The sequence below is a fragment of the Paramisgurnus dabryanus genome, chromosome 6 (genome assembly GCF_030506205.2).
Source record: "Paramisgurnus dabryanus chromosome 6, PD_genome_1.1, whole genome shotgun sequence".
Classification (NCBI taxonomy): Eukaryota; Metazoa; Chordata; class Actinopteri; order Cypriniformes; family Cobitidae; genus Paramisgurnus; species Paramisgurnus dabryanus.
In genome coordinates, this window is record NC_133342.1 from 26,760,853 (window position 1) to 26,905,031 (window position 144,179).

At 38.9% G+C, this 144,179-nt stretch overlaps 7 protein-coding genes and 1 long non-coding RNA gene across 12 annotated transcripts in view; 4 read left to right on the forward strand and 4 right to left on the reverse strand.

Annotated features, from left to right (window-relative positions):
• Positions 1 to 2,868, reverse strand: part of xkr4 (XK related 4) — a 50,468-nt gene extending 47,600 nt beyond the window's left edge. The window contains exon 1 of the mRNA XM_065276400.2: positions 1,326 to 2,868. Coding sequence (XP_065132472.1) covers positions 1,326 to 2,014 — 689 coding nt within the window. The 5' untranslated portion in view covers positions 2,015 to 2,868. The remainder of the gene's footprint in view (positions 1 to 1,325) is intronic.
• An 11,851-nt stretch (positions 2,869 to 14,719) lies between these two features.
• On the reverse strand, positions 14,720 to 35,887 carry rnf31 (ring finger protein 31). Of its 3 annotated transcripts, none has more exons than XM_065276399.1 (23): positions 35,771 to 35,887; positions 34,883 to 35,082; positions 32,426 to 32,572; positions 32,191 to 32,346; positions 32,055 to 32,111; positions 31,456 to 31,612; positions 30,907 to 30,994; positions 30,672 to 30,817; positions 29,543 to 29,685; positions 28,457 to 28,708; positions 28,056 to 28,370; positions 26,936 to 27,121; positions 24,216 to 24,422; positions 23,664 to 23,837; positions 23,396 to 23,494; positions 20,029 to 20,118; positions 19,677 to 19,791; positions 18,885 to 18,997; positions 18,583 to 18,693; positions 18,180 to 18,228; positions 17,635 to 17,731; positions 15,398 to 15,563; positions 14,720 to 15,318 (listed from the first exon to the last, which is right to left on the reverse strand). In XM_065276399.1, exons 2-23 carry the CDS (start codon positions 35,078 to 35,080, stop codon positions 15,268 to 15,270), a joined length of 3,117 nt encoding a protein of 1,038 aa, XP_065132471.1. In that variant the 5' UTR covers positions 35,081 to 35,082; positions 35,771 to 35,887; the 3' UTR covers positions 14,720 to 15,267. The 3 variants fall into 3 exon arrangements, with proteins under 3 accessions (XP_065132471.1, XP_065132470.1, XP_065132469.1); XM_065276398.1 differs by having other exon boundaries at positions 30,907 to 31,066; XM_065276397.1 differs by having other exon boundaries at positions 30,907 to 31,081.
• A 469-nt stretch (positions 35,888 to 36,356) lies between these two features.
• Positions 36,357 to 39,537, forward strand: buc (bucky ball). The gene is made up of 7 exons (XM_065276401.1): positions 36,357 to 36,451; positions 36,575 to 36,626; positions 36,706 to 36,861; positions 36,936 to 38,474; positions 38,552 to 38,653; positions 38,769 to 38,876; positions 38,945 to 39,537. The coding sequence occupies exons 2-7, from the start codon at positions 36,620 to 36,622 to the stop codon at positions 38,974 to 38,976; spliced, it is 1,944 nt and encodes a 647-aa protein (XP_065132473.1). The 5' UTR covers positions 36,357 to 36,451; positions 36,575 to 36,619; the 3' UTR covers positions 38,977 to 39,537.
• Positions 39,538 to 40,801: 1,264 nt separating this feature from the next.
• rnf152 (ring finger protein 152) lies at positions 40,802 to 48,027 on the forward strand. Of its 2 annotated transcripts, XM_065276403.1 has the most exons (3): positions 40,804 to 40,939; positions 44,457 to 44,551; positions 46,353 to 48,027. In XM_065276403.1, exon 3 carries the CDS (start codon positions 46,517 to 46,519, stop codon positions 47,102 to 47,104), a length of 588 nt encoding a protein of 195 aa, XP_065132475.1. In that variant the 5' UTR covers positions 40,804 to 40,939; positions 44,457 to 44,551; positions 46,353 to 46,516; the 3' UTR covers positions 47,105 to 48,027. The 2 variants fall into 2 exon arrangements, with proteins under 2 accessions (XP_065132474.1, XP_065132475.1); XM_065276402.1 differs by lacking the exon at positions 44,457 to 44,551 and having other exon boundaries at positions 40,802 to 40,939.
• A 6,577-nt stretch (positions 48,028 to 54,604) lies between these two features.
• LOC135766900 (uncharacterized) lies at positions 54,605 to 56,088 on the forward strand. Its single transcript, XR_010541837.1, has 2 exons — positions 54,605 to 54,878; positions 55,344 to 56,088. It is a non-coding gene; the product is annotated as an uncharacterized lncRNA (long non-coding RNA).
• Positions 56,089 to 59,685: 3,597 nt separating this feature from the next.
• Positions 59,686 to 92,396, reverse strand: gad3 (glutamate decarboxylase 3). 2 transcript variants are annotated; one of them, XM_065276404.1, is made up of 16 exons: positions 92,278 to 92,396; positions 87,696 to 87,777; positions 72,092 to 72,222; positions 71,156 to 71,398; positions 67,822 to 67,912; positions 67,588 to 67,700; positions 67,401 to 67,516; positions 67,074 to 67,153; positions 66,947 to 67,001; positions 64,556 to 64,672; positions 64,411 to 64,475; positions 63,556 to 63,634; positions 63,315 to 63,464; positions 61,343 to 61,450; positions 61,122 to 61,211; positions 59,686 to 61,000 (listed from the first exon to the last, which is right to left on the reverse strand). In XM_065276404.1, exons 2-16 carry the CDS (start codon positions 87,734 to 87,736, stop codon positions 60,827 to 60,829), a joined length of 1,653 nt encoding a protein of 550 aa, XP_065132476.1. In that variant the 5' UTR covers positions 87,737 to 87,777; positions 92,278 to 92,396; the 3' UTR covers positions 59,686 to 60,826. The 2 variants fall into 2 exon arrangements, with proteins under 2 accessions (XP_065132476.1, XP_065132477.1); XM_065276405.1 differs by lacking the exons at positions 87,696 to 87,777; positions 92,278 to 92,396 and adding an exon at positions 74,150 to 74,290 and having other exon boundaries at positions 59,806 to 61,000.
• A 4,370-nt stretch (positions 92,397 to 96,766) lies between these two features.
• Positions 96,767 to 100,221, forward strand: mc4r (melanocortin 4 receptor). The gene has a single exon (XM_065276406.1). It carries the CDS (start codon positions 97,062 to 97,064, stop codon positions 98,040 to 98,042), a length of 981 nt encoding a protein of 326 aa, XP_065132478.1. The 5' UTR covers positions 96,767 to 97,061; the 3' UTR covers positions 98,043 to 100,221.
• Positions 100,222 to 136,443: 36,222 nt separating this feature from the next.
• Positions 136,444 to 144,179, reverse strand: part of c6h5orf22 (chromosome 6 C5orf22 homolog) — a 14,246-nt gene continuing 6,510 nt past the window's right edge. The window contains exons 6-9 of the mRNA XM_065276407.1: positions 139,922 to 140,043; positions 139,710 to 139,776; positions 139,235 to 139,374; positions 136,444 to 138,699 (exon numbers count right to left, since the gene is read on the reverse strand). Of these exons, the coding sequence (XP_065132479.1) occupies positions 138,552 to 138,699; positions 139,235 to 139,374; positions 139,710 to 139,776; positions 139,922 to 140,043 (477 nt within the window). The 3' untranslated portion in view covers positions 136,444 to 138,551. The remainder of the gene's footprint in view (positions 138,700 to 139,234; positions 139,375 to 139,709; positions 139,777 to 139,921; positions 140,044 to 144,179) is intronic.

Consider the following 144,179-nt stretch of genomic DNA (forward strand, 5'->3'; position numbering starts at 1 on the left):
GATTTTATATAAAACAGCCAAGTGAATGGTGAAGAACACTCACAGTGTTTAAATCTCTGCATAGTAGTGAGGGAAATTTGGGCTAGATAGGTGTGGTTGTGGCCTAGTTTTGTAAAGTGGACGCGCTTATGTCATTTCATTCAGCTTCCTGAATGCTGGCTGTTACTCGATTAGCAATTCCTTTGCTGCACAACATCCTTCAAATGAAATGACTCAATATAGATATGGGAATTGAAATCAAAACGGCTGTACACCATCAGGACCCTACGGTAAGTGCAGTTCTAGTCGGATATTACCACAACATCAGTACACACAGATTTTATAATAGGGTCTTTACAGTGTACCTTAATCACAGTTTGAACTATTACATTAGACTATAGTTTTAATGGCCAGCTTCCAATGTAGCAATTCAGCATCCTTTACTGTTTGGACCGCATCCAAACGAAATCTTCAGGGTCAAAGACGCAGAGTAAATGGAATACCACTCTACAAAACATGCTGATCTGAACCCATTCAGGCTTCTGAAGACACTGATTGGCTGATGCTGTGAAATTGAATAGGTTTCAGTGATCCTGTTCATTACCTCCGTCACCAGTGTACGTGTTCAGTATAACTGTGTGCAAATGAATCTATTGACCAACAAACAAAATACATCTTCATGGATGAGCCATTAACCTCATGCACCATAAGATGCCACCAGGGAAATATTTGCAACCACGTTTTATAAAAAGTGATCAATCATTGATGACAGAATTTAGTTTTCTATAAAGTTCATTCTCAATTACATTAATAATGGATTGAAATGGAAAAAGCCAATGAATCGTCTAATATAGTCATAACTTATGTTGTCATTCAAACATGACTTCATTGAGGACTGGAATAGTGCAAAATCTTTTCATTTCGGTGCCAACTCATTGAAAATAAAGCAATTCGGCATGTCATTGGGTTTAAATGAACCTATGCTGAATTGGGTCCATTATTTGCTAAAATAGGGACATTTTCTACATTAATTTAAACCAGCAGTGGGATATGTCGATATTTTACCCAACCATGAGTTGAAACAACCCCACTTTTTAATTCCATTCATCTGCATCTACTCATTTTGTGTCTTAGTTATCTTAGAATATGTCAGCCTTTCAACTCACACAATGTCTAGGCCCTAACTAGTGCAAACTCAAGAACACGCTTTCCATATCATCACCATATCACGCTACACTAAACGTCCTGCAAAATCAATACTATCTTAAAGACGACAATCAATAAATACGTGACCAATTCCCTTCGATCACACATGTACAGTCAGTAGGTTACAGTACGCGTCTTACCTCCAGATCTGTCCGAGTTGTAAGATGTGAATGACGGACTGCAACAGCCAGATACACAGGGAACAGGACGCCGAGCGTGTCTTACTATTCCGGGCTGCAGTAGCGCTGTTGGTGCTGTTGGTCGTGGTGTTGCTCTTGCTGGCTGTGGATGCCTGCCTTTGAGGTGTAGACGGGTGGGCTCCCACGTCTCCATGTGAAGCCGAGCCGCTGAGCAGCTTCCCGTCCATGTGCGAGCAGCCCGGAGCGCCCCCAGCACCACCACCGCCGCTCTCCTCGGTGCTGAAATCGTTAACGAACCATCTGAAGCTGAAGACCTGCACGGAGAACGAGCCGAGCACCACAAAGAACAACGTTAGCCCGAACCACCAGTAGTCGCTGCGGAGGTAATAGTCGACGGAAAGCCAAATGTCCGTGCCCACATCGGCGAGATACACCGCCACTGCGGCGAGGATCCACAGACAGTCCCACACCGTATATTTCAGCTGCTCCCTGTCGAGGCGCAGACACGTCGAATTGGAGCCACAGCAGCGCGACTCCCCGTTGACGAAGTCCGGCTCTCCGGTTGCCGAATCCGGCTGCGATCCCGGAGCGAGCCCTTGAACCGAACCCGAGTGATCGGAATTCTGCAAAGGCGTGAATGCTACGTCGCTCTTCTTCATCTTTAGCACCCCGTCAGATTTAGCGGCCATTATAGCAGCTCTCGTTTTCCCGTTTTCCGCGCGTCTTCTCCTCGGCTTCTCTATTCCAGGCGAAGAGACACTGGGCTGGGCGACCTCCTCTTCCGCCAGCTACAGCGCCGCCTGCTCATAACAAAGCAACACTTCCTTTCGGCGGCGGGTACGAACCATATGCTCTCCCGTGGCTCCTACTTAAAACTATGACATCATTGCTTTGCAACTCTTCTTCGGTCGCACATCATGGTGTTCAATATCCAGCTATTGCAGCACAGCCATTCGTGGACGGCGAACAGGCGGCATGACAATATTACTGAAGCTGTGACCGATCGATTTCTATAGCGTTCATAAACGTGCAGTTTAGGGTTTCATCAGTGTAAAATTTTAATAATTTATAAACAAAAATGCATTATCAAATGTAGCCGCTTATACTGTTTAAATATCTGCAATGTTTAACACGTACAAAAAAAAAAAAACCTACACGAGTCTAAATAAACAATGGCTATAATAGCAAATATTCAGCACCATGGACAGCTCACGCATTAATACGGCCCGTGCGCTATGCAGAAGGTCCGCCATAAACAACGCGTCGCGTCGGAGGTCCATACATCACTAAGGACGCCTCAGTGCCATCCGACGTATTGTGCTGGGTGGGCTAACTTGCGTCATTATTGAATTTATTGGCACCCTTGAGTACGGCGCTGTATTGCCGACACGCCCTCTGTTCCCCGGCTACACATAAACCAAGCGTCTGCTTTAAAGAACAGACACACGAGGCACACGCACACACTGAATGGTGTTTGTATTGATTCAGGTTGGTCTAACGCGGGCTAAATTAGCATATTACACCAAAAGACTCTGCCAGGTAAGGCTCGCGTGCCAATCGCCCACAAAAACACGTCGAAAAAGAGTCTCTGACGTAGGAAGTCTTAACACTTTAAGAGGTTTGATCTTAATACGCGTCAGATGATAAACTTCACATATTCACGGAATGTCTGGGATTGGCTATTGAAACAGATGGCGTCAAAGCGTCAACATAAGGACTGTCGTCAATTGACTTCAATAATAGACTGGCAGGAAGAATACAACAGAGATGAAATCTCACAAATTAATTAAAGAGCAAAATAGTCGCCTTGGACAATTGTCCCGCTGTGCTTATGTTTTTGTTAAAAAGCACAGGAAAGGAAAAAATACTGGGCTGTTTCAACCCACAGGTTGGTAAAATATTGACAAGCAAAGCGTTTGTTTAAATCCAGTTTGGTTATGGATGTTTCCCAGGTTTATTTAACATAACAGTTGAGTTTGTCCATATTTTTACCAACCGTGGTTTGTAAAACAAAAGGAGAATGTGTAAAATAGACATTTATAGATAAAGGTGCAATATTACAGTATATCCAGCTCAAGGTACAGAATAAATAAAGCCATCATGGCCTCTCACCTTGAGCTCTGCCTGTATATGCCACCTTCAGAGCTTTAGAAATGCTACCATCTGTCATCATCAGACATAGCAGGGGTTAGCGGCCTGTGGTGCTTTAGCAAGTCCATTTTAGTTCAAACTGACGAACAGACAGATATCACCTAAAAATCCGATGTGGTTACGGTTTGCAAAAATTTAATCTTAAATTTAAATTTAGTCATACTGAACCATCATTTCACATGTAGTGGTTTAAAAAAAAAATCAGCAAGCAGGTTTAATAAAACAGTACAGGTGCAACAGTGTGTCTGTCCTAGTTCATATGTATTTGTTTTCACTAATTATTGGCTGCAGCTTTCTACATATAATTCGATAAATAATCACTTATTATTTAAAGTGTTCTTCAGGATACTATCAGGATAAGCCCTGTGCATTTATAGGCCAATTGCAGATAATTACAGACACTTGGAGAGCTCTCTTTATTTCCCAGTTAAACATATTATTAGTTTAATTCACTTCCCCCTCAAACCTTATTTCTTCTGCCATGCTATGGTCATGAACTAGATAGTGTGCTTAAATCATTTTGAAATTATCATTTTTTTGGCCATGTCAAGCAGATCATCTTAGGCTGGCTTAAGAAGCGTGTCATATATTTTTTAATAATTTAAAAATACTTTTGACATTCTAAAATACTTTTTAAACACATTCTCGCTTGCTCTTTCTTTTTTGGAGTGAATGCATGAATGACAGAATGAATAAAAATCAGAGCCTGTCTGTGTTTGTTATAAGGAAACGTCTGCTGTTCGGTGGAGACTGGACTCTATGTGCTACTGCAATATAATTACAGCTGTCTTCTCTTATTGATTTGTGCAGGCTGCTTGTCAGAAGAGAGCTGTACCCAGCTTTTCAGCTGTTAATACATTCACATTAGCCATTCAAAGATTATATCTTAATGACATCAGTCAAACTATCATGCAGTTTTCGTTGCAGCCTATTGTTTCATGAATTAAATGAGTCAGCTTAAACTGTAAAGAATGGTTGGGAGAAGAGAGACTGTTTTATTAATGATGTTTGTCTGCAAAGCTTTCATTCCTCTTTGCAAGTTAGCAGCAGGACAGTTTTTTTAATCCGCATCAAACATTAAACAGCACCTGACTATCGTGTCATGGGCTGTCATTTTACAGCACTAAACGATCATGCCACAGCCTCCTGAATATAAAGTGCAACTTCTCAACTACATCAGCATTTAAAGAAAGATTTCAACTATCCACATGAACATTATGCCATGTATTACAACTAAAGTATTAAATATTTTCAGGCAAAAAAGAAGCTGTAGGCTTGTATGGAATACAAAAAGAAAATCAATCCATACTTTAGACTCAACGGGCATGCAATTCTCTATTGTAACATTAATATAATCTTACTGTAATTCACAATCTAACACAATTTTAATGTAAAGAGAAAGTTTGGTTAAAAATTGCTTAATAATTTCTGAGACTTTCAGTTTGTGTGTTTACCCTTCTTTGAGATTTGTTATGCAGCATGCTAACATGAATGTAGCAGCTAATAGATTCAGACCAATTTAATTCTGCAGTGATATTTCAGACAGATCTGCAAATATTGCACAAAGCTTTATGCATTTCTATCAAATATGGCAGCATTTTGTAAATGCCTAAACTGTGATATGAATGACAGTCTGTAGTTGCTCAGCAACCATCATTTCTGAGGTTTTGTGCACAAGCTTCTAGTGAGACAGCAAAGCATTGTGACAGACCCTGGAAGTGATTCTTATACAGCAAGTTGTCAAGCAGAAACTGGGCCAGTGGCCTTTGCATGCTTCATAGACAAGCACGTTAGAATACCCCCAGTCACTGTAAAGCACAGGATGACACATCAGCGCTTGTTCAGCCCTCTAAATACAGTGGTGTTAAAAATAAATATAGATACAAAAATAAAATAGCAGTGACAAACCACACATTAGTAGCAGTATTATTTCTGCATTGGAAAGGATTTATACTTACAGCTGCAGTAGTGTAATAGAAAAACAATAGAGCCATTAGTAATAAAATATACACACTACTTGTTCTCAGTTATTGACTCATTTATTGAAAGTGGCATGATTAAAATAATAGCAGTGTGAAGTTTAATTAGAAAATGAGTTCATTCTGTTAAAAAACCTTCCCAGTCTCATGTAGATGCGTATAAATAACACAAAAATCGTGCAATACATACGCCAGTCCTCCCCATTCACTTAAACAGCGCATCTTTTTTGTCTATTTTTTTATTGGTTTATAATTTTTTTAAACCATTTTCACTTGGGTTTAGGGTTAGAGTTCAGATTTGCTTAAGAAGGTTATTTAATATACTATACTAATATATATTTCTCCATGTTTTAGAATTGGGGTTTGGGTTAGGATGTCATTTTCATGTAACAAAAAGTTGTTCTAACCCTAAACCCAAGCGACAATGGTAAAAAAAAAATCAAAAAAATTGATAACCCAAATAATAAAATGACAAAAAAGATGCGCCGTTTAAGTGAATGGGAGGACTGGCGTTTTATATGCATGCCAAATTGGAATTTGGCGTATGTATTGCACGATTTTTTCCTCTTTTTTGTAAGTAAAACGGCCTATTTCAAACATTGCTCAAAGGAACAACATAATTTGATTCAAAAGTTGATTTTTAAAGGGGAAACGTATAAAAAAAAATGCAGCAAAGATTAGGATGCTCAGCTAAAATGATCTCAAATGCTTAAAAATGGCAAAAAAAAAAAAAAAAAATAGTACACAGAATACAAGCAAATACACTTTACTGTTAAAACAGATGGAAGAATAGTCAGGATGGCAAAGATTCATTCAAAGATTATTTCATCACCTCTAGAAAGATCAAAGTGATCTGTAAATGATCTAAAACAGTGTCTCAAGGACCCCCTTCCAGAATGTTTTAGACGTCTCCAAATTAAAAACACCTGAACTAACTCATCAGCCTCCTTCAAGAATGTCTCCCTAACAAGCTAATAATTTAAATCAGGTGTGTTAATTAAGGAGACATCTAAAACATTCTGGAAGGGGGTCCTTGAGGACCAGGGTTGAGAAACAATGATCTAAAATGATCTGTAAGTACTGAATCTCATGTACTGATGTTTTTTATACTACCACGTTGGACCGATTTTTCGTATTCAAGAAACATGGATCAGGTTGAATACATCAGAATACTTGAAGAGATTATGTTGCCCTTTGCAGAAGAGGAAATGCCCCTAAAATGGGTGTTTTAACAAGACAGCAACCCCAAACACACAAGCAGAGGGCAAAATCTTGGTTCCAGACAAAAATGAGATTATGGAGTGGCAGGCTCAATCCCCTGATCTCTACCCCATTGAAGTTTCTGAAACAAACCCTAAAAATTGACAGGAACTGTGGATGCTGGGCTGAAATACTTGTTTCCAGGTTTCAGATGTGCAGCAGTTATCAACTACACAGGTTATGCAACTAAATATAAGTAATTCAATTAAAATATCTTCAGTTTTAAGTGTCTACAGAGACAAAAATGTTGACGCTGCTATTTCTTTGAACAGCTTAATATTCATTTTCTTTGCTTTCCTTTAAAAGAACAAGGGAGACTTGATACTTTTTGTTATTGCTTTGATTTGAAATAAGGAAATAAACTATATAACATTTTTGCACGTTATTCACTTTTATTTGTACACTCACTGCTAATTTTTTGATGTGCAACAGTAAGAAGTGACTTTACAGAACTGAATAAAATAGCCGCACAAGGGTGTAGATAAAGCAGCACGTTTAAATACATATCAAATGCTCTAACATGCAGTGTAAAAAAATTCCGTAGAAATTGCAGCTGGGTTGACGGTAATTTACTGTATATTTACATTTATGTTATTTACTGGCAAGAGTTTGTTCAAAGTTAAATGAACACTAAACATTTACAAGTCTTTGTCTTTACAGAGTAAAACTAAGAAAAACAGTATCAAGCAAAACATTCTGGAAAACAAATCTGAAGCAAAAACAGAAAAAGGTTGATGATGATTTCTGGTTCCCAGAATGCTTTGCATGAGGCTGTTATTGTTTTATTCTGTAAAGATAAAGACTTGTTAATATTTAAAATTTATTTTACTTTGAACAAACTCTTGCTAGTAAATAACATAAACGTAAATCTACGGTACATTTCCGGCAACCCAGCTGCAATAACATTGTAATTTCTACAGATTTTTTTACAGTGTGTCCACAATAAGTCATATACTAACATACAGTAGGTGTTATCATGGAGTTAAGGAACCACATCCACCATTATAATGAAAATTCTGATGTTTGCTCACCTTAGCTGTTACTCTCTGCTATAACTTTTACATGTTGATGTTAATGTGGATATTTATTATCATGGCCTTGGTGTAGTCTTCACACAAAACCATATGACACTTCAAACTTCTTGCAATATAACACAAATATAAAAAGTAGTTGTATAGTGTCACATTATAGTGCTTATACTATACCAGCTGTAGTCACCATAAACTGACGTTATATGGCAAGGACGAGAGAACAATTATTTAAATTAGCTAAAACACGAAGTCATGAAAAAAATGACAGATAATAAACGTATACAATTTAAAACTTTGCTAAATGTAGCATAATCCAACATCATTAGACATGATATCTAATTTAAATTAGACGCTTGTAATACAATACTGTTTACAAGTTATTATCAAACCCTATAATACATAAAGGTACTTTTAAAGCAGTTACTTTAAAAGGGAACTGCACCACTGATAGCTAATTTCTTTGACCATTTTGTGTCAGTGTCACTAATGGGATTTGTTTGCAATTGTACTGCAAACAAATGCTTTGCTTTGTTCTTAATGGCACAAGATTAGTTTTGTTTGTGTCCTCAGCTTAAGTAGTTGCCAGGAATATAAATGTATGTGCAGGTACACGTACGTATACACACTGATACATAAAAGGCTTTGGATAGAAGGCATTTGCCAATAGCATACGTAAACAAATATATAATCACACATTCACTTACATGTCTTTAAATAATCACGCTATATTCCAACAAGTACTGTAATACCAACATATGGCACATCCATATGACAACAATGTATGGGAGTGAGAGAAAATGTGACTATTATTTCTCTGCGTGTCAATCTGTCATAGTTTATGTTTGATATGTTGCAAAAAAAAAAAAAAAACCCTTTACTGGTTGTTGGACCCTATGGATGTGCATTTGCATACACGTCTAGATTCCCACATACAAACATCTGTTGCTGCTAAATGCTTCTAGTTTTTAATTAATACAAATTTTGTCATTAAAGAAGTGATTGGCTTTTGTAATACTGTAATATAATAATAATAAAAAAGACTCTTTCACTTCTTTTAGTTCTCATTTAAATCCCCCATTTTCAATATTGGACAATATTGTATACTGGCATGTGCATGTAGAGACCCTGCATTTACTCCCAGCAATGTGGATGAAGGCATTGTGACCCACAGTCCATGCACCAGGGGAAATATGTCAAGCCACAACTGGGCACAGGGGACTGCACAATTCATTAACTCACCCTTAATTGCCATGGCATTTCAAAATGAAACATCGTCATAGGCAGCTAAATACAGCGAGCGAGCGAACAGCAGGCACATGATTGAAACTGAATTTTGTTGTACAGCATGTCTGCAAATGACATTTGTTAGAGAGCTATTTAAGACACTATATTTAAACCTTGTCATGGGTGAACGGCCACTGTAATGGGAATGATAATTTGACTCAAACTCAGTGGCTTAATTTACTGGAAAACAATTTGTCATTGTGCCGCGTAACATCAGGCGCCTGCGATAATCACAGAACTTCTCATAATCATGTTTAAAATCCATATTGCACACGTCTGTGCTTTTAAGGCCCAACAGTAGAATCAGTACCAGATCGGCTCTGACTTCACAAACAATGGGTTGCGTGGTCCTAGTGCCTGATAACTTACATATAAAAACCAGGCAGATAAAAAATTTGGATATCCAGTTGTGAAAATGGGAACCCACTGTTCTGGTTATTAACCGAGTGGTTTTAATACATGCATATCTGGAGAAATGGCATCTCATGCCAAGCTCCCCGCAGCGACAGTTAGAGAGATTGAGGAAAAAGGACAGACATGGCTGGATGATCATACCTCCAGGGAGCCTGCGCTGGAGTTCATGTGGGCCAACAGGAGGAGGCAGCCAAGCCTTAATGCAGTTCCTGTAGCTCCTGATTACTGGAGAAAATTATGCATCAGTTCAAAAAAAATAATCAATGCATGTGCATTGCATTCATTAAAGATTTTATTTTAAAAAAATACTGTACTATAGGATTTCATAATAATGATAAAAGATATTTATAAAACAATTTCCCAGAATTTGTTGTTTTGGAGCATGACATCCTCAGTCCATATATTAACAATATTAACATTAACAAGAAATATTAACAATGAAATATAAAACTTGGCCCCTTCCTAATTTTTCATGGTTTTGCATGTTTGTCACAGTTTAATGTTTCAGATAATAAAACAAATGTAAATATTAATTAAACACAACATGCAGTTTATAAATGTAGGTTTTTATTATGAAGGGAAAACGAAATCCAAACACACATATGGCCCGGTGTGAAAATTGCTTGCCCTCTAAACCTCATAACTGGTTGGGCCACTCTTAGCAGCAACAACTGCAATCAAGTGTTTGCGATAACTTACAATGAGTCTGTTACAGCGCTGTGGAGGAATTTTGTTCCACTCATCTTTGCAGAATTGTTTTAATTCAGCCACATCATCATCATGTCACAACATCTTAATAGGATTGAGGTCAGGACTTTGACTTGGCCACTCCAAAGTCTTCATTTTGTTTTTCTTCAGCCATTCAGAGGTGGACTTGCTGGTGTGTTTTCGATCATTGTCCTGCTGCAGATCCCATGTTCGCTTCAGCTTGAGGTCACACACTTTTTTCGTAGACATCAGAATTCATGGTTCCATTTATCACAGCAAGTCTTCCAGGTCCTGAAGCAGCTACTGTAAACAGCTCCAGACCATCACACTACCACTACCACCATATTTTAGTGTTGGTATGATGTTCTTTTTCTGAAATGCTGTGTTACTTTTACACCACATGTAATGGGACACACACCATCCAAAAAGTTAAACTTCAGTCCACAGAGTATTTTCCCAAAAGTCTTGGGGATCATCAAGATGTTTTCTGGCAAAACTGAGATGAGCCTTTATGTTCTTTTTTTTCTTATGGTGGAGTCATGAACACTGACCTTAACTGAGGCATGTGAGGCCTGCAGTTTTTTGGATGTTGTTGTGGGGTCTTCTGTAACCTCTTGGATGAGTCGTCGCTGTGCTCTTGGGGTAACTTTGGTCATTCGGCCACTCCTGGGAAGGTTCACAACTGTTCTGTATTTGCGCCATTTGTGGGTAATGGCTCTTATTGTGGTTCGCTGAAGTCCCAAAGCTTTAGAAATGACCTTATAGCCTTTTCCAGACAGATAGATCTTAGGCCTGGGTGTGGCTAGAGAAACTTAACTCAGGTGTGATAAACCACAGTTAAAAACGGCATGTTGTGTTTACTTGCGTTATCTTTGGTTAATATTTGCATGTTTTACATTGTTTGATGATCTGAAATATTAGGTGTGACAAACATGCAAAAAAAAAATCAGGAAGGGGGCCTAGACTTTTTCACATCACTGTATGTGGGAGAACACTGGTCTTGTTGTACAGGTCAATGTTAAATTGCTGAAATACCAAATGAAGCAACTGAAAACTGTGATTCTGTTTCACATCACAACCAAGTGAGCTTATATCATGTGCTGCTTTTATTTCTTTAAAGCAATGAATGTTCTCATTTTAATTTGACTGCTGCCAATTTCTTTTGATACAGTTGGTTGATCTGCATTCCACCACTACATTTGCTTTGCACTGCTATCTGGTTACACATGATAATGAAGGTCAAAGAAAAGGTGTGGTGCATGTTAAAACTCTCTCCTGCTCCATTTACAAGGTTCTGACACCACTCATACACTCTTCAAAATAAAGATGCTACAAGGTTCTTTACAGTGATGCCATATAAGAACCATTTTTGGTCCCCCAAAGAACCAAAAACCTTTCTGCTTATAGTGGAAAAATGTTCTTTAGATTATGAAAAGGTATGAAAGACATGCTTCTTTAAGAACCTTTAACTGAATGATTCTCTGAGGAACATGATGCTTCTTCTGTGGCAGTGCTTCTCAACACCAACACATCGGGCCCCACTCTCCCAGAACATTTTAGATGTCTCCATATAGAAAATATATGAATTCAGTTCTTCAGTTTGTTAATTAAGGAAAGGTTTTAAACATTCTGAGAGGGGAGGCCCGAGGACTGGAGTTGAGAACCACTGTTCTATGGCATCGCTGTGAAGAACGTTTCAAGCATCTTTATTGAATAGAGGAAACACAAGACAAACACCTTATTTGGCGTAGATTTAAAAGTGCTGTAATTGTTTTGACAGATTTCAACAAAATAGATGTCTTTAGAGAAATCACACTTGTCTCTTTTATTAGATTTTACACAAGTAGTTAGAAAGAAAGTGAAGAGAGCAGCCACATTAGCTTAGAGCTGGGGGAAAAATTGCCTGCGATTCTCCGATTCTCATGCGTGTAAGTCGGTTCGGTGATTAGTAGTAAATCGCCATCACCGGCTGCTTTCAGATGGAGCGACATTTACTACACGGAGCCGTATTTTGCAGAGAAGCTAGCAAAATCGTGTTCATAATCGTGGAAATCGGTTACAATAATGTATGCAATTTTGCCAAGCTTCTCGGTGAAATACAGCTTTGTGTAGTAAATGCTAGTGATGTAGTACTCGAATCCGATTTCTGCTTTCTCGGACTCGTCTCGGACTTGTTCCTTCAAAGACTCGGTCTTGACTCGGTCTCGGATCACAGTGGGAGGAAAAGGACTCATAATTTGAAGGACTCGAATCCTCGAGATCAACAATTTTTTTATGTTCATATAAAACCACACAACACATAACAACAATAATAATAAAATGCAATGTTGACGGGCATTATTTGAAAATGTAGCTTAGTCTGTAGGCCTAACTGATGATTATTAACTGGGGTGATATGAATATGAAAACTCACATGTTTTTATGGACTCGGTCTCGACTCAGACTTGCTTCCTAAAAGACTCGGACTCGACTGTATTTGAAAACTCACTGACTCGGTCTCGACCGTTCAAAGACTCTGTGTTGACTTGGACCCGGCCTAGGCGTTCTCGTCCCCATCACTAGTAAATGCCGCTCCATCTGAAAGCAGGTTTTCATTAGTAGCATGGCGATTTACTACTAATCACCGAACCGGCTTTACTGATGAGATACGCAAGAGAATCGCAGGTGATTTTTTGCCCAGCTCAACATTGGCTCTGTTTATTTTAATAGCAGCCAATAAGAAATGCTTTCTGCCCATGCTATCTCACATGTTGTGCTTGAGTCTAAAGTCACAAGTGATATATTGTCACCAATATGAGACAGACCACAGAAAATCTTTCTGAAACAATTAAAGACTGCAGTGGTTTAACACAATTTGATACATGTTTAACAAAGACGGCCTTAATTTGTGTTATGCTCCATACTAAATTGACATTAGGGTCTATGATCTCTCAGGGCTTATTTGTGGATCATTACAGATTTGAAATAAAGAAACATATCAGAATGATCCCAAGCATGTATAACCTATTTCCTAGGGCCTATTTCTGCATCATATCTGTATACTAACAAACTATAAGAAATGTAAAACACTTAGAAACAGATCCAGCTGGGCTTGGGTGGATTTCTAGATCATTCTCTTTTCACCTTACTCTACTACAAAACAAAACCTCATCTATCCCAAATACCCGAGACACAGGTCTTTGCACCAGAGAGGCCATCTGTCAAAACAATTTAGACGTCACATCACAGCTTGCCACAACTGAATAAGCACTGCAATTGTGCTTATTCAGGCTTAATCTCTATATTCTCAGACAATTACATCAGTATTATTTAAAAACATGATCAAATGATTAAAGTATTTGATTATGTCAGTGTTTTATTCACAGCCTTATATTTGATTCGGCCATGACTCCATTATATAACAACGAAGGATTAAATGGTATCTGTGTTACCTAATTTGCGGCGGTCTCATTCAAATAATTACCTGAAGAACATGACAAATGTCAGTCTGTCCTCTGCTCCTTGTTGGGTTTCATCGGTCACGTCCCAGCAGCATGCACCTTCTGTAATGGGCCAATAAATATGCTTAAAATCAGTACAGAACAACTTAACAACTGATTAGGATTTGTTGGTTTTGGTTGTACAATAGTTAAGGCAGAACAAGATGGTCCTTAGCTGTCACCGGGGCACTAAAGAGGTCATATAAGTACCTCAAAGCTACAAATTGGTACCAAATGTGTATACATATGTGTACCTAAATGGTACATGTTTATGGCCTTTTTAAAAGGTACAGTGCTGCCCCATTGACAGCTTGGGACCATTTTTCAAAGTGTGCACAAAAAAAAAAATGCATTTCACTAAGACAGACAGCTGGTATATTTCCATTATGTTTATCTTACCTTGTCATGCAGTAAACTGTACGTTTGTGTTTTACTCTCATTAGAGTGAGATAAGATGATATTGTATTTCCTGCTAGGAAACACGATATGTCACAGCTGACCACTAAGTGTGCTTCTGTAAAACACCACATCTGTTAACCTCAGCAAAATAATATAGTATAGTACTACACTGTAGTATTTCTAAAGGCAAGGCAACATAATCAAAATAAGTTTTAAGGCAACACACAAACTCTTTTTACGTTAACAAACTAAATTCTAACGAGTTGCACCAATCAGCATAATTATATGTAATTTCCATGACCCAGACTAATGGCTTGCTAAAAATATCATTACCTTTTTCATTACATGCGCATTTATAATCTTAAATAAGGTGTCTGCTCAAAAATGAAATTCATACATTCAGGAATATCTGGCTGCACAAATGTCCTCAGACCAAAAATAGCAGCTGATCAGTGGTTTCCCTGACTACAGCCCCACTGCAAATGGCTTTAAGACATAGAGACAAGCAAAATTGTTTTGTAATGGCTTTGATCTTACAGATAACCTTGACAAAATTAGATGGAGTAGTAATAAAGAGTCTTTCTGATTGTTAGTAAAGTTGATAGAGGATGATCATTTTCTTGCATTGTCTTTCTAATGATACTTGACCTTTTATCCTGTTTACAATGACTTCATAAGGCAGAAGCAACTTAACTTTATAAATTATCTTTAATAATCCCATATATATGTACATATACACCAACATTCAAAAGAACATGCCGTTACATTTTGATTGTACCTTTAATTTGAAACTAAACTCAATGGATCTTCAGATGTCAAGTTTTAAGTTTAATTTAATGAGAACTACTGTCTGACGCAAACCTCATTTCAAATGTTCACTCTTAAAACACATTTTAAAATAGTGCTGTTCAATGATTCTTTTGTCTCCTTAAAAATGTATATAACTTGTATATATGCATTTAGAGATACTGTAAGTGGATCCGCTGTAGCTCTGTCAAAGACTTAACTCTTTGTTTTTGTTTATCAAATATTACAACTAAAATATTTTTTTTTGATTAAACAGACTATCAATCAATCAAGTTTTGATTACAAATAAATGTATGATTAAACGATACGACTGTGTGCAAATATGTGAAACTCCATCACATTTAGAAGAGGGAAGCACTGTGTTCAACATCCTCTCAGCCTTTAAGCTCAAAATAGTCAGCACAGGTTAAATGAGGAAGAAAGGTTGTCTTCACTTCTTGCGAGGGACCTTGTCTCCCAGAGGCACATCATCCATTAGTTTCTGTAGATGTGATGTGTAAAGAATAAGTTAGTAGTTATACAAATATAAGGGGGTTTACAAAAAATCTGAATTTGCCCACCTTTAGCAGTCTTGCAAAGTATGTTCTATCATCTTCTCCTTCCCCACGTGTGATGTCCACATGGTATCTCCTGCAGGCCACATTTAGCTCTTCATGACTGAAGAGGGGGGCGGGGTCAAGAGAATGCCCATTAATGAGGCTAACCAGGTACTCTCGATAATGCTTCCTAAAACACAAAAAGGAAAAATCTTAACTTTGAAAAGTATCTCTTATAATCATTGTTGGGTGTAACTAGATACTAAGTAATTAGTTACTGTAATTTAACTACTTTTTCCTTAAAGTAATGTAAGGGATTACTCTTGTTTTTCCAGTAGTTTAATTACAGTTACTTCTGATGTTATTGATCTAAATACTGGGTATGGACTAGGCTTGCTGTGATAGTCGGTGAAACGGTGATTACCGGTGCTTCAGCCTCTCACCGGTTAGTTCACTTGCCCACCGCGACACCTTCTTTCATCGTCGTTTTGATATTTTCGTGTTATTAAATAATTTAGTTTCGTTAGAGAGAGCAAACACACTAACAACTGAATGTGTCTGCTGCCTGAATTCAGCGGAGCTGAACACGCGTCACATCACAGAGCAGCAGGTGTCAGATTTCATTTATTCCTGTCAGAGTGTGCGAGACGAGCTGACTGACCAGATGATGGCAGAAGCCGCGTGCTTACTCGTTTTTGTTATAATATACATACATGATGTTTAATATAAGCGAAATCGTTTTGTTGTTGTATTTTTCATCAAGAAAAATAATAAACCCATCATTCAAGCAGCGCTTTATGGAGAAGTAGCTGGTTGCTCTGCTTGGGACTGGCGGGTTCTGTGAGAATTACCTGCGCACATTGACTCGAGCACTTAAAGGAATAGTCCATTTTCTTAAAAGAAAAATCCAGATAATTTACTCACCACCCTGTCATCCAAAATGTTGTCTGTCTTTGTTCAGTCGAGAAGAAATTATGTTTTTTGAGGAAAACATTGCAGGATTTTTCTCATTTTAATGGACTTTAATGGACACCAACACTTAACACTTAACTCAACACGTAACAGTTTTTTTCAACGGAGTTTCAAAGGACTATAAACAATCCAAAACGAGGCATAAGGGTATTATTTAGGGAAACGATTTTCATTTTTGACAAGAAAAATAACAAATATACACTTTTAAACCACAATGTCTCCTGACCCCGCCCCCTTGTCGCCTTGTTAATTATCCTATTATTGTTTCATTCATGTCACCTGCACCCTCATCATTTACTCTCCTATTTACTGTCCTTGTGTTTGCTGTCCTGTGCTGGTTAGTTATGTCCCATGTTATGCCATGTTTTCTTTCATATCATGTCAGTTCTTTTGCCCCCTTGCGGGCCTTTTTGTTAAAGTTAATAAAGTTTTGTGTTAAAACTTCTGCATCTAGGTTCTCCGCCTTGTAAATCTTGACACACATATTAATGCCTGATTCTGCAAAACCTTATTCAACTCCCTTAATCCTACCCAATTCCTACAAATAGTTAAACTTAACAACTACTTTACTCAGTATTAATAAGCAGTAATTAGGAGTATAGTGAGGCAAAAGTAGATAATAGTTAGTTAATAGTGAGAATTGGAACTTACAAAGCGTGATTAGAATAACTTATGTACTTTTATATGATTTATTAGAACCGTTTCAAGCCTATCTTTGTATTTTTTACCAAACAGTATTTAGAAATAAGTGCCTCCTTGTCATTTCTGGCTTATAACAAAAAACAGAATAATGCCTTAAAGCTGCTGTGTGACAAAGTGTACAACTAACAAGCCAAAAAACAAAAAAATATGTTATTATAAGCTGTCGACCCCAAAAAACGAGCATTTAAAGACACAAAAATGGATCGCCAATTATGTTTCCCTCCAGTGGGCGTAGTTCTAATAATAGTAGTACTATGAAAAGTTGCCTGTATCCACTTTTGTGTCTTTATACGCTTGTTTTTGGGGTCGACAGCTTAAAAAAAACTGTATTTCTGTTTTTTTTTTGCTTTTTAGCTGTACATCCTGTCACACAGCAGCTTTTGGGCATTATTCTGTTTTTTGTCAAAAATGACAACGAGGCAGCCTCTCGCAATACAAAGTCAATGGAGACCAATGGACTGTTTTGGACTGTTTACAATAAATGTAATTATTGTTGTCTTGATCAATCTCTTCAAAGTGACACAAAAACTGATAACACCAAGTTGACAATCTTATGAGTACAGGAACCATTCAACATATTAACTCACTCGCAGAGGCCAGCCTGTCCTGGCTGAGTCTGAGCTCCACACGCCGAGTCGGTCGGCTGCGGCCCTTCATCCTTCTGTTCGATAACTCCACACACACCTGCGAAAACATTACAATGTTGTGTTCGGGGGAAAGTTGAGTTTTCAAGAAAGATATTTTCAGACAGAAGTGGAACACGGTGTGAAATAAAGCTGTAAGGAGTGGGTGTATGCGTGTGTTTGAGAGCGATTTCACGGTACAAATATAGCCGCAGTCTGAGCGCCAGTAATTGGATGGCAGTTTTAGTGGGAAAACAGTGCTTTGCTTTATGATGTCCGGCTTTTAGACTTTCAAAATGGTAAAAGCAATTTTGTTCCACTGGGCAGTTGAGATAAAGAGTGAAATTGGAAGTAAACTAGACTTTAAGACAGAGGCAGACAAATTCGATTAAGAGACAGACAAAATACAGACAAACAGATTACAAAAGCACTCGGGTAGATAAGATGGACTGAAACAGTCAGAATCTACTAAACAAATAATGCTTTAATGCTCTGAAATAAAGGCATACCAGTCTGTGCTCCAGGAGCAGTGTCAGTGTTGTAGTTCACTCCCTTATTCTACAAGAAAACAACAAGACAATGTGGCGTTCAAACAAGTATCAAAAATAAATCACTTGAGATAAGAAGAGATGTTTCACAAACCAACCCTTGTGTTTTGTGTGTGAATGTGTGGGAGGAAATTTGTGTGTCTGTGTTAAAGCGTCACATCATGTTTGAGCGAGACTTTGTGTGCATGTTGTATTTTCGGCTACAAAATGGGCAAAAAATGTCAGGACCTTTTCATTACATGTTTTTCAATTCCTGCTATTCAAATGGATTCAGAGGTATTGGATGAATTAGGGAATATTATCATTAGTACTAGTCTATGGAAAGGATTCATAAAGATAGGAATACCAAGGTGTCTGTGTGTACCTGCAGTAAGGCCTGAAGCCTGGCAGGCTCCCAGTCTCGGAGGTAGAAGAGGCAGTCTCTGGGGTGATGGGCATGCAGACCTGTCACAGTACACTGGTTCACTGCACACGTCTGCCAGAAAAGGAGGAAGAGAATGAGAAGAAAAGGGATGAACAGGAACAATTGTTTTTACATTCAGCCTAAATGTATCTACTTCTTACTAAATATTACAATCAGTTTAACTCCATATAACATGCACTTAGACCTACAAACGAATGCAAACTATCCTAAAACAAAAAAGAATTGACGTGAGGGGTACTTACAGTGTGAAATGGGTTGTTACACCCACTGCAGAACTGATACCTGCACTGGGAACAGCTGAAGTGCATACAGCCGCCCCTGGCCAGAGCGTACTGGAACCTACAGTTGGGACAAGCTGAAACATAAAAAGACAAAAAAAAAAAACATTAGCTCACATATCAAAACAGACAAAACCAATGAAAGTAGAAAAAACAGAACATTTACAGTAGACAAACTTTAGAGAAACAGAAAGTTTTAATAAAAGTTTATTTGTTAAAAGCCAGCTGCTTCCCCTTACATTCACGTTGTTTGCACTAAAAGTCTTCTTACAAAAAACATGCACAGCGTGCTGATGCAAGTGCTACAGATAAAATGACTGACAGACAAAAATATTGACAAAGACGAAGATGAAATGGCAGACAGAAAACAGAAAAACTGAATCCAGCCGTACGAGACTTGCACCACTATAAACTTGTAAAAACAGTAACTCAGCTCATTCTCATGAGATGTAAATAAATCAGAATAAAAAAGTCTGCAAGTGCAAAACGCTCAACATTATTATTTAATTTTGTTTTCCTGCACCATCGGACCAAACCCAAACAAAACAGACCAAACAAACATGCTGTAAAAGCAAGAAATGTTTACAAAAATGAATTCAGCTCGTGTCCATTTTGGTAGTGAAAGTGGTGGAAGGGTTATTTGATATTTAGTTTCTCTGAGGTGATAGTAGAGCTGTTAGCTATCTGCAGATTTGGATTAGTAGAGCATTAACACGGGTCCGAGAGGCTTCAGTAGCAGATCAAAAAGGAACTCACTGATCCCATTGTCACGCAGGTATCCAGCCAAACCCTGCTTCTGGTACTCGGGGTCGTTCTCTCGCTTCCACAGCTGGAACTGCTCACACGAAAGACCCTTGTGCTGGTCCTCCCACTGCAGACAGACACACGTATTCATACGTATATCTCAATTCTATTTATTTCATTCAATAACAACATTTTAAAAAGTATAGCGTGCATTTTATGCATGAACTAAACACAAAGTATTTTGTAATAAAATTAATACATATTTGAAAGTTTCCATTCATATTATTGATTTTTTCACTTGTCAGCTCCTATCATTTGACCTCTAGGCAATGATGAAATCATAGATCATTTTCTACATGGTTACCGGTTTTTTGCATTGAGCACAGAAGCTTTTCCTGCACTGCAGACAGGTGACCTTGAGTTGATCGCCATCATAGATGAAGCCGTACGAGCACTGTGACAAGATGAGAGAGAGAGAGGCAAACATAAATGTCCCTCAATTGTTGGCGTCATGTAGGAGTAGAGTGGGGTAATGTAAACTGTATCGCCTTTATTTAACAAACTGTGCACAATTTTTTATAAATGTCATCATATATTTAGAAAGGTCCCATCATGTACAGCTGTCTGTGACTGAAAGATGCATATGCATTTTTCTTAAAGGAATACTCAATTTTCTTAAAACAAATCTTGAAAATTTACTCACCCCCATGTCATCCAAAATGTTGATGTCTTTCTTTGTTCAGTCGAGAAGTAAAACATTCCAGGATTTTTCTCAATTTAATAGACATTATTGGACATCATCAGTTTCGGCCTTTCGACGTGCTTATGCATTACGTAAGGTCGCGCTTACGCCTCACATGGTTGGTGCAAGATGAAAATTTGTGGTTTAAAAGTGCATATTTTTTATCATTTGCCGAAAATGACAATGGTTTTGCCAGATAAGACCCTTATGCCTCGGTCGTGATCATTTAGAGCCCTTTGAAGCTGCATTAAAACTGCAATTGTAATCTGCATTTAAACTGTAAAGGGGTGGTTTCCATGACAGACATGGTTTAGATTAATCCAGGACTAGGCCCTAGTTATATTAGGACATTAAAGTATTTTTTTTTTTACAAACAAACCTTACAAAAACAATACTGGTCTGCATCTTGAGACAAAACAATGGCACTGATACATGTTAAGATGTGTCAGTGCAAGTTGTTTTTAAATTAAAGGTATAGCGGAAGATTTTACTGAATTATTTAAAAGAACCGCCCCTTGATATTTTTTTTAAAAATGCACATGCAACACTCTCCCTCCTCCCAAGAGGGAACGCCTGTTAAACGCGTGCACGAGACAGAGAGAGAGAGAGAGCATGCAGGAGCTCAGTTCTTCTCTTCGCTCTGTTTACAAGTTGCTGTCGACATATGTTTACCGTGTCTGTGCGGTTCGTGACTTGTGCCAGGGCTAGCATCGCTAATCATAGCTTACATCAACTTTTACTAGCAGTGATTTTAAATGGATTTCTCCAAATAGCATGACAAAATGTACCTTTCCAGTAGAAACTTCGAGTGGGAAGCCCAACCTGTCCTTTTAGCTCACGCCAGCGTGTGAAATAGTCTCCCATAAACACTCTGGTCTTGATTCTTTATTTATAGTCCTTTCTCTTCTTGTCATACAATTCGTAGACACTTTTTTGTCTTGCGACCCTCAGACATTTTGAAAAAAACACAGTGAGAACGCGACCTTCAATGAATGGTTGAAACCGTAGCACAACACACATACACGTGAAAGTGCGCATGTGCAGAAAGCGAACCTAGAGGCGAGCACATACGACGGTTATACGTCAACATATAATCAGAATGATTGACATCTGGGATGACCAATAACAGTGGTGATCCACCCGGAAAACGAAAATCTTCCGCTATACCTTTAAGGCAGCTCAAACAGGATAAAGCTATGTTTATACTCGCGCTTTGGTCCGTAACGCTAGCCTCCACTGATTGTTGTTGTACTATTTTTTTAACTGTAAGGGGGCGAAGCGAGCAATCAAGTCAAAAACAAACACAAAGAAGAGGATAGAAGAAGTTGTCCGCTGGAACAACCTTGGTGCTTCTAACATCAGAACTTGATATATAAATATGAATATTTTAAAAGAATAAATAGTATATGGATGAATCGCCACGAGTTCAGTCATTTTGGATGTGGAGCCACGCACGCGGTTTACAAAAATTGCCACGCACACCTCCGCATGAAATGGGGTCTCGCACACCCAACGCGCATGACCGCCCACTCCGCATTGACGTCATTTTTGCGGCATGCACCAACGCGCCCGTGCGGACGCGTCAAGTACATAGACTGTAAAAAAAGATGGACGACACGACGTTGCCTCCCTCCATTGTAATGAACTGAAGCCAAAAATGTCCGAACATGGTCGCCGCCATGTTACGTAAAAATGTCAGTTTGGAGCCAAGGCATGCGCAGAAGTAATCGTCCATGGAGCCAGAGGCGGAGCCGCGGTATCAAACTTCCGCCCAAACGCTTGCACGACCAATTCAACCACGCCCCATTTTATAGCATCAAATTACTAGCTAAAATTAAACTTAATCACAAAAATGAACAATTGAACATATATCAGCGTGATAACAACTACTTGAAAGTACAAAAACAATCTTTCGGAAACTTTTATTGGAACTTGGAAGTGTAAATAACTTTTTTATTTAGAGAAGAGTCCTGTTCGTTTGAAGGGAGAGGGCGGGGTTTATGACTTGTACTGCAGCCAGCCACCAGGGGGGGCAATCAAAGAGCAAGCGGCTTCACTTTTCAAGACTTATGAGGCACACCCGGTCGAGTATAAACATAGCTTAAGCCCTGTCTGGGAAACCGATCCAAACTGTTGAGGTCCAATAAAGTCTATTAAATTAAGAAAACTCCTGAAATGTTTTCTTCAAAAAACTTAATTTCTTCTCGACTGAACAAAGACACACATCAACATTTTGAAAGACATAGGGGTGAGTAAATTATCTGGATTTTTTGTATTCTTTTAAGCAAAAAATGTTTTGTATGCAGTGTAGTAGGTACATTTATGTGACCCTGAACCACAAGTCATAAGTAGAATGGATATATTTGTAGCAATAACCAACAATATGGGTCAAAATTATTTCTTTTATACCAAAAATCATTAGGATATTAAGTAAAGATCATGTTCCATGAAGATATTTTGTAAATTTCCTACCATAAATGTCAAAAGTATATTTATCATTAGCAATATGTGTTGCTAAGGAATTAATTTAGACTATTTTAAAGGCGATATCCTTAATATTAAAAATTTTACAGCCTCAGATTCGGCCATATATTGTCCCATATCAGACCATACATCAACGGAGAGCTTATTTATCCAGCTTTCAGACAACATATAAATCTCAATTTCCAAAAATGGACTCTTATGACTGGTTTCACATTTTGTTCATATTGGTGAATAGCCTCCGTGAAGACCATGTAATATTTTTCTCAAAATTACTCATAAATCACTAACTGACAAATCCTGAAAAAATGTGGCATATTTGTTTCCTTCCATTTCTCTATTCCTAAAGAACAACTTTGATAAAAGTGTCACTGCTTATCCCACTCTCCTAATTCCTGCAGCTCCTCACTGTAAGCTGCTTTTAAAATGACACTACAGCTGTGGAGTATGAGAGCAGAAGAAACAGTGAGGAGGTGCAGTGAAATCTAGTGAAGGAGGCGTCACTCACATGGCTGCACCACAAGAACTTTGGGTCCTTGATGAGAGCCTGCTCAGTCAGTTTCTTGTGGAAGAGCTCATACACGTCCTGTTCAAGGCAATCCCTAAGCTGTGCAGTCCAACACAAACACACAAGGAGATAATTTAAGATATCACAGACAGAAGTCTGAAGCACATCTATATGACGCTGTACATCTATATACCAATAGTGCACTGTCCATCTCTTCAATGTCTTGGAGTATTTATTGTACTGTTTATTTTATCGTTTTTTTCAGTACCTGTATGTCCAGAGTAGAGAAGTAGCTGTTAAGGTGCTCAGGGTCATTAATGTCCGGCTCAGTACAGACAGGACAAACCATGTCTCTGATGTGTTTGTCCCTCACTGCTATAGTGAAATGCTGCTTGAAACATCCACAGCACACTGAGCACTGGCAGGATGTCAGAGACTGCATCTGAGATGCAAAACAATGAATTCAGAATCATCTTTTTTGCCAAGTACTGCAGATTTGCATGTACAATGAATTTGCCTTGGTGTGCTGGTGCATGACAATGAGAGTAACAAGTACAATACAATAAAATAAGGACATTTTAGAATAAATATTATAGTATTAAAAAGAGAAAGGGACTTTACTGCAAATTAGTGCAGGATGTATAAAAAGGGCAAAAGCACACAGTGAGGTAGTAGGGTGCATTAAAAAAAAAATAGAAATGTCTAGGGATGCACTGAAATTTCAGGTCACAGAAAATAAAAAGTAGACTTTTAGTTTCAAAGCATCCCTCATTCTTTCTCCCAAAAAAGACAATGTAAAAAATGTTGTGGGGTTCTGTACCTTGCTATGAGGAAAAATAGACAGGCAGATAGGGCATTCTTTGTTAAGCACACGCCGTATGAAATCTCGATCAGGTGACTCGCGAACGGCCTGAACCACATCCTCCAGTGTGTATGAGGCTGCAGGGTCTCGTAGTAAAGACAGAGCCAGCTCACAGCGCCCCCAACTGGGAAGGTCATACACTGCCAGCAACCTACGGCAAACATGCTAAACACAGGCAGACAAAACTTAGGACTTAAGTTAACACAAAGATAATTCATTTGTGAAATGGGGAAAACACATTCTTTCATAAATAACAACTTTGACAGGACATAACTCAAATTTGTGTTTCATGAATAAACGTGTTAGGAAAAAGAAAAATCTATATATAAGACTGACCCTGTTTACACCTGATAAAAGTGAAACGCTTGTTAAGCATACTCAAAATGTGACCTCTGCATTTAACCCATCCTAGTGAGTAGTGAACACACGCAATGCAAGTCGTGAACACACACGCAACCCGAGCAGTGGGCAGCTATCCAAGCGCCGGGGGAGCAATTAGGGTAAGGTGCCTTCCTCAAGGGCACCACAGTGGTAACCGGCCAGCCGTGAGACTCGAACCGGAAACTCTCGAGTTACAAGCATGATTTTCTAACCACTAGGCTACAACTGCCATGGTCGAAGGTTTGACTACCAGATTAGTCAGCCGAAAATACCAAAAACTTATTTTCTGTGTTTCAAAGTGAGAGGTGTGCATGCTTCCTAAATGCAGCAGCATTACAAGTTTCATTTATCATTTAAAATCAAGACATCCTGAACACAATGCAGCATATAAGAAAGACATGGTGGCAAATATGATCCTGGGTACTATGCTAAATGCACAAGCAGGGAGAGCGAGAGACTCCTTATAGATGAGAAGAGGAACGACGAAAAGCGTCAGCAGAATGTAATAAAAACTTCCTAGAACCAGTAAAGTCCTACAATGATAAATGCTTATATTATATGAGAAATACATTTTTTATGAACAAAAACATTTTGTTAAGATAGAAGTGCTTTGTTGAGCGCTTTTCCTCTGTCATCCTCCTGTCAATATCTCTGCATCTCTCTCTCTCCCTCTTGACCCTGACTGACCAAGCACAGGCATTTCCACTGCTGAACATAAGTGAATCTAGAAGTAAAAGCTGTGCATTTGTCTGTGCGCATACATTCACGTAAACTTAAAAATTAGACTATACTGTGGGTTTCAGCATCGTTGCAAGTTTCTTAAGTTGGACTAATGAATATGTAATGCATTTTGTGCAGGAAAATAGATAATCAAATTAATATCCATTTAGCCAGGACTAATTTATGTGGTCGAGTGTAAATGGAACAGTTTAAACAAATCAGCTTTCCGATCAGGGAAGTAACTTGGGGTAAAAAGGCCCTATAATGTCTGCTGGAATGTTAAAACAAATTTTCATTGTTAAATAATACAAAATAAATATAGCAAAAAGAAAATTCTGAAAATGTAACTTATCTAACGGTAAGAAAAATGCCAAAATAGTTAGGAATAAAACATGTTCGGTATTTGGCAGTCAGAACGAATTTGACCGGATTGCTTTGGTGAGATGTATAATTTTATATATATATATATATATATATATATATATACCCATAAAAACCTTTGTGTAGCATATTTACTAACAACCAAAGCAGCTGTATTCTTATATAATATTAGTGCACGTCAATAAATACCCTTAAAGGTGGGGTGCATGATCTCTGAAAGCCCTTCTTTTGATAGACCCGCCCCACACACAGTGTTTCCCATACATTGATTTATTTGTGGTGGCTCACCACAGAATCAGCACTGGCCCCCACAAATAGAATTGTCATGATTCCCATTTACATTTTTATTTCACTATTTAAAACAGCTTAATTCGGCTTAAAATATAATTTGATATATAATACAGATCAAAAACAGATACAGATCAAAGAGTAGAAGTGAAACATATTTCAGGTGCCAACACGAGATCAAATGAAACACGACATGATGACGTCACATATATGCTAATTAGTGGGTGGCGTCATCACCACCACAATCTCTCAAAATCCTGTGGGAAACACTGCACACATATACGCAATCCAGGCAATAATGTTGGTTAGTAGAAACGCCCTTTACCTCTGATTGGCTACAAGTGTGTTTTGGTACTCGACCCGATTCCCTTTTCCAAAGTGTTTTTCAAAAATCATGCACCCCACCTTTAATCTCTCCCACATGCGAACGGACAAGTGTGTCTCTCATCCACTTGTGATCCAATCGTCCAAAACGCATCTTAACTCTTTCCCCGCCATTGACAAGATATCTCGTCAATCTGCAATACCGCTATTATCCACTCATCTCTATCAAAAGTCCGTCACAAAAATGGAATTATCTCAGCTTTTTGCTCAAAATTTGTTTTTTTGATGAAACCTACACATATTTGAGAGGTGATAAAAACAGAACACATGAAGGTAGGATGAAACAGATTTTTTTGTTTGAAAGCAGAGGGTCTGTGCTTTTATTTCATATATTGTATGTTTATATATTTAAAAAGGAGCATTTTCTGGAAGGCATTAAACTTTTGTGAAAATCATGAAAAATGCTGGCGGTGAAAGAGTTAATACCAGGTATAAACAGGGCCTGAGTTGCTTAAACTATGGTTTGCAACTGGTAAGAATGTAGTTTTCTCAGTGCAGAAACATTAAAGTAAAAGGGCAGGCACCTGTTTATCAGGATGGTTGATGTCGATTGCAGGCTCCGGCTCATCGCTCCATATGCGCTGATGAAAGGCCTCCAGTAAAGAGCGCTGCAGCAAGACGAGAGCCCCCCTTACCTCTCCTCCACTTTGCCGCAAAGCTTCTTCACAGCGGGCCACATCATTAAAGCCCAGAAAGCCAAGCTCTTTTACCTAACAAACACGTACACAAACAGACAGTGTTAAATCAAACTATACAAAAGCGTTATCTAGAAATAAAACGCAAAATTTAAACTTTACTTTTGTTAATACTACCAAGCATTATATATAATGCTTAACAGATTCATGTACAATGAAATATAAAGAATTCAAAGCTAAATTTACTTGACAATATTAATTCAACTTTAACACAAACTGTGACATGAAAAAGCTGCATGCATGTGAAATGATCCAGGTTTAATTGAATCTAATGTAAATAGATAACGGGTCATATATTGACAGGATAAAAATTACATTTACAGTTAATGTGCGTGTGTGGCGAGACACAAGAGAAAAAAAACTCACTGAAGATTATTCAACCAATATTGCAGCAAGAAAAATCAGATTTTTATCTTATTAAGTGTTTCCATTTCCTAGTCCCCCTCCCTAGAAACCATCACAGTCTGGGTTATTACAGTATTTTCATATGCCTACACAGACTGTCTTGCACTGTCTTTTCGACTGTCACTTTTTGTACATGGTTGAACACATGCACTTTATTTGTCTAGGAGGTTTACAAAATTTATTTTTTTAGTCCTTGGCTGTGTGCTGATTTATATAGTTCAGTGTCTGTATGTTGTGCACTGCTATGCAGTATATGGTTTTAATGACAATAATACTCCTTGACTTGACCGGCTTTTTAACCCAATACTGTATCCCCTGTACTACAAGCATGTAGCATATTAGTTTTTTGGCCCATAGTGTTTCAGAGATGTTTTTTTAGTATTAGGAATTCACAAATAAATAACAACGAAATTAATATCGTTTTTATAAGCTCTTTGCTTCATTCAACCAATGGATCATTTCATATTGCAATTTAAAAAATGAAAGCACTAATGATAAATATCAAAATTAAGATTTGGCACTCAAATTTCTATCATAAACTTACTTTAGCTCTACGGTTCCTGAGAGCTAATTTTACAGCCTTTTCATTGTCGCCCTCTGCTGCCAGCCAGGCCCGTTTAGCTTCTGCTCTAGACAGAGGCACATCATTGCTCTTTTGTCCATCCTGGCCCTCATTCTCTCCCGAACCGTTTGATACTGCATTGGGATCTTGGTGGCAGGACGCAGCCAATACACAGATCTCATCGAGCACATGAGGCAATTCTGCCTTCAGCCAGTCATACGGTGTTACATTACTGTTCCCTGACACACACATGCTTGTGTAAACCTCCTCTGGGCTGACCCCTTTCTTTTCTCCCTCCTGAGAATAACAAAGACAATGAAGATGTTAGTAAGCTTTTAAGAATGTTTCCAGGCTACAGAAACTGTAAAAGATATTCAACTTACACGAATCAGCTGAATGAGTTTAATCCCTTCCTCCCTCATTAATCTTTGTCTTTTCAAATCAGGGTCCTCGGTGGGCGTCGCTTTGGGTGTGGCTAATACTGGTGTGACGTTCTCCGCAGGTTGAAGTGGGAGAGGTTGAGGAAGTGGGAGGGGTTTAGTAGGTGATGGGGCAGCATCTGATTTTGAAAGATAACACATTTCGCAGCTGGGTGATGGCATATGGTTGACGTACGTACAGAACTGGCAAACCCACTGAAAGAGATAACGAAAAACAATAACAAATTCAATAAAATGGTGTACATCACAAACCATTTCATTTCTTCAATAGTGACAGTTCAGTTTAGTTGGCAGCAAGACTGGGCAAAATCAGACATTGTTTTTGTAATGCTGTTTGCAGCCAGTGGACATTATGCAAACATTACGCACATCAACTCAGCAGTAACAATAGTCCACATAATTCACAGGAGTAACAATAGAGGCCTTTTGCGGATATCTTTTTATAGTACCTAAAACAATTTGTGGGACTACTCGCTTTGGCGTGTTCACACCACAGGAACTGGGGATGATTTTACTTCTGAGTAGTGTTGTACTGGTGTACAACACAAACTTTTCGTGATTAAAGTGTAGGTTTATTGGCCAAACTATACCAACAAAGCAACCAGTTTATACTTACTCTACAAACATGTTAGAAGACATAAAGTTTAACACACCCCCAAACATATTCTTCTCTCATCTTTGATTATAAATAACACTGCAAGTTGTTGTAGATTTAATCTCTTAGGCCTCCTTTTTGCTATTCAAAACCTCCTTGCGTCATTTCAGTCACTAATCTAGTACTACATATATTATCTTTTTGCCGTGAACATTTACATGAAGATGTGGTGACAGTATGCAAGTATTTGCAAATTTGTAAAAAAAAAATGGTAAAATGGTACTGGGGAATATTAACTTTTCGGGTAACACTGCAGTGGCTAATGCTGAATGGTAAAAATGAAACAATACTAATGTTTATAATAATATTACCTCTAAATAAGTCCAAATTTTTAGTTTAAGGTAGTAGTAGATATGAAACATGGAAAGTGGTACCTGGCTGTCCGATAGTCCAGTAGCAGAGGGGGTCGGCCGGGAGGGTGCGACAGGTGGCCGGGTGGCCAGACGAGGACGCTCACACACCTCACACAGTATGCTGCTGCCTGCGTTCACTACTGTGCAGCTTTTACATTGCCATTCTAATTGAAAATTTACAAAACATTAGATATTGACTACAACAATTAATGCACTGATATTCTAATTTATGTCAAGTTTGTAACAGAAATGAGCTAAGACACTAATAAACATTTTAAAGCAATAGTTCACACCAAAAGGAAAATTAGCCTCATCAGTATCAGGGCTATTCCCTGTCTCCTGGACTAGTTGGGAGAGTTGTCTAAATTTTTACATGCCCTGCCAGAATTTTCATAGGCCCCATCACAAAAACGCACAAAAAAAATAGGCCTGATTAATGTAACCTTAAAAAAATTATGACACCAAAAACTACTAGCCTATCTCACATAAATTTCAAATCTTGTTAAAATAAACAGTCAGTAATAATGCATTAAAACAACCATACATTGAAATAAACAGTGGTTCAGGGTTTTCAGGTCAGTTAAACAAGAGCTACTGTACTTTTCAGGTACAGAAGTTGAAAAAAATAATCAAATGTGAAATAATACTGCATAGAATAATCTTTTTAATAATTTTAAAAAGTTAATCAGTCAAGAATAGTGAGTGTTTATTTAATGAATATGCTTTAGCAATGTAAAGATCTTTTTTACCATGCCAATAAAGTCATTTTGAATCTTGAATCTTTTTTTGTCCACACACATAAAACTTTTTAAACAGCGGGTGATTAGCACATTGTAATCTCTTGCGTCTTTTTTGCTGAAATATTTTAAGAGGTAAGGCCTGTTACATGCACATGATAAACTTTGTGACGATGCAGCACTGGCCTGATTGGGTAAGTGAAATTTCTCTCAAATAGACCAAGCATCCTTCATGCTTGCCCAGCATATCCTTATTGTTGAGTATACACCTAGGATGGCTTGAGGGCAAGCAAAATATGGGCTAATTTTCATATTATGGTGAACTATTCCTTTAAAAACATATGTCTTTAAAACAGAAACAAATGCAAAACTCTTTAAAAACCAATGTGAATAGCTGTAATTTTCAGACTGACCAGATATTGTAGAAGGCTGTGATGGTTCCTCTTGCACAGAGGGGGCAGCAGAAGACAGGCGTGGTCGCTCACAGGTCTCACACAAAACATGCTGCATTGTATTAACTGTAGTGCAGTATGAACACTGCCATGTAGACAATGATGAGCTAAAACACAAAAGGCATCTCTTATACATACTGTAGGATACACAATAAATTTAACAGTAGAACATTTTTGTTTAAGCTTTGAGGCTAACCTAAGCCTTTTTGTGGCTTTAGAGGAAGTCACAGGAATTCTGACGTGTGTAGATCGTCCTGAATGGGAATGATACAGCTTGTCACAGTCTGTGCACAGCCGTTGAGTACAGGTTGGACAATGAGCAGAGATCGGAAATAAGCCACATATGCTGCAATTGTCTGTAGAGAAATTACCTGTTAATCAAATGAAATACACACAGACAATAATACAAATTAAATAAAGGATGGTTCACAAAAATCTAAAAATTCACTATTATCGGGAGACCATTTACTTACCTTCAAGTCATTTTACTTCTTGCATAAGAAACAAAAGGAGAAAACTTCTATATATCCTGATATATCTTTCTTTAGACATTTAATATAAGTGAATAATGACTGAGGATGTTTTGCCTCATCTCTTCGTGTTCCACAGAAATGTAATCATACAAAATAAGAGCTAAGCAAATCAAGACAGGCATTTTCATTTTTGGGTGGACTATCTCTACGTCTAAGGAAAACGCTGCGTTATTTGAAATACAGTGGTGGGTGGGTGAATGAGATGTCCTCACCTGTCTGTTTGGAGGGCACTAAAGATGAGAGAGGAAGGGCTGGACTAAATGGAGATTTGGACTGAGAAGGCGTAGACGCAGGCGAGGGACTTTGCTTCTCCCATGGTTTCTCACTAGGAGAGAAGGCAATTGCATCTGTGCTGATTCCATCTTCATCCTGTGCACATATTATATGACAATAAGCAGTTTACATGCCATTTAATTTAAATGCTACCTGGAATATCTGTACTTTATTTAAAAACAAAATGCATTTAAGCCTGTACTAAAAAGTGAACACCACATTTCAAATAACCCCAAATAATAATTGTGCTTGACTACATGGGGTGCTGTACAGAACGATCGGTTTATGACTAGTTTAAATAACTGCAAGAAAGATTTAAAAGCAGCATATTACAGAGCAGTCTGCCTGGAATTGCTCTCTTGTTACTTGAATGCAATATGCCAATTAGTCTGCGAATAAAGTCAAATGCTTCTAATAAAACCACAAACTCATAATTACTCTATCACTGTAACCGGCTGTCATAGCTTCACAGGGCTTACTGCTTTAATATAGACAGGTGTTACTCTCAAAATCTCAATAACAGAAAAAACAACAGTACCTGCACAGTGAGAGAAGGAATAAGCCTTTCGAAGAACTCTGGATGACCGTGGGCACCCTGGAGGAAATAAACAGACTCTCTATGAGCGGCCAGCTGATATGTAATAAACCATGGCTTATGCTTTACAGCCTCAAACCTTAATTAGCATGTCCAGCTCCATTCGGAGGCACATGACCTCAAGAGTCACTGATGCCACCTTCTCAACGTCTGGCTCGTGAACATCATCGGAAAAGCTCAAACCGTCATGCTGCTGATTTGTGTATCCATATAGGTTAAGTACTGCCCTGCCACCCTTAAAAATTATACCAGAATTAATAAAGTTTCAGATGTATGTTTTGTGTGGTTCGATGCAGCTGACTCTCTTAACACACCTGAATCGAATCTACTGTTGTCCTGAAGACAGGGTTGTTGTACTTCACCGTGCGCCAGTACTTTGGCCTGTTGGAGTTGGTAAGATTGGAGCCATACTTCTCCAATATGTTCAGAGCTGTGGAAAGTTTCTGCAGGGATGCGATGGTCTGAAAAGGTTAAGATATTAATGTATGACACAACAGCCTTAACAAGCACAAATTGATTTCACCATCCAAACCCAAAAACAACACGGTGGGTAAAAATGAACTAGGATGGAATTTTATATGCATGCTTATTAGCAGAAATAGATGATAAACTTAAAGGTATTGCGGAGGATTTTCTTTTTCCGGGGTGTATCATAAAGACTATTGGTCCTCATAATTGTCAATTTAGGAGTGTTGCGCATTTGCATTTTTTTTAAAGTGGAGAAGGGGGTTCTTTTCTAAAATTCGAGAAAATCCTCCGCTACACCTTTAAGGTATGCAAATCTGAACCCTGCTGAAAGGGTAAATTCTTGTGAAACATGGCAATTACGCAAGAATGTGCATTTTTATGAGCTTTATGTTGGTCATTGACATGACCAGTAAGACCCTGTACATTTCCTCTATATGTGCAAATGACTTCAACATTGCCCCATTTCCAAGCATGATGAGAAACGCGACATGAACCATGAGTCACACATTTGCAACCATTGTTTCCTGTAATGTTATCATAAACCCTGTGGATTACTTAAGAAAATTTCTCATTAAAAACACAGTTTACAAAAAATTTCCTATAATATACTCACACTCATGCCTTCCCAGATGTGTCCGACTTCCTTTCTTCAGTTAAAAAGTTTTTATTTATATTTGACACTTCACATAACTATGGGAATTATGTTGTAACTAAACAGACTCAAAGAAGTCACAATTTGTCTAGATACTGCAAAATCATACTTTTGTCATTAGGGGTGTAACAGTACACAAAATTCCAGATTCTGCACATATTCAAGGTTTTTTCACAGTTTGGTTCGCTTTTGATACAGTTAGAGAGAAGAAATGCAAATCATAAATTCGTTGCCATTTCTTATTAACACTTGTGAACATCTACAGTTTACGTATATTAAAAACATGGTTACATATTTTAAACGTAATTATGAATAAAATACCTGCTTTGTTTAAAAAAGAAACATAATAAGAGAATGGAAATTACAGAAATTGTAAGCATTTGTGACTACAAAATTCATTTTACAAATTTAAACATGAACCTACAGATTAAAAGCTCTTTAAAAAAATGAGATACATTTCAGCCAATATCCATTTTTGTATTATTATTTTTTATTTATAAAAGCATTTATGTAAATGTCATTGGCAGGAAAGCATTTTCTCTTAATTGACGAGTTAACTCGTCAGTGCAGGGAAAGGGTTAACAGATGTATTGTTATGTCAGTGCTGATGAATATGACAATTATTTTGGACTAAACAAGAATTCAATAAACTGTAGGTAATGCATTTTAATAAAATACTATTTTGCAACCAGCAATGACCCAGTCAACTGTGAGTTTTGAATTACATCGCGCAAGATGGAAGCAGGAGATCTGATATTACTTTATAGATGGTTTTAGCGGCAACAACATAAACAAACAACTTTTGTGGCCCAAATTTAACTCCCACAAATAATAAAGTAGATATTCCGATAACAACAAGCAAAATATAAAAGTAAATTATCATAGCTAAAGCATATCAACTATAAAACTGAACTAATGTTACTGTGTAAAATGAATGTATACAATCTTAGCTACAAATTCTTGAATTCTTGCCTGCCTGACAAAACTCTTCATACAGTGATCCAAGCTCGCTGTCTCCCCCTCGTCTTCAGGAAACAGAATATTTTTATTTTTGATTGAAGATATTTGTTTGAGATGTTTGTTTAGCCAGACCAATAAACAAACAGAGACCAGAAGTTAACTTAGGGCCAGGTGTGTAACTTTGATATTGTGTGTCCTTCAGATGAAACGTCTCTATGCACAAGCATGTGGTATTGCACTGATAATCTGTGCTTATAGTTAGTGTCAATAAGGGTACGATTCTATGTTTAAAGGAGTAAAAAAGTTGCAGTCTTCAATTATGAAAACTTTTATCACTGTGCTTGTGAGACTTATTAATTTTGAGAAACTGTATCTGTAAACTGCGTAGTAGCCGCAGTATGTAGGCTGTCAATCATTGAAGTGGGTGGGACACAGTGCAAGGCTGAACGCTCTTAAAAGGGGAAACACACAAATCAAAACAGAGTGGAAAATGGTCATAAATTACTTAAATTTGTATGTTTTAGGGCTAAACCTTAGTAAGATTATAAGTACACCTAAAAATATTTAAAAGACACATATCATGACCCCTTAGTTTTGTGATTGGTGTCCATTATGTTCGACTGAAGATAGGAAGTCACATACATCTGGGATGACAAAATTACGTTTTCGTGTGGATTAATCCTTTACTCACTTCTTTACGGTTGTTTCCACTACAGTTTTCTGTCAGCATGCTTTCAGCGGCTATGTAGCGATATTTGCTGGAGGGAGGGAAGGGGATGTTGGCCATAGCAACTACCCCTGCCCTGATCTCCTGAGCAGAGCCTGGAGAACACAAACTGCGTTCAGCATTAATCCTCACTTCCTCCAGCTGATCACTTATAGAAGCCATAGCTGAAAGTGAAAGTGATATGAGACAGGTAAAGATCAAAAACACAGGGCCTGGTTTATCCAGTTCAGTGCTTTTCATACTGTAGTAAACAAACTTTGACCCTGTAACTTCAGTCTAGAGTAAAATTTTAGTGGTATCACACAAAGCTGTTTACTGATTTACGCATGTTTGAAGCATACATAGAAACACACGTTGTACGGTTGGTTCACCCACACACACTGCCAACCATACATTTATCATTTTTGTGCTTGAGTATAAAAAAACGATATCTGATGAACATAAAGAGCTGCCACATGATTTAAATGATTTCACACGAGCTAAAGTGCTAGCCTTCCGAGGTGAAAAGTGAAACAATAACAACTCACACCAAGGCAAAACGAAACATTAAAATAAAGGGGCATATTACTAAATAAACGGATGTTTTACATTCATCGTCATTTTGTGTAACCGGCACAGGTTGATAGACGTTTAGGTTACACAAAAATATAACCATTATTTCTTGTTTAACACGTCTAATATTGATTAGTAGTAAGCTAACAAGCTAATGCTGAGGAAATATGGACGAAATATCGCCAAAACTCGTTAGTGTTGGTATAGAGAAACGCCAAAACATTCATATATTAATAGAGTTCAGTAAACTTAATAGTTTGGAGCATTGCAGCAGCTGTCGATTAATATTTTGCTACGTACCGCGTATCAGAGAAGCCCAGTTCCCATTCGTTCACAGGCAAAACCAAAACTGAAACACATGACATCAACGCATAGAGGCGCTGTGAGAACTTACACACAACTTGAATATCACCCAAACAAATGTTTTGAACAAAAAAAAAAGAAGGAGTAGATAAATGTAAGATAAATTAATAAATAAATGACAGGAGGAATTAAAGAAATGTATTCAGCTAGCCATGAGCAGGAAAAATATCTTGATAGAGAGGTCGAGTGTAATGCCAAACAAAGAGCAATATGTAGAATCTAAAGTGTTTATATAAACAGATAAAATGTAAGGTATTAAAAAAACCGACAAAACAAAAATCTAAATTCAGGTCGCATGCTCTTGACTTCATGCGGCACTGCGCAGACAGACACCACAGGTCGGCGTATGACATCACACTACCGCGAGAGCGATTCGAAAGCACAGTTCTGAATCCCTCTCTTCGCATTATTTTGATGTCGTACACCAATTGGTCTGCGTAATCCCGCAGTTAAATTGTTTCGATTGGACACACCTGTTTGCATCCATTAATTACATTAATGTGGCGCTTAGGAAACGCGTTCGAAATTTATAAATCTAAAGTGCAAAGTTTAAACTGCAGAGTTTGTTGCTCTCGCTCTATGCACAATTAAGTCCACTTTGTCACTATCACATCTAAGGTTTGTAAATTCTTATTTTTATGTGACCCTAAAAAAAAACACACTGCCATGTGTTTTTAATTGTCTTGACTTTGATATTGTGTACCTGATTAAATCTATCGTAGTCTCTTACTTCTTTTATAGTATTGCGGTGTTTTGTATCCTGTGCTGACTTCATCCTCACAAGAAATGGAAGGTAAGCCATTTTTATATTCAATCATTTACCTGTTGTTTAATAATCTGTGTAAAATAATCAAGCTCCTCTTGTGTTTTAGGAATAAATAACACGTCACAATCAATGGGAGTTGGGCAACCTCACCATCCAGTAAACCACACCAGACCATTTTTCTATGTTCAGCCACCATCTCAGCCTTATTACATGTATCAATGGCCCATGAATCCATATGGACACTATGGTTATCCAGGGCCTGGTAAGTTTAATGTTTGAGGCATTGCTTATGTTGTGGTTTCCAACCATTTCAATAACCTTTTTTCTTTCTTCCAGCTGCTTTGCACTTTAGCCGTCCTTACATGGCCCCTTATCAGTTTATGCAGTACCCAGGGTATGTGGTTCCACATGCACCAGTGCAGCCAGTTGATTACAGAAGACTCAACCCCCACTTCCCCTCAGTTGCGTCCTATGACTTGCGAGTGCGTCACCACTTTCAGCAACCGAGTATGCAGCGGGAGACTGCCTGTACTGAGGTTCAAACAGATCCTAGTGATTCAGTCAACAAACTGATGGACAAAATTGAGGGTCTTCGGGTCTGTGAACAAAAAGCAGGTGACAAGGGGGTTAACGCAGTGGTTTCCTCTACACCTGATGTGATTCAGGGAGAGAAATTGACATCTTTAAATGAAGAGTCCAAATTGGAACTTGCATCTCAGGAAGGCAAGGAAGATCAGGGGAATCAAGTCAGGCCCACAACCTACAGTGACTCTGCGTATGATGCAGAGTCTAGCCAGGGTAGACTGGATGAATGCGTGTTATCCGATGTGCTGCCTCTTGACAGTTCCTCTGTCCATGAGGAAGAGGATCTTGAGGATGATGACCACCCACAGTGTGTTTCTGATGAAATGCCCTGCCAAAATGAAAAGTCTGCAACCAGTGCCACTGGCAACGTGTTTGGTAGCGGTATGATAAGCACTGCAGGTCCAACAGAGCTCTGTGATTTGGAGATGCTTGACTTGCATGGTGACTTGGCCTCTGATTTTGAGCAGGTACAGAATATTTCTGATGTTGCGGCAGCTGCAGAACCTCTGATAAAGCTGTCTGAGGATTTTGACCTGCCATATCAAATTCTTCGCCTGCCCTGCAACAAAGCAACGACTGGCCTCAGTCTCGAACGAGAGATTGACCCACTTGTGTACTTTGATTCTCCTACTCTACTGCCTCAACAAAATTACTTGTCCTCCATTGGTGGTGCATATTCCTATAGCTACTACCCTCAGGTGGCCCAAGAGCGCCAGAGCGTTCTGAGTCCATCCATAGATGAGCTATCCTCCAGAGATGAAATGTTTTCCACTGATGTCGAAGATCTTGATCTCATTCCCGGACATGTTTACGTGGGTGGTGGCAGACTGGCTGAAACCAGCGACGTACCCGTTCGCTCTCGAAAAGAGCTCCCGAGTGCTGAAAAATCTTGCTTTGTCTGCCAGAAAATGTGTGCTTGCTGTGGCTCAAGCCTGCAGGATGAGGGAGGGATGTACAAAATGGCTGAACTCTGCAGCCATCCTGAGCGGGACCTTTCTAATGAGGTGTCTGATCAAGATTGCGACTATGACATTGAAGGAGAGGTTCGGAGTAACTGCGAGTCTCCGAGGATGTCCAAAAGGAAGTGCTGCAGCAGGCACACACTGCCCTCGTGTGGACATCACTGCATCAAGCACAGGCACAGAAAGCTGCTATGTGAGGGCCAGGAGAGCTTTGAGCTACGTGAGCAAGCTCGGGTGCATCCTAAAGGGGAGTGCTGTGAGGAGTATGGTGCTCTGACTAAAGCAGATAAGAGAACTCAAAAGGGTTCCTTTTGCAGGCCTTGTATTGGTGAGTGTTTATATTTTTGTATTATTTCTCTGAAGTTTTAATGCCATAAGTTGCTCAGGTTGGGCTTTTCTTTAAAGAACGACTATGGCGAGAGGGAGTTGTGTCTGACCAAGAGAACTGGGGAAGCTGTGGTGCCAAGCCAAGGTCCTGGAGGCAAGTTAGTGGCCCTCAAGATCAAGGTAGGATATGTACTGTTGTCTTTTATATCTAGCTGAATTGTTTTTGTTATTCTGTATCAGATATTATATCAAGTATATTTAATCTACTTATTTTTGGCCTTTACAACGTTTGAAGGGAGAACACCACTGAGAAAGCCACCTTGTAAAACTCATCTCCAGCAGAGACCTAGAAGCGAATATGATGACTGTGAGACGGACTTTACCTACTGCCAGAGGGGCAGAGGTAAGTTGTGTTTTTCCCGTTTTGACTTAAATTTTTATTCGTCTGTGTAATCTGTAATGTCCCACCAGGTGCTATGAAGAAAAGAGGCACAAGATACTGAACCATTATGCACTGCTGTAATGCTTAAATGTATTACCTAATACTTTTGTATGCACTTCACTATGAAATGTACACATGGACACTGTTCTTTACTGTATGTAACTAAAAACATGTGACTTTGATCGAACTTGCTGCATTTCCAGTGTGCATGTTAATTTTCTCTTTTGATTGCTATGCATTCATCTTAATCTATATGAGCTGCTCTCATTGGACCATGCTTTAACCAATGGTCACTTGGCGTCTTTCTAATGTGGTTTTGATCTAGGAGGTCTAGATGTTGCATGACATTGCAGGAGGAGCACTGAATGTTGACATGGTCATGGATTGGTCCACTGAGACCAGCTTAAAAATTGGGCACTGGAGATGCAGCTGGTTGGGGGGTGATGCAATTAAAAAAAAATAAGGGGGAGGCTAAAAAAAATAAAGTGGACAATTTGGCCACTCTTAGTCCAGATGTGTCTTGTTTTTATTACCATGCTATTTTTAAACATTTCTAGTGTAATGTTGCTACATGTATATGTACAGTGTTATTGTGTCATTAAAGTATCTGCATTGCACTTGATCCATGTCTAAGGGTCTTCTTAATTGTTTTTCTTCTCTTCTCTACATGGTGCATTGTTTGGCACCATCATCCACGTGTTTTTAATTTAAGAGGGATGATTAGTGAGGAACTTGTCATGATTCCAGTTTCTCAGTTGGTGGTGAACCTAAAATAGATTAGTCCTCACTGTGTGTTCCTACATGCAAATACAGTACACAAAGCTGGGCTTTTAAACAAATGTGCTCTGTATAATGTTTTTGCCTTATGCATCTTTTTAATTTGTTTTAAAGCAGTGTTTCCAACCCTGGTCCTTGAGGACCCCCTCCCAGAATGTTTTAGATGTCTCCTTATTTAACACACCTGATTTAACTCATCAGCTTGTTAGGGGAAACATGTTTACTATTTTAGAATAAGGCTGGTAAGTTGAATCGGGTGTTAAGGAGACATCTAAAACTTTCTGGAAGGGGGTCCTGAAGGACCAGGATTGGGAAGCACTGTTTTAAAGAATGCAAGAATATGAGTGGGAGTGGGGTGGATTACGCATCCAGATCTTGCAAGATCAAAAAAAAGTATAAAGTCTTTAGTTTAGAGGAAATTGCCAACCGTTTATATTTGCAGAATCTCTTCACTTAACCTACAGTTAGTACTTTAGTGGAAGTTTTGGCTTTACATACACTTTACAAAGGCCTATTTTCTTATCAAAAACATTCACATTTGCAGTCATTGTCATGCATTTTTGGAAGCCAAAAGTGTCAAATTGTCCAAATGTTACAGACCTCAGAAATTTTTCATCTGATTTGGTTTCTAGCATCATTGTATCCTGTCACATTGAATGACAGCTTTGACATTAAAAAGTCTATTTGATGGATCTCTCTAAATTTACCACTATCCTTGCTCATAGGAATAGGATCAGCAACGTGCCATGGCATACAAAGAAACATTTTAAGTGTACTTAACAGAGACAACTGTCCAGTATATGCTCACTGGTAACCAGTAATCAAAATGCTGGAAAATAAAACAAAATTGTATTTTCTGGGGTTAATGTTTCTCTTGCTCCCCTGTGTTTACTGTAGTTATAAATGTAAATATAAAACGTTGACACATTCTTTCTTACCTATGGTGCAGGAAAAATAAGTTCTCATTTTACGGCAAAATACAAACAGTCTGTCATGCTAACAACGTGCAGACCTGTTTATACTTGCTCCTAAGTAGGGCGTGGCTATTAGGTCTGCCGGCTTTCTATTGGCCGTCTCTTTCGCAGCGGTCGTTGGCTATTGGCTGCGCGGTGGGAGTTGCAGCCGAGGTTTACAGTACAGCCTTTGAAGCAAGCAAGGAGAAAGAAAGGCATGAGGTGAGACTGCTTTACACGCAATATACCACTGCCTTCGCATAGATGAAAGTAAAGCAGTTGATCTGCAACAAGGTGAGTTGTCTGTCTGTCTGTTTGTTTGTTTGTTTTCTTCCTGCTGAGCTTCGGAAGCTCATTGACTTCTTTGTGCTTTGTATTCGCACAAAATGTATGCCGATAAAAAGGATAAGATTTCGATAAGCAAATAAACGTTTGTGCTTATTTTATTTGTGCATGTTTACATTTTTAGTAACTCAACAATAATGATTAGAAAACGCCACGTTCAGTCTCTTAACTCGTTAGTTTGGGTAAGAAAGGAGGTAATTGTATAAGTTACCTGTTTTGTTATCTAATAAGTCATTATGCAATATATGACAATATACAGCGACAACGTCTGACGTATGTGCACAAGGAACAAAACGCGCCAGGCTTATTTTATTATTTTATTGCAGTGTAGTACGGTAGGGACGTGCACTCAAAGGGTTGTCTTGAGCAGCTATCTGTTCCGGATGTTTTGAAGTTTTGTTTTGATTGTGCTAGACCACAGTGTCCGTGTTTCAGAACCGCGTGCTGCCAACTAGACATGCTTTTTGTGTATCACGGGGCTTTCCAAGTCGTCTGGGTGCCTATGCCTTAATAATGTCTAGTAGTAAAGAGGACACTATATGGCTTAAAGCACAACTACTGTAGTAGTCTAAACATGTTTGTCTTTAATAACAGCCTTGCCCTGATAATGCCTGTGCATGCCAAAATATTTGGGTTATCCTTTGAAAAAAACAACAACCTTTGTCTCTTACATAAATAGTTTGTATCATCGTTCATTTCAACACAAATGTTCATATCCTAGGCTGTTTTCAAATCTCTGACTTTACTGTGTCCTTGGGTCTTGATTAGTAAATTTCCTTGATATTATCTTGAATTATCTTGTCTCTGTGCTTTGCTATCAGATGCTTGTTGATCTACTCAGCATTCAGTGCCATAAGTTTGGTTTCTTATTAACACGCGTATGTGATGATATTCAGGACAGATGTTTAAGCTGAAGTCATTGCACTTTAATCAGTAGTATAAGGGTTGTGTTCATTTAACACCGGTTTTGACCGTGTTTCAGTACAAAGTTAAATGCTTATCTGATTCCTGTCAGACTGAGTAAGGCGTGTTTGCTTTGTTTGTTTCAAAAGATAACCACTAATGAAGATCTGCCTGGCTTTAGTTCTCAGTTTGTGAATCATCGCTTTGGGATTTCCGCATTGTTTACACAGGTTAATGTTGGAGGTGCACAGGCGAAATACAAACATCCCACAGGCATCCGATGTTGCATTAAAAAAGGTATCAAAAGTAAAGGCCAAGGGCATGCGTGAAAAACTCCTAGAGCTACACCCTCCCCACCAGCTCAAGTAAACGCATTGCCCTTGATAATGGCACACAGTTTTAAATGACATTTTTCATTTTCCCCCTTTTCTTTACCCGCATTTTGACGAATCCCCTGATTCAGCTGCATCCATCAGATTGATAGTCCATCAAAATGTGTAGCTGACAGTTTGTTACAGCACCTGCACGTTTTATTGTCTCTGTTCTCCAGACATCGGACTGAATAGTGACCCTGTGTTGTGTACGTTTCTTTGAAGCTGAGATTGAAAAGACTAGTTTCACATTTAATAATGTGTTATATTTTTATAGCGCCTTTCAAGAACCCAAGGAGTACCAGTCCCATTATAATTGTGTGGCCTTGTTTAAAAAAGAAAATATATTCTAAGTTCAGTTAAGGAGAAAGACTGCAGGTAAAAGCTAGCTTGCTCAGCAGAAAACGAGAGATTGATGTACATAGAAAAGTGAGATGTCCAAGGACACATTGTCAAGGTTACACCTGCACAAAGATTTCATGTGATTTAGTAAATTTGCCCACAGGACCTTTAATAGATTGGCACATTTTCTCCCCTGTGTGCTGTACCAGAATTGTTGAAGGAAATTATACAATGTGAAATTGAGTTGAAGTAGAGAGAGTGCATTACATGACAGCACAATTACATAAAGCACTTGAATCGTTTCGACTGACCTTTAATAATACGGAGAAAAGAGAAATTCCAGATTTATTTCTTTCTTTATGCACTATTCCAGATTTGTAATTTTACTAGTTGATAATCATTAAATAATTGTAAGTATTGTAATCACGCTTTGATTTATTAATATGTTTAATGTATTAATATCCCTAATGTCCCTTTATGGGATTGTTGTAATATGTTTTTTTGATAGGGGGAAAAAATCTTTCTGCTTCTCCTTCACAAGATAATGTGCACATAATAATGAACAAACCCTCGGGGGTATCCGTCCATTCATGTCACAATAGCAGGCTTAATTGCATTATTAATTACTTTTCCTCTCAGGGGATGAAAGACCAATTACTCACATGATATAACCAACAAACTTGAAAGAGAAGAGAGCAATACAATATAGCTCATCCAATAATGAAAAATCTGTCAGTATTACTCAGCCTCATGTCATTTTGAACCTGTGTGATTTTCTTTCTTCCACGAAACACCAGAGAAGTTCAGCATATTGTTTGAGCGCTCTCTTTCATACAGTGAAAGTGGATGGGGACCAAGGGCTGTCAAGCATCAAAAAGCACTAATAAAACTTAATAGTATTTTTATGTAGCTTGTCTACCATTTTATATAACTGTGAAATATGAAAGTCTTAAGCTTTGATGATTGGAAATGATGACGGTACAACAACCGTTTTGTATTTCATGCTTACATGAGAAACTTGTTTTGAGTGTCTGTTTATGATTAGAAGTTAGACACATGCCATTTCAACTTGTGAAATAGTCACTTGACAACTGTTAAATATTTGCTTGAGGTGATTGACATTTGCGGCACCGCCACACTTTTGCTTTGAATGTTGCTCCCTTTGTGCCAAGCACTAAACCAACCAATTAAAATGCAGATTAGCTGTACAGTACCTGAAGGAAAACATTACCCCCATTTTTTTTCTTAATTTTTTAAGCTCTGAATTTGTTAAAGGAAATTTACGACCACCATTTACTGGTCAGCTTCATGCATGATAATAGTCATGTGTCATGACGGTTTCTGAGATTTGCCTTCGGGCTCAGCTAAACTAGGTCACATTTTGCTGTTGCTTGTAAGGGGAATCTGTTCAACCAATGAAAAATTTGCACCCACCTTGTGTGTGTACATAAATAACCACTGAAAGTGAATTATGCTTCTTCCTATTGAGAAGAACAACATTTTATTGCCATGAAACAAAACTTTTAGGGTGAACCAGAACAGTGTTGTATCGAATACTACATTTTAATTACATTGCACATTTCCAAAGTAAAAAAAGCTTTCTATTCCAAGACAGTTTAATAAAAAACACATAAGCAAATGAAAGCGATACGTAAGTGAAAGATCAATGTCAAAACAGAGAAAGCAGCAAAACAAAAGCACACAAAAGGCAAAGCTCAGCAGTCAGGGGAGGAGATGTATTGCGGGAGATGGGTTTTAAGATGAAGTTTTAAGGCAGAAATGACAGTTTCAGGACACTAACTAAATGGCTCTTCCTTTGTTGTACATTTATGCAATTTCCTTTTTCACAGACTGATTTCATCATTAAATGAGACAGGATTGCTTTATGTCCAAGTGTACTCATCACATGACCTGAAAATCTGCCTAGATCCGTGTTTAACACATGGTAAGAATCACTTAAATGTCCAGAGAATAAATCATAGTTGGGCTGTCACGATTGTGAAGTGGCTGATGGTTAATTGTCTAATAAATTGGGATGATTATGACGATTTATTGCCTGTTGGGCTTTGACGATTAAAACCTGTCAGTTTTATTGCTTTTACATTTAATTCTTTTTTTTCATGAAATAATTTTCACACATTGTTTTGATTATTTAGATTAAATATTTTGCAATGTTTACCTGGCAGTAAATATGTAAGGAATAATTGACGACGGCCATTGAATTATAAGAAAATAATGCACACCCAAAGTCTATCGCGGAGTGCCGTTTAAAGAGTCAATTATTCCTCTTATACCACGGTTACCACAAACATTGCTCTGGTGCCTATTTTTAAGACATTTGACAAGTTAGGTGTGCGGTTATCAGAAATGAATGCATACCCACAGAACATTTCTCAGCCATTCAGAATACAACATTCAACAGGCCCATAGTATAACAATACAAAACACGTTTAAAAGTAATTATTAAATGAATACATATTTCAAAAACTGACTATACCAGAACAGACCTTAAATAGTAGCCAATCCTACTAATGTCATATTAGTACTGGACCACATGTCTGTAGTGGCTGCAAAAAAATCTATTCCTTACAGATCCTTAAGAATAGCATCCTTCTTTTTCCTAAATTTGGAATTGCTGGCAGTTTCCAAAAAGATTTACAGCATTCGCTTTACAATTTATCACTTTACACTGTCAGTTAAGGAGCGCCATCTGATACTATCTCATTTATACAGGCGCTGCAGCTCCGCCTTGTGTTTTTAGAGAGATGTGCAATCATTGAGGTGATCTGAAATGGCGATTTTTTTTTTTTTTTTTTTTTTAATCATTGTGACAGTCCTAAATCATAGATAATTTACCAATACAGTAAAATATACATTTAGATTTATTTATGTAGCAGAGGCTTTTATCCGATGTGACTTACAAATAAGAAAGCATTTCTTATCATTGTGTCTATGGAATATTAAATATATGAGACCCAGACCAGTCTGTGAAAACCCAGCATAAGCCATTTTGTGAATTTTTTTTTTTTTTTACATAACCTCATCCTTCATAATGTAAATACAATTCTGTAAAAATATTTTACACTTTAATATTGATTGGGTACGGTCATGTCAAAGATTGAAATTAATGTTAATTAAACTACAAACATAGTTAGATTATTAGACTTTAGTCTGGATTTCACAGACAGGGTCACAATGCAGAGAATAAATCAAAGACTAACCAATACTCACAAGATTGCTGCTTGAGTGTCCTGTTCATTGTTTAGTTAGCTACCCTCAGCATTTTCCAAGTCTGTGGCCGGTTGCAAAAACCTAAGAATAGTCTTAAAAGTTAGTCATGATTTTTTTTTTTCAAGACTGATCATAACTGTTTTAAGCATGTTACATAGAAAAATAGATTGGTCTAATTTAAATCCAAATAATAAGACTGATTAGCCCTAACTAATTGCTAGTTAGTCAGAATCATTCTTAAGACCCAGTCTTAACGTCACGGCTATGTTTATGCAACCGGCCACTGGTCTCAGGGTGACTGTGGAAAGTCTAAGGCAAATCCCTGCAGATTTGTTTACCTTTCCCAAATGCTTGCATTGACTGAACCCTGACAACAGTTTAGATGCAGCACACAGCTACAGTATCGCATAATAAATGAACCCCATCTGCCTGCTTGTGTATGTGCCAGATGTTTTACTCTGGAATAAATGCTTGAAAGACTGTTTTGATGAGCCATCCTTGTCTTGTTTCCACAGGCAAAGCCAGACGTGGATTAAAGCCCTGACAGCTGATCAAGGTCCAGTGGTCAAAGAAAAGTGGCAGAACAGATTTACAAGAATATTCCCATTAAATCAAGGTGTCTGTGTGAGTGCAGTGCGATAACTACGATTTCATATGTAACAGCCACATTTTGAGGACGATGGAGACCCTGTCACAGAGCTCCAAGCTGGAGTGCCAAATCTGTTTTAACTACTTTAGCCAGCGGCACCGTCCTAAACTATTGCACTGCCAGCATACATGCTGCTCCGTGTGTTTGAGCCAAATGAGACTTAGTCAGAAAGAGATCCGCTGCCCGTGGTGCCGGTGTGTGACGCAGCTCCCCAGGGGCCTGTCTGTTTCCTATCTTCCCGACGACCCGGAAGTGCTTTCCATCATCAGTCTGTCACACTCCTCTGAGCACACTCCCATCTTCATACAGCTTCCGAACAACAATTGCTACCTGGTGCCAATTCCTCTGGATTCCGATGGAGAGTTGATCCCTGGAGAGCAGGTGTGCCGCTTCGGCCCTAAAAGTGCTGTGTTAAATGTCTCTGATGGGCGGAGCCTGGTATTGGGGGAGGACCTGGAAGAGGAGGTGATTGGGGAGGAAGCTGCGTTTAAGACAACGGCATGGACAGGAGTTTGCACTGTGCTACTTGTAGCATTCATTTTAATTTTTCTGCTGGGTATTGTGTTGCACAACATGTCATGTGTCTCCAAACGGTTCACCATTATTTCCTGCGGATGAGACCGAATGGACCAGTGTTGCCCTTATGTGGCTTGAGATATCTTGCTTGAGTACAGTAGTGATTATGGAGATCATAGCCTCTGTTATAGGATATGATGATAACTGTAGACATGGGAGAGTAAGGGAATGAAATAAAACATTACAAACTGTCAAGGGAACAGTCTATGCAGATTTAATGTCATTGAAAGCTTAAATTTTTTTCTTAAAGGGGTAGTTCACCCAAAAATGAAAATTCTGTCATCATTTACTCACTCTTGTGTTGTTACAAACATGTATAAATGTCTTTGTTCTGATAAAAATGAAGGAAGATATTTAGAGGAATGTTTGTAGCCAAACCGTTCATAAGCCCCATTCACTTGCATCGTTTTTTTCCTATGCTATGTATACTATGAAAGTAAATGGGGCTTATGAACGGTTTGGTTACAAATATCTTCCTTCATGTTCATCAGAACAAAGAAATTTATACAGGTTTGTAACAACATGAGAGTGAGTAAACAATTACAGATTTTTTATGTTTGTGGGTACTATCCCTTTAAGGTTTAACTGGGGGAATTTGTTCAAATAATGTGCAGAAATGTCATTAATGAATCTAGCAGTGTTGACTAAATGTTTTTGCATGTCTTTTTAGATATCAGAAAGAGAAATCTGAGAGAAATCCTGTCTCTAAACCGTACTAAATCATGTATTATTGGATAGTATACAGTTGGGTTGTCTGGTTTGTGACTAAACAGTAAAATCCAGATATGTTGGTGTGTAGATTCACTGCCTTGAATAATGCTATTTTCTGTGTGTATCTAAATGGGTCTGTTGTTTAAAGAATTGTAATGTACAGTAAGTTTTATCTCAGCAGTGTCTTTCTGTAGCAACCTTGGGTTTTTTTACTTGTGGATTTTGCCTTTGATTAAACAAATCTTGTTTCCTTTTGTCAATTTTAATGTACTTAATTCTTACATATTAGCCTATTCTGTTGTTTTTAAAAGCACACAAATATCAAAAAGTGTTAGTTGTTTCTCCCACCCAAGTGTGTAGTGGGTCTCTTAACCTTGGTGCTCTGACCACAAGCTGGTGGGTTAAAGGTGCATTGTGTAACTTTTTGTAGGATCTCTTGACAAAAATGCAATATAATATACATAACTATATTATCAGTGGTGTAGAGTTCTCAACGGGCCTGAAAATTACAACCCGACCCGGCCCGTGGCTTTTAAAGCCCGGACCCCATGTAACCCGACACATCAACGTGAATTATCTGTCCGAACCCGACCCCCCCTGCCTTTTTTTTTCTTATACACGTAGGCTATTATCATGACCAGCAGATGGGAATTCAAATCAAGCTTTAATGTTCACGCCTTTTAACAATACAAACAACTGAAACAATAAACTTTAAATATAGGCTATATAAATATGCCTTAAATAAAAATGACACAATAATAAATAAAAAGAACTCAAACATGTACCCAGCCAGCGGCTTTTCCTCCTGTAGTAGCAACGGTGAATTCACCTGCGGCAAGTTTACTTTTCTCCATCTCTTCTTCTCCAGACAACAGGCGTGCACGCAGTGATAGCAATAAGCAGGGGCGCCGCTAGCAATTTTGGGCCCTATGAAAAAATAGGGGGTCGGGCCCACACCATACCCATTTCGCACCAAACATACAATCCAACCTACTGTAGCTATTCAAAATCTTTGTCTGTAATTTAATAATACAGAACTATTTATTTTGCTATTGTTTTGACCACAGTTATCAGTATTTATAGATACCTAAAATGTCTGCAGCTAAGATAATTTATAGTGCAATGTAAATTTAATTGAAAAATACAGTACATTAAATCAAATATTCAGAGAAAATGCAACATTCTTAAAGATTAAAGATAAATGTGACCATGCCTCTGAAAACCCAGCTGAAGTATTTCTTTGTAATTTACTGTAAAAGAACATTTTGTGAAAATATAAACTTGATATCTTCAATATTGACTGAGTAATGTCATGTCACCGATTGAAATCATAGTGAAATTAATGCTTGAAATTAAACTGTGATGCTTTTTATCTCACAATAAGATTTGAGACTTTTCTGATTTTCACAGGCAGTCTCAGTGACATACTGTACCCTTGAGCTGTTACACACACGACATTGAGGGGACGAACTAAGTGTGTAATGAGATCGTAACAAGGTGTGGTGAGCTTGAACCTGCTTACATCACGAGGCATTTTTTGGACCCAACATCCAATACAAAAATTCAACTGCAGTAGCCACCGTTTAACCTGAAGAGGGCAGCACTCAGACGTTTTTACACCAGTATTGAAACACTTTATATCCAAATGTCAAAAAACTTAATAAAATAAATGAACAGCACTAATAAAACCCCATTCTTACAGATCATTAACTAAAAAAAGTTGGTTTAGGGTTTAGTTACTCTTTAAGAAAACAGCTATACTGTTATTAAATTATTCTTCAGACTGTTTTTTAATCAACGGGGCTCTAAAATGAAATGAATGACAACTAGCAGATTACGACATAGATTTCCATTAATTTCTTAAACCTGTTGCAAGTTGAGAAGCTTTAATATACATAACTGGACTAGTTTAGCCTTTTTTTGCATTTCAGTTTTATCACAACCAACTCGATTCACGACTGCATAAAAATACTTCCTTGGCATATTGCGTTACAAAACTAGTTTGTAACTGATCGCATTTCTAGTTTATGTTAATTAGCTTATACGGGCTACGTTAATTTAAACAGCTTATAAGGGCTGACTTTGCGTTAGAATCATAACATAAAACAGGGAACGTAAATCCCCTTGTGTTTTTTTAAACTGAGGTGAACAGAGCGAAGACTTATTACAGTGGAAAGAAAACTGCATTGTATTGCTCCAGCGTCACATTGTGTAAACTGCATTTATAGGAAGGAAGTGCACATACGCAGATATCATAGCAAATAGCAGTAAATACACACACCTTGCTCTCTTGTGAAGTTCACTCCGCACTGTGAGACCGTGGATTGAAGACGGCGCTAAAACGCAGGGTAAAGACGGGGCGGAGCTAAGAGGGCTCAGCTTAATAAGGGGGTTGCGTGTGCGGCACAGTCCCTGGGGCCCTCAAAAGTTCATGGGCCCTTAGAATCGTCCTAACTTTCCCCCCCCTTACGGCGCCCCTGGCAATAAGCTCCGGGGCGGAGCCGCAACGGATCCGCTCTGAAGCCGGCAGCTCCGGTCTGGATCCGTTGCTGATTCGCGCTGGAGCTTATTGCTATCCCCCGCCCCTCTCTGTGATGCACGCAGCAGCCAGACCAGACTTTCTTTACGGTGAACAGCAGTGATGATTAATAATTTTTTTCACGAAGCGTAAAAGATTAAAGCCGCCTTTCCACTGCACACGACATACGGAAACGACAGTCGGAGTTCTCCCCCTAGTGGCAGTCGTAATGAAGTTTCAGTTTAATCGTATATGGGAGGGAAGCTCATTCCAGCGCAAGAGGCTTCATTCTAATATTTTTACCATGGTGGAATAAATAAATGAATGCAAATGAATGAAACAATAAACAGCTATGCATATATGACAAAGATTGCCAATATTTTTTTGAGAGAACATATAAAGATAAGATTTAAATAATTACATGCACAAATTAAATTAATAATGTATTTATTATCAGTAATCAATAGTGTTTTTTAAGAATTCAAGTGTTACTAATAAAGTTAAACCAAAAGGATTAATCATTTTCACCTCACTGCCCCTAAAAAATCCTGTGCACGTCCCTGTCACACACAGTTTGTGATTGGAATATAATGAAAAACATAACTTCCGGTCGGCATATTGCATGCGGTTCAGTCGCACGAGTTCAAATTTTTTAACGCATCCAACCGTCAAAACGGAATCGATATTTACGCATCCGCAGATGGTCGGCACCTCACGCATCCGCTTTGCGACTCTCCATAGGAAATGAATGACTTCCGGCTTATCGGCCGTCATTTGTCGTGTGCAGTGGAAAGGTGGCTTAAGCCCGAGGTCCGACCCGACTCATTTGCTTATATTTTTGACCCGAATCCGCGGGTCCCGTCGGGTTTGTCGGGCCGGCCCGACCCGTTGAGAACTCTACAGTGGTGTATAGACGGTTTCAGCAGTGACAAACACGCTAGGGCTGTGTTGAAAAAATCGATTCACCGATTCTGAATCGATTCTCATGTTTATTTTTAAAGATTGATCCGTAACTCAGAGGATCGATTTAATAATTATTTAATAACTTAATGGACGCGCCATTGAATTCAAGCATGCCCGCGAGGTGGAAGGACATTAAAATAACGAACATGGCGGTCAGTAACGTTAAGCAAGCGGTTGTTTTGAAAACTCCAGAAACGCTCAAAGCTGCGATCTACATGTAAAATAATCCACTCAACAAATGAACGAGTTATTTGTGTAATTTTTATAATAAGTGCCAGTAAATGCAACACATCCTCATCCCATTGCGTCAATATTTGACGCCACTTGACCATGCGTCAATATGTTACGCAGAGGGTATACCCTTCGTGTCATTTTTTGACGAACTGGGGACTTCAATACTATTAGGTACGCGAAATTAAACAGTTGTCGCCTGACATTGGGGTTAGGGATAGGTTTGGGTAGGGATGTCATTATGTAAATCTAACCCTAAACCGACGCGAAAATGGTAAGAAAATGGTACGAAAATAGGAAAGAGAATGCAACGGACTCAATAGTATTGAAGTCCCCAGTTCGTCAAAAAATGACGCGAAGGGTATACCCTCCGCGTAACATATTGACGCATGGTCAAGTGGCGTCAGGTTTCTTGAGGCGCGGGCAACGGGTCGCCAAATAAAGAGTTCTTCTCGCACATAAAGCTAATAGTTGTAGAGTTTTCTGAAATTTAAGCAAGCTAAGACAAAACTCTCGTTTATATCAGTTACACTTGCGCTGCTGGAGCGATGTAGTTTGATGCCTAATTCGCTTATAGTACAAACATCTTTGATCTGAAAGACGAGTGAGAGACGCAAATGTTAATGTCTAATAGAAAGTAGAGATAATATCTATATCTAGAGATCCGTCTCTTACATACAGGTATTTATCCTGTCTGTAGGTTTGTGCATATATTTATACCTGTTCATTTTACATATTGCCTATTTTTAATGTAATGTATGCATAAATACAAAATACAATGCATACTATAGCTTCAATAGTCTATAAAATTAATAACTCAAGATTCGCTCTATCAAGACTTAATCTGTTGTTATTCTCTGGGCATTTTCACTTTAACATTATTAACTTTAAATTGTCCATATTTTAAAACTGTGGTGAGGAGTTAAAAGCTATAGTGAGTGACAAATAACTGCACATTTTTATAATCCAAAAACAATATAAACTGAAAAACATGTATACCATGAAATATACTGTTACCGTGAAATAAAATGACTCATTCCGCGGAATAGATTTTTGGTCATTCCGCGCACCCCTATCTGGCACCATTTCGGGCTTTTTTCAAAAACACTTATCTAAATCTCGAAGATCGGATCGAATCGAACAATGATAATCGATTCAAGATCTTGAGAATCGGAATCGAATCGATTCTTGAAATTTGAATCGAAATCCAGCCCTAAAACACGCGGCTTTTGTGGTCATCACGTAACTTCCGGTAAACTTTGCGAAGAATAAATAACAACAAAGTCCTTTTAAAGTAGTTCATTTATATAACAAGCAAAATAAACAACATGTAGATTACATAGGAGCCCAAAACATTTGTATTTGTTTAAATTCCAGGGTACCGTTGGGAGGGACCCTACATTATTTGACAGAAAACTTCATCAAATACAACAATTAAAAAACAAAAAGCTAAACATTTCACATATCTTTGGAAAGCTGGAATTCTTGTGATTCAAATAATGTAAACCATTGTAAGATACAATTAACACAGCAGCAGTGTTGGGCAAGTTACTTCCAAAGTGTAATACATTATATATTACAAATTACTGTCATTTAATAGTAATTAGTTACATTACAATATTACTGACTCTGAACTGTAATGAGTTACACTACTTTTGCGTTACTTTTGAGTTACTTTCATCAAAATAACAGAAGTATGACTAGGCATTATAAAATGTAGTTTATTGATGCTTATAAATCTAGAAGTTATGTGTTGGCCCTCGAGCAATGACTGTCAGAGTTATAAACATGAAATGATCTGGTAAAAGTCTGGTAAATGATGGTACACATACCAAACACAATAAAGCTAGAGCCCACTATAACGCAACCTATAGACTAATAACATGGCAAGACACGCAACCTCTTTTCATTTCTATTCTTTAATTCACTTTTCATTCAGATTCACAGCCCAAACCTGGCATGCACAGGATTGACCCAACATATCAAAAAGTGCTATTGGAGGATCAGGCCTCAAGGAATACAGCTCATTTCAGTATAAGGATTACATGTAGGCTAACATATCATTGCTTAATAAAACACAGACAAACAGAGGAACACTGCTTTTTGCCAAACAATGAAATAAGCTCCCATACAAAGGCTGGTAAAAACTTTAAACAGTGATGTTTAAATGTACTATTTAAATAACCATGTTTAAGTCTACATTAATGTTATGTTGTAGTTTAGGTTGCTGTTTGTAATAAAACTGTAGATAGCCTAGGAATAGCCTAGCAATCTATTATGTATATGGACTGTAACCATAGCAACGTTAGCTTACCTTGTCATTGGTGAAATGGATTTAACTGGCAAGATTTCTAAAAGTCTCTTTACTTCTGAGGTTCAAGCAGCACAGGAGACCGATAGAAACTTTCTGTTGCTTTTACTTAGTGCTCTCATTCGCAGAATTTTGAGTGTGAGGCGCTACCGGACCTGATTGCGACCACTTTAGTCAATGCTTATACAGCCGCGGACTTCCCAGATTCGGCTCTTTAAGAAACGCGTCAAATACAAAATTAAAGTAAAAATGAACATGCTGCCTACAGCACCTGGAAACAGACATACGCTGCGTCCCAAACCGCCTACTTCCATACTATATAGTAGGCAAAGAGTACGAGAAGTAGTGCTTTTCGCCTACTATGGAAGTATGCTGTTTGGGACGCAGCCATTTCTATTTTACCAGCAGATTTTTCCTGTGTGGATGCTGGTCACGCGCATTGGTCAAAAATAAAAAATTAAAATAACACGTCTATTTTTGAAATGCATTGTTGTAACGCGCTCGTTACTAAGACTGTAACGAGTAAAATATTACCAAAATTTTATTAGTAATGCGTTATATTACTGCGTTACAGCAAAAACTAATATATTACTGTAATATATTATATTTTGTAATGCGTTACTCCCAACACTGCACAGCAGGTACAATTTGTGTCCTTTTTAGGCATTTTTTTTAGCCTTTTTCAGGAATTTTAAGGGGTTAAGAGTTCAGTTTCAGCAACTAGTCAGACCATTAAACAAACAGAAACCAGAAGTAAAGTTCGGACCAGATGCTTATCGCGTCACCACACGTGTGCCCGATGAAACGGTCTATTCACCTTATTTTCCACGACAACAAGGGCGGCGCCATTGCGCTCATTTTGTCAACGTACTTCCGGGTGCATATGATGAGCAGCTGAGGCAGTGGCTGAAGGCGACGCGTTAAACTTAAAAAGCTCACTCAAGCGCCTTTATGTTTGTTTCTTACCAATTTTAATGGACGGGGAGCCGACTGAGGAACACCCTAATCCCAAGTAATGGTTCGACTACGATGTTCCGGTAACTTTAAACCACGCCGGGTGTTGAAAAGGTGGTCAGTTTCAGGTAAGCTATCTTAGCTTAATGTGCTCTTTCGCCTAACGTTAGATTTGTGATGTCCGTTCTACGAATAAACTTAAGATCAGTAACGTTAGTTTATAAAATGCAATTATTTTGAATGATTTTCATTGCCCACCTGTATTTTTATATTTAAGATAAGACAGCAATATATTATAGTACATTACATTCTTACAGTAGCTCACGTGATTCATACAAGTTACAGAGATTTCAGATGCTAGGAGGTCAGTTAATTTCTCATTCAGATATTGATGATAATGACCTATTAAACGACATATTATTTAACACTGAAGTTAGAGGTTGTGTGTATAATATTACTGTCTCTTTTTAATGCATCTCTCTCTCACACACTGTTCTGTTTAAGTATGGGTGTCATTTATATATTAATTCTCATGATGCAAGTTTCTTTTAAATACTAACATAAAAATGTTTATGGTTATATTATTTTCACAGATGCATTGATGTTTAGTGATGCAGTGGACAACTGTGAGGATGATATACAATCAACACGTTCCTGAACATTGATGCAGAAACACAATGGGAGGATCAATCCGTCTCTGAACACAACTACACTTTAAAATCACAACTCAACCTGAAGCAACCTACATCTGATATGGAAAAACAACCTTGCAGTTTCCCAGACAGGGCTTATGCTGGTCCCAGGCTAAAATGCTTATTTGAGCTACAATAATTTAAAAACACCTTGTACTGACATACCTCAACATATATGAGTGCCATTGTTTTGTCACAAGATGTGGTTTGTTTGTAAAAACTAAAATGTCCTAATATAATTAATGCCTAGTCCTGTAAACCCTGTCTGAGAAACTGCTTCAATGCTTCTGCTTCATGTGTTGAGCTGGCACAAATGTACATATCTCTGCTGAGAAACAACCATCTTTGTCAGCTTTACACAGGGTTGATATTGCATGCATTACATTCAGTCGCTAAGCACGTCACCAGTACATACACCAACAGCTTCCAGATAAACACTTGGGATCAGCTCCTGATGACTCTGATAAAGCTGCGTCTTAATTTATTGCAGGGTGGTCTTGCTGAAAAGTTAGTTGTTTCTTAGTCCATAGTTATTTTTATAAACCTTTACAATTTGACCTGATTTTACCTGTTGTAAAGTTACATTAAACCTTCATACAGTTTGTTATCAGATGTCATGCAGTGATATTAAACATTTACAATGTGATCTGTTGTGCATTTATATTAAACCTTTATAATGTGATCAGATGTTGTGCATTTATATTAAACCTTTACAATGTGATCAGATGTTACCAGTCATGCATTTATATAAAACCTTTACAATGTGATCAGATATTGTGCAGTTATATTAAATCTTTACAATGTGATCAGATATTATCTGTAAGGAATTTCTTAAACCATATGTGAGCTTTGTAGATTCCACTTAAAAGGATTTAAGTCTCCTGATTTGAAGGAATAAGTTTTGGCAAGTTTGCAAATGAATTCTATCATGGTACATTACCACATAAAAACGAAATAGATATTGGACTGGCTAAGTTGCACATTTGCTTTAAAAAAGACGAAATCACTGTGTAAATATTGGTAAGCATAATTACTTTAATAATGTTGCTCCATCAACTCCTTCTGACACGACGAGGTAATAAAATATGTCCCATAGGTTACTTGCCGCGGCTGCTTCATATCTTCTAACCACGAGACGATTGATGGGACATTATAAGACTATCCGAGCGTCGTATCAAGTTTTCTCCGTGCTCCTAATTCAAAACATTTACAGCAGTTGCGATATTTGTCATTTAGCTAAAGTTATAGTGAACTACAAACAATCTTTTAACCACCAAACTAGCTCCCGAATGCACTGTGCCATATTAGCAGCGGAAGTCGGTTGACAAAATGCGGAAGAGCGAAGAATTGAAAAGGGGCGTGGCGGAATAAGGTGAATAAAGACCTTACATATTTAACTGTTTTTATCATCTTAGAATGAGCTTATTTATCTACAAACACCGTGGGTCCCCTTACATGAAAGTTGCCATCATGTTTCTACAGTAGCCCTGAATGGACAAAGCGCATTTTTCCCTACGCTGTCTCAGACGACGACATATTTGTCCTGTGGCGCTACCGTTTGCGTTTTGAAATTGAGGGGGTGAGTTGTTGGTTGCAATTCGCAATCTCACCACTAGATGCTGTGAAAATTTACACACACCACCTTTTAATATTCAAAACCATGATCTTGCTAAAAAAATACTCAGCTCAGTTTAATTATTCTTTTCAAGGTTTTCTTTCAAGGTCTCTTTTTAATAGGAGTGTATAGAGAAAAAGCAGTGAGCATTAAAAATACGATCGATTATAAGACATAGTTAGCAAATTATTTGGCTGGCCTGTGCCTTAAAGCACCTGATTTGAACCCCTGTCTTAAACTTTACTTTCTTTAGACAATATTGAAGAAGTTATACAGCCAAGACATGTCATTAGCAAACCCTTAATGAAATGTTATCACATCTTTGTGCCTCAAACTTTATTAACGATGTAATCAGCAGTGATTTTAATCAAAACAGTTTGTGTCCTGAGGACCTGTATTTTAAAAATGTAATGATGGCCCTATCAAGTTTTTAAAATAATTAGTTCGTTTTCTTCATATAACAATCTTCATGTAAAAATCATATCTGCATTGATGTTCATGTTTGTGAATGTGTTTTACCCCACTGTTTTGGTAGCATTTAGCTTTACAAGATGCATTTAAAAGAAGACACTGTCAGTGTTATTAAGACTTATTACACGGCTCTCTGGAATGCTTGATTCTGATTGGTCAGTTGAGACATTTGCAGGTTCGTTCTTTTCAAATAATAACCGCTCCAAAGTAATAACGCATAGCCGGTACTACTTGTACGAGTAAAATCGCTCCGCGCCAATAAAGATCAATAAAGATTACTGTTTGGCGCCATCTTGTGACAAACACTGGACAACCACGACAAGACACAGAGAGCTTACTGAGACTGAACTTGACAAAATAGAGCATGACAGCTACGAAGCCAACACACAAAAAAATACAGAATGGGCATTAAAACTTCTCAAAGACTGGCTAAAAGAGAAAAAATGGAGACAGACAAGTATGAAGCAGAGGATCTTAATAAGGTATTACGATCATTTTATGCATCTGTGCAAAGTTTCGCAGAAGGATAAAAATGTTAATTTAAAACAAATATGCCAATAAAATGTTTCAAATTCATATTCATGTCCGTTTTTTTTCTTATGTGACAAGTAGCCGTGTAATAAGCGGGATCGCGTCGCGTCGGGTCCTGATCACACTGTCGGGGCTTATTTCCCGATAACTACCGGCTGCCTCTACATTGTCCCTTACATATCCCATCTTTCTCATTAATTGAGGTCACCAGCTGTATTTTTTAGAGAATGCTGTAAAAAGCAACCCATAAAACTCACACATAGTACTCATATTTAGAGCTCTGTCCATGACCAGAAAAATGCCAGAGGAGCACACCCCATTTACCTCGGCCCAGATCTGTCTACATGCAACACAGAACTGCAGACATTTGCTGAAATTACGCAGAATTGCCACACCGTACATGATCAATGGTGTTGTCCGAATAACACGTGTTGTTTTCTCTAACTTTAGTAAATCACCTGTCCAACAGAAGCGTTAACAGGCCAGTAACACAATCCATCTTCACAGTCATACTCACAAAGTCACAAATCTTGTCACGCTCTGCACTAAGATATTTCTGTCTGCTTTTGAAATATAAACAAAACAGGATAAAAATAAGTGCCAAAAAATAACATGGGATGAAAATGGTGGCATGTATCTTCAGCCCAGGATTTTTTTCTTATAAGCTTCCAAAATGCAAATTAATTACAGATTCTGTAGTTAGTTTTAAAGGACCTTTTTACACTCTTAAAAATAAAGGTGCTGCTTTAAAAGTTCTTTAAAGGAATGTCATAGAAGAACCATTTTGGAACTGTTTAGTCAAAAGTTTTTTCCATTTCTTATTTTTATAAGATGAAGAATCTTTTTTTTTGTTTGTTTGTTTACTATAAAGATCCTTTTGTGAAACCGAAAGGTTTTTCAGATGTTAATGTTTCTTTATGGAACCGTTCAGCCAAAAGTGATTCTTCTATGGCCTTATGAAGCACTTTTATTAAGAGTGTTCATGCTATATAATTTTATGTCTAAAGTACACTGTGCACTTAAAATATAGCATAAGATGTTTAAAAGGTTCTTCATGGCAGTGCAATAAAAATTAATTGTGGTTTCTCAAAGAACCATTTCTTTCTTACATTTTTATAATCTGTAAAACCGTTTTAAAACAAAGAAACATTTGTGAAACAAAAAAGTTATTTGGAAGTTATTTATTGAGCCATTTAGTCACAAATGGTTCACAATACTGGTCCTTGAGTACCAGCCACCATGTTTCTAATGTCTCCTTATTTAAAACAATTCAATGATTCAACTCCTTCCAGAAGGGTTAACATGTCTCCCTTACAAGCTGATGAGTAAAATCGGGTGTGTTAAATAAGGAGACTATTAATATTCAAATATTCTGGGATGGGGTACTTGAGAACCAGGATTGGGAAACACTGATCTATGACAACATAAATCACCTTAATGTTTAATAGTATAATGGAGTTAGAACAGCAGGTGTATACAAATAAATAAAATCTTTTATGAAATTCTATGTAGGACAAACAAGCATCCATAAAGGACCAACCTGTGAAAAAATGTGGACATGTAGGGGTGGTTTCCGGGACAGGGATTATCTTAAACCAGGACTAGCAAATCAAAGGGCACTTATGTATTTTAAGATATGTCAGTGAAAATTGTTTTCAGTTTGGACAGCTCACATTCATTTTAGTCTAGGACTAGTCTAATCCCTATCTGGGAAACCGCCTCGTTGTAATTCTTGATTTAGTGTCTTGACTAAAATAAAAACACATTCGATTTTAAAGTATAGTAATATTTATTAATTTATAAAATAAGTTAACATTATGATAACCTTAAATATATAACTCATCTGTTTCAGTACAGCCTCATAAACGAGGGAAAATGACTTAAACTGGTCCAGCCATATGAAGAACTCACCAGCAGAAGGCACTAGTAGACAAACAATCACCTACCATACAGCATTTATATAAGATCTACATGAAAACAGCTTCTACTTCTTATTCAAGTTGATTTATAGCTGGTGCAATTAAATATCAAAAATATCTTATCCTAATCAGAGTCAACTGTACAAATGATTCAAGTCCAAATCCAACATAATTTTCTCTTTGTATTGGATTCTGTGTATGATCTCATGTCTTTCAAATTTATATTTCTAATGATGATCATGATCTATCCTACAAGACCGGTGCTAGCTTATATACCATTTCATGTTCACCTAGATCATGGGTCTCCAACGTTGGTTCTGGAGAGTACCTGTCCTGCATATTTTAGTTCTAACCCTACTCCAACACACCTGCCTCTAATTTTTAGGTACATGTAGCCCTGAATAACCTGATAAGCAGGTTCAGGTTTGATTGGGGTTGGAACTGAAATCTTCCAAACAGGTGCCCTACAGGTACAGGGTTGGAGACCCATGACCTAGACAAAGAATAAATTATGTATAACTTAAAATATTAACACATCAAGCAGTAAATTCTTTATCACATTTTCTATAATTAAATTATTCAAAACCCTCTAAATGTGTCTGACGTATTGTCTTGTAAAAGTGCGTTTTAATCAGGCTCTTATGTTTAGGCTAAGTAATTTCAGTTGAATGGCAATGCAAAAGTTATTAGTAAGTAATTAAAATGCCTTATTTTCACAAATGTCACTTTTTTGGCAAAAGCCTTCACGAAATGAATATGTGGGCCCAATTAAATTTTGTCTACAAAAGTAATTTCAAACATTTAAGCATACACCCATATCTATATATAAATATAATATATAAGGCAGTTTAAAGTTCACTGCCTAGTCGAGGAATTTCTTCTAATAGGAAGTCTACATCCTCCCTCCGTGTTGCTGGGTTGGAAAAAACACAGCGGAAGAAATTCACTTTATCCCCGAGAGGCTGATAGCCAATCATTATGAGTCCTTCTTCCATCATCTTTGCCTTGATTTTTGGGGCCACCTGTAGGAATTCATAAAGTTAGCTTGAAAAGCTGCAGGCAGTGAATAGGGCATCTCTAAATCACATTTAACAGTGAATAATTTTCAGTCTGTGTTCCTGATGGCTTACATTGGTAACTTACCATATGAAGTTCCTTGTCTCGCTCCGGACCAAGAGGCATCCGTTGCACTCTTTTTGGGAGGTACCAAAAGCAGACATTGCTGTGTTCGGGCTAAAATTCAGAAACATGTTGTTCAAGTAATACATGTAATGGCTGTGCAAATACTGTGGATTACCTCATTTTAACACTGACATGTACAGTTGCATTCAGCACTTGTCGATTTCACACATAAAGGTACTCACTTTTCCTTTAAAGACAAGTTGAAAATCCGCTCTCCTCTTCAGTTTGTAGTAAAGATACTCTGCATTTTCCAAGCAGTGGTTGACCTGTGCTTCAAAGCCCTCTGAGCCCTAAAAACAATTTATTATATTCAAGTATACCACTGACATAATCTGTGTAAACGGAGAAAGCAAAAGACTCTGGGCTGGAGTCTGGTGCAGATCTGGCTCAAAGTCATCTGCTGTCTGGGAAAAATAAATCTATCTATATCCATTTGTCCATCCATCCATTAATGTTTTGTGACTTGCATAAATTCCAGGAAACATTATAAAGTGGGTAAATGTGAGTGTATTTTCATATATATATATATATATATAAAAGAGTTTGGTTCCAAAACGCGATAAAGACATTTTTTATGACATTTTTAAATTAGTTACGGCCAAAATCAGTATTGTATCAGGTCAGTATTAAGTAAAAGTAAATTCTTAATTTTATACAAAATCCAATATCCGCCGTGTTATTCTGTCATCTTTTCTCCCTTTTCCCCAAACCGTGATAAACACCAGTCCTCCTTCTCTGCAGAATGCAATAAATCTGCTAAACCAATCACAGCGCACCATTCCACAAATTGTAAACAACAATGGCGGCACGTTGAATACACACAGAATCCTACTGTAGTTTTGCTAATCTACTTTGTCCTTCGTGATCAACAAACAAACAAAAACAAAATATCATATGAAAAACTTTCAATTATTTTACTCAAAGTCAAAGAAAATCGAGCAGGACCAAAACATTTTACAGCTGATCGCTGTCAAAAAAGTTCAGCGACGACGTTCCAAGGATGACAGCAGCAATGACAGTGTTCTTAATATGACAAAGTAAGTGTTTTGATTAATGCCATTAATGTTAAGTTTTTTTAATCAGTTTATAGTCAACTAAATGAATATTAAATGGTGGTTGATCCTTTTCCTAATTAGCCTCTAAGCTCTGGAATGATTTACCAAAAAAAAAAAAAAAAGATCTGACATAGTTGATCAATTTAAGTCTAAACCAAAGACATTTTTCTTTAACAAAGCATTCACATAATTTGTCTAGTAAATGTACTTATCATCACGCAATAGTTAGCTTGTCCGGAAAAAAACATTCAAATAACTCGTCTTGGTAATATACTTATGCCGCAATAGTTAGCCTGTCTGGAACCGAGCGGATATTAAACGGGCCATGACATGAAAATCTGACTTTTTCCATGTTTAAGTGCTATTATTGGGTCCCTAGTGCTGCTATCAACCTAGAAAATATTAAAAAGATCAACCCAGTAACTTAGTTTTGGTAAAACATTCTCTTCAAGCACTTGAAAAAATAGGTCGTTGAAAATTGGCTCTCCTTATGATGTCATAAGGAGCTCTTATTATAATAAAACCACCCCTTAATCCAACCACAGCACTGCCATTTAGTGCTGAGAGAAAATAATTCACAGAACAATTGAGTTTCAATTTCAACAAACCACCATCATTGTGATCAGTGTTTGAATTTCATCCGCTCATGTGCATTTTAAAGGACACACCCAAAACGGCACATTTTTGCACACACCTACAAAGTGGCAATTTTAACATGCTATAATAAATTTTTTATATGGTATTTTGAGCTAAAACTTCACATATGTGCTCTGGGGACACCAAAGATTTATTTGACATCTTAAAAAAGTCCTGTGACATGGCCCCTTTAAATGTTTTATTTCACATAAATTGTATCTAATATAAAGTTTTTAAAATAAATCTTTGAAAATCAAATGATGCATTTGAATTTTTTATGTTATTATAACCTTAAGATGCTATGTGAAAGTTTATAACAGAAAATAGTGGTTTTCATATTTTCACTTTGTTGGTATGAAAAACACATTTTTACCCAAATTACAAATGTTTAATTTGTCAGTTCTCCTATTTACCCAATAAGCCCTTCGTACTCATTTCACGTGAATCTATTTGAAACCCATACCTTCGCCTTCCACATGAGCCACAGCTTAAATATGTCAACATGCCTTCCACACTGAATGCTTTTGTCCCCGGTGTCATAGGACATGTCATACTGTTTATCAGGTTGGAAGAGATACTCAGCACACAGCTGATTGCACTCCTGCAGAAGACCCTGAAAACAACACGTGACAAGTTTCTATTAAAGTATGTGCTGTGAATAAGATATGACTGAATACAAGGATCCTAACTTCAGTTTTGCTCACCTTCTTCTTGACCAGAATAGCTGAGCACTGCAGTGGGACGCCCATCATTTTGTGTGGATTCCAGGTCACCGAATCAGCCCTGGTTGAAAGCACAAGAGATGCAAGATGTTGAAACCAATTGAAAGCACACTTTTTAAAGAAAAAGTCGATATTTGAAACGCAGGTTAAACAAGAGGTGGAATCCATTAGACTGAAAGTGTGATGGCTTTGATGGATTCTGGGAGTGAGATGCAAATTACAGGTTCCGACCAGCCATCAGAATACAACAAATGAAAGACTTCTGAGGTTGAAATGGATTGAATGAGTTATGTTTAATACACTCTTACGGACTAAATGCCATTGCATTGCATGTGCTTTCTCTTCGCTCTGAAAATTGCAGAGAAATTATCCTGCAGAAGAGCAAACGTAAATGGCAATGAAGCCTGCACTTTGTGTTGATTTTACAAAGATTGAAAAGAAAGCTGTAGAAAAAGCACTTGAAGAGTTGTCTGCTGACATTTAGTATAGATGAAGCGGACCATATTTTCATTAAGGCAGTAAAAAACAGCTAGCTTCTTTATTTCAAAACGAAAAGTGGATTTTGTTTGGGAACAGAGGTTTTGTAGTTTTTTTTTTTTTTTTTTTTGAGTAGGAAGATCTTTTATGCATGTTTGCTACCTGTTCACAAAAATTTGAATGACTTCTAAATCAATCACAGCAATCAATAAGAACAGTCTTTTAATTTTCAAATGCCCTGCGGCCTAATGGTGAATTGCACTGCTTACATTATATAAATCATTAAATACAAGCTGATTGATGGAATAGTTTGCACATTAAATCGAACATATTGATAACTTCATGTCAGATTTTGTTTACCTTTCAATTCCTTGCATTTTTAAACGATGCTTGCTGGACAAGAGCAAGCCACCACCCCAGGCAGCCTATAGACAAGGTATAAAAAGGTTAAGGCATTGCATAATTTTTACTATATTAAAAATATGTACAGATAAAGAAGCATTACATCCACATGCATCCATAGGCCATGCTTCTTGCATATGTCTGCTATTTCATTCAAAGGGTCAAAGGCACCATAGACGGTGGTTCCTGCAGTTGCACTGACGTAGAATGGGACCAGACCCTATATGAAAATAAAACAAGCAGTCAGCTGTAGCACTCAACATGTTAGAAACAGACTTTGTATAGGTATTATTATTTTAGCTAAATGCAGTTGTAGCCTCAACAATACCATCTCATGGGAATTTTTTATGCATTTTATGAGGTGGCTTATTTGTATGAATTCATACTATCAAATTTTAATTTTGGCACGGCTTTCTTTTTCGTCTCATTTTATGTATTGTTTTTTTATTTATTTTTTTCTATTTTCATACCATTGTCGCTTGGGGTTTGGGTTAGAATCACTTTCTGTTTCATTTTTAGACATTCTAACCCAAACCCCAACTCTAACTCAACTCAACTCCAGGTGAGAATAGTTTTAAAAGCGGAAGAAAAACATGTAGAAACCAATGTACGTAAAAGTACATCCTAACCCAAACCCCAAATCTAACCCGAACCCCAATAAAACAATGTTCAAAATGTCACGAAAAAGAAAGTCATGCCATGGACACGAAAAACTATTTTTAGAAATTCGTGCTGAGTGGCACGAAAAAGACATTCATGCTCGAGGCACGAAATAAGCTGCATTTCGTGCCATGGACATAAATAAATTAATAAAAAATGTATTTATGATTTTCTGAGAGATCATGTTGTTAGCAATGACATAAGTGTGTTCGTGTTTACTGAGAAGGCCATGCTTTGTGTTATTTTTTAAATGATTCTGGAGCCTGATGAAATCGTTATGAATACATGTTTAATACTGTAAATTACCCTCGATATTACATTGCACTTGTCATCCAGAATGGAAGAAAACATTCCAACATGGACCCATTGTGCAAGCTGTCTCTTTAGAACCGCATGGTTTATTGGCATTTTGCTGCTAATAGGACTGCAGTTCAGGAACACCCTCAAATCTCAAACCCTGTTGCACATCGGTGTACACCGTCGTTTAACCAGAAAACTGTAGCGAAACGTTGCGCACCATTTTGAACTTGAGCGTACCTCAGGACACCTATTGGACTACATTAAAGTTATTCCATTGTAGTCTTGCGTAGACCATGGCTGCACTGAATGAGCAAGGACTAGAGGTCTTCACGGGTCCACTTAGATCCGAAAACCCGAGGTCCGACCCGAGACCCGATCGGGTTCGGGTCTAAAAGTTTCACATGTGCCTCAGACACGGGTCGGGTACAATAATAGCGGCAACGGGTCTCGGGTAATTTAAAAACGAATGTGTTTTTTCTGAACGGACCCGAGAAGACCCGAACTCTCTCGCCTGTGTGCGTCAATGAGTGCGTTTACATGCACAGAATAAGCGGATAACTATAAAAAATCTGCTTATTATAGAAAACTGTTTTCATGCGTTTACATGCAAATCAATAAGCCGGCTATGCAGTCAACTGCGTTTACATGGGACTTGGAGAATTATCAGGTTTCTCGCAGGCAGTGACGTCACCACCTATAGTTCACAATAGTCCATTAAAAAGTCAACGGCATATCTGTCTTAAGCTGTACTGTTGTATCTCTCCTTGTGTCTACAGAACCTGTAAATGTAACATGAGCTTTTATTTTCACAGTTTCTCTGCCAACTGCTTTAGTCGAGCGGAGACTTTTATGCGTTACCTTGCGTTTACTTCCGCGTGTGACGTTTATCTTTCATACGCGGAGACATGCGCACATGGACAAAACCGTGAGAAAGCGGGTTAAGGTGTTTACATGCCATGCGAAATCAGCAAAATTAGCAAAAAACTACCTGTGCCGATCGGTTTTTGCATACGCTGTTTATGGGCTTTCCCCGATTAAAGAAAACCGCTTTACGCGTTTACATGACCCCACGTGTTATCAGTTTATTAAGCATAATCGGCGTAAGACTGTGCATGTAAACGCACTCAATGTCCTTTTCAAACCTCTCATCTGTTTGCCAAGAGCGCTTGCGACATTGCGTGGTTGTCGGAAGGTTCATTTTCGTTGAGACAAACATGTCAGTCAATTATAAATGTACATTTTATGCGGTTACGTTGGTGTCGTCGTCAGATAACAAAGTAAAACGAATGGAGCAGCTCGCCAAATTGGTTGCAAGGCCACCGGAGTTTCTTTCTGTCTGACTGCTGCGCGTGGGTCTGCAGAATGCACACACGTCAGTGCCGTTTACATTCGGTTCCAGTCGGGTTAAAAAAAAATTTCACTAGTTCGGGTCGGACTCGAGAAGACCTCTAGCAAGGACTACCCAAAAAGCCATGTGATTGACACGTAAAACAACCAATCACGTTTGCACAGTATATCAATTAATTTGACCAACCTTAGACTTTGCTGCTTCAATGCTAGAGTTCAGTTCCGATGGAATCATTTTCCCCCTTTGAAGAGAAACATTATTATTCATTTTGCTACATCAGACACCATGCAGATTCTCTGTGCGCTATTCTTACCTTTCATCACATTTGACGTCAATAACGTTTTCAGAACCAATGCCGAGGGTCGCTGCAGACTTCTTGATTGAATAATGACTCTAATGAAGAAAATTAATGTTAAACACGCACAGACAATCATCTGGCAAAACCTAAGATGATGTGACCTTTACCAAAATAAACATGAAATATGTGCATTGGGACTTTTTAAAATGCTGCTGTGACACACAAATCTGACCTCCCAATCAGTGGATCAGGAGGTAATAAGTGATATGTGTCTGATTAAGTAAGTAGGACTGTCACAGCACGCCTACTAATAGAGAAGAAAGCAATAATGAGGTCTTGTACATGCGCTGAGGTGAACATTGCCAGGCGGGGGATCGCGTGCATCCCATGGGTCTTCACTGCTGGGAAGTGATGAAACCTTGCCAACAGCACACTGTACAGATTAGACGTGGTTCCTCCTGCAGAGAAAGTCATTAAATGTGTAATACTTATACATTTATATATTATATATAATATATATGCTTCTTACCTGGACAAAAGATGCCATCCCCATCCTTCTCAGGCCATCCAATAATTTTATGCATTTTTTTCAAAACGACCTCCTCCATCAGTATAAAAACAGGGGCTATTTCATAAGTAAACCTGTAATGAGAATGTAACCAAACTTACATGAGTTCTGGTGAATTGTACATATAATTCACGCTTTATGCTATTTAACAATAATCGGTGTATGAATGTGGAAGAGATTTAGATTGTATCTGACATGTTTGTGTTTGCTGTTGATGTCAACCATTCTCCTGCCAAACCGATGATGTCAAGTCCTGTTGACAGCTGGTTGAAGAATCTTGGATGAGCTGGTGGTGTAGGAAGAAAAGCATTAACAAAACCCTAAACCAGTGTTTTTTCAAAGTTCCTTCAGAAATAAAATATTTATAAAGACACTGAATTAGCTTTCTGTATTCTACAGTGTTAGCATGCATCTGTGTATTGGGACTATTCTATCCCTTACTAAAATATATTTATACACAGGTGCTGGTCATATAATTAGAATATCATCAAAAAGTTTATTCCATTCAGTAATTAGAATATAATTAGAATATTATCAAAAACTAATTCCATTCAAAAAGTGAAATTTGTATATTACATTCATTCATCACACACAGACTGATATATTTAAAATGTTTATTTCTTTTAATTTTGATGATTATGACTGACAACTAAGGAAAATCCCAAATTCAGTATCTCAGAAAATTAAAATATTGTAAAAATGTTCTATATTGAAGACACCTGGTGCCACACTCTAATCAGCTAATGAACTCAAAACACCCACAAAGGTCTTTTAATGGTCTCTCAGTCTAGTTCTGTAGGCTACAGAATCATTGGTAAGACTGCTGACTTGGCAAAAAAGGCTGGCTGTTCACAGAGCACATTAATAGAGAGGCGAAGGGAAGGAAAAGATGTGGTAGAAAAAAGTGTACAAGCAATAGGGATAACCACACTCTGGAGAGGATTGTGAAACAAAACTAGGGGTGGTGCGATCCACTTTTTTCATTACCGATCTGATTTCGATATCTGAATTCTGAGTATCGACCGATACCGATCCAATTAGAGTATTTTTCTTGATCCATTTAGAATTGTATGTGCGTGTGTGTACACACATAAATATATATACACACACATATACACACAAAATCAGAAGAATATAATGTCAAATGTAAAAAAACTCATTTGAAATGAGATACAAGTTAAAAGAATGTAAGTGTTTTTAAATATTTATTAATAATGCCAGTTTTTGAGTGGACATACGACTGAGCAAATAAATAGTTCAAGTACATTTTCATTAATTGCGCAAACTATCACAACTCCAGTGTATTAACTCTGTGAGCACCAGACCATTGAGTTTTTGTGACCTTAAATATCTTCATATATGCAATTGTTTTTCGCACAAAGCTTGAATATAGGAAGACTTTGAGTATAGTGTATTAAAATGTTCATGGTGCTTTTATAATAGTCTGACTTTTTTATACAGTAGCATGACAGTACAACCACGAGTAACGCACAGTATCGGATTTGGACCGGTTTAATCAGCTGTCCTCGGTTAAGAGATAATCATTTAAACTTGATTAAAAAAGCCAAAAGTAATAATTGAATTGAATAATATATTTACCACATGAAAGGGTACATTGTAATATGTATTAAAAACTACAAACAGTGTGTTTTGAACAATATTTAGTATTATTTTGTGATTGCTCAAAATGTGTCCCACATATTCGTCACCACCGTTAGATATTTATAAAAAGCAATAAAATCAGACAACTACAGGGTCAACTGCATTCCTGAGGACCCCATTTTCAAACGTTCAGCTCTACTGCATGCCTCAAGATCACTATATTGTTGTGTGTGGCTTGTAATGCCAAAATATGTGTTAGTGCGTCATGTGAACCTATGTGCATCATGAAGAAAGGGTTTTAATCCACTTCAAATGTTGACTATATACTTTAAATAGTATACATATTTCCAGATAACACTTTATCGTTTTAATCTGTCAGAGAAGGACTTGCCCTCCCAGATTGACCCAAGGCATTTTTGTCAATTTTTTTATCATATTGGAGTTTTGTTTACTTGCTCTCTGGGGGACTGGTGATATATAACAGATTATATTACACTGTCAGAAATAAAGGTACAAAACTGTACCTTTTCTGTCACTGGGGCTGTACCCTAAGTTTCCTTTTGATACCTTTACAGGATTACAAAACAAAATACAATTTTGGGTAGATTACTGTACCTTAAGGACCTACATTGTTATAAAAAAGGCAAAATACCCTTGCTGTCAGTGGGGCAGCACTCTTTAAGAAGGTAATTGTATGGACCATTAGGTACAGATATGTAAACATTTAGTACCAATATGTACCTTTAGGATGCTAATATTTATTTTTGAGGTACTAATAAGCTCTCTTTGGTCTCAGAATGTACTTCTGAGGTACTAAAATGAAATCCTTAGGTGCAAAGCTGTACTTTTTGAAATTGTACAGCCCCAATGACAGAAAAGTTTTGTACCTTTATTTCTGAGAGTGTACTTTTTTAATATTTCTATGAATAAAAGAGTTTGATTCCAAATCCTACAATTCTAATTGTCCATATCATTTCTAATGAAAAAAAAACAATTTCTTAGTGTTATACATATTGTACGTAATATGGCTTAATACTAACTAGATTAGGTGTGTCCAACCCTGCAGATTTGAGCTCCAACCCTAATCAAACACAGCTGAGCCAGCTTATAAAGGTGTTTAGGGTTGCTTTGTATTACATACAGGTGTGTTGGATGGTCTGCAGGATGGTGGCCCCAAGGAGCTGGGTTGGACACACCTAAACTAGATTATCACTTTTTGTATTTATTATTGCCACAGTTGGATTTGTTGGTAAATAATGACATATGTCTATTTTCAGTTGCATGAACTATCAATGTGACTTTCTAAATCATTTTTATGCTAAAATGTTATCTTTAAAGCTGCTTATGTATATTTATGCAAAAATGCAGATTGTGAAAAGCCCTTTGTGAATATAGACACTAAATATTTTTCCAAGGGCATCTCTTATCAAATTTTGATGTCAGTCAGCCTTGCACTAAGGCAATGTTTGAACACTGTAGATTATCAGGTAGTATCGCATTATTTTCATACCTTTTAAAATATTTCTAGCCTACTCTTTAAACGTTTTCATGTGTATACAGAGTTCAAATTTTAACATTGTTTTTGTTACACATTGTATTTATACTCTTTGTGTGGACATAAATTCTTACACTTCAAATTAACAAAAGCGTTCTTCCTTCTTTTGATAACAAAGCATTATTTTGTACAATGCAATACTACAAATCACTTAGTTGTAAATAGAAAGATTGGTGGGGTGTTGTTGATTAAATACTCAACATCACCGTGTAGTATCATTCTTGAGTGTCCTACATTACCACTCTTCCCTTGTGAAAGCGCTAGACCCTGTTAACTGCAAACAAGTTTGGGAACTCAGTTCCTACACTAAACACACCTGCCCCCTGTGCTTGTTTATCAAAAGCAAACTGGTTGCATGGAGGTTATTCATACCAGTTTTAACTCCATATTTCAGTGTGTCTCTGCAATCCACCAGTAGCTGTTCCAGATTATCTGGATGGTCAGGGAGCTCCAGATTAAAGCCTTCTAGACCATCTTTGAGCTGGTGAGGATGGTGGAAGTCCAGAATTTTGGAGCTGCGTTTTAGTGATTTACTGATATAGGCCAGCACGATTTTAACCAGCTCCTGGAGGAATTGTTGAGTTGCCTCCTCTCCATCCTCAGCAGGGAGCAGATCTGAGCAAACAAATCAATTAATTGTTATTTCAAATGATTTGTGCAGTATGGACACAAGTACAGTGGCCTATGTGCTAGATGTTTTACGGAGAAACAGATATGCCACCTTTTGCCACATGTAGATCAGTTAGCATTTGTGTTGAATCCATGTTATAATTTATTTCCTTTGAAACGCTTCTCAAGGTGAGACCTTAAGAAACTGTTTGACAAAATGACATGGGTAAAATTTTTCAAATTCTAGGCCAAGGGTACTTTGAAAATGCTAAAATATGACATACTTTTGATTTATTTATTTTAATCACAGCATAATGCATAGTTACAACTGTTTTATGTCATAGTTTTGATGTTTTAACTTTAATTGTGGAAAAAAGAAAAAGTTTCTGCATTTTTAAACAATAGTGTATTTTAAATGATTAAAAAACAGAATGTATCATTTAATTAAAAAATGATTTGAATTATTGTAGCAGAAACTAAATATTATTTTTTTTTATATTTAAATAGATAATTAAATGTCGTTCAAGGCAGAGCTAGGAATTAAAATTTCTGTCAAAAGCAGAATTACTTTGAGTACAAATGTGACAACAAAATTAGCTATTCATGTTAAAATGCTTATTGCCTGACAGATTTTTTTATTGTTGTAATACAGGTAAAATATCAGTTTTCAACACCCATTAATCTATTTATTTGCTGTACCTTTGCTGTGGATGCAGCTGAAGTCTACACGCCCATTATCATATTTCAGTCCTTCATCTGTGTTTTGTAAAGAACCTCGGCCCTGTTTGCTCTTGCCTACATGCTCATCTGTTTGTGTAAACTCCATTACACTGTTAAAAAAAACAATCGGTAAATCTCTTGCAGAAGGGTTTTCAAACAGATTCCGTTAAATTACGGAAAATATTTGTTTCACAAAATAACATGAAATAAATGGTAAAAACACATTAAAAGTAACACATAAAAATACAAAACACATAAAAAAAAGACAAATATTTGTAATAGTTTTAACCAATCATTTACAGTACATCTAAAGTAATAATTTTTTAACGTTATAAATTAACGGAATTTAACAGTAATATGAAACTCTCCTGTCTACCAAAAATTTTTCTGTCAAATATAGTCTGTACATTCTGTACAATAACTAAGAAATACTCTATAAATAATGCATTCCTTAAAATATATAAAATTGTAATATGTATCTTCAATAAAACAGATAAGTTTGGAAAAAAACAGTAATTGTACTCAGCCTCAAACAAATATTAATTATCAAAAATCTTCATATGACAGTGGAAATACAAACTTAGTTCCGTTTGTCAGAACATTAAGAATATTCAGTAGTTGTTTTATACAATTGCCTTGAGAAAAGTTAATTTTATTTACATTTATTTTAAATACAGAGTGGTATTATTTATAATACAAGTCATCTGGCACAATGCAGTCACTTTTAAAATGTACTGACGCTTTAGTAATGTAGTCATATGTTTAACTTTCCTCTATTAATGCAACACTCATGCTAACGGTTCTGCTGTAATCTCATAATCAACCTCAACGCTCGACTCCTATTGGAATGTGTTCATGTGGAAAATCACTAAGTGTCACTAGATTACCTCATTGTGTAATTAGCATATCAGTGACATCATCACATCACATTTGCATTCTGACTACAGTGGCACTTTAAATCTGTTTTACGTTTATCTTACTCTCTGAACTGTCACAAACTATATTTTAATACAGCCAAATGCTTAAAAAATGTTTTATTATTTGTATATTCTTGGCTTTTGTTTTCAGACATCGAAACGAGTATGAATGAACGTGACTCATTAAAATACTTGTTAACATAGACATTGTTAACCAACAATCTTGTTGTCAAAAAATCTCACTGTACTGCATAATTCACAGTACTGTACAGAAAGCAGACGTAGAGAGAGATGCGAGCATCCCCAGGGGCAATACAGGGCAAAAAGTTGCTATATATGTCTATGACTCATCCAAAAAGTCGCTAAAGGGTTCTGAAAAATCGCTAAATCTGGCAACTGAAAATAGTATATGGTGGAAAATTACATTTTGGGTCGCACACAACAAATATACAAACGCTGTTGAAATATCTTGATTTATTTTTTCTTTTGACAAAAAGAAATGCCAAATAAAAAATTAAATGAGCATTTATTTGCAAAACAAAAAGGAAATTACTTTGTGCACACTGTAAAAAGTGAACATTTTATCTAATTAGAAATAAATTACTTTAATTGGTGACACCTACATTTCTTTTTAGCTTTTTCAACTGACATTTTTTTCACTTAAAGTGAGAAAATGTAAGTAAATCTTTTATTATGCAGTCACTTTCACTTTTTAAAGTGTGCAAATGCATAATTATTCAATTTTTATGAATACACTCTGAATTTCTGTACTTTTACAATATTTTTTTTTAACAGAAAAAATGCATAATTAAATTTTTTATTTAAATTTACTTCTAAAAACAATATATTTATGTAATCTCAAATTATGATAATATTTTTATTTACCTAAGAAGACTATAAAACAACAGGCATTTCCTTGTAAAAAAAAAAAATGGAGAAGTCCATGGAAAAATACAGACTATAAATTACTTTTTTACAGTGTTAATTTTCTAAAAATGTCACCATGCAAGCACGAACAGGCAAACTTCAGCAAGGTAAAAAACAATTATTCAGCTACTGCATAGATATAATTAAAAAGCCTCAAATAGTGTTGTAAATGTTATAATAAATCATGCTTTACCTTAATATTGAGCCATCAACTGTTCTCTGTTGTTAACTACAATAGTCTGTGTCATATGGTCTAGAGTTGTTAAAGTCCCAGCCTCCACCCCAGGCTGAAAGTTACCCAACCATTGGACAAACTAGGCGTGGTCATACACAACACAGCTTTCTATCGCAATGAACATGATGCAACCGTCTAAAGATGTAAAGACCTGCCTACCACCTATGTACACGCCCACTGTCTCATATGTCTTTCAGTTTGTTTAATTGACAAGTCTGCACATATGCTGAACTTCCTCTGTGTAGACATACTTGAGCTTACAAAAACAGGTTTATCTGGAGCTAAACATAGCCAAATCTTGAAGCAAATACTGTGGCTCTGCTTTTCAAGGATTAATGTCTCTGGTTCATGAATCCCGTTGCTTTGTTTTAGATGTGCTGTGTTTCCTGCAATAATTAAAATCAGATGTTGTCATTTTCTTTTTTTCTTAGACAAATAACTAAATTTGTCACAAGCGCTGGTTCATTCCTTCCATGATTGATCTATTGATGAATTTCTGCAGGAATCACTTTAGCAACTAATCATGCTATTAAGGGAACAAATGCAACACAGGACCTCTACACATTTTACTTCCCTGTGTCATTCAGGTTCTTAATCGTCTATGACTCCGATCGGATTTCATTTTTCATGGCTCCTTATTGAGATACAAAAGCTGGCATCTGTGCTTTACAGTGAGATCGAGTTAACAGAGGTTCTGTTTGAGAGCCCAAGCATTTCAGTTTTTCAAACGGTGTGCAAATAGTTTGTTCAAAGGAATAGAGAGATCCAGCGAGTCAGATTTAAAGGCTTGTTTTTATTAATCAGGCTGAGCGTGCTGTTTCCATCAGGCAGGTTGAGAAATGATTTCTATAGGCAGACCTTGAACATTATCCTGCCTGGAACACACGCAACCATGGTAACTTCACTGAATGAGCTCTTCTTTGTAAATTAATCTCTAAATAAATGATACAGGTTGTTAAAGCACTGGCTAATGGAAGAGTGTTTTGTAAGAAGCAAAAGATGACGCGGCGTATTGTTTTTCATATTGCTTCATGCCTAATATCTGGTAAATAAAATAGTATCTATATGATGTTTGTTTAAAAACAAATTAAAAAACGAAAGTAGCAAACAAACAGAAATGGAATCAATAACCTAATGTAAAATTGTATGCTGGTGAATGATTGCAATGAGCAAAAGCATCACCTGGTGCTCTGTTGGCATTAGCTTCAGGATCCCTGCAGTTTTGAAACAAGCTAGAAAATTGATGTGCTGGTTTATGGCAAATATTGGTTTAGAAGGCTAAAATATTCATGTGTCACACGTATAAATAGCACATTTTGGTTTATTTTTTTCGATTTGAAGGCTCTTTGAGATCTGTTTATTGAAAATCGTTCCTCCAGCTCGCACTTTAAGCTAGGGTGCAGTTTGTTTATTAAGCAGGTATCCAGTAATCACATCCCACCAGGCCTAGCAGTAGTGCATGCTTGAGAGCACAGCGTTTTATATTTATAGACATGTGCATCACACACGAGTGATTAATAATAAAAAATAATGCTACATTCTTAGGTGTACCCAGTTGAGGCAGCAGCGATAAGTCTCATTTCTCGATGAATTATCATTTCTGCTGACTTTCTTGGCCATATGTTTGTTACAGCAAACAAAACAAAGCTTAGAGAAGAATCAAACAATTTAGTTTGAACGGTCTTATGGTCATATATACAAAAAAATTACATACAGTAAAACACTGCACAAGCACGTTTTAAGGAATTTGAAAAGAGAGTTTTGCAATTTAAATGCAATTTACATTAATTTGTTTAACCAAGTCATTTCATGTGAAGTCATCTGAGAAAAAGAGGTTTACAACTCAACCATTAAAGATCATAGACTATGCATGGTACACTGCAAATATGCAAAATTTATATCTTCATCATAGCTTGCTATGGATCGTACCTTTGAAGGTAACCTGATGTCTTTTGAAGCTTTAAAAAGCACCGCATCATTTAAGTAATCCATACAACTCAAATGGGTGGAGCAGTGGTGGACAAAACAAATACAACATCAAACAATGAGACTATTAGACTGGCTGTGTGTCCCTGATTGTAAACTTTGCTGAAGCAAGTTTTTAACAGTTTATATTTGATTGTTTACTGTTAGTCAGAATGATTTCTCACACCGTGGGGAAAATGCATTGATTTTACACCGTATAAAACAAACCAGAGGAACATGTTTTGGGTTGGCAACAACAAAGAGATTTCAAGCAGGTGCATTACAAACCACAGGGTTATATCTCAGAGATTCATCCTGGTGTTTTTCCAAATGAACCTATGACTTAAACAATGTTTCTTCCTCCATTTGTATGTGTTCCTTAAAACCAAATTAGATTTTCTATGATATGGAAATACCTGATTACCAGCTTTTGTGTATTTTGCTTACCATTTCCATGCTAGTTCCTCCAAGGAAAACTGATTTGAACTCATTTCAAATAGCCAGGCTAAAAGCAGGTTTAAAAGGTGCTATACAAAATTAAACCATTCTCATTTAATACGGATCGGATAATGAAAATGACATGAAATAATAATCGATTTAAATTGGGTGGGGTGGAAAAATACAGAATGTGCTTATGGCCACACGTCAACAAACCGGAAAACAAGTTTCAACGCTTCCTCTTTAACAGTATTAATTGATGGCATTGTCTATAAACTTTTATGGTATTCAGCTAGATGTTTTATTTGTTGGATGTATTTTGTTTAAAAATACAAATATCAGTGTGAAGTATAAAAATAGTACAACTTTAAAATATCAATCTGTATATGCAGTGGATGTCGGTTGTGCTTATCTTTGGTAACTTTGAAGGCATCTTGAGTAAAACCTCTATTCAAAACACCTGAACTGGAAATGATGTGAATATTACGTAAGTTTGTTGTGAAAAACCACCATTCTGTTCTGTTTTTAAGTTCTGTTTTTGGCTCAATGTCCTGCTGGCAAATGACTAAAATAAAGTTATTTTTAAAGTCAATAGGGATTTATTTGTATCATATTTTTATTAGGCTGGAACAGTTTACCTTTAAAGTATTTGGCAATACCTCACAGATATCATCTTAGACCAGTTTTAGTGGAAGTTTTGTGTCTCTTTAAAATATCAGGCTATATTTTTGGAAAACTGCCCTCCTGTGGAATAGAATGAAACTAACCCCCAAAATTTGCCCTGCTGTGATATCCCACAAGATCAGTCTACATCAACAAAATTCTGAAGCTAGTGAAATCAGCATTTGCACTATTTATCCGTTATCTATAAAATTCATAGGTCTCCCAAATAATCCATAGTATTACCACAGTATTACATGTCAATGTGCAGTATATTATCTTTAAAATCATTAAGTTTAGACAGAAGTGAGGTGGATCAAGAACAAAGCTGTTGTTAGCTTAAATAAATGGGATGGGTTATATTTTTATATTCAGATCTAGCAGGATCTTGTGTAAGCAATAAAGCCAGTGGAAATTTACAGCTTTTTGCAAAGAGGGCACGAAAGAATGACAGCGAGTGTGTTAGGAAATATCTGTTTCTGATAATTGCAGAGCCTAATTTTGGAAGAGTTTTTATAGCTAAGCTTTTCTAACCATACTTTGGTTTTGAATGTTGACACTTTTATATAAAATAATTCTCAGCACTTTGTTTAATTTATCCTGATAAGTGATTTATTTTATGAAAAAATATAGGGTACACTTAAATAACAAACTGTTATTTATTTTCTTTGTTTATGCTTTTATTTTGGATTTATTTTCAGTATTGGGCTCATAGTTCAAATATCATGGGTACTTTAAACATCTTAACATTTTTATTTCTAACAGGAGTTCTGCTATTTTGCTACCATTTGTTCATGTTAAAACACAACATCACATGTTGCTGCAAAAGAAGGTGATGACTGTCTTTTCTAGATGATGTACAGTATTGTAATTAAGTAATTCATTAAGAAATTTCATTGCTGATCTCTTTTTATGCATCTGTAACACAAGGGCCTGTAAATAAATCAATTATTGGTTCATGCCTCGCATATCCTCTAATTTAAAATGAGACGCATATGACCTTTAAAAGTTTTTTCAGGTTATACTTGTATTTAAGTTTTATTTTGTATGCATATTACTTTCCGTGTCAAATTCCACATACCATTTTGTTTAAATCAGAGATAATAACACTGTGACTTAGCTGCTTGGCTCATGGCTTTGAACTCTTGAAAGAGAAAGCCTAAGTTACTCTTAAATCACATGAATTTCAAGTTTTTCAAGCATGATAACATCTCCGATTTTCACATACTCGTATACAAGAAAAAAGTGGGCACATGAAAGCACTGACTGAATTTATATTAACATTTCTGTATGGCAAAACATTACTGATTTTTACAATGGTTTTTGCTAAAGTAATACAATTTTATTTATTTTGTATTTTATAAGAACACTACAAAAACCTAATTTAACTTTTCATTCATTATGAGCAGCGTGACTATGTCTTTTATCATTGTTTTTGGTGGTATACAACAAAGAACTGTGTCAATTTTTTTTCAACCCAGTGTTCCTTAAAAAGGGACAAACCCAAGCCGTTGGGTTGTAATTTAAAGAGCACCTATTTCATTTGCTAAAAACACTATTATTTTGTGTATTTGGTATAATACAATGTGTTTGCGTGGTTAAAATTTTCCACATACTGTACATTTTTGCTCCAGATTTCACTCTCTTCTTGAAATGCACAGATTTGAAAAGCTCGACCATGTTTGAAAGATTCGCTCACAATGCAATGCTAACAGGAGTAATTTACAGGCTATAAGTCAAAGCGGGAGGAATTATGATAATGTCGGTCTTCTCTACATCACCAATCTCAGGAAGTAATTAAACCAAACAGCTGGGTTTGTCCCTTTTGACCCAACGCTGGGTTTTTGTCTTGTCATTTATTTGTCCTCTAATGAGATAAAATGCATTTGATATATTAGCTATACTTTCTGTACCTAACACACATCATCAACCTGTACAGGTATGTGTTGTGTTTGACATAAGCACCTGGAACACTAGTAAGTAAAAATGTTGTATCACCAGTCTAACCCCACAATGTACTAATTATGAATATTTGACTAAGATCCAAACAAACTTAAAGGAACACTAAGAGGAGAAAGGTCAATGAAAACAAATATTTTGTGTTATTTGCTGTCTTATAGATTGCAATCTATGAAGGCTGGACAATACAAGACAAAATTCTATTTGTACTCTGTATAACCAAAAATAACTTTCACTGTTCATAAGGGAACATAGTAAAGCATATCTTTTTTAAGCACAGCCTAGCAGAGTTTATTTGACTCATACGACAAAATGCAATACCTACATGTATGTAGGGTAACATAAATCCGTCAATGTGCATACAGTGTGTGCACACTATGTAAACTAATTATCATTATTAACAAAGCATCTATAAAGCTTCAGCTTACTAGAAGCACTGTTGTGAGTAAACTCAGCAAATCCTAGGAGATCAGCAGTTACATAAATCTTCAGAATAGCTCACTTGCCAAAAAATCATGCCACAGTTACAATCACTGAAATTTATTTTTTCCTACGTTTGATGTGAATGATAATTGGAATTTCTTAAAAATGTCTTTATAATAGTATAATATAAGAGTAGTGTGAATGTGGCCAGCTGTATATGTTTAGTAAAGTTCAACCAGTTCAGTAAATCATAGATCAATTATTCTAAATGGTTTTGAGGTACTGTACATTTTAGAGAGTGTTAAAGGCCTGTGCTGAAAGCAAAATAATAAAATCCCAATTTCCTAGCCTACTAGAATATATTTCATTAAGGTCAGGGCAACTGTGCTGTAGGCAAATAACTATTGTAATTCTGGGGGTCAGTGAGGTGTAAAAATACCCTGTAGGATGTTGAAACTTTAGTAAAGCATTAAGAACAGGGATGGAGTGAGATGTATATATTGAACTTTCAGACATTTAGTTGTGACATGCCTTCTGGGAAATAATTGGCAAAGGTCAAAACAACTGCTGTGGGTCTATTTAAATAAGCATTTTCTACCAGATTTCCGTAATAAAGGAATATCTTACACTTATAAAATAAAAGAAGGCTACCCTGATAAGAACTTCACAACAATTGAACCTTCTATCTTGCTGAAGGTTTCTATACGGAATAATACATAAAAGTGCAGCTTTGTAACCTTGAGCAATTTTAAGCAATTTTGCTTTCTCAAAGAGTTATATCACTGTAAAAAAATTCTGTAGAAATTACAGTATTACTGGGTATTACTGGCAACTAGTGCCAGTAAATTACTGTAGATTTTACATTTGTGTTATTTACTTGCAACAGTTTGTTCAAAGTTAAATGAACATGAAAGATTTCAGTCTTTACCTTCTACAGTAAGTTACTGGCAACAAGCTGCATAATAACAGCACATTTTTACAGTGTATCTGTGCTTTTTTGCATTACATGATGATTAATATTAAATGATAACTCCACCCCAAAATGAAAATTTACTGATTATTTACTCACCCCATTATGTCATTCAAAATGTTTATGTCTTTGTTTCTTCAGCTGAACACAATCGGATTTGTGATATTAAACAACATCCTGGCTCTTCCATGCTTTATAATGGCAATGACCAGGGAAAAACGTTTTGAAGCTTCCAAAAGTGCATCCACCCATCAATGGATTTAAAAGCTTTAAAGCTGCTGAAGGCAGTGTAAAATATGTTAAAGAGCTCCTATGGTCTGATTCTCAATTTTATATTTCCTGTGTATTAGTACATGTTAATGATATGCAAAAGGTAAAAACCCCAAAGTAAACGATGACACGAGTTATGGTCTCCAACGCAAATCTCTTTTCTTGGACTACAATAAACACACAGATTGTAGGCAACAGTTTACTTCCTGGGATTGGTGATGTAGACAAGACCGACATTATCATAATTCCTCCCGCTTCAACCTGTAAATTAACTCCTGTTAGCATTGCATTGTGAGCGAATCTTTCAAACATGGTAAGGAGCGTCACATTTCCAGCTGACATCAGAAGTATTCAGGCCAATCACAACATACAGTATAGTTGGCCAATCTAGCCTGGGTTTCCCCATGCTGCCGTGCACGCAAATTTATTCATGCTGCAAGTCTATGGAAACCATGGATTTGCCAATTTTTTCACCTCAAATAGGGAACCCATCACAGAACGGGGAGGGGGCAGCAACACGATGATGACGTCTATGCGACACACCGAAGCAGTTTTGTTTATCCAATGTGGGAGCAGACGCAAAGTTAATTTTTGATGCAGCCTTAGATAGTGTTCTAAGTAATTTTGAACGCAAGTTTATTTAAAAAAAATAGCAACTTTTAACTTATAAATGGTGAGTGGTAGGCTATTTATTAATATCATATTGTCATTATGCCTGTAGCCTTCCTACTGTGGTTGTCACAGTGCCACTAAGTTGTGTTGCTTTTCAATATCAATATACAGCTACCGGTTTAGTTGCAAAGCTTTCAGCTGTGTGCATATGTACTGATAAAAGTCGTTTACTTTAAATTGATGTCGCTCTACATACGTCATCTGGTATAATTGAAACGATTGGCTATGAGCTACGTACAGACGCATTTGATAGACATTCGTAGAGCCCAATAAATTCAAAACCACGCCTCAAATATGAGGAAATGAGCACGTGGTTCCCAGACCATCGCTGAGTCCCAATTGGCATACTATCCGTCCTAAATAGTATTCGAAACTAGAATTAGTACGTCCCAAATCGTAGTATGTTGAAATGAGTATCCCAAAGATACCCGGATGGTCTACTATTTCCGGTTAGAATTCGAAGTGCAGATCAATGCACACTCTAACGGCTAATATTGCCCAAAACCCATTGCGTGCGGGAGGGAGGAGCTTAACCACACTGACCCTCTTGCTTATTTGTAGTAATACTGTGGCTGTAGAAATGTTAACTTTATTAGTCCAGCGATAGAAACATGGTTCCTACACTTTTAGTGTTGTAAAAGCATGGTTCATTTTCATCTGGGTATTTTTGAGTTATATGTAAGTATAAAATACGTTAAACAATAGTTATACTATAAACTTTTTAATATTTGGACTTTAAAATAAGTAGCTTTTGTTACACACATTGCACATGAACGTCAGAACCAGCCGCCTCACATACGACCTGCGTTTGGTTCTAATGCTCTGCTTCACTCCTCAACTTGGTAGAACACATTGTAAAATGTATTGTGAAAAAAAAAAACGATGAGAAATAAATATGGGAATAGTAAATAAAATTATATTTGACATAAGTTACAAGAATGAATGAAATATTGTTAACAGTCTTGGTGTGCGTAACTAGGCAACCACATTTTCGTTCACGTTGCATGACGTCATCGAAGTACGTCCCAGAACGTGCATACTCTTTTGCTACACACTCAAAAGTATGTACATTTTCCTCACAAAAACAGTACATACTTTTAGGTCGTAGTATAAGTAGGCGAATTGGGACTCAGCACATGTCTCATTCTGGTCTGGTGTTAGCCAGGCTATGGCCAATCAGAGACCCAGCGCTTTTCAAATCAATGAGTTTTGTACAAAATCAATGCCTTTGAGGAAGGCAGGATATCTGGAGATACAAAAATGTACGTGGAAAATAATAATGTGTTTTTTAACCATAAACCACATGAACACATTGTATTATACCGAATACACAAATAACATTGTTTTTAGCAATTAAATATGTGCACTTTAACAAGGCTTGTACCAGAAGCGGACCACACTAATCTTCCTATATTACTGGATTTTATTTTTCCAAAAACATTGTTGATGCTACATACAATATCTATTGATGTGATATTTAAATATTGTAAATTAATGCATTTCTAGACTATTAAAGGAACATGCCCAGATTTTGGGAATTTAGCTTATTCACCGTATCCCCCAGAGTTAGATAAGTCCATATACCTTTCTCATCTCCGTGCGTGCTGTAACTCTGTCTGACGCAGGCCCCGCTAGTTTAGCTAAGCACAAAGACTAGTGAATGGCTTTAGCTAGCATACTGCTCCCATTAAGTGACAAAATAACGCGAACATTTTCCTATTTATGTGTTGTGATTTGTGTAGTCACACCGTGTACAAATAACAAGTTGATATGAGACACAGCTATCTTTTAACCGTATACATACTGGGAACTATATTTTCAGAAGACGAAGCACTGCTACTTGGGCGGAGTGATTTGCTTGCAGCACCCGAGAAGCCCCCTGGTGAGGAGCAGAGAGTTCAGTCAGAGTTGAGCAAATCACTCCGCCCAAGTAGCAGTGCTTCGCCTTCTGAGAATATAGTTCCCAGTATGTATACGGTTAAAAGATAGCTGTGTCTCATATCACCTTGTTATTTGTACATGGTGTGTGTGAGGAATTTCGAAGGATGAACCCAAGAGCAGACACAGGAGGACAGGACAAGACTTTTATTGTGACAAGACAGGGGCAAAAACAAAAACCCACGAGGGGGCAAACAAGACAGGAAGCATATACAACAATAAACTAACACTAGACTAGACACAAGACTAACATTGTACTTTACAGGTAACAGTAGACTACACTAACTACACTAAACAGGGTACTCACAAGATTATTCAAACAATGACAGATCTTGGCACAGGTAACAGACTGGTAACATCAGACGAACGAGCACAGAACAATGAAAACGGGGACTTAAAATAGGGGAGCAAATCAAGGGGGAACAGGTGATATAAATCAAACAATAATGAGGAGAGGATGACAAGGGAGCGGGGTAAAAGTGACGAGACACGGGAAAAACGTGGTCTAATACAATAATACTAAGACCACGCTTTCCCACATAAAACATTGTACTGTCAGAACCCTGCCATACTGGACTAAATATTAAAACAAGACAAGGTTCCAGCAGGATCCTGACAGTACCCTCCCCTCAAGGGACGCCCCCTGGCGACCCTCAAGGAGAGACACAAGACAAGACAGACTGCATACAGGACAAAAACCATGAAAACATTACAAAAATCAAAAGAGGCAGACAAGCAATAACAACGAATGGGTTGGGGTGTGACAACAAAAACACCACACAAGGAAGGGGTGGTGGAGGAGCAACAAAGTTCATGTGAGGAAGTCCAGGCAGGGTAGAGCTGGGTGGGCAAGGGGCCTTGGGTCCCGAGGGGGAGGTAGAGGGCTTGGGACGAGGAGTTCGGGCAGGCTTGAGGGTCTTGGTTGGTGAGGCAGGTGCAGAAGGGGCAGACACAGGGGCCAAGACAGGGGGTGCTGCGGCCGGCAGCGGGGACGAGACAGGGACCATGACAGGGGGCGCTGCGGCCTGCAGCGGGGACGAGACAGGGACCATGACAGGGGGCGCTGCGGCCTGCAGCGGGGACGAGACAGGGACCATGACAGGGGGCGCTGCGGCCTGCAGCGGGGACGAGACAGGGACCATGACAGGGGGCGCTGCGGCCTGCAGCGGTGGCTGCGCAGACGGCAGGGGCTGCAGCGGTGGCTGCGCAGACGGCAGGGGCTGCAGCGGTGGCTGCGCAGACGGCAGGGGCTGCAGCGGTGGCTGCGCAGACGGCAGGGGCTGCAGCGGTGGCTGCGCAGACGGCAGGGGCTGCAGCGGTGGCTGCGCAGACTGCACCGGCTGTGTGGCAGAGACCAAGGAGGTAGCAACGGGTAGCAGAGCTGAGGCAGGTGGTTCTGAGGTCGGCTGTGAAGCCGATGCTCCTCTCCTCTTCTTCCTCTTCGGGCGTGGCGCAGACGCTGTGGCCAGTGTAGGGAGCACAGCAGAGGAAGGGACAGACTCGACGGAGGACCCTTCTGACGTCGACTCCCAGGAGATCCTCCTCTCCCGCTTGCCTCGGAGACTGACGGGTTGAGACAAGCTCTCTGGGGTCGAGATGGCGAGTGTTGGGTCCTCACGCGTCAAGACTCCAACGACCAGTCCCTCTGGGATAGGGGACAATGGGCAGCTTGGGAGCTTTGGAGGTGGCGTGCCGAACCGCTCCGGTCGCGGTTCCCCGAGACGGTCCACCATCTCCCAGTAAGGGAGACGAACCAGTTCCCTTCGCTTCTGATGGGGAGGAAGGACATTCAGGCCAGCGACGAGATAGGAGTTCGCTAACACCTCGGGAAACAATCCCCTCCTCCCCTCGACCGACCTGGCGTAATCTCTCACCGAGAGACCTCCCTGAGGCGGAAAGGGGCCCTCGCCAGCCTGGGTCTCAGCGACGAGGGTATCCCACCATCCCGAATCGGACTCGCTCATGTCTGCTGGGTTCAGTAAGGCTCGTTCGTACTGTGAGGAATTTCGAAGGATGAACCCAAGAGCAGACACAGGAGGACAGGACAAGACTTTTATTGTGACAAGACAGGGGCAAAAACAAAAACCCACGAGGGGGCAAACAATACAGGAAGCATATACAACAATAAACTAACACTAGACTAGACACAAGACTAACATTGTACTTTACAGGTAACAGTAGACTACACTAACTACACTAAACAGGGTACTCACAAGATTATTCAAACAATGACAGATCTTGGCACAGGTAACAGACTGGTAACATCAGACGAACGAGCACAGAACAATGAAAACGGGGACTTAAAATAGGGGAGCAAATCAAGGGGGAACAGGTGATATAAATCAAACAATAATGAGGAGAGGATGACAAGGGAGCGGGGTAAAAGTGACGAGACACGGGAAAAACGTGGTCTAATACAATAATACTAAGACCACGCTTTCCCACATAAAACATTGTACTGTCAGAACCCTGCCATACTGGACTAAATATTAAAACAAGACAAGGTTCCAGCAGGATCCTGACAGTGTGACTATACAAATCACAACACATAAATAGGAAAATGTTATTGGGAGCAGTTTGCTAGCTAAAGCCATTCACTTCCAGTCTTTGTGCTAAGCTAAGCTAGCGGGGGCTGCGTCAGACAGAGTTACAGCACGCACGGAGATGAGAAAGGTATGTATGGACTTATCTAACTATGGGGGATACGGTGAATAAGCTAAATTCCCAAAATCTGGGCGTGTTCCTTTAATTACGAAATATCTGAGTTCTTTGCCTCCAACTCAATGTATTTCAATAGCTTCTAGGAACTAACCGAAGTTCACATGAATCACGTGACTGACAGCATTTTGAACGTCGTAACTCATTCTTTTAACAGCTCTAGTGCATTATGCAAAACTTAAAAAAATCTTCAACTGACAAATAGTAAAATATTATTTAAAAGTTGAGGGAGCCCTCTAAAATACTGTTCGAAATTTTATGATTTATTTTCATGAATAAAAATAGTTTCAAACGTTCTCACCCTGTGGTAACAAACAAGTAGTTTGTGTATACGTGTTTAGTTGTTAAACTTTTGAAATAGTCTGTCAGCTTCCTCCTCTTTGACTCACACATATCTTTAAAGTGATATTTCACACAAAAATGAAAATTCTTTCATCATTCACACATAGACTACTCCATATGTGGTGTGTGTGCGGTACAGATCTGTTACGCACCCCTTGTGCTTTCACACATACTCTGTGTGCTAAGCGCTGCTAATCGGCGACTTGCGCGTGACACGGATTCAAAAATAATCACGTGATTGTCACTTCCTGTGAAGAAACACCTCCCACTACACAATATAACATACTGAAAGTGTACTTTAAGTGAAAAGTGTAGATTAGTTACTGCAAAAGGAAAATTACCCAAAAATGTAATCTAGTGAAAGCATAGTGATCATGTATTTGGCAGACCTATTTGTATTACGATAGTTTTACAAATACCATTGTGGTGGAAATGTAGTAGTTGTGGTTATTGTTGTTTCACTACAAATAAAACCCCAAAGACTATGCTAGTATAATTAAACAATGATGTTAAAGGTTGGCTTTATCTGCTTAATCCTTAAAGAAACAATGCCAGTAAAAGTGCAGTAAACTTTATTTATATGTACTTATGGTAAAATTATTGCATTTTTGTGTCAATCTGTTTCATTTTAACCACTAAACAAGCAAGCATTTTTGATAAATTATCTTACGACCAAATCTAGGACGTTTTTTTTTTATAAATTAGGCCCCTGGAGCACACAGGCATGCTGTTACAATTTCTTTGTTCTTAACACGGAGGAATATATTTTGAGAAGCCCCACTGACTTCCATAGTAGGAAAAAGAATACTTTAAAAGTCAATAGGGCTTATGATCAGTTTGGTTACAAACATTCCTCAAAATATCTTCCTTTGTGCAGAAACAAAGAAATTTATACAGGTTTGTAACAACATGAAAGTGAGTAAATGATGACAGAATTTTCATTCTTGATTTTCATGATTCATGATTTTGGGTAGCAGCAATTAACAGCGGCCAAATTAAACCCCGTGGGTTCTCCAAGGTTAATCTCTTTAACCTCTGAAACGTTGAGAATAATGTATCATCAGAGGAAAACATACTTACAGTGCTGTGTAAAAAGTTATAATCATAAAAAGTCAATGCAAAAAAAAGGTAAATATAATGAAAACTTACTCTTCGCGTGGTGAGAGCATAATCATCACTGCAATTGCCATGTGCAGATTTTTCCCCAAACCAGTTTAGCGAAAGCCACACCCTGCAGATAAACACATTGGTTAAGTTTGTGGTTAGTTTTGTTGTAGTGAGAACAAAAAAGTGAGTGATTTTCGCCTCTAACCCTTAAATTCGCTCATCCCAGTGCGACACCCCATAAGCACCCTGCACTCTCAGAGGCACATGGCCATAACCACAATAGAATTTTTTATTTAATTGAGAGGGACATGTCCCCCAATAATCAGAAAAGGCCAAATTGCCACTTTAACCCAATATTTTCTGTTTTTAAACACATACACTTAGACCTGAATGAGATGACCCCCTCCAATGCTTTGCAAAAGTATGCATCTACATGTAATAGGCTTTATGCCCAGCTGCACTACTTCCTGAACTTCAGCCAGCTCCTTGTTTCCTGTCTGCCATTATTGGACAAACTGATTATTCCAGGTGTGCCTGACCTCAGTAGTCACAAACAAACTGATTAATCCAGGTGTGCCTGACCTCAGTAGTCACAACAACAATAATCAGACACACCTGGATTAATCCGTTTGTCCAATAATGGCAGACAGGAAACAATGAGCTGGCTTAAGTTCAGGAAGAAGTGCAGCTGGGCATAAAGCCTATTGAGAGCATTCTGCTTATAAACAAGACAATTTACGAGACTGTCCTCCAAAAAATAACGACATGATATGTCGTTTGTGCAAGCACCTTAATACGACGTAAAGTGATGTATTAAGGGATTAGTCTCCACTAGCGGCAGTAACTTATAAATACAACCTGTTTTTAGGTTTTAAGTTTTTTGCCTTATACATCAGATTAGACAAATTTAATTTTATGAATTTGTAAATGTAGAAACGGTTTCATAAACATTTATGGTTTTAAAGATATTTTGGAGCATCTCACCCTATCCTCACCCTAAACCCAACCACTTCTAAACCATATAAAACAAAACACGCAAGTAAAAGTACAGTCACAGGTATTTATTGCATAAAACAGTATAAAAGTATTACGAACCATTTGCAAACCTTGTGAACTGAAGCCATACGATAACTTTATATGAAGAACAAACAGTCAGATCTCATTCAAACATAAACCAGCATGACGTAGTCGGTCACAAGAGCCAATAGCACTTCACATTCTTAGCTAACGTAATGATGCTCGGTCACGAGACACACAAGAGCCACACAAGAGACACACGAGAGACACAAGAGCCAATGTCTTTTCACAATCATACCTGTAGATGACTTATCATTGCTTCTTCTGGCGGCAGTTTTTGAATCAGTCTACACCGGATCTGATATTTACAGCGGATTGTCATCACTTTTGCATCTTTTTTTTCTAATAAATCAATTGTTTGACCTCGGTACAATTGGAATATTTTAATCGTATGGGTTGCAGGATATGTTGGCATTTACAGCTGGGGAGACTGGACAAATTTTTTTATCAACATATAACATAGTGCTAAATTTTTTTAAAAAGTATTTAATAAACTGTTTTTAATCAGTTCTTCAGTCCATGACCAACACTGTTGCATAAAAGGAGTTCCACTCTAATGCTACGTACACACCAAACGCGCGACATCGCGTTCCTCGCTCTAGATTACTCGCGGGATTTAACTTTGTGTCATGCAAATTTTTCGGTGAATAGCGCGTGTTTTTTATCGCGTCATTGCATCGCGCTACGCGAGGACGCGTCTGATCATGTCTTTGCATTGACTTTGTATGAAATCTACTCGCGCAAATCGTTGAACACGCGTCTGGTGTAAACCCACAGCTAAGGAGTAAAATGTTCCACTCTTTCAATAGCTAATTATCTGACAGCTATTGATAGCTAACCTTAACTGTCACCCGTCCCATACACAGCTACAATCATTATTTACAAAATAACTTTACGAATATGTTTGAGCACTTTTTCCTTCTTCTGCCATTATTCATTTTAAGTTGATTCTGCTTTGAAGAGCAGAAAACACGTAAAAAAAGTAGGGATGTCTTAAAGGTGCAGTGTGTAATTTTTACAAGGATCTTTTGACAGAAATGCAAAATAATATACAAAACTATATTATCAGGGGTGTATAAAGACTAGGGCTGGGATAAACGATTATTTTTTTAACGATTAATCTAGCGATTATTTTTTCGATGCATCGATTAATCTAACGATTCATTTTGTCAGTCCGATTCGACTTCGATTCGATTCGATTCTCGATTATCTCCCCATTAATTAACTAATAGCAAGTTATACATGTTGATTTACATATCTGAATGTAAACATTTCAATATATCTTTATTGCTCTTAAAATTTCAAAATAAAAAAAGACTATACAAATGCAAAATAATGCATTCTTAGACAGAGGTAGCATTCAATAAAGCATTTGCAGTGCATACTGTGCAGTTAAGTAACCGTATAAAAATCTCAAGTTCAAATTACTTTATTTTACATGCATTTATGAGCAAAACCTCTTCAATGTGCCTTTTGATGGTCTGTGTAATTTTTATAACTAGATTTGTTTAATCCACATTGTTTTCGTGCTGTTCTAGTCCATTTAATGACAGATATAAACTTAAGATAGACTTATTATAGACTTAAGAAGCACATATATTATTAAATCTCTTTCTCTTAAGTTTGTTAAGATAGATGAGGACTCATTTACTGCTGGACAGAGAGTGAATGAAAGCGCAGTCTTCTGGCAACAGTGACATATTTCATTGCTTTCTGTTAAATTTCTCAAATGACTGTTTAAAACACACTTGGCATCACATTCATGATTTTATGGTAAAATGACACTTTTTCGCGTAAATCCACGAGCATTTAAACCATAAACAAAGCACTTTCACTTTAATTGAGCGTGAGAAGCGCAGCAGAACCACGCAGAAACGATTGCAGCACTGTTGCTACAGAGCCGCCCAAGTATTTGCAGCTGGGTCCGACCTCCGTTTATATCCGTTTCGAGCCGCGAGCTCGCGCTGCTCATGCGGCGGGGTGCATGCTTGTTTTACATGGGCGCTGAAAAAACCATGCGCCGCACGGCCGCAGGCACTGCTCACCCTTGCTGTGTGAAACTGGCGTGGACTGAAGCCACTCGCGTTGCTACTACTGCGCCGCCTTTTTGGGTCTGACAAATCGACGCGCATATTTTGCGTCAACGTATTTTTTGCGTCGACGTCGCCGATTACGTCGACGCGTTGTCCCAGCCCTAATAAAGACCTTTCATAATGAACCGTTATGTGTTTATTACCTTAGAACGAGACCCTTTTATCTACATACACCAAGGGTCCCCTTACATGGAAGTCGCCATTTTGTGCTGCCATTTTTCTACAGAAGCCCTTTAAGGACAATTTCTTTTACTAAGTTATCTCCGACAGGTGGTGGCTACCATAGCTTCTCTATGCGTTTCAAAGGCGAGGGGTGAGCCGTGGACTAAGCCGTTGGTTGCAATTAGCAACCTCACCACTAGATGCCGCTAAAATTTACACACTGCACCTTTAATAATAGAGTCAAAGATGTTAATAAAAGTTCTGCAGCAAGTTTTTGTCTGTTGAATTCAACAATCACCAGAAGGAAAAAGTGCTCAAACATATTCGTAAAGTTATTTTGTAAATAAAGAATGTAACCAAAGATAATAGCATAAAAGATGTGAAAATATCAAAGGGATCTCAGAGAAATGAAGTTAATAAAAGTTCTGCAGCAGGTATTTGTCTGTTGAATTAAACAATTTCAGCATATGGTAGCCTATTTCACACAGCAGATGTTAATAATAGTATAGTAATAATAGTAATGGTAATAATAATTGAGTGGAAATAGGTGATTCTGCATTTTACAGCCCTGATACTGTGTAGTTCCCTTAAAACTACCTCATCATTACAAGGATACGTAAGCTGTGAAATTAGGTAGGAACAGACAAAACTGTATTTTACAGTCGTTTCTACCATGTAGTTTATATGTAGTTTCTTTGAAATTATTTAAAAAAATTTCAAGGTGCTGTAGTAACAGATTAAATTTTATAGTACTTAGCAACATTTTACTCTTTCATAACACCACCAGGCTTGTATGATTACATAAATATTATGTCACAATAAGTAAATCCTGAACATTTAGCATTTTAGTAAGTACATATTCACTACAGTTATTACCATTTTATTATACATTTAAATCAACACAATTTACATTATTATCTGGAAACTGCACAGTAATTGTCTGGATATTGCACAGTAATTACTTGTAATATGTGTTTTAAAAAAAAATAATATTACTACAGTATAACATTATCCAGTTATTAACTATCTGAAAAGTAAAAGGCTACTAACATTACCATACAGTAATTTAATGGTGTAAATGTTTTAAATTCACATTTAAGATGACCATGAACTAATTTGAGATCCTATACATTAAAAACTTGAGAGTAAAAATTAACACTTTTCAGAAGGGAAGTTTAACACTGTTAAGCACAAACAAACATGCTGAAAGAGAAACTAAAAGCATCTAGTGAATTATATAAAAAAATCAGGATATTAAGATGATCTTATTTTATAGTGTATTAGATCCTCACCTCCAGATGAAATGAAAGGACTGTAAATTAAAAGTTGTTTAGTCATGTGCACGTTGTTAACTATCCGAATTTTGTAATGTTAGCTCTGCTCAACTTGTTCACTTCTTCAAATGGACTTCTTCTTTTTTTACAGTGTTGTGTGAGCTACACACTCAGCCCCAGCCACAGGCCCGCTGCCAAGGAGGGCATTAGGGGGCAGTGCCCTCCCAGATGACACAGCGTGCCCCCCCCAATAATATGGTCAAACTTATTATTTTTACACAAAAATATGATGTGAACTTAAGCACTTTCATTACGTATGAGCGCTCTCCCTCTCTCTTAGTCAACAAACACTCTTCAGCAGTATTTAACCACAGGAAAGGAACTACTGATCTTTACAATGGTAACTTAAAAAAAAGGATCTTTAAAATTTAAATCAGATAATTTATTGCATAAGTACAATAAACATAATATTATAAAGCACATTAAAATAAAAAAGGTTTGGTTGTAGTATGGTACATAGTAGATTTACATATAAGATGGTTGTACAGTAAGCATACAGTATTGTAGGTTTATATATCACTTGTTATTCCTTCTGTGCCATCAGATCATTCAGCTCACGTCTGTAAAAACTCTAAAAAACTACATGCGAGGAAAGATTAAGTTAGGGTTAAAACTAACCCTACTCGTGTGAACCGCCGCGATAAGTTTAATGGTGAGTACACTTTTTGCTACAGATCAAGTTTGTTTAATTGCTACCTGGTGTATTGTTCTTATTATTGCACTCTTGGTGTAACTGAAAACTCTTGTATAGGTGTGAGGCATGTGTTTTGTTGTCATTGTACACTGGACAGCTTGTATTGGTCTATTTCAAATTAGTTTTAGTTGTTTAGTCTGTTTTATGAAGTGTGCCCCCCATGGCAACAAAATGCCCCCTCTACCCGCTCCCTATAACGCATAAGCTGTGAATTAAGTAAAGAATAATTGACGTCAGACTGTTGAATTAATCGAAAATTTCAATTGTCCCTATAATTCAACTAATTCAGAGGACCCGAGTTAATAATTTAGCTTATACCACGGTTACCACAGACATTGCTAAGACATTGCTCTGGTGGTTATTTTAAGTCATTTGACACACTGTATTTTGGGCTATTTTTAAGCCGGTGCTGGGTAAATATTGCACAAAATACATGTTGGATTATAAACAAACCTATGCTGGGTTGTTGTTAACCCAATCATGAGTTAAAACAACCTAGCATTGCATTGAAACAACTTAGCATAGGTTTATTTATTAACCCAACATGTGTTCTGTCCAATATTTACTCAACATTGGGTTAAAAATAACCCAGCAGAATTTGAGAGTGGAAGTCTGGTGTCCGTTTAATAGCCCCGGGGTATAATAAAATAACATGTAACAAATTAACATAAAACAAAGTGATAAAGTATAATAAGTAACAATATAGCTGCAAGCAGCAATACCCGGGTCAAGCTGAAAAGGCACAGAAGGATGTAAAGTTGAGTTTGGATGAGCAGACCAAAGAACCTAGGTAAACCTAATAATTTCAGATGAAAAAACACAAAAGAAATCAACAAAAACAATCTATGTTCTTGTCTACTGCAATCGTCCTTCTGTTATTGACAATCATGGAACATTAGAGCACTGAAGGACATGTATGTGATGTTTGCAGTGGCATAACATGGGTCACAACATGTTACAACAAGTTAAATGAGTCAAAAGAGACAATACCATGTATCTATGATGTTCTGATGCAGAGAAAAAGCTCTTTCAAAAATGGTTGATAAGGTATTCTCATTGGTTGCTAGAGAGTAAATTGACATCCACCAGTGATTATAGTCCAAGCCATGAAATGAATAATCCATGATGACTTGTGGTTTTAGATGTGTTTTTGCAGTAGTTTTAGGCAAAAATAGCCGTTTTCTATCTCAAAACCACTAGGTGGCGCTATGACAAAATCGTGCATGCAACCTCAGGTCATGACTGCGTTACATCTAGCTAGTTTCATGACTATACACTTTAGTTTAGCAATGAAATAGTTGTATGACCATATACAACTTGCTTGCTTGATATTAAAGGTTTTGTCCAATTATAAGGCCAACTAGTGGTGCAGGCATACAATTTTTTTATGTTGCCTCAGACTCTGCTCATACATCAGCGTATCAAATCTGGTGAAAAAATCTCTTTTCGTTGGGAAGTTATAACCATTTATGTGTAAAAAACACATAAAAATGTAAAGGTAATTTTTCGTTTTTTGCAATTTTTGGCCATTTCTGATGAGTTTTTTTTCAGAAGGTAATGCATTGTTCTTCCTATGATGTTTTCGAGTCGATCAGAATAACGCTCGCGGAGATGTTTTTGCGCATGTTTTTAAAGTGCTACTTTGCTGCGCAGGGCTAACCGTAAGGCGAATTCTGGCATGTTTGGTATCATTGGACTCGGCAACTATTCAGAACCCAAAAGAAATAAGTCCCGTGAAAATACGTCAATCGGAGTCAAAGTTATAGGCATGTAAAGCATAGGTCTGACCACTAGGTGGCGCTGTGACGAAACTCTCATGCTCCCTTAGTTCCTGACTGACATCACAAGTACCAAGTATCGTGTCAATAGGCTTAAGTTTGGCGAAAATACAGCCTCAAATCCGTTTTTTGCGCTCTACGTAAAATTTGTTGACGCGGTTTACGGAAATGGATTGACGAATCGACATAAATTCTATAACTTTTTCCGTGAGGGTCTGTAGATGCTACATACCGATTTTCTTGACAATTGGGCAAAAGCTCTAGGACGAGTTCGCAAAAGTAGGTTTTACGAAAAATTCTAAATGCTGGAAATTTTTGTCGTTTCTAGGACCTACGGATCTGAAGTTATAAGCAAAAATGTAAGTGCAACTTTGGACTGTTGGTTGCACTAGCGGGTTTGAGATAGAGACTCCAGATTTGCTGTGAAAATTCTTTGGACTGTCCTCTATCAGTGTGCCAAATTTCATAACTTTCCTACTTATGGTTCTATGGGCTGCCATAGACCGCAATGGCGGAGAAATAATAATAATAATAATAATAATAAAAAGAAAACTAACAGTTTCAATTGTTTCAATCACATAGACTACATCACTGCTACAAGCTACTTGCAAATGTGAAGGGCGCTCTGATATAATCTTGTATATTTTATAATTTTGGGAGCATTTGAGCCTATACTCACAAAAATTTGTGCTAAATAGCGCTAAAAGCTTGTAATCATAATGTAACCATTTTTAGTACTATATAGCACAAGAACCATCCGGGGTGATATAGAACCACTAAATAGCACAATATGGTTATTCATAGGTGCTATAGACGGTTTCATCTGATGCACGTGATACACGTCTGGATCCGAACCTTACTTCCGGTTTCGTTTTGACTAGTTGCTAAACTGATCTCTTGAACAAATGCCTCTTCGAAAATAACACATGTTTTGGTTTCCTAGGTAATCTATGTGTTGTTTTTTTGCTTGTTATATAAATAAACTACGTTTAAAGTACTTTGTTGTTATGTATTATTAGCGGAGTTTACCGGAAGTTACGTGCGGACCGCGACAGCCGCTTGTTTATGTTATTATTGCTGAAACCGTCTATACGGCACTTAAAATGGTTCCCCTAAATGGTTCCCCTATGATGACGAGCCAGTGAACCACTTTTAGTGCTATTTAGCACTGTTTATTTTTAGAGTGTACCATTCACATGAATTAACTAAAGAAATGTTATGCTCTCTTCGCGTCAGTGCACACTTATCAACATTAATGGGTACTTGCACAATGGCGTGGAGCAGAGCGAGACCATCAGCCTAGGACAAACCCGGCACAAATTAAAAATAAGTGTAGACATAGAACTGAATAACCAATAAGCTAAAGAGAGATTCATAGAAGACTATTTAAGAATAATGATTTTACTTGTTGAATAAAATAAATATGTAAGAGGATAGTTCACGCAAAAATGAAAATGAAATTATTTACTTACCCTCACGAGTTCTTAATTCTGCTGAACACAAACGAAGACAGTTTGATTAATGACGATGAGCACAAAATTGAGTTCCATGTGTCCAGGAAAAATAAATACTGTGGAAGTCAGTGGGTACGTCAAATATATGCTCACCATCATTAATCAAATTATCTTCTTTTGTGTCCAGCAGAATATAGAAACTCATAGAGGTTAAGCACAACATGGGGGTGTGAGTGAATGATGGCAGAAATTTTATTTTTGGGTGAACTACTCCTTTAAAGAAGAGATAAAAGAACATGACATGATGAATGATTTCCCTTGGTTAAACAAATTGTGTACATATAAATGGTAAAGAGGGAGGCAACCCAATTCATAATAACCCCCTCTGATATTAACCTATATTCATCCATCAAAGCAGTTTGTGATTGGGGGAGAAAGCTGGAGGAGGAGCCAGTACTCAGCATGTCAGACCGTGCCTGTGTGGGCTAGAGGATATCACTCGCCTTTCTGCCTGCCAAGTGTTGGAAGCGCTCAGGAGACTCCGTGTGCCTCACTTTGAATGCTGCATGTTGACTTTTCATTCAGAGTCGGTGCATCTATGTGCACTTAGATCTCGTAGACTTGTTTTCTGTCTGCCTTTTTTATTAAGGTTTCCTGACTTATTGTTTAACCCTCTCGCTGCTTTGGAAGAAGAAAAGTTGTCTCCGAGGTGAGGGATAATTGGATGCTTGTACGTGCAAATACACAAGCCGGTTAAATGTCAATGCTATCCTCCAGCAGCTTAAAGACTGAGTTAGACTGACGATATTTGCGGAAATGAACACCTCACATCTTCATGGACTGCATCATTCTTTTAGAAACCACAGCCAGGGTGCTTTACCCGTTGGTAAGGTTGCTCAGGGTGAGAGAGAATCTGCATCTGGATGCTATGAGCAACTGCTCATCTCCACAGAGGTCTTCCTCACACTTGGACTCGTGAGTCTCCTGGAGAACATTCTGGTGATCGCAGCCATCGTCAAGAACAAGAACCTTCATTCTCCAATGTATTTCTTTATCTGCAGTCTGGCCGTGGCAGACCTGCTGGTCAGTGTCTCCAATGCCTCGGAAACGGTGGTCATCGCGCTCATCACAGGGGGCAACCTGACCAATCGTGAGAGCATCATCAAGAACATGGACAACATTTTCGATTCTATGATCTGCAGCTCGCTGCTAGCGTCCATTTGGAGTTTGTTAGCTATCGCCGTGGACCGTTACATCACCATCTTCTATGCCTTGCGCTACCACAACATCATGACCCAGCGGCGGGCGGGCATCATTATAACCTGCATCTGGACCTTCTGCACCGTCTCCGGGGTGCTCTTTATTGTTTATTCTGAGAGCACCACCGTTCTCATCTGCCTTATTAGCATGTTTTTCACCATGCTGGCTCTCATGGCCTCGCTCTACGTCCACATGTTTCTCCTTGCCCGGCTGCACATGAAACGCATTGCTGCCCTCCCTGGTAATGCCCCTATCTGGCAGGCGGCGAACATGAAGGGGGCCATCACCATTACTATCCTTCTCGGGGTGTTTGTGGTTTGCTGGGCTCCTTTCTTCTTGCACCTTATCCTCATGATCTCATGCCCCCGTAACCCATACTGTGTCTGCTTTATGTCCCATTTTAACATGTATCTCATTCTGATGATGTGCAACTCGGTCATTGACCCTCTCATCTATGCCTTCAGGAGCCAAGAAATGAGAAAGACCTTTAAGGAGATTTGCTGCTGTTGGTACGGACTAACCTCTCTCTGTGTCTAAGCTTGTGCACTCTGTACTATCATACAAAGAGAAAATGCAGTAAATACACTGTGAAAACTAATGACTTATGAACTAAAACAAGTCTTTTGAACTGTGTACTGTGAATTGGGTGAATAATGAAGTTTGAAGACAAATTTTAAATGAATTAAAATTTTAAAATGCCAGTTTTCTATATTTATTGTATCTTATATATTATACGTTTATTTCTAAGTATTGTGTGTAACCGCTGTGAGATTTTATAAGATGGTGGGAAGTTGTTTAAGGCTAAATTCTATATGCCTTTTAACACGATACCTAGCAACCAGCGATGGATGATGCTGAGCATGTATGTGATCTAATGACAGCACATTGCTTTTTTGTATGATGAGTGTGCGCACCTCATCTGTCACCCGCGGCAAGCAGCACAGAAATGTAATAATATGACTGTGCTGCTGACAATACAAAAATCCACCTGAAAGAAGATAGAGAGAAAACAGGCACAGCAGCGAGCTCATGCTAATCACCCAAGTACTCAGTTTCTAGTCAAATGTAAATATATTTCAACTGAGATGATTTTTATCATTTATCTTATCTGCTGAATGAGTTACATTTAATATGCAAGATCTCACAGTATTCAAAAGCATTTTGTGAGAGAGGATTCCTGGGGCTGGTTGTGTGTGGTTTTGATTTAACAACTCTAATTATGTTGGTCCTTCACTTTACATCAGTTCTCCAGCTTGAAGACCGTTACAGCACAAGAAATGTATTAAGTGTTTACCATGCTTATTTATATATATGTAATATTATATATAAGTTAAGATTATTTTTTATTTTTTAATGCCTATGGTGACAGTAAAGCAACATCAATATGAGTAATTATGCATCAATGATTTTTACTTTATTATTCAATTACATAAATACAAATACACGCACACACACACACACACACGCGTATATGGGTCATTCTACAAAAAAGGTGGAAATGCTTGTCCCTTGCTTTTGCAGACCCCTTGATCATTTAATTTGACCCAATAATCCCATAATGATATATATTTAATAAATATAGACTGTCCTTAACATGATGAGAAAGTTTATTTATGTACTTTTCTTTTTTTCCCAATTTTTAAATGTCTGGTCCTGAAAATTGCCCTGTCCCTTTGATTATACATGGAAGTTGAACTGTGTACTTATTATTTAAAAACATGTTTTTTATAAAACAAATCTAATTTACATTTACCTTTAACCCTGTATGAATTTACTACAACACTGAAATGGTAAAAAAATACACTATTAATATGAATAATATCAAATAAACATTTGTCCCCCAAATTTATGTCATTGGTGTTACCCTACCCAAAGCACCTTTATTTTGAAACAATGCATCAGCTCTTTGAAGTTTTTCTTGGGGCAAGAGATCAGTGGAAGAAGTGCAATGAGGGAAGGCAAAAAGGTTTTTGAGATGTCTTACCTTATTTGTCTAAAATATCATGATATATCTATGAATTTTGAGATAAGATTTTTTGGATGTCATGAGTGTTACTCTTTTTATTATAGCTGGGAGTGTTAAGATCTTTACCTAAAAATACATAATACTGAAATGGCACATGGCTAATGGCGGCCATTTTGTTAAAATATTAGTTTTTTTTGTGTAAATTGTCCATTGGTGTTACCATCATTGGTGTTACCGTCATTAGTGTTACTTCTCTAATGAGTACTTTTTATATTCTAATTTTGTCATTGGTGTAACATTGTGTCATTGGTGTTAAACCAAGTTTTGGTGTTATGAATGTATTTTCTTGTACTTTTTAGTAATTTTTCTCAGTCTTTTCTTGCTGTTATCATTCCTCTACTCAACTTTTAACTAAATACACAAGCTGTAATGAGAAAAAATATTTAGTATCAACATTAATGTTGTTTAAATAACAGTAACACCAATGACAAATAAATGACTCATGGATTCTTTATTAAAATGTATTAAAAAGTTAGATTAAGCTCCCCGTTTAATTAATTAATGCTATTAAAGATGTTTTGGGTATATTGAAAGAAGTTAATTTAAGCAAATTTCCATCACCTGAATTCCACCTTTTCTGTAGAATGACCCATATATATTGTGTTAAAACAACAAATTTTGTGTCTAATATCTAGACACATATTTGTGTTATCATTGGAACAACACATTTTAACACACTGTGTATATATACAGGTGTATATATATATATATATATATATATATATATATATATATATATATATATATATATTATATACTATAAACTATATACTATATACTATATACTAAATACTAAATACTATATACTATATACTAAATACTAAATTCTGACTGATGCCTGAAGAAGAAATTTTATTTCTGAATTATTATTTTTTTAATTTTGTGTACATATTTCCTGTATTTTCTGTTTGTATCTTAATAAAAAGAGTGAAAAATAAATATGGATGGACATTAAAACTTTGCTAAAACAACAAAGCTGGTGATGGAGGCCTAAAACTTTTGCACAATACTGTGTGTGTATATATATATATATATTATAAGCGCCTTTGTCACTGTGTGTCACTCATCTCTTTCAAAAGAGGCATTTCTATATCTGGTTGTCATTAACGAATGAGTAACGTCCACTCCAGTAACTGACGAGAGACGGATGACATGAACTTACTTTTTTGTTATCATTGGTAGTCGCTCCCAAAAGTCGCTTATAATTTGCATAAAGTTTGTCAACTTTGTCGCGCAACTGGACATGCCCCATCCAGTTGCCAATGGTTACTGTTGCTCGTGTAGCCAGAAGTTGCCGAACTTCTGTTGATATCAATGAGATCGCTCTGCTACTGCGTGTCACTACTAGTCTGAATACAGCTTTAGTCTGTGTGTGCGTGTGTGTGTGTGATGTTCTGGCTTTACCCCCCTTCCATTTGAGCTTTCACCCAGGTTTACATTCAATTTTGCTCTGCCTTTATTCCTTGTCTATGTTCAGCTTGATCCTAAAAGATAAATCAGTTTTCACAGAATAGCAGAAGATTACCTTACAAGCTCTAAAAAGAAAATTAGAAAAATCTGAAGGTTACCATTAGGCTGAATAAGCTGTCATTTAGTGCAACAAGAAAAGGAGGAATTTCACTGAGCACACACGGCTTTTTGAAGATTATTTCCTCTGCAGTGTCTTATGTCTTAGCCTCTCAGTCATAAACCAATTTATATTCTAGAATCTGTGCTCATTGGCATTTCCAGGTCCTATCCTAAGTTGTAAACTAAATACCATGTGATTGCACACTGTATGAAACCTCTGCAAAATGATGCCTTGATTGATTGTTCCTGGAGTCCAAAGCTCTTCAGTATCCTGAGTTGTGTAACACAGGGGTTTCTTAACATTTTGCAACTAATGACCCACCCATGATTGTTAAGAAGAAATCTGAGGACCACATTACCAGATATAATAGTACAGTATGAACACAGAATAACAGAAAATGTAAAATTCACAAAGTTGTAAAAAAATGAAGCATTGTAACATTTTGCATCACTATGAAGAGCACTGCTATTATAGCAGATGTACAAATCAAATTTGTACATCAGTATTTGTATGGCCCTGCCGCCTAGAGGTACATTTAGCACAAATGTACCTCTAGGCAGCAGGGCCATACAAATACTGATGTACAAATTTGATTTTTTTCTCATAGGACATGCACCCCTGGAAACAAAATGTATTTCCCTGCTCTACATATGCATTTTAAAGTGCACCTATTTCATTGCTAAACACAATGTTATTTTGTGTATTTGGTATAATAAAATGTTTTGCGTGGTTTATGTTTCATAAAACACATTTTTTCCTCATACTGTACATTTTTGTAGTTCCAGATATACTGCTTTTGTCAAACACATTGATCTGAAAAGCTCTGTGTCCCTGATTGGCCAGCTAATCTGTACATTGTCATAAACCTGATAACTTCTGAAGTCAGCCAGAAATGTGAAGCTGTTTACCATGTTTGAAAGATTTGGTCAAAATTCCAACAGGAGTTATCTTAAAGGCTGAGAGTCAAAGCGGAAGGAATTATGATAATGTTGGTCTTGTCTTTATCACCAATCCCAGGAAGTAAACTGTTGCCTACAATCTGTGTATTTGTTGTAGTCCAAGAAAAGAGATTTACATTGGAAACGAAAACTTGGTAATTGTTTACTTTGGAGTTTTGCATATCGTTAACATGTACTAATACACACTTACACACTGAAGGAAATGTAAAATTGTGAATTGAACCAAGAAGCCCTTAAGAGATTAAAAGGCCAAAGAATTACATAAGTATAGATTAAAAAGAAACCTGTCAAGTGTTCGATAAATAGAGCCAAAAAAAAAACACATATACAGTTATGTTAAAAAAAATAGCAGTGCAACATCAGTAACCTGATAAACCACTGTTATTTGTAGTAGTAATATTTCTGCAATGAAAATGATTTACTTATGTAGTAGTGTAACAGAAAAACAATAGACCCATTGGTAATGATATCCACACTACTTGTTTTGAGTAATTTACTCATTTATTGAAAGAGTGGCATAATCAAAATAATAGCAGTGTGGAGTTTAATTGGAAAATAAGTTCATTCTGTGGAAAAAAACAGCTCCTTTTTGTTCTTTATTAGCAAATGTTTCACCGATTGTTATAAAATGTATTTGCTGCTGAATTGTTAAGTAGAATGGACCGTTCCATCATTCCTCAAAGGAACAACGCAATTTGATTAAAAATTTGATTTGAGGGGGGGAAACCTATAAAGAAATGCAGCAAAGTTTAGGATGCTCAGCTAAAATGATTTCAAATGCTTTAAAACGGCAACAAAAACCCAAAGCACATGGAAGAAAACAAGCAACTATGATTAATACAGATTGAAGAAAAGTCAGGATGGCAAAGATTCAGTCTTTCATTACCTCTAGAAAGATCAAAGATGATATAAAATGATCTGTAAGTACTGCGACAGTCAGAAGACATCTGATTGAAGCAAAGCTTTTTGCAAAAAATCTCCCGTGAAGCACCGTTGATGAAAAAAGGCATGAGCAGAATCCCCTCAACACATCAACTGACCCAAAGAAAATGGCGTAACATTTTGTGGCCTGATGAGAGTAAAATTGTTCTCGGGTCAAGTAGTTATCTACAGAACCTCAGGCGACTCCCGGGTACTGAATTCAAGCCACATTACACTGTATAGACAGTTAAACATGGTGGTGAAGAAATCATGGTATTGGGATGTTTTTCATCGTATACAAGGGAAAATGGATCAGTTTGAATACATCAGAATACTTGAAGAGATTATGTTGCCCTTTGCCGAAGAGGGAATGCCCCTAAAATGCGTGTTTCAACAAGACAACAACCCCAAACACACAAGCAAGAGGGCAAAATCTTGGTTCCAGACAAAAAGGATTGAGGTTATGGAGTGGCCAGCTCAATCCCTTGATCTCTAACCCAAATGAAAACTTGTGGGTGACATTAAAAACGCAAAACCTAAAAATTGTCAGGAACTGTGGATCCTGGGATTAAATGTTTGTTTCTGGGTGCCAGAAGTTGGTTGACATGATTTGATGCAGATGTGAAGCGGTTATCAACAACAATGGTTATGCATAGGGGCGTCAGTTTGTGTTGAAAAGTGGTGGGGACAAAAGAACAGATGAAAAAACATTACAGCAGAATGTTTTAAAAAATGTTGAATAACGGCGCATCAAAAATATGTAGTCCGGTCAACAACACAAAAAAATTGTGAAATAAGATTTATTTTTTCTTAAACACTTAATTCAAAAAACAATTTCTCACCCCATTGGCAGATATTTTTGCTTGTTTTAAGCATAAATTAACTTAAATTGTATATTTTTTTGTCTAAAAACTAGTATTATTTTCTTAGGTCATTTTGCTCATCAAGAAAATACATCTTGATTTAAGAATTTTTAGATTTTTCTACTGAAACAAGACAAAAATACTAAATAAGAAAGTCATTTTTTGCAGTGTGTGACCCTGGACAAAAAAAACCAGTCGTACACTGCAAAAAATGACTTTCAAGAAAAATTTTCTTAGTATTTTTGTGTTGTTTTCAGTAAAAATATCTAAAAATTCTTAAATTAAGATGCTTTTTCTTGATGAGCAAAATGACCTAAGAAAATAAGTCTAGTTTTTAGACCAAAAATACAAAATGTAAGTGATTTTGTGCCTAAAACAAGCAAAAAAATCTGCCAATGGGGAGAGCAAAAAAATCTTGAACATTTTTCTTAAACACTAAATTCAAGAAAATTTCAAGAAAAAATGCTTACCCCATGCAGATTTTTTTGCTTGTTTTATGCACAAAATCACTTAAATTTGATATTTTTGGTCTAAAAACTAGATTTTTTCTCATCAAGAAAAATCATCTTAATTTAAGAATTTTAGGATATTTTTACTGAAAACAAGACAAAATACTAAGAATTTCCGCCAATGGGTTGAGAAATTTTTGCTTAAATTAAGTGTTTAAGAAAAAAGAAATCTTTTTTTACCCCATTGGCAGATATTTTTGCTTCTTTTAATCAAAAATGTACTTAAATTGTATATTTTTTGTCTAAAAACTAGACTTATTTTCTTAGGTCATTTATTTGCTCATCAAGAAAATACATCTTGATTTAAGAATTTTTAGATATTTCTACTGAAAACAAGACAAAAATACTATGTAAGAAAGTCATTTTTTCAGTGTAAGTTGTATTGAACAGGTATTGTCTGATATTTCAGAACATATTAACCAAATGCTTTCAAAAAGTGGTGGGGACAAAATCAGCCATTTCAAAAGTGGTAGGGACATGTCCCCAGCATCCCCAGTGTAAATGACACCTATGGTTATGCAACTAAACATTAATAATTCAGTAGTTTAAAGTGAAGTTAAATATTAAGAAATTTCTTCAGTTTTAAGTTCCCACAGAGGAAAATGTTAACACTGATATTTTTTTAACAGCTTAATATTCATTTTATTTGCTTCCCTTTAAAAGAACAAGACAGACTTGTAAACTGTGTTAATGCTTTGATTTGTAATTGAATGTGTAATGTTTTCTATACATCTGTTTTTAAAATTTTTGCACTTTATTCACTTTTATTAGTACACTGCTATTATTTTGAACATAACTGTACATATGGGTGACACTATACCATTGGTTCCAAAGGCACAGTTTACAACAGAAAAAAAGCTGGGTTGAATAAACATATATATAAATATTTTTACTTGTACACATGCAAAGAATTAAAGGCATCTTTATTTCACACATAAGTCATATTGTTGCAATATTCACACATAAATGGTCTTTGTTGATGCGGAAAAAAAACCGGATTTGTCAATTGAAAAATAAATTCAAATTAATTTGTCTGTAGTCTTCTACTGCGGGGTTGAGAATCACTAGTGTAGCATATATATAAATAATTAATTTGTTAACTTCAGGCCAGGCATGTAATAGTGACAATGCTTATGTGTCCGATAAAACGTCTATATTGTGCAGAAGACATAAAAATGTACACTGTTAAGAGTTTTGCCAAATCTGTGGCATGAAGTAATATGCTTCTGCCACATAGTGAAGTAATACTAAACCTTGACCTCACGAAGCTATTAACAAAACATGAACATATCAAGTGTAACTGAAAAATTTTTTAACCCATACTGTAGGATCAGTCATGCATACAGTTCACACACACATTTTGTGAAGTAGAACACATAGATATTTTTCCTCTCTGGTTCCTTTACGGTAATGGCTTATTAAATCAGACCCTCTTCTTCTTTACATAAATGTCCTTCCAACCTTTTAACATGCTTGGGCAGGTGCTTAATTAAGATCCATTTCTCATTTGTAAGCCCCAGGGACCCTCCTGGTTCAACAATCCCTTTCAGATAAAGAATTTGCAAACTCTATGACCAAGTCCATCCGACTGATAGAAAAGCATGCAATTGTACCAAAGTTAATTTGTGGTCTTCAGTTAAATAAGAATGTAATCTCTTTCTAGCAGAACCTGCCCATATGTACTTATGAAAATAATGTTTAAGTCATATACATTCTGTAAAATTATAACCTTCATAAGACCGACCACCAATTGATTCAAATCAATGAGTGAAATCACACTTTGCAGCTCCTATACAAATAATTAGATCATGAGACTTGAGCCTGGATTTCATAGACAGGGTCTTCAATATTCTGATTGCAGAAAAGGAAAGATATATCATCAGGACAGTGAAAGGTCAAATCTATTGATCATTTTATAACACAAAGCTTCTTTGGCTATCAGAAAGGTCGAATCACACGTTTTCATTTGACATTTTCAGCAAACTTTTTACATGTAAGGTTTATTGAAATAAAATTGAGTTTTTCCAAACCCCATCTTGATAAGTGGATTGGCAATCAACTGCTGGGTCCCAGACTGTCTTAGTCACTCTTGAATTAAAATGGTCTTTTCTCTACACTAATGTTGCTCGAGCCACGTGCATTTCAGATTTTAACAGCCTGTAATTCATCCTGGATCTACATGTAAATATCTTTCAGAGCACCTTCAAAATGGATATGCAAATGCCTAAAATGAATGCAATTTCATCCCATTCTAGTGCAAGGAGATGCAAGGATTTTTCTCTCAAATTGTCCTATGTGGTCAGTCTAATTGATTGCCTGTAATTGAGCATGGACACTGACATATTAGCTCCACAGTCCGTGTCTTTATAAAAAAGGCTTTCTCATAAAAGCCTCGAAATGATTTGAAAAAGGCTACTTAAAGTAACTCAAGCTTTGGTTGCTAAGTTATTATAAATTATATCATTTAGCAATTTACAGTATTTAATAAAGAAAAAAGGTAGAGACAAGACTAAAGTGCACGCAAGAGGATCTTCAAGTTTCTGGTATTTTGTGCTATTTCTTTGCAGTTTTATTTTCATGAAAATTTTTCACTTTAGATGAAAAGCTACTCTTTCCTTGTTTGTAAAACCATATAAACACAAATGTTTTCAAATTGGTGAATGGAAATATCAGTTAATCAAGTGGAAAATAAAAAAGCAAAATTAACATATTATACAAAAAGCATCAGCATTTATGCTCAAATAACCTATCTAATAAAAAAAGGAATAAAACATTAAATGTCCAATTCACATTTTTACATTTCCTTTGGTGTGTAAGTGTGTATACGTACATGTTTATGATATTCAAAAGTAACATACCTCAAAGTAAACAATGATGCAAGTTAGCATCTCCAACGTAAATCTCTTTACTTGTATTACAACAAACACATGGATTGTAGGAAACAGTTTTCTTACTGGGATTGGTGATGTAGCTTGTTAGTTAACTCCTGTTGGCAACCAAATCTTTCAAACTTGGTAAGGAGCGTCACGTTTCTGGCTGACATCAGAGGTATCCAGGTCAATCACAACATACAGATTAGCTGGCCAATCAGGGCTTTTGAAATCCGTGCATTTCAGGAAGTAAGTGAAATCGGGGGCTACAAAAATGTACAGTATGTGAAAAATAATGTGTTTTTTAACCATAAACCACACGCACATTGTATTATAACAAACACACAAAATAACATTGTTTTTAGCAATGAAATTGGTGCACTTTAAAACTATTAAAATGCCACATGGTAGTGTACAATGCATTTTCTTTATTGAAGCAATGTGGGATACTAACATCAGCCATATGGATTTATTCAGGCAAGGTACCCCACACTCTAAGAAAGAATGTGTAAATTTTTTACATATTGTTTTGGGTTATGCAATTTAACACATTGGGCTCTATTTTAACGATCTGAAACGCAAGTGCGAAGCGCAACGCGCAAGTGAGTTTGTGGGCGGATCTTGGGCGCTGTTGCTATTTTCCCGGCGTGAGAAATAACTCTTGCGCCGGGCGCAAATCAATAAGGGGTTGGTCTGAAGTAGGTTCATTATTCATAGGTGTGGTTTGGGCGTAACGTCAAATAAACCAATCAGAACGCTAGCCAACATTCCCTTTAAACGCAAGGGCGCAAGTTCCATGGCGGGTTGCTATTATTATGACGGATTTACCAGGCGCACGCCAGGAGCGGTTCACAGCCGAGGAGACCGACGTCCTTGTACGGGGGAATCCCACGCTTGCCAGCATAAATCGGGCACGCCGTGTAACGGGAGGTGGATCTGCCTCAGGACTTGACGCCAGCAGAGGACATCGCTGCGTCCACCCTCACCGCTGAAAGGGTTTGGGGGCTTTGAAATCGGACCCAAGAAACGCAAGCAAGGTCCAACCCCAAAGTACTCTTACAAATCAAGTTCATATACATTAAGGTTTCTTATGAAAACATTTTAACTATTATTTACATAAAATAAACGTAATACAGCCACACAACAAAGTTATGAAAATATTTTAATCGTTATTTGCATGAGAATAAATAAAAACTATCACCACAATGCTCACCACTATGATTCCCCTTATCTCGTGTATTAATATTTTTAAGTGTAACAATTTATGATTTGCAAAAATAACTGTTGCATCTGTGTAGATTAGATAAGCAAAGTGTATGCGCGTTGTGCACGCTATACATTATGGTCAAGCATGCGCCCTTAAAATAGCATAATGAACCACGCGCCACTGACTTTAGACTAGTTTTTTTTGGTTAGTAGCGCAATTGTTTTTTGAAACTGCAAAATAGCATAAGAGATGGTTTGCGCCGCAACACGCCTCCTTTTTGCGCTGAACCGCCCAGGGAGCGCAAGTTCATTCCCTAGTTTGCTGACGTGCATCTGTGGAGGGAAAAACCCCGCTGTGCGCCGGCGCAAAATACGAATGATACATGCGTCACTGACAAAGTCAATTGCGCTGGGTGCAAGATAGGGCCCATTGTGTGTTATATTAACAAATGTGATTTTGAGTACAAATAAATTAAAGGGACAACTCAAAACAACACAAAATGTGTTGTTCCAATAACAACACATTAAATGTGTTGTCTTAACACAATTGTTTTAGCCTAATGGTGGGTAAATATTGGACAGAACACATGGGCGGGGTTATTAAATACTGGGTTATTTCAACACAATTCATGTGTTATGTCCAATATTTACCCAGCATTGGGTTAACATAACCCAGCAGCAGAAGTTATAGTGTATGAACTTATATAAAAATAATAAGAGATAGATAACTGTTTTACTCATTTGATGTTTATAAAGTGTTTGTGTAGAAAGTAAGAAACAAGGTGCCGCTTAGTGGGTAGCACTGTTGCTTCTTGTATCAACGTGTTTACTCCGGTTTCCTCCCACAGGCCAAGAACATGCAAGTTAGGTGAATTGGAGATACCAAATTGCCCTTCCCCTAACCTGTGTATGGATTATTAACTTGTGAGGATCAATTTATGTATGGAATATAGATCCTCGAAAGGTGTGAAAAATAAATAAAGAAAAAAACAATATACTAGCATGAGATGCCCCTTACGAAACAAAAATATATTGCAGAATATTGGAAAATATCATGTAATATATTAGGTAATATATTTATTCCCATATATGGGATTTTATATGTATATTTTCCAATATATTGCTGTAGTATATGCATATACCATACATGTATATATTGATACAAAATATATAGCAACCTAGGCCAATGTTTTTACATGTAATAGTTTATATGCTTTAATATACTGCTATATATATATAATATATTATTTCATATTGCAATATATCACTCATATTTATATAATATATACTATGTAAATTTCACAAAATATGGAGACATGAAATATATTGTCACATAATAAAGAAATATATGTTTGCTGCATAAGGGTGCTGAAAGTCTTTTTAATTAACATGCACTGCATGCTTGCCTCGCTGGGTCTTAATGTATTGAGATGCACAATTTGTATTAACTAAATAATAAATAAGCTAAAGTCATTGCACTTTACAATATTACCCTAATAGCATACGATTTAGTAGCAGTGCCAAACATTGCCCATGAGGTTACAACGCTGCCAACTCACTGCTTCATTAAAAAGAACAGAGCATCTTTTATTTTCAGATGTTCTGGAGGGGAACAAAAGCGAAAATATGAACATTGACTTGATAATTTTTCTATGAAGCATGAATTTGAGAACCCATTTCAATTACACCTTTAAGATAAGAAGGCTAATGGCATAAGACGATATTCACAATCATGGTGGGCCGCTGAGGCGAACCTATTTTAACATTATGTGATTACATTTGGCAGAAAAACAGAGAATGAGATCTGAATAAAAAATGATCTATTATGGAGTGTACGCGTTGTGTACTGCATCTTATCACACTAATAATCAGTGTCTATAAAAGTAGCCGGTTTTCCAATGAAAGATGTCATGAACTGATTCTTTTACATTTTCCTAATGTTCTCTGAGGTCCACTTATGATGTTTTTTTTTTTCATTTAAGTTTTACATTTTTTCCCGAGGCTTCAATTCTCAGCCTCTTTTTGAAAACCTTTGAATGTGTCTCTGACACACCTCCAAAATCATTTCCTCTATTCAGATTAGATGTTCTGTGAAAATGAAAAGCTAAAAATGAAATAAATTACAGCTGAGTGCATGTTTACACGTCTTCTTTGTATGCTTTTACATGCCTTGTTGAATGTATACAAATGTAAGAGAGAAAGGATTGCATTTCATTTTTTTAGTAGAAATTGCTTTACATAACATTTAAATATTTCCTAGAAGATACAGGATTTTTACATAAGACCTCCCCAAGAAAACAATTAGAACTAAATATCCTGTTAAAAAGGTTACACTGTAAAAAAAATCCGTAGAAATTACAATGTTATTGCAGCTGGGTTGCCGGTAATGTACCGTAGATTTACATTTATGTTATTTACTAGCAATAGTTGGCTCAAAGTTAAATAAATGTTAAATATTAAAAAGTCTTTATCGTTACAGAATAAAACTATACAATAACAGCCTCATGCAAAGCATTCTGGGAACCAGAAATCATCATCAACCTTTTTCTGTTTTTTGCTTCAGATTTTGTTTCCCAGAATGTTTTGCTTGATGCTGTTTTTTCAGTTTTACTCTGTAAAGACAAAGATTTGTAAATGTTTAATTTTCATTTAACTTTGAACAAAATGTTACCAGTAAAAAACAAAAATTTAAATCTACGGTAAGTTACCGGCAACCCAGCTGCAATTTCTACGGAATTTTTTTACAGTGTATGACCTGTGGTTCTCAGTAATGTGTCTTGGCCTTAGAGCATCAATGAATGTTTCCATTAATATGAAAAATGAGTCTCTAAACTGTTTCGTTGTTAAGAGCTGGATCTCAACCACTGGTGGGAAGATGATAGAAAATAAATACTACACAGCAAATTCAGTGTTAAATGTAGATGTAACACTGGTGATTTTGCTGTGTATGATTTATACCCAAATCAACAACATCAGTTTTGGCTTGTTTCTTCAAGAGGAATGCAAACTTATGCACTTACCTGTATGTAAATACAGTTCCGGTGTTTTACATGGTGTGTAGAAAACCATTTTTATCAAATTTACCAAGTCTATAGAATGCATGTGTGGTTATGCGATTTGCGTCTGGTCAGAACTTCTGTTTGTTTAATGGTCTGAGTAGTTGCTAAACTGAACTCTTGAACAAATACCTCCTCGAAAATAACAAATGTTATGGTTTCCTAAATAATCAAATAATAAAAAAACTATTTTGCTTGTTATACAAATAAACTACTCGGACTTTGTTTCTATTTATTCTTAGCGAAGTTTACTGTTAAGTCACATGTGTTCCACGAAAGCCGCTTGTTTATGTTGTTACTTCTGAAACCATCTATAAGTATAAAAAGTACTTTTTATCAGAAGATGGAATGTAAATGCCAAGGTCCCATATTTTATTTCCAATTGTAGGGAAACACATTCTTTTAAAGCATATCCTTGAAAAAGCTTTGGGCCGGAAAAAGGAATATGAACTCTATTATTAATTCCTCGCTTTGATCAGAGTTGCACATCTGCTTTACTGTAAAAAAGAAATGCCTGTGGTTATTCAGCAGTTTGCCAGTATCTTACTGTAGATTTATATTTATATCTAATTTATTAGCAACAGTTTGCTCGAAGAAAAATTAACATTGACAAGTATTTGTCTTTACAGAATAAAAATATAAAATCAGCCTTAGAAATGCTTTGCATGATGCTGTTATTTTTTTAATTTTTTACTGTTAAAATAAAGACTTGTTAATGTTAAATGTTCATTTATCTTTGAACACATTGTTGCCAGTAAATAACATACGTTTAGATCTACAGTAAGTTACTGTCAAACTGCTGTCATACTGTCAATTCTACAGAAATGTTAACAATGCAGTGAAAATCTGTGAAAATGTGAGGTGGGAAAAAAATGCTCATTTCTCATGGGGTTGGGTTTTTGGTCAAAAAAACATTTTGACATTCAGTTGAGTTTCCTGTTATTAAGTGAAATCCATTTACTCAGGCTAATATTAGAGGACTCATAATTGAGTCAGAGATTGCTGTCAACGGTACATATTTGGTTGGCTGAGACAGCCGGTATGCATCATGGTTGCTTTCAAAAGAGCATCTGACACTGCAGTACGTATTCATCTAAAGTCAACTAAATACAATATATTTTTGAATATATATATATATAAGCTCTTAACGTATTATAAGTCATTAACGTGGTTATTAACGGCCATTAGTAACAGTTGTTTTTTGCACTAAAGAGCATTGCTATTGACCTACAATTTTATGCAAAAAGTCACATTGTTTAGCATTTGTTTCAAGCTTGCTTGTTTATCATTTCTGCAAACTGTAATCTGCAAGGTCAGCTACAAGTTCACAGTAAGTACTGTATACAGTTAAAATGATTCACTGGGAACACATTTCCCACAAAACCAAGATGGTTATTACATGATGAAGATTTCCTTGACCTTTATTTACTATAAGAGTATGCATGTCTTTTATTGGGAAGAGGTAGGTAGGGTGATTTTTTTAGTATCGTAGTATATTGTAGTTTCACGGCAACATGATTGTATACTCTTACTGTGGGTTCACACCAGATGCGAGTTCAACGATTTGCACGAGTAGATAACACTTACAAAGTCAATGCAAAGATGCGATCAGACGTGTCTTGCGTGGGGCGATGCGAATGGCGAGATATGGGCGGCGCGATTGCCGCGAAAACATGCGCTATTTGCCTACGTTGAAAATATTGAACTTGAGCAAAAAATTAGCATGAAATGAAGTTAAATCCCACGAGTAATGTAGAGCGAGTAACATGATGCCCTGAGTTTGGTGTGTACGTAGCATTACTGCGGGTTCACACCAGATGCGAGTTCAACTATTTGCGCAAGTATATTACATACAAAGTCAATGGAAAGACGCGACCAGATGGGTCCATGCATGGGGCGATGCGAATGATGCGATATGGGTGGCACTTTGCTGCAATAAAAAAGTGATATTCGAGCAAAAAATTTGCATGACACGAAGTTAAATCCCACGAGGAATCAAGAGCGAGTAACGTGATGCCCCACGTTTGGTGTGTACGTAGCATTACTGTGGGTTCACACCAGATGCGAGTTCAACTATTTGCGCGAGTAGACTACATACAAAGTCAATGCAAAGACGCGATCAGACGCGTCCTCGCGTGGGGTGATGCGAATGACGCGATAGAGGTGGTGCATTTGTCGCAAAAACATGAGCTATTCGCCTCAAACGCATCTTTGCCCAAGTTGAAAATATTTAACTCGAGTGAAAAATTTGCATGACACAAAGTTAAATCCCACGAGGAATCAGGAGCGAGTAACGTGATGCACCTCGTTTGGTGTGTACGTAGGATTACTGTGGGTTCACACGAGATGCGAGTTCAACTATTTGCGCGAGTAGACTACATACAAAGTCAATGCAAAGACGCAATCAGACGCGTCCTTGCGTGGGGCGATGCAAATGATGCAATATGGGTGGCGCGTTTGACGTGAAAACACATGCTATTCGCCTCAAATGCGTCTTTGCCCAACTTGAAAATATTTAACTCGAGCGAAAAATTTGCATGACACGAAGTTAAATCCCACGAGGAATCAAGAGCGAGTAACGTGATGCCCCACGTTTGGTGTGTACGTAGCAATACTGTGGGTTCACACCAGATGCGAGTTCAACTATTTGCGCGAGTAGACTACATACAAAGTCAATGCAAAGACGCAATCAGATGCGTCCTTGCGTGGGGCGATGCAAATGATGCAATATGGGTGGCGCGTTTGACGTGAAAACACATGCTATTCGCCTCAAATGCGTCTTTGCCCAACTTGAAAATATTTAACTCGAGCGAAAAATTTGCATGACACAAAGTTAAACCCCACGAGGAATCAAGAGCGAGTAACGTGATGCCCCACGTTTGGTGTGTACGTAGCTCAGTGGGGAACCTTCAGGGACTTCTACGCCTTCAGAGAAGGCCTAAAAAAATTAATAAAAAGATTTTTTATTATAATAATACAAATAAATAATATTCAATAAAAATATGTTTTTACATTTTTAAATTTCTATTTAATTCAATTTAATACAATACATGTAATATATTTTCTCTCATCTATGTTCTAACGTTAAGCTTACCGTCAGGTTCATGTCATGAAAACATCTAATCCAATCAGAATCGTCCGTCTCTATTAAGGCCCGGTTATCTAGCTCATTCATTGGTTAGGACTTCATGAATCCCAGGGAAGGCCAAGCTATGTGTTTTGGTGTGGAGAGTGACGGGCAAATCGACCAATCACGTTTTGATTTCAAGTGGGCGGGCAAAAAACAAAACATTGTAAGCCTTCATGAAGTCCTAAGCATGCAACAAACTGGATGCGAGCTGCCGTAAAACACCAAAGACGAAGATCATAGACCGTTAATATTAATACAGTCTAGTGGCCCGAATTTCTGCGGTGAGAGTGGTTGAGGTAAATGGCGGAAAACGTGATTGACGTTGTGGCTAGCTTGATAGGGCTGAGGTAAAAATGAAATTACTTAAGCGCGTACTCGTGAAGAGCACAGATGGGAGAAGCGCGTGCAGAGGAGCCTGTGCATATGACGCGAACACGAGAAAAATAATGGGTTTAATTATACTTTTACTTCCTGACAGTTTCACTTGTTACGTGAGGATAGTAATGACTGACAGACGACGCCGAATTACATACAATATAATTTCCTAACTAAATCTGAGAGAATGCGAAAACATTCAAATATTTTTTACCTCGCTATACCCGATGGGCAGGGCGGAGATACATTTTGGTAGCCCGACAAGAATTCCCAATAGCCCCGGGACCTCGGGGCTCGGGCTAGAGATTTTGCGAGCCCTGGATATATTATAACAACAGTTATAAGCCACAAGGAGGTGCACTGAGGACGCAGGGTGCTATATTTACCCTTATGAAAAAGATTAACAAGGTATCCTACAGCTAAATATATATTTCCAAAAAATAAAAAATAAATTAAAGAACATAATTTAAGCTTGTTCAATGCAAATTTACAGAGCCCCTGTCATTACAGAGCAGCAGAGTCTGTATTTGTGTTTATCAGTTAGATTAAAGTAATTTTAAACTTTAAAACTGCATTTAAAGGCAGACAATGCCCATTCTGTAATTTAACTTTGCGTGCTCAGAATTTTTACACGTTCACTGTATGATTTAACGAAATACGAATAGCCTAGTATTATGGATGGAGAGGCATTTGCACTTCATTGCATATTTTGAAGGCCCAGCTGAAGTACCCACGGTTCGCCACTGCATTACTGTGGGTTCACACCAGATGCGAGTTCAACGATATGCGCGAGTAGATTACATACAAAGTCAATGCAAAGACGCGATCAGACGCAATGCGAAAACACATGCTATTCATCTCAAACGCGTCTCCGACCAAGTTGAAAATATTCAACTTGAGCGAAAAATTTGCATGACACGAAGTTAAATCTAGAGCAAATAACGCGATGCGCCGCATTTGGTGTGTACGTAGCATTACTGTGGGTTCACACCAGATGCGAGTGTCACCGGCCAGGGGCTGGCTACTAGTTGTATAAACCACGCCCCTTCGAAACTTCCACCTCGAGGAGGTCCCCAAAACCAACCCAATGACCAGACAACAACGAGCACAAGTAAATATAAAATGTTCTTTATTGAGTTAAATAATTAAAATATGGGGGGGGGAACTGGGAAAGGGGAAATTAAAACTAATTTCAAGTTCTGCCCTCCAGGGGGGGCCACGGCCCAATGAAGGACTAAGGGTGGGAGGTCGTACGTGGGGGAACGGGCTCCTGCCTCGGGTTCCCTCTACTCGTGGCGCGCTCCTCTTCCTTCCTGGAGGCAGAATAAAAACACAATGAGTGCTGGTATGGGTCTTTTTCTGTTGTTGTACCTTGACTCGGCGCACAGCGGTGCACCGCCTACTTTCCACAGGTCCTTGCTCGGTGACTCACTTTAGCTCTCTTTCTCTCCACAGACGACTGTTGAAATACAGGGACACAGTGAATCGTTCTCAAGACGTTCGCTCACCTCTGCGCTGGTTACAGCTTCTAGGTAGGTATGGCTCTCTCCACAGCTTGATATCTCAGTGTTCACGTTAGCTCTCTTTCTCTCCACAGACTCTGCTGGGGTACAGGGACACAGTAAATCGTTCTCAAGACGTTCGCTCACCTCTGCGCTGATTACAGCTTCTAGGTAGGTATGGCTCTCTCCACAGCTTGATATCTCAGTATTCACGTTGACTCTCTTTCTCTCCACAGACGGCTGCTGGGATACAGGGACACAGTAAATCGTTCTCAAGACGTTCGCTCACCTCCGCGCTGATTACAGCTTCCAGGTAGGTATGGCTCTCTCCACAGCTTGATATCTCAGTGTTCACGTTAGCTCTCTTTCTCTCCACAGACTCTGCTGGGGTACAGGGACACAGTAAATCGTTCTCAAGACGTTCGCTCACCTCTGCGCTGATTACAGCTTCTAGGTAGGTATGGCTCTCTCCACAGCTTGATTTCTCAGTGTTCACGTTAGCTCTCTTTCTCTCCACAGACTCTGCTGGGGTACAGGGACACAGTAAATCGTTCTCAAGACGTTCGCTCACCTCTGCGCTGATTACAGCTTCTAGGTAGGTATGGCTCTCTCCACAGCTTGATATCTCAGTGTTCACGTTAGCTCTCTTTCTCTCCACAGACTCTGCTGGGGTACAGGGACACAGTAAATCGTTCTCAAGACGTTCGCTCACCTCTGCGCTGATTACAGCTTCTAGGTAGGTATGGCTCTCTCCACAGCTTGATATCTCAGTGTTCACGTTAGCTCTCTTTCTCTCCACAGACTCTGCTGGGGTACAGGGACACAGTAAATCGTTCTCAAGACGTTCGCTCACCTCTGCGCTGATTACAGCTTCTAGGTAGGTATGGCTCTCTCCACAGCTTGATATCTCAGTGTTCACGTTAGCTCTCTTTCTCTCCACAGCTCACACAACTCACTCGCTTTCCTGTCAAGCAGCAGACGTAACAAATTACATAGAGACTTACAGGGGTCGCGAGCTTACGCTGGCTAGTTTCTGCAATGCGGCGATTAAGCAGTGGTTTGTACTGGGACGCCGGGGGCCAAGACCCTCTCGGCGAACTCGTTGATGAACAGAGGGGCGAGAACCACGCCGGCACACCGGGTCGAACGCTGCCCGTTCCTCGAGACCCGTTGGTCAATCGAAAACTGGACCGGGGCGCCCTTTCGTCGAGACCTCGGGCCAGCGGATCTCTCCTGCCTCTACTCTGTGATGATGAGAGAACACAGGTAAGTTAACAATAATAGGTACAGTATTCACACACACTGCTACTCGCACAGTTCTTCGCCGCCACTCTGTAATTCTGTGAAACTGAAAGCACACTACAGCAGTATTATACAGGGTTTTCTAGCGCCGTTCTTTCCTCTTCACCGTCCCGGGACGAGTGACTGGGAACGGGATTTCGTCAAACAAGACACAGCACTCACACTGCAATACACGGCATTACACAGCACCACTTCAAGTGAAAATTTCCAAAGACTCACCCCACCACGCTCAGTGCACACAATAGACACCCGTCCTCTTCCACGTCGCTCTGGGCGAGAAATAGGGAGATGGTAATGGCCTAGCATTTGTTTGCTGTCGTTGCTGTAGCTACTTTCCCACGGAAACCTTCGGCTCACCCACCACACTGGTCCAGGGGTAGGGCCACTCGATCTCTCTCTTAAGAACACTCAAACAATGAATCAATCCAATATGTATATCAACATTCACTTCAAGGGTTTTGGTTACTCACGGTCTCTATCTTTCTTCGTCCTAAGTTGTCTTCATGCCAACAGTAACTCAGGCAGCTAGACAGGGCGCTTTCCAGCCACAGACACCACTGTTCCCACAGATATATACTCACGGTGGTAAGTTTTCCTCTCCTTCCGTTTCTCTCAAACAATGTCAGTGTCCGGCTAGTACTTCACCTTTAAGGTCTTCAATGTCCTCATTTCCATCGATCTATAATCCTTACGTGGAGAGAGAGCAATACAACAATCCGAATATAGCGTATTAGGCGAGCTCAACTCGGCACTACAATACACACCAACACATCGGTGGATAACATCAGCCAAGACTGTGATTTGACTTGTCTTTTTATACTCCCCTGGGTGCTGTTCTCCTCCAATCACCCGGCGCTCCTCTTAATAGCTCCCAGCTGTGTGTAGTTTAGCTGATTACAGCGTTCGCGACGCCACCGGATTTCCGGTGTTTGCTCTTTCCGGTCCGGGCGGAAACATCCGGGCGGAACCAAAACTTCCCAATTTTTGGTTCCGCCTCAAAGATCGTCACTCCTGTGACATCCTCCCCCACCAATACATTCTAGTCCCTAGAATGCCTCGGCGTTGTCCACTCACCGTACCGGGCAGGGGGGCGTCCTCGACTCTCTCGTTGGGAGCGCCTTACGGGTGAATCGGGCTCGGCTGGCCCGGGTACTACCTCTGGTTGTATCTGGGCCGCCGGGGGCTCAACCGGCTCAGGTGCCAGCTCAGGCTGCATCTGGGCCACTGGGGGTTCGACTGGCTCTGGTGCCACCTCTGGCTGCCTCTGGGCGGCCGGGGGTAGCGCTACCATGGGTCTCCCCGGTACCACAGCCCATCCTTCCAACCAGGGGGCCTCCGATACTGGCTCGGCGGGCCCTTCTATCACGGCCTCAGGGTAGTTCGGACAAGGGCGAAGCATATTACGGTGTACCACACGTTCGGGGCCAGGCTTTCCCTCGGGTCGGATGGTGTACACCGGTTGTCCCGGCCTCTGCTGTTTGCAGACCACATACGGGATAGCCTCCCAGCGATCGCTTAGCTTGCCCTTTCCCTGCCGCCGGTTATCTCTCGCCAGGACCCTCTCACCTGGTAACAGGGGGGCATCTCGGGCAGTCCGATCATACAGCCGTTTGTTCCTTTCTCCTGCCGTCTGTATTCTCCTCGACACCTGTTCATACGCGAAGTGTAAGCGCTGGTGATGGCGCCCCACCCACTCTGTTACACTCACTTCTTCCCGGTCTGCTGCTACCCCCAAGACCAGGTCAGTGGGCATTCGCACGTGCCTGCCGAACATCAGGTAAGTAGGGGCATACCCCGTTGTGCTATGAACACTGTTATTATACGCTTGCAAAAGGTTCGGTAAAGCGCTCACCCAATCTCTCTGCTGCTGTTGGTCTAAGGTCCCCAGTAACCCCAATAGGGTCTGATTAAACCTCTCGCAGCCTCCGTTTCCCTGGGGATGATACGACGTGGTGTGGGTCTTTGTGCATCCATACAACTGGCACAACTCACGGATTACCTTGGACTCAAAATTCGCCCCTTGGTCGGAGTGCAGGAACTCGGGGCATCCAAACGTCTGAAAAACATGACGCCATAAGGCTGTGGCGGTGGTATTGGCTGTCTGATCAAGCGTTGGAACTGCCCAGGCGTATTTAGTAAACAGATCAGTGATGACCAGGATGTTCTGATAACGGTCCTGAGGGCGGCCCAGCGTCAGAAAGTCCATGGCCATTATATGGAGGGGGGCTTTCGCATGGATAGGTACCATCGGTGCTCGGGCCTCTCGTCTAGACTTGAACAACATGCACCGGGGGCAAGCTTGAATCAAGTTGTGCACAGACGCCTCCAGCCCCGGCCAGTAGAAGAATCTACGTAATAAGGATACGGTTCTCTCCTGTCCCTGGTGTCCCAACTGGTCATGATAGACTGAGACTAATGCATTTACCTGGTCGGCGGGCACCACAATCTGGCACACTTCTTCTCCCAATTTCGGGTCGCGGGTTTTCCGGCAAAGCACCCCCTCCTGTAGCTCCAGCTTCTCCCACTGTCCCAGTAACTTTCTCCCCGTCTCCGTCTGGGCTAATCTTTCAGCCGGCGGGGGCCGTTGGCCCTGCTCCACCCACACCTTCACTTGGCGCACGTCCCGGTCCTGAGCTTGCCTCTCTATCCATCGGCGGGGGTCCCACCCCCAGTTCCCTGGCACGGCCTCCTTCTGGCCTCCTGGTGCTTCCACGACCCCTATCATATAGCCCTCCTCGTGGCTATCCTCCCTTTGATACCCCTGGCGTCTGGGGCTCTTTGCCTCTGGCAATCTCGAAAGGACGTCTGCGTTCGTATGCTCTCGCCCGGGCCGATACTGCAACTTGTAATTGAAGTTGGCCAGCTGAGCCACCCATCGCTGTTCCACAGCCCCCAACTTCGCCGTCTGTAAATGCACTAGAGGGTTATTGTCTGTAATAACCGTTACCTCAGCTCCCCAAAGGTAGTCCTTGAACTTTTCGCTCAAGGCCCACTTCAGGGCCAGCAGCTCCAGCTTAAAGGAACTATAATTGGCATCATTCCTCTCTGCCGGATGGAGGCTTCGGCTCGCATAGGCGATCACCCGCTCAGCTCCTTCTTGTCGTTGGGCCAATACCGCCCCCAGTCCCAGGTTGCTCGCGTCTGTATACAAGACAAAGGGTTTAGAAAAGTCAGCATATGCCAAGATGGGGGCCTGTAACAACTCCTGCTTCAGCCTCTGAAAAGCCCTCTCACAATCATCACCCCAGTTAATAAAGGGCGATCCACGGCCCCGGCTTCGTCCTGTGCCAACCAGCAACTGGTTAAGAGGCTTGGCAATCTTGGAGAACTCTTTAATAAACCGTCTGTAATATCCCACGAACCCTAGAAAGGATCGTACTTGCCTCACAGTTTTCGGCGCATTCCACTCCTTTACGGCAGAGACTTTCTCGGGGTCCACGGCCACCCCCGCTGCACTAACCACATGGCCCAGGAACTTCACTTCTCGCCGCAGCAGGTGGCATTTGTCCGGCTGCAGTTTCAGCCCGTATCTCTCCATGGCTCGAAAGACTTCCTCTAGATGCCGGAGGTGGGAATCGAAATCTGGGGAATACACAATCACATCATCCAAATACACCAATACCGACTCCATCAACTGACCTCCCAGGCAGCGTTGCATCAAGCGTTGGAAGGTGGCTGGAGCGTTGCAGAGTCCGAAAGGCATCCGGTCCCACTCGAACAATCCGAATGGGGTCGTGAAGGCCGTCTTCTCCCGATCCACCTCGGCCACCTGCACCTGCCAATATCCACTGGCCAGATCTAAGGTGGAATACCAGGCTGACTGCGTGAGGCTAGCGAGGGAGTCTTCAATTCGTGGTAGAGGGAAAGCATCTTTCTTTGTTACCAGGTTCAGCTTACGATAGTCCACACAGAACCTCCAGGCTCCTGTCTTCTTTTGTACGAGCACGATGGGGGCCGCCCAGGGGCTACTACTCTCTCTGACGATGCCCCGGCTCAACATGCCCTGCAGAAGTGTACGTACTTCCGCATATAAGGTAGGTGGGATCGGTCGATACCTCTCCCTGCTTGGCCCCGCATCCCCAGTGGGGATATGGTGTTCCACCACCCGGGTGCACCCATAGTCCTCATCATGCCTTGCGAACACATGTTGCCACTTCCGAAGGAGTGCCTGCAGTTCCTGTGTCTGTACCCGTCCCAGGTCATCCCCTTGCAGTGACTCACCCGCCAGATGTTTCGGCATACCTCCCCCCTGGCTACTCGCCGGGGCATCCATCTGGGTCAGGGCCACCTCTATCACAGTGGGGCACACCTGACGAAAACTGACGTCCCTTTCTTCTCTCACCTGGTGAGGCGTGACCGTCGTTAGTCGGGCCAGTCGTTGGTGTCGATATAGTTGGACTGCATAGGGGTGCTCATTTCTCACTCTCACAGGGATCCTTCCCCGGTATACCGCCGCTAGTCCCCGTGCTACCTCCACCTGTGGACAATCCGTGTGTGGCTCCACCAACACCCACTCCTCGGGGTTCGCTTCCCGAAGGGGCACTCTTGCCCAGACGATAGCTTCGCTCCTAGGGGGAATAGACAAAGCAAAACGACACATTACTCTTCCCACTTCCTCCCGATCTCTACGCACCTGATTCATTTGGACCCGGCGGCAGTCAGCCACCACGCGCTCCCACTTGGGCCTCTCGGCAGGTGAGATCCTTGGACCAGGCCTAGCCCGGAATATCTCCTCCCAGCACTCAGAGAGGACGTTCATGCCCAATAGGGCTCTGTGGGTGCCTAAGCACCTATCCTCCACAATGACCACACCTTTTTGGGGGACGACCACCCCATGCACTTCCAGATCCGTTAGGCGATAGCCGATGTAGGGGATTTCCAGGCCATTAGCGCCCTTCAACGTCAACCAGGGGGCCTCTGCTCCTTGTACTCCTTCTCGTCCGAATATCTCCTTGGAGAGGCTTTCTGCAAACATCGTTACCTGTGAGCCCGTATCTACCAGGCACTGAATCCACTTGCCACACACTTTTACTTCTGCCACCGGGCTATGCCCGATCATCTGTTGCCTTGAACCGTTCCTTCTTCCCGGGTCTTCTTGCGGGGTCCCGGCCACACGACCCACTGTGGCCGGTCGTCCTAAAAACCCCCTTCAGATGCCCTGCGAGGCCCACACTGACGACTGTAATGCCCGGGCTCACCACAACGATTGCAAATCGGTCGTCCCTGGTCATCCCACTCAAAACGGGGTCTATTATAGCGGTTTGGGCGTCCCGGCGGCTCTCGGCTCCTCTCCGAGTATACTCGCTCTCGGGGTGCCGGCCTTGGCTCCTCCCGCGCCCTACCTTGGCGCAGCTCTCCCAGAAGAGTTTTGGATAACTCTGACATCTGCTCCCGGACATCCTTCAACAGTTCTACTTTTATAGCCTGCTTCCAATCCGTGCGCTCTGGTGGTGGTGGCACGCTTTCGTTTACCGCGGCACAGACTGGGGTCTCACTCACCTCGACCTCATCGCCCTCCAAGGCTAACGCCTCCTTCCTTAGATCTTCAAATGTGAGGTCGGGGTCTCTGCGAAACTGGACCCTCAAACTCTGCCTCACGGGGCCCTCTTTCATCCCCAGGAGGAATTGGTCGCGCAGCAAAGTCTCGCCATCTCCCAATCCATGATCGCGGCGGGCCTGTAGCCGGGTGAACTGCTCTCGCAGTCTCAGGGCAAAAGCTCTAATGGGTTGTCGGGGGCCTTGTTTACTGTTGAAGAATTGGGAACGGAGGACAGCTACGGGGGTGTGGTCACCATATTGCTCGGTAAGGAACTGAAATATAGTTTGGGCACTGGCTCGGACAGCTTCAGGGGCGGCCTGTACTTCTCGCCGCGCTTCTCCCTCTAGGGAGTTTAATACGAACTGGAGCCGCTGGGCTACACTAAGGCTTTGCAGGTCGGCTAAGTACTCCAACTGGGCCTTCCATTCCGTTAGTCGTATTTCCGACTCTACTCCTCCATACTTTTGGACCCAAGGGCTGCCCATAAAGACAGGCACCGCACGGGGTTGGGCTGCGGGCCCTGCGTTGTCGGTCATTGGGCTAGTCTGGTTACTCAACTCGAGGTGGAGCCCTGCCGACTACCCCAAAATCTGTCACCGGCCAGGGGCTGGCTACTAGTTGTATAAACCACGCCCCTTCGAAACTTCCACCTCGAGGAGGTCCCCAAAACCAACCCAATGACCAGACAACAACGAGCACAAGTAAATATAAAATGTTCTTTATTGAGTTAAATAATTAAAATATGGGGGGGGGGAACTGGGAAAGGGGAAATTAAAACTAATTTCAAGTTCTGCCCTCCAGGGGGGGCCACGGCCCAATGAAGGACTAAGGGTGGGAGGTCGTACGTGGGGGAACGGGCTCCTGCCTCGGGTTCCCTCTACTCGTGGCGCGCTCCTCTTCCTTCCTGGAGGCAGAATAAAAACACAATGAGTGCTGGTATGGGTCTTTTTCTGTTGTTGTACCTTGACTCGGCGCACAGCGGTGCACCGCCTACTTTCCACAGGTCCTTGCTCGGTGACTCACTTTAGCTCTCTTTCTCTCCACAGACGACTGTTGAAATACAGGGACACAGTGAATCGTTCTCAAGACGTTCGCTCACCTCTGCGCTGGTTACAGCTTCTAGGTAGGTATGGCTCTCTCCACAGCTTGATATCTCAGTGTTCACGTTAGCTCTCTTTCTCTCCACAGACTCTGCTGGGGTACAGGGACACAGTAAATCGTTCTCAAGACGTTCGCTCACCTCTGCGCTGATTACAGCTTCTAGGTAGGTATGGCTCTCTCCACAGCTTGATATCTCAGTATTCACGTTGACTCTCTTTCTCTCCACAGACGGCTGCTGGGATACAGGGACACAGTAAATCGTTCTCAAGACGTTCGCTCACCTCCGCGCTGATTACAGCTTCCAGGTAGGTATGGCTCTCTCCACAGCTTGATATCTCAGTGTTCACGTTAGCTCTCTTTCTCTCCACAGACTCTGCTGGGGTACAGGGACACAGTAAATCGTTCTCAAGACGTTCGCTCACCTCTGCGCTGATTACAGCTTCTAGGTAGGTATGGCTCTCTCCACAGCTTGATTTCTCAGTGTTCAATTCAATTTCAATTCAATTCAATTTTATTTATATAGCGCTTTTCACAATTGTTAATTGTTGCAAAGCAGCTTTACATGAGTAGATGTAGAGGAGAACATTGAAAATCAATACATAGTATAAGAAGTAGAATATAGCGGCTAAGGATAAAAAACCGTGTAAGCGAGCATATTAATAATGTAACGTATACAGTAAAGTGCTAAGTTAAGCCAAAGTTGGCTGACTCTCCCTGGGACTAAAAAACCCCCTAGGAGAAAACCCAATGGGAAAAAATCCTAGAAGGACAAAAAACCCTAGGGAGAGATTAATATTTATATTTGTAATATATAGACACGGTAGGGATAGAAAGCGTGTAAGCGGATTAAACTGGTTCAGCCGGTGGCCGTTGGTCGCGCATCGGTTGGGCGTCACGTTGAAGGACAGCCAGTTGATTAGTGGTGCGATGACCTTCACAGCAACAGGAACTGGGTCTGTTTGTCTCATTGTCCTCAGAGTCGAGGACGAGACAGGGAGACAAAAACAGAATTCTATTAGCGTAGGGGCCGTTCGCATGTAATGCAAGTGTCATACATTATAGTGGTTTAATTCAGCTCGGTTCCAGACAGGCTAACTATTGCGGCAAGAGTAAATTACCCGTATGAGGTATGTGAGTGCTTTGTTCTAGACAAAATAACTACTGCGGGAAAAGTACATTTACTGGACATTCTATGTGAATGCTTTGTTAAAGAAGAATGTCTTAAGTTTAGATTTAAATTGATCGACTGTGTCTGATACTCGAACATTATTTGGTAAATCATTCCAGAGCTTAGGGGCTAAGTAGGAAAAGGATCTACCACCTTTAGACACTTTTGATATTCTAGGGATAATTAAGTAACCCGAATTTTGTGATCGCAGTTTACGTGGTGGATTGTATTCTGATAGTAGTTCTTTTATATACGAGGGCGCTAGGCCATTTAAGGCTTTGTAGGTGATTAGTAATATTTTAAATTGTATGCGATATTTAACTGGTAGCCAGTGTAAAGATGCCAGAATTGGACTAATGTGGTCATACTTTTTAGATCGAGTAAGCACTCTTGCGGCGGCGTTTTGAACCAGCTGTAGCTTGTTTACCTGATTTGCATGGCATCCCCCGAGTAACGAGTTACAATAGTCTAATCTAGAGGTCATAAAAGCATGGATAAGCTTTTCTGCATCTGATGCAGACAGCATATGGCGTATTTTTGAGATATTTCTAAGATGGAAAAATGCTGTGCGGCAGACGTTGGAGATATGACTATCGAAAGATAGATTGCTGTCAAACATTACGCCTAAATTCTTAACCGTGGAAGATGGCACCACCGTGCAGCCATCTATGGGCAACTTGTAATCTGACATATTATGTTTGGAGCGATTTGGTTCAATAATAAGTATCTCTGTCTTATTGGAGTTTAGCATAAGAAAGTTATGTGCCATCCAGTCCCTAATATCACTAATGCAGTCTGTTAGCTTAGCAAACTGGTGGGTTTCGCTAGGATGTGACGAGATGTAAAGCTGGGTATCATCCGCATAGCAGTGAAAACTTATGTTATGTTTCCTGATAATGTCTCCTAGAGGTAACATATATAACGAGAATAGGATAGGGCCTAGAACTGATCCCTGAGGTACGCCGTATTTAACGGGGGAGTGATGTGACTCTTCCTCATTTACATAAACAAAGTGATATCGATTGGTTAGATACGATCTAAACCAGGCTAACGCCTGACCACTGATGCCAACATAGTTTTCTAGTCTATTGAGTAGGATTCTGTGATCTATTGTGTCAAAGGCTGCACTAAGGTCTAGTAATATAAGGATTGAGATTTCACCACGATCGGATGTTAATAGGAGGTCATTTGTAACTCTAAGCAGCGCTGTCTCTGTGCTATGGTGGGGCCTGAATCCTGATTGGAACTTTTCATATGTATTATTATTCGCTATGAATGTGCGTAGCTGGCTTGCCACTATTTTTTCTAATATTTTAGAAAGAAAAGGTAGATTTGAGATTGGTCTAAAGTTATTAAGATCTCCCTGGTCAAGGTTTGGTTTTTTAATGAGCGGTCTAATAACTGCTAGTTTGAAAGCTGTTGGAACGTATCCTAATTCTAGCGATGAGTTAAAGATATTTAGTACCGAGTCGGACACTACATGAAATACCTCTTTTAGTAATTTTGTGGGAATGGGGTCTAATATACAGGACGATGATTTAGATGACGTTACTAATTTAGAGAGCTCTTCTATTGTAGTAGGTTTAAATGACTCAAGATGTTCGTATGATAATCTAGTGGTAAATGTACTATTGGGTTGAGTGGTGGCTGCTTGCGTAGTTTCTATGTTTTCCCTAATAGAAATAATTTTGTTAGTAAAGAAGTTCATGAAGTCGTTACTATTGTGTTGGAATTTACTATTGGTTTCTGTTTGTTCTTTGTTTCTAGTCAGTTTCGCAACTGTGCTAAAGAGGAAACGAGGGTTGTTATGATTTTCTTTAATAAGCGTACTGAGATAGGTAGATCTGGCGGTTTTAATAGCCTGTCTGTAGTGTTGAACACTCTCTTTCCATGCTGAACGCCACACTTCTAACTTTGTGTTTCGGTAGTTTCTTTCCATTTTTCTAGCTACTTTTTTAAGGGCTGCAGTATGATGGTCATACCATGGAGCTGGCGTTTTTCCTTTGATTCTCTTTTTTCGTATGGGAGCAACGGCATCCATCGTGCTAGAGCAAACGTTGTTCAGGTTTTCTATTATAATATCCAGATCTTCACGGTTATCTGCTACATGTTTCATTTGAGACAGGTCTGGAAGAGTGCTAATAAAGCTATCTTTAGTGGTGGAAATTATTGTTCTGGCTAATCTGTAGCATGTTGTAGACTGAGCGGTCCTATCTAGAAGTATTGTGTATGACACAAGGCAATGGTCTGAAACGGCATCGCTCTGGGGTGATATTTCGATGTCATTAATATTGAGTCCGAGTGACAGAATTAAGTCTAATGTGTGCTTACGAGTATGCGTGGGTCCAGACACGTTTTGTTTAATACCGAGAGAATTTAGAACATCCATAAACGCACGTCCTAATGCATCTTTTGAGTTATCCACATGGATGTTAAAATCACCAACGATAAGAGCTTTGTCTACAGTGACTGTAAGCTCAGATAGGAAGTCTGCTATTTCTTTAAGAAAATCTGTGTGGTGGCCCGGAGGCCTATATATGGTAGCTAAAATGAACGAAAGCTGTTTGTTGTTACGATCAGTTATTTCCATGTTTAACAGTATTATTTCAAACGAATTAAATTTTAGTTCTGATTTATGGTTTACTTTGAACATTTTGTTGTATATTGTAGCTACACCACCCCCTCTCCCTTTTAGGCGAGGAACGTGTTTATAATAATAGTCTTGTGGGGTGGATTCGTTTAAACTGATGTAATCGTCTGCTTTAAGCCAGGTCTCTGTTAAACAGAGTGCATCTAAGTTTTGGTCAGTAATTATTTCATTGATAATAGGTTCTTTATTGGTAAGCGATCTAATGTTAAGAAGGCCGAATTTTAACATTTGAGTTTCATCTTTTAGTGTATTGTGTTCTAATTTTATGTTAATAAGATTTGTACGAGACGAGGTAGACGGTGCTCTGTATTTATTTGTTCGAGGAACAGACACAGTCGAGATGTGTTGGTACTCTGGTAAAAAAGGCTCTATGTGCTGGGATATATGTGATCTTGACATGTCAAGGCAGCTAACAGACTGATGGGTAAGCCGATCTGTCTGTTTCCTGACCTGGGCCCTGGATAGTCAGACTATATCAAAAGTAAGACTATTGGTCAGATTTCTAGAGAGTATAGCACTACCTTCCGGAGACGGATGGAGGCCATCTCTCTTTAGCAGGTCAGGTCTTCCCCGGAAATGCTTCCAATTGTCTATAAACCCTACGTTATGCTGAGGGCACCACTTTGACATCCAGCCATGAAGAGACACTAATCTACTGTAAGTTTCATCTCCCCGGTAGGCGGGGAGGGGACCAGAGCAAATTACATTGTCTGACATTGTTTTTGCAATTTCACACACCTCTTTAATAGTATCTTTGGTGATCTCCGACTGGCGGAGTCTGGTGTCATTCGTGCCGGCATGAATAACAATCTTAGAAAACTTACGTTTAGCATTAGCCAGCACTTTTAATTTGGATCTAATGTCAGACGCTCTGGCTCCCGGTATACAATCGACTATGGTGGCTGGTGCCTCAATGTCAACGTTCCTGAGTATAGAATCTCCAATAACCAGGGCACTTTTAACAGACGTCTCAGCCGGTGTATTGCTGAGTGGAGAAAATCTGTTTGATATTAAAACAGGAGCGTGATTTGGGTGCCGAATGTGACTATGCCGCCTGACAGTCACCCAGTTAGTCAGCCGCCTTGACTCTGAAGTCGGAACCGAGCCATGTGTATTACGCTTAACACTAGGCGCACCCGAAACAGTGTTTGTAACAATAACATTAGCGGTCTTACTGTCCTCAACTAGCGTTCGGATGCGCGCTTCTAGTTCAGCAACCTTCTCCGTCAGCCTTACTACTTCAATACACTTAGCACATGTAAACCCCTCTATGCTGACGGAAGAAGCTAAACTGTACATGTGGCAAGTAGTGCAGGTTACAATGACAAGCGGAGTCTTACCGTGTTCATGCTGGGCGATGGCGTCTCCGTTCGCCTGAACGCGGTCCGTGAAGCTGCATCGAGACGGGTGCTGGCTCGCAGTACGCCTCGGCCGCCTACGAGTGTCTGTGGTCAGGGTGATGTGAGGCACGCTGACTCTGCGAAGGCCGGGCAGCACCTCCTTCACAGCTTCCCGATCTGGTGTGGACAGATCAGAAAAGCATACCTCGGATGAATCCGCCATTAGATCGCCAAAGAAGGCAGGTTTAAGTAAACAGACGGTAAGAAATGCTAGAGGGCTATATGCTAACACTGGGTGTTACAAGTGATAAAATCGTTTCGCTTAGTAATACAATTCAGTAATCGTCAAGGTAAAGTATTCCTAAGATAAACTAATAAGTTATATTATATAGATAGGAATAAGATAGTGAAAAAATAGGATTTAGCTGATAAGCTCAACGGAGCTTCGGGCTTGCGACTCCTCTCTTCGTCTTTCTCTCAGCGTCTCTCTCTGATGATGTTCACGTTAGCTCTCTTTCTCTCCACAGACTCTGCTGGGGTACAGGGACACAGTAAATCGTTCTCAAGACGTTCGCTCACCTCTGCGCTGATTACAGCTTCTAGGTAGGTATGGCTCTCTCCACAGCTTGATATCTCAGTGTTCACGTTAGCTCTCTTTCTCTCCACAGACTCTGCTGGGGTACAGGGACACAGTAAATCGTTCTCAAGACGTTCGCTCACCTCTGCGCTGATTACAGCTTCTAGGTAGGTATGGCTCTCTCCACAGCTTGATATCTCAGTGTTCACGTTAGCTCTCTTTCTCTCCACAGACTCTGCTGGGGTACAGGGACACAGTAAATCGTTCTCAAGACGTTCGCTCACCTCTGCGCTGATTACAGCTTCTAGGTAGGTATGGCTCTCTCCACAGCTTGATATCTCAGTGTTCACGTTAGCTCTCTTTCTCTCCACAGCTCACACAACTCACTCGCTTTCCTGTCAAGCAGCAGACGTAACAAATTACATAGAGACTTACAGGGGTCGCGAGCTTACGCTGGCTAGTTTCTGCAATGCGGCGATTAAGCAGTGGTTTGTACTGGGACGCCGGGGGCCAAGACCCTCTCGGCGAACTCGTTGATGAACAGAGGGGCGAGAACCACGCCGGCACACCGGGTCGAACGCTGCCCGTTCCTCGAGACCCGTTGGTCAATCGAAAACTGGACCGGGGCGCCCTTTCGTCGAGACCTCGGGCCAGCGGATCTCTCCTGCCTCTACTCTGTGATGATGAGAGAACACAGGTAAGTTAACAATAATAGGTACAGTATTCACACACACTGCTACTCGCACAGTTCTTCGCCGCCACTCTGTAATTCTGTGAAACTGAAAGCACACTACAGCAGTATTATACAGGGTTTTCTAGCGCCGTTCTTTCCTCTTCACCGTCCCGGGACGAGTGACTGGGAACGGGATTTCGTCAAACAAGACACAGCACTCACACTGCAATACACGGCATTACACAGCACCACTTCAAGTGAAAATTTCCAAAGACTCACCCCACCACGCTCAGTGCACACAATAGACACCCGTCCTCTTCCACGTCGCTCTGGGCGAGAAATAGGGAGATGGTAATGGCCTAGCGTTTGTTTGCTGTCGTTGCTGTAGCTACTTTCCCACGGAAACCTTCGGCTCACCCACCACACTGGTCCAGGGGTAGGGCCACTCGATCTCTCTCTTAAGAACACTCAAACAATGAATCAATCCAATATGTATATCAACATTCACTTCAAGGGTTTTGGTTACTCACGGTCTCTATCTTTCTTCGTCCTAAGTTGTCTTCATGCCAACAGTAACTCAGGCAGCTAGACAGGGCGCTTTCCAGCCACAGACACCACTGTTCCCACAGATATATACTCACGGTGGTAAGTTTTCCTCTCCTTCCGTTTCTCTCAAACAATGTCAGTGTCCGGCTAGTACTTCACCTTTAAGGTCTTCAATGTCCTCATTTCCATCGATCTATAATCCTTACGTGGAGAGAGAGCAATACAACAATCCGAATATAGCGTATTAGGCGAGCTCAACTCGGCACTACAATACACACCAACACATCGGTGGATAACATCAGCCAAGACTGTGATTTGACTTGTCTTTTTATACTCCCCTGGGTGCTGTTCTCCTCCAATCACCCGGCGCTCCTCTTAATAGCTCCCAGCTGTGTGTAGTTTAGCTGATTACAGCGTTCGCGACGCCACCGGATTTCCGGTGTTTGCTCTTTCCGGTCCGGGCGGAAACATCCGGGCGGAACCAAAACTTCCCAATTTTTGGTTCCGCCTCAAAGATCGTCACTCCTGTGACACGAGTTCAACAATATGCGCAAGTAGAAAACACATACAAAGTCAATGCAAATGTCACAGGGTGACTTAGGGCGGAACCAAAAATGGAGAGGAGAGGTTCCGCCCGGACAGAATTTTTAAGAGCACCTTTCACTTCCCAGTCTCCCTGGCAACACAAATCAGGAAGAAACGAGCCACAGGTGCAGCCAATCTATGTAGCAGCTCTGATTAGAGGAGGAAATGAGGACGGGCCAGATAAATGGAGCTGTAGCAGCACACAGGAGGAGAGAGTGGCTTTCGAGCACGTTAGACACGAGAAGCGATCGACACGGGGAGAGCTCCTCTGCCAAAGGTAGAAAGATGATCCGCACCTTTTGAAGAGCCCGCAGACTCTGTTGATCCGGGCTGCGCTACAAAGCGCGCGGAAAGAGGACGGAGCCACAGGAGGCGAAAGAAAGGCGAGCTGTGGATCTGTTAGAGGAGCACCCCGGGGGCTGGTTGTGGACGTTGTGTTGCAGTGTTGTGTACACTCATCGGGTGTATTGCTGGTAGCGGTCGGGCTCTTTTTCCCAGGCTGAAGCAGTGCAGTTGGAGAAACGCTGTGAACTTTAAAGGTTGGAAAACGAACGAATGGAATCGTAAGCACAGTCATAACAGAAGAAGAGAACGGAGTATATTGGATACCTCCAGGAGAAGGAGGGCGGCCCTACCCCTGAGATGGTGTGGTGGGTGAGCCGAGGAAACATCCGACGGAAGCTAAACACAGCGACTAGGCCATCGGCTAGACCGAATATTTCCATCAACCACTGGACCTGGGCAAAATGTAAAGAGACGGGCGTCCTTCGTGTGCACTTGAGCGTGGTGGGTGAGTCTTTTACACTTTTGACGTGGTACTGTGTACTGCTGTGTATTGCTGTGTGTCTTGTCAGACAAACCCCCGCCTTCATACACTTTGTCAAAGGAAGACGAAGAGGTTGCCGGTCTTAGCAGAAGATATCAGAATTTATGCTGTGTATACGCTTTCGGTCCACATAACGAAGCGGTGCTACGGAAACGATTTCCCGTCCAGACGTTGGGGTATTTCTGAAGAAACGGCGGTGAAGGACTGAAGGATTGGTGAATGTGTGAGTACAATTAAAGGTCATTAGTGTTGATGCGTTGATCTATCTAATACCCACTATTGCAGAGAGTGAGGTGTAGGCACTCCGCCTTCCCGGGTCTCTACAAAGGGGCGCCCCTGCTCGGGATACGATCGCCTAGACGGCAGACAGAGAAGGGCAGTGCTCGGCCTGGTGAGACGACGTGACGTGCCCACCCCCCTGTGACCAACGAGCTCGTCATGAGGGTTCGCCTCCGACGTTGCCAGAAGTTCACCTGCGGATCTGACCTATCGAGAGGAAGCCAAGATTAGTAAGTCCGCCGTACTTACCTTATCCAACTTAAATAATTCCCCCCACGTCTGTGCTTTACTGAAACAGGAGGGCACCGCACCCAGCTGCTGAAGAGAGAGAGAAAGAGAGTGAATACCAGAGAAACGAACAGTGTGAACCTCATACTTATCGTAGGCTGTAACCAGCGAAGAGGTGAGAAAGCCAAGTTGACCTAACTGTGTCTTATGTCCCAGCTGCTGTCAGTGAAGAGAGAGAGAGGAAGAGAGTGAATACCAGAGAAACGAACAGTGTGAACCTCATACTTACCGTAGGCTGTAACCAGCGAAGAGGTGAGAAAGCCGAGTTGAACTAACTGTGTCTTATGTCCCAGCTGCTGTCTGTGAAGAGATAGAGAGAAAGAGTGAGTGACACGACAAAGAACCGTGTGAGCACGAGGACGAAAGCCTCCACGAGAGAGACTAAGGTACGCAACCAGGACATTAACCCCCACACTCATTCTATTTTGATTCTGCCTCCAGGAGGAAGAAGGAGGGCGCCACGGAAAACTAGACTCAGGCTGGACCCTGAGTCCCACGTCCCGGACCCCAGTCGCCCCCTTGCTCCCTGTCATCCTCTTGGCCGTGGCCCACCTGGAGGGCAGAGCCCGATATTAGTTTTAATTCCCCTTTCCCCATTTCCAAGCATATTTTAAATATTTAATAAATAAAGATTGTTTTAATAGTACCTGCTCTCGTTGTTGTCTGGTCATTGGGTTGGCTTTGGAGACCTCCTCGAGGTGGAAGTTGAGAAGGGGCGTGGCTTTAAGTGAAGCATAGCCAGCCCCTGGGCGTGACACAAAGACGCAATCAGTCGCGTCCTTGCGTGGGGCGATGCAAATGACGCGATATGGGTGGCGCGTTTGACGCGAAAACATGCGCTATTCGCCTCAAACGCGTCTTCGCCCAAGTTGAAAATATTCAACTCGAGCGAAAAATTCGCATGACACGAAGTTAAGTCCCACGAGTAATCTAGAGCGAGTAACGCGATGCCCCTCATTTGGTGTGTACGTAGCATTACTGTGGGTTCACACCAGATGCAAGGTCAACGATATGCGCGAGTAGATTACATACAAAGTCAATGCAAAGACACGATCAGACGCGTCCTCGTGTGGGGCGATGCTAATGATGCGATATGGGCGGTGTGCTTTTTGCTAGTTCCCAGTTCTGAAATGTTTTGGCTCTCCAAACGTTTGTAAATTCTTTAAAAAATATAAAGTATTTTTACTAATGTAAACCTTTATTTGCATATTTGTAAATTATTCTTATAAAAACCTTTACAGTGATCATGCATCATACTTTATCATCTTATTTTACTTATTATTCAATGACTATAATTATGACGTTTAAATAGAACGAAACCATTAATTACACAAATAACCATTTTAATGAATAAAACACACATTTTTTTAAAACATCATTATGCTTACAGTTTTTTTGCTTACAAACTCCGCCATGTAAATAGAGAATGATGCTGGTAGTGGCGATTCTCTCTGACCAATCAGTGATCTGCAGTGTTTACACATCACGTTTTAGTATCAGGTAGGTACTTAGCACAGTGGAACCCCTCAAAATGGAAAAGCACCATAGGCTATATATATCATAAAATGGAGAATTCTTCAAAATGAAAAACGCCATAAAAATTTTGTCCGAATGAAGTCATGTTTTAATTTGAAGCAGAGAACATAACAAACCTGAAAGACTTCACACGCAGTTGTTCATCGTTCTGTAGTCAGGTCATGGATATTTGAGTCCACAGGTGTGTGGGAATAAAGGAAATTGTGTGGCAAGTACAAAGGCTGAGAAGAATTGTTAACTGCCTTAGGCTGACCAGACAACTGAGTCATAAGGGCCACACAGAAGAAGAGGTAATACGCTCTCACGCAATCAATATATTTTCTAATCACACATAATAAATCAAACTGACGTACGAAAGACAACAGCACATGATTCATATCAATGTCTCGGGCTGTGTACTCAAGGGAACATCATTTAAGAAAAACTAAAGAAATACAATAATACAGTGCAAAATGTCTTTGGATACCACAAGCAGTGACATCTAGATTTATTTTCAGTATTAAGATATACAAACAGAAAATACTGTTTTTACACAAAAAACTATTTCAGAACAGTTTGGCTTCTTCAGGCTACAGTATTTATTATCACCTCTCTTGGCACAAAGCACATATTGAACTCTTTTTAAGTCCTGAAATCAGTAGATAAGAATTAGATTTTAGACTTAGAAATAAGGTTTCAGCTATTGCTTGAGTGTACTGTAAGAGGAGGTCACACTTTTCTTTAATACTCCATACAGATTTATTTTATTCTGGTTGTTTTCGAATAAACCGTCTGGAAAAACAATTATATAAAGAAGACTGTGGCAAGGTGTACTGTAGTTCACTCTGAAAAATGAAAATACTTCAGCCTCACATAGGTCCAAGGCTGCACGATGTTATTTTGTTCTGCAAAGAGAAGATAAGTAGCTCTTAAAATACAAAGTTCATAGTGACCAGACTTCATCTCACATTCTAATAAAAAAAAGACATGTCAATGTCAAAAAAATGCTTTCATTTCTTGGAGTCTTGCAGACCGCTACGCATCAAACACAAAACATGGACTACAATACGTATAAACTTCAAGGAGGGTTTGTGTATCATCGAAATGTTGTATGTCTGCAGAAGACATGGTCACATGGATTAATTAGGTCATATGGACATTATTTTTTAAGATGTAAGTCTACAATGTCCTCAGAGTGTGTACGTGAAGCATGATAATTTATTATAGCATGTTAATACTGCCACATTATAGGTGTGAGTGCAAATGTACAGATTTGGGGTGTGTCCTTTAACCCTAATAAGTCCCTTGGGGTCAATCTTACCCCCAAGCCACTTTTCTTTAGTTAAAAAACATGGTTCCCTTCATCTCAGTGGAATAAGATTTTGTGACTTTTCTACACTATGTGTCAATATTCATATAAAAAACCTGCGCTTGATTCGGTCGTTCTAAAGATGTGCAAAAAAATTTACCAAAAGAGGCCCTTTGGGGGTAAAAATAACCCCAATTGAAAATGAATGGGAAATGCAAAAAATCATTTTTTTTCTTTATATTTGTCCAAAAAAAAAAAAAAAAATCAATACATCTAGAATAAATCTGAAAAATTTCAACAAAGAAAAGTAGGCCTGATATTACAGCACAAATGCAATATAGAAAAGATATGCTCAATCACACACACACTTACATACATACAAAGGTATGACTGCCACAGAGAGCATTTTTTACAAAAATTGGCAAAAAACAGCCACAGATGCAAAACAAAGATATAAACTGGTGGGCTCTAATGCTCCCACACATGCATGTACAAACACACTCACAGTAAAACTTACACATACATAAAGACACAAACACACACGTACACACACAGAGTCAAATTTCTGTGGCATTTTGGAAAATATCTACTATTTGAAATCATATTTATTTTTAATGTCCTTTGTAATGTTTATATAAACAAAAATTCACAAAATGTAGCACTAAAATAGTGATTTGAGCAGTTGGCCAAATCCAGTGAAATGAATGGGTCTCTATGGGCCTCTGCTGGTCAAAATTATTTATTTCCTAAACTGTAATTCTTATATGTTTTTTTTTTTCTAAACACCAGATGACCAAATTTAAAACATAACATCTAGATCAATATCTAAAAACAATTTAAATCAAATTTAGATTATAATTTATGTGACATTTTCATAAAAAAAATATATTTTACAGGCAAGCTAATGGTGTAGTTGAGGAATTTAGTGGTAAACGGGTACAAAAGTACTTTATATTTCCCAAAACACAGAATTAATGTATAAATGGGAAGTAAAAAAAAATTATATATATTATTTGTATCATTTTTGTAATCAATCTTTTAATTTCTGGGGTAATTTTTCCCCCAAGGAACTCTAACATATACAGAAAAACGGGGCTTATGAGGGTTAAATGCAAATGAGCTGATGAAATGCAAACACTGATCGCCATAATGGTGGCTTGTTAAAATGGAAACTCAATTGCAAAATCAATTATTATCTCTTAATATTTATTATACCATGGTCTGTTTAAATACTCAATTCTGATTGGCTGGAAGGTGTGCATTAAAACCGTTTAATGCACAGGTAGTTCCAGTCAGTTTGATTACAGTAAGAAATTAATCCACTACTATAAACATTGGTAACCATAGTAACACAGTTACACTTGCAGAGAGAGCGAGAGAGAGCGAGCGAGCGAGCGAGAGAGACGAGAGTGTGTCACGTCTCTCTTTAAAGTGCGTCTCTCTCTCGCTCTCTCTCTTTCTCTCTCTCTCTCTCTGGTGCTTCTCTTTCAGTTATCTGTCTATCTCTTTTAAAACATCGCTTCGAAATATCCAACTGTTTGATTTTTGTTTTCATTTAATGTCATTCATTTAATTCATTTAAATAAAAGCAATACAATGGCACTACTTTATTTAATGTGGATGAAGTGCGAGCCTTAACTTAAGAAAATGACCGTCATTTTACCCGTCTGTTAAAAAATTACACTGTAAACATTAATTACAGCTACACCAAGGTATAAGCGGGATAATCCACGGCTAGCCATGCATTAAAGGGTTTTAATGCACTTCGCTTAGGCAACCACCCTCCGCTACGCGTCGGGTGGTTCTTCGCCTCTACTTCGTGCATTAAAACCCTTTAATGCATGGCTAGCCGTGGATTATCCCTTACTTAAAATTATAATTTACATGCTTGCAGAGAATGGTTTACCAAAACGAAGTTATTGGGTTGATCTTTTCACATTTTCTAGGTTGACAGAAGCACTGGGGGAACAATTATTGCATTTAAACAAGGAAAAGTCAGATCTTTATGATTTGTACCCTTTAATGAATTTCTTTTCTCAGTTTGTAACTTTGGAACAGCCAGTAACTAAAATCACCTATAGTGTGGCAAGACCTGCAGAATCTTTTTTTTATTTTGTTTCTCAGAGGATAAAAATAAGTTAAGAAACACATGAAGTAAATCAATTACATAACAGTTTGAAATGCACTTTTCCTTCTCTGCACGTCCATCAAAACCTCATTGTTGCGCACCTTCTCAACGCTGACAATCGCAGAGCTCTCGGCACATCTCAGCATGTTTTTAAATGCCTCCCGGTGACAGTCTGAAGGCAGCCGATGATGGGGAACATGCCACAGCCAGCGCTGAATTTTAACCTCTCTCCCTCATGTGGTCTGTGATGTGCTCTCTGCTGGTATTGATTGATATTCTCTGTGAATATCGAGGGAGCCGAAGAGGGACTGAAGAACGTTCAATACTTCATTCTGAATGGACTCCACTTGTTCCGCCGGGCAATACTCATCCAAACTGGATCTGACAATAAGAAGCGTAAATTAAAGGCGGATTTTAGTCTTGCAACACATCGGAGGGAAATTGTATCCGCCGACTGTGATGTGCCATCAGTCATGGACTTGTCAAGAGTGTTAAGAGACGGAAAATTTGAATTTTTCTCATGCACTCCGAGGAGTCAGACTCGCCCTGACTCAATAAGATAAGAGTATGACTGATGAGTGCGATATGAAGACTGTGTTCATTAAATACGGGGCAAACAAATCGCAGGGACACGGGTCTCTCACAACCCCATCTGTCTGAAAAGCACAGCTTTGAGCATCTGTTTTCAGAGCAACCACCACATCATTCATTATAGCACACACACGCCGATTACTGATGATAATTAATGCGGACCAGAAAAAAATGAGGTTTCCAGATTCTTCTCTTGGAGGAAAAGAACAAAACATTGTTAACCTTACATAATGCACTTTAACATAAATAAAAGATTAAAGGAGCCAATGTATTTTTCATGAGGAGACATAGAAGAGAGGTTGCTCTGCTCTAATGACTGGCATACCTGGATATAGTAACTATTGTGGGTTTAGGCAGGGCTTCTAGGAAAAGCTGCACGGCCGTGATCATTTGCTGGATCTCTTCCTCACTGCTGATATGGTGAGGGAGCTCCGAGTAATCACAGGTCAAGCCGGCTTGGTGCACCTAAACTCAATGGCACAGGCAGAAGTACATCAGTCACTTAAACTAGCAGACATGCCTCACCACCACAAACAATTTTCTGAAACCTCATGAAACTCACCAGGCAATTGAAACAGCCTGAAGACCATACAAAACATTTATGCATGAGGTTCATACTGCATGATTTAAGCCACGCATATGAAAAAATACCCTTGTATGCAATACACAATGTAATATATATGTAGAACCTGGTATGTATATATTTACAATCTTGAGCTTGCTTTGGACAAAACCTGAAGGTTATAAAAGTGGGATATGTAGAAGATTAAAAAAAGAACCAATAGATCACAGAAACACACCATTTCGTAGTCTGGTGATTCATTTCGATTCTTAAGGCTCTGTACTAGTCTGGCTAGAGGTTTCATTCTGCAAAAACAGAGGAAAGGAAAAAGCAATTCATTTGGATGTTGTCACCTTCTCCAATGATGCATTGATGTGAAATGTTTTAATCAAAAAGCACAGAGCCTGTATTCAGGATATGTCCGGTCGGTAAACCAGCACTAATGCTTACCCTGGGTTTGCTGCTAACCGAGCTATAGTTTCCTGGCTGTCATCCTCTACCAGGTCTCCAAATGCAGCCTCCAGGTCTTCAAGCTGGTGAGTGCGTCTCTCCACACAATCTGAGAGATTCTCCTGAAAAGAGATGGAACTGTAAAGACCTTGGTAAATGTGCTTCATTCCAATACAGGTTTTTTGTATTCAACAGGGCACAGCGGGTGTCTAAAAATATGTTTTTTTATATTTTTCAAAGATGAAAAATAAACAGAAATATTTCAAACCATTTGAAATGTATACACATTTCTGACACCAAATGAATAGGAAATACATCAAAATCTGCACTACTAATTAAAATCTTGGCAAATGTATGACACTGATCATTTTTAGAATCAATCGGATGTCCTTGCAGCCACTAAGCAAAATGTTCTTTGGATCATGCTGGGATCGAATGAATCATCAGGTTTTGTACAAACCTTTTGAGCCCACGCCAAGTCGAGTGCATGCTGATATTAGGATACCTGCAGTAATCCCACATTATTTGTGATCCAGTGTTTAGAAACCCAGCTAAAGTCATTGTTTCTGTTTTCTACATAAAAGCATCCTACATAATGAAAATTACATTCTGTGAAAATATATGCCAAGAACTGGAATCAATATAAAATCAAACCTTAATGTTCCAATCTTATTACTTGACTATAAGACTTTATTAGACCATGAGACTATATATATATATATATATATATTATCGGATGCATGCGTGCCTGAACTGAAGTGAACTTCCAGTATGTATTTATTTATCGGTCTGGCTAGTGGCTAAACTGATCTCTGAAACACATAAATTGTCACAAATAAAATGTTTTTTACTTGCTAAAGGCGAGGGGAAACGACGAGCATGGATCACAACTGTGCGGAGAGGTTTGGCAGCCAGGCATTTAGGGACCGGTAGCTAACATTGTATACATTCATTTTACACATTAACATTAGTTCAGTGTAATACTTGATATGCGTTAGATATGATATATGAATGAAGGTAATTTACTTCTATTCAATTCAATTCAATTCAATTTTATTTATATAGCGCTTTTCACAAAAGTCAATTGTTTCAAAGCAGCTTTACATAAATAGAAGCAGTGAAAAGCACAGAAAACGACAGATAGCACAACAAAATACATGAAAGCATGAGCAGTTAAATTTGCTGCGGCTATGACTCAATATTATAATTGCACGTATTACTAAAGCAACGTATAGAAGAGGAAGCTAGGTAAAGCCCAAAAAGGCTGCCTCCCCGGGGTGAAAAACCCCCTAGGAGAAAAAAAAACCCCGTGCTTTTATCCGAGGAAAAATAAGTCCTAGGAGGGAAAAACCCTTGGGAGAACGGAAATGGAGATTTAGCGGAGATTAAGCGGTTCTGCCGGTGATCGTTGGTCAGGTATCAGCTGGGCATAACGTTGAAGGACAGCCAGTAGATCAGAGGTGTGCCGACTTTCACATCTACCGGGACTGGGTCTGTTTGTCTCGTCCTCGGGTCGAGGACGAGACAGGGAGAGAAAAACAAAATCGTATTAGCGTAGCGGCCGTTCATATGTATTGAAGTGTCACACAGTGATGTGGTTTAACTCAGCTTAGTTCCAGACAGACTAAATATTAAGGCATAATTATGTTATCCACAGTTGAGGATTTAGCAAATTGGGGGCCCAATGCGAGGGTATATATGGTAAATAAGGGTCACCTTCCGATCTTTAAGAGAAAATGAAACCTGACGACCCGTTTGACTAAGGCCTAAAGCCCCACTGTCGTCGTTAATACAGGTTCAGTGGCAAACGGGTCTATATTGTATACCATTTACAGGACCAGGAGAAAACGCCAAAAACATCGCAACCCGACCATACGTGTTAACCCGTTTGACTAAGGCCGGAAGCCCCACTGTCGTCGTTAATGCAGGTTCAGTGGCAAACGGGTCTGTATGGCATACTATTCATAAGACTTACGATAGCGCCAAAATCGCAACCCGACCATACGTGCCAACCCGTTTGACTAAGGCTGAGAGGCCCCACTGTCGTCGTTAATGCAGGTTCAGTGGCAAACGGGTCTGTATGGCATACTATTCATAAGACTTACGATAGCGCCAAGATCGCAGCCCGACCATACGTGCCAACCCGTTTGACTAAGGCTGGAGGCCCCACTGTCGTCGTTAATGCAGGTTCAGTGGCAAACGGGTCTGTATGGCATACTATTCATAAGACTTACGATAGCGCCAAAATCGCAACCCGACCATACGTGCCAACCCGTTTGACTAAGGCTGAGAGGCCCCACTGTCGTCGTTAATGCAGGTTCAGTGGCAAACGGGTCTGTATGGCATACTATTCATAAGACTTACGATAGCGCCAAGATCGCAACCCGACCATACGTGCCAACCCGTTTGACTAAGGCTGGAGGCCCCACTGTTGTCGTTAATGCAGGTTCAGTGGCAAACGGGTATGTATGGCATACTATTCACAAGACACACGAAAGCGTGAAAAACGCAACCCGACCATACATACCAACCCGTTTGACTAAGGCTGGAGGCCCCACTGTCGTCGTTAATGCAGGTTCAGTGGCAAACGGGTCTGTATGGCATACTATTCACAAGACACACGAAAGCACCAAAATCGCAACCCGACCATACGTGCCAAACCGTTTGACTAAGGCCGGAAGCCCCACTGTCGTCGTTAATGCAGGTTCAGTGGCAAACGGTGGCAAACTATTTAATGCAGTTCATTTTAAGTGTTCATGCAGAAAAGGTTTTTATTTATTTATTTGGTTGGTCTGTGTTATGACCGTGAGTGCTTTGTTCCGTGAAAATAACTATTGCGAGTTAAGAACCTTTACTAGACAAATTATGCGAATGCTTTGTTGAAGAGAAAAGTTTTAAGTCTAGATTTAAAATGATCGACTGTGTCTGATTCTCGGACATCGGTTGGTAAATCATTCCAGAGCTTAGGGGCTAAGTAGGAAAAGGATCTTCCACTTTTAGACACTTTTGATAGTCTAGGGATAATCAATAGGCCAGAATTTTGCGACCGTAGTGTGCGTGATGGATTGTATTCTGATAGTAATTCTCTAAGATATGAGGGTGCTAAGCCATTTAAAGCTTTGTAGGTGATTAGTGATATTTTAAATTGGATGCGATATTTAACTGGTAGCCAGTGTAAAGATGCCAGAATTGGGCTTATGTGGTCATACTTCTTAGATCGAGTAAGTACCCTTGCAGAAGCGTTTTGAACTAGCTGAAGCTTGTTGATCTGATTTGAATGGCATCCCCCGAGTAGCGAGTTACAATAGTCTATTCTAGAGGTCATAAAAGCATGAATAAGCTTCTCCGCGTCAGATGTAGACAGCATATGGCGTATTTTTGAGATATTTCTAAGATGGAAGAATGCTGTGCGGCAGACATTGGCGATATGACTATCAAAGGATAAGTTGCTGTCGAACATCACACCTAAGTTCCTAACCGTGGAAGATGGCACCACAGTACAGCCATCTATGTGCAATTTGTAATCTGACATATTATGTTTGTAGCGATTTGGTTCAATAATAAGTACCTCTGTCTTATTGGAGTTGAGCTTAAGAAAGTTATGTGCCATCCAGTCACTAACATCGCTAATGCAGTCTTTTAGCTTAGAAAACGTGTGTGTTTCGCTGGGATGCGAGGAGATGTAAAGCTGGGTATCATCCGCATAGCAGTGAAAACTTATGTTATGTTTCCTGATAATGTCTCCTAGGGGTAACATGTATAACGAGAACAGGATAGGACCTAAAACTGATCCCTGCGGTACACCGTATTTAACCAGGGAGTGATATGACTCTTCCTCATTTACATAAACAAAGTGATAGCGATTGGTTAGATATGACCTTAACCAGGCTAGCGCCTGACCACTGATACCAACATAGTTTTCTAGTCTATTGAGTAGGATTCTGTGGTCTATTGTGTCAAATGCTGCACTAAGGTCTAGTTATATAAGAATTGAGATTTCACCACGATCGGATGTTAATAGGAGGTCATTTGTAACTCTAAGCAACGCTGTCTCTGTGCTATGGTGGGGCCTGAATCCTGATTGGAACTTTTCATATGTACTATTATTTGTCAAGAATGTGCGTAACTGGCTTGCCACTACCTTTTCTAATATTTTCGAAAGAAAAGGGAGATTTGAGATTGGTCTAAAGTTATTAAGTTCTCCTTGGTCAAGCTGTGGTTTTTTAATCAGCGGTTTAATAACTGCTAGTTTGAAAGC

What these genes read in the sequence shown, in the direction of transcription:
- gad3 (XM_065276404.1), bottom strand. Translation starts at nt 87,736, where the DNA reads ATGGCAATTGCAGTGATGATTATGCTCTCACCACGCGAAGA. An exon ending in CAGCTGCATCCACAGCAAAG is followed by an intron (nt 71,399 to 72,091) that starts GTACAGCAAATA and finishes TTGTTTGCTCAG; the next exon opens with ATCTGCTCCCTGCTGAGGAT. An exon ending in GAGACAAGGAACTTCATATG is followed by an intron (nt 61,001 to 61,121) that starts GTAAGTTACCAA and finishes GAATTCCTACAG; the next exon opens with GTGGCCCCAAAAATCAAGGC.
- buc (XM_065276401.1), top strand. An exon ending in CTTTTGCAGGCCTTGTATTG is followed by an intron (nt 38,475 to 38,551) that starts GTGAGTGTTTAT and finishes TTTTCTTTAAAG; the next exon opens with AACGACTATGGCGAGAGGGA. An exon ending in TAGTGGCCCTCAAGATCAAG is followed by an intron (nt 38,654 to 38,768) that starts GTAGGATATGTA and finishes CAACGTTTGAAG; the next exon opens with GGAGAACACCACTGAGAAAG.
- rnf31 (XM_065276397.1), bottom strand. Translation starts at nt 35,080, where the DNA reads ATGGCTTCTATAAGTGATCAGCTGGAGGAAGTGAGGATTAATGCTGAA. An exon ending in CAACAGTAGATTCGATTCAG is followed by an intron (nt 32,347 to 32,425) that starts GTGTGTTAAGAG and finishes ATAATTTTTAAG; the next exon opens with GGTGGCAGGGCAGTACTTAA. An exon ending in TGCTCCTGGAGCACAGACTG is followed by an intron (nt 17,732 to 18,179) that starts GTATGCCTTTAT and finishes ATGTTTTCGCAG; the next exon opens with GTGTGTGTGGAGTTATCGAA.
- mc4r (XM_065276406.1), top strand. Translation starts at nt 97,062, where the DNA reads ATGAACACCTCACATCTTCATGGACTGCATCATTCTTTTAGAAACCAC.
- rnf152 (XM_065276402.1), top strand. Translation starts at nt 46,517, where the DNA reads ATGGAGACCCTGTCACAGAGCTCCAAGCTGGAGTGCCAAATCTGTTTT.